Source organism: Pteropus medius, unplaced genomic scaffold, assembly GCF_902729225.1.
Source record: "Pteropus medius unplaced genomic scaffold, Ma_sr-lr_union100, whole genome shotgun sequence".
Classification (NCBI taxonomy): domain Eukaryota; kingdom Metazoa; phylum Chordata; class Mammalia; order Chiroptera; family Pteropodidae; genus Pteropus; species Pteropus medius.
In genome coordinates, this window is record NW_024349505.1 from 5,549,472 (window position 1) to 5,676,402 (window position 126,931).

General features: G+C 36.4%; 1 protein-coding gene and 1 pseudogene across 1 annotated transcript; one reads left to right on the plus strand and one right to left on the minus strand.

The window, feature by feature from the left end:
• Window positions 1–50,562: 50,562 nt before the first annotated feature.
• Window positions 50,563–116,446, plus strand: SESN3 (sestrin 3). The gene is made up of 10 exons (XM_039882007.1): window positions 50,563–50,866; window positions 89,160–89,225; window positions 91,828–92,025; window positions 93,466–93,648; window positions 97,538–97,774; window positions 98,472–98,646; window positions 103,681–103,799; window positions 104,590–104,780; window positions 106,696–106,840; window positions 108,581–116,446. Exons 1-10 carry the CDS (start codon window positions 50,789–50,791, stop codon window positions 108,665–108,667), a joined length of 1,479 nt encoding a protein of 492 aa, XP_039737941.1. The 5' UTR covers window positions 50,563–50,788; the 3' UTR covers window positions 108,668–116,446.
• On the minus strand, window positions 61,365–61,483 carry LOC120618148 (uncharacterized; annotated as a pseudogene).
• Window positions 116,447–126,931: the final 10,485 nt, after the last annotated feature.

Sequence of the window (126,931 nt, forward strand, 5' to 3'; positions counted from 1 at the left end):
ACTTAGAAAATTAAGTCAAGAAAAGTTCCCAAAATTTATGTCAAAAAAGTAAAATATATTTAAAACATGAGAGAAAGAAATAGAAGAAAAGGAGAAAGGAGAGTGTGAGTGGGCAGTAGCGCAGTGTTCAGTTCCTGATCTTTCATAACAAAGGTCAGTAATTCTCTCCAGCTGGTAATAAAAAGAAATAGAGGCTGATGCCTCTTGTTTAAGGTCATATGGTTACCAGCAGAACTAAAAACATAGCTCCTAGGACATGAAACTCGGCTGAAGAAACTGTCTCTGGGATAAGAGGGTTTTTTTTTATGGATTCCTGTTTTCCTTGTGGAAAAAATACTACATAGGGATAACATTTCTTCTAATATTTTTCATAAAGTTATCCTTAAAAGTTATGACCCATTGGCAGAATTGAGATACCATTCCCGTGTCCCCCAAATCTATTCTCTGCCAATATGGGAGTCCTTTGTAACAAAAAGAAGGCCAGAAAAGAAGCATTTTTCATTTAATTATTCATTCAGTCATTCAACAAACATGAGGTGAATGTCTGCTATGTGTCAGTGGCTGTTCCAGAGCACCAGATAAAGGAGTTAATAAACAACAAAAACTCTAGCCCTCACAGAGCTTACATTCTTCCTTTGGCACAATAACGCCAGTGTTATTACTTTACAATAATAGTCTCAGTGTTATTTAAACAGAGGAATGTGTTTCTTGGGTAAGAATAAACCATATTATCTTCAGAAAAAAAAATTAAGTATTTCACAATGATGAGATGTATTTACTGTTAGGTAAATTCAGGTGGAACCCACTGTCCCCTCAACTCCACCCCAAGAAGAGATTTTCCCAAGGGAAGGTGGGGAGGACAACCAGACGTAAAAGATTTAAAGAAGGGAGCTTCAAAAAAAGAACAAAATAAGGAAGATCAAGGCCTAGAATGAAGGAGCTACCATGAGGAATTAAAAAGTGAGGCATCTTTGTATGGTGCAGGGCAATGGGTTAGCAAAAAAGTCCCAACTCCTAGTCATCAGGCTCTGCGCTATTTGGGGATGCTTAATTGAACCCTTGAATAAAAGAAATGCTTGCCCCTCCCCCAGATTTCCCTGAGGCTTTGTTCTGGGGAAGACTGACATGGGGATACTCAATAGCGAGCATGCTTCCTGACCAGAGGCCACTTGATAAGTTAACAGAAAGAAAGAAAGAACAATATCCCAAGCTTGAGAGCATGTCAGAGGCCGGACAACTCCCTGCTCTTTCCCTCAGTGGGTCTCTGGGGACTGACCCCCACCCCAGGCCCTTCCCTGCAACATGACCACAAAAGGAAGGGCACCTCCTACATGAGCTAATAGTTATGTAAGCTCCCAGCAAATGGAGGAGAGAGTAGAGGGAATGATCATAAAAGAAACTAGATTAGATCTAGACAAAATTAAGAAATTCCATTTTCTCTGCAAATTCAAGCAGAAATGTGAGTTAAGTTTTGCGAACCTATAACATATGTTTGAGTCACATTAACTTATTCAAGCTACAGATTTCTTGATATACATATGGTTTTTCTGATCTTTTGAAATAATTCCACAGGACCCCTGAGTACACAAGTTGGAAACATCAAGACTAGCATGAAGGGTGCTTGTTTGGAGGAAGTGAGAAATGAGGCTAGAGAGAAGCAAATTTGGAACACTACCTCTTGTGCCATACCAAAAATTCAAGGGATAGCCAAGAAGATACAAAGGAATGAAATGTACAAAGAAGAAAGGAATGAAGAAAGAGGCTTTTAAGGAAGGGAGTGATATAATCAGATCTGAGCTTTGGAAAGATGATTCTGGCTGTATCTGAATAGTGAATTTGAAGAGAAAGAAATTCACAGACAGGGAGCTCAGTTAGGAAGCTACCGTAATTATTCAGGCAAGAGATGCTCTCAGCTAAGAAGTGACAGTGGGAAAATGTTGCCTCTTGTGCACTAGTTCACATCTCTCCAACCACTGTCCTGGTCATCATTTCTGCACAGATTTCAACGAGCTCTGGGCAGGTGCAAACTGACAGTGTATTCTGCCCAGCCATAGGCCGTGTACTCTATGCTTCTCAACCAGTTCTTCTCTAATGTTGTTGAGTGGAATGCCCCCCAAAACCCACTCTGCAGTCTCACATGCACCACCCAGAAGCATGAGGGTGTTGACACCCACGGGGCCCAGCTTGAATGATGGCGGATGGAGTCTCTTGTGTGCACAGTTCTGAGATGCATTTTATAAAGTTCCTCAAAAGATCCTGCAGGATTCACAGCAGTGGCCAGCTCACTAACACAACCTCAATTCAGCCCCTGCTTCTTCCACTTCATCCCGCCATCCCTCCCACTGCCCCCTGGGTCATCAGAGGCCTCGATCCTGTGCAATATTATATTGAGGGGACAGGAGTTGCTGCAGCGTGTGATTTTGTCAGTGAGTCATGTTGCAATGAGACTATTTTGCATTACACAGTCACAGTGACAAAAATGTGAGTATGGAAACATGGTCGTTTCAGCAAATATTTTTTGAGCAATGCTTCCTTATAATGCTTAATTAGACTCTTGGAGTAAAATCCCAGTGAAGAACCCATTTCTTTACAGCTCATACCCCAGAGCTTAAAGTGAGACAAATGGAAGTAGTAGCCAGCGTCCTCCTTGTGTAAGTTTCCATGCCTTTACAAATAGCAACAAAACTCGGCCGCTCCTCCATCCCAGCCCCCTGCCACACACCCACACCTTACTCTCTCTTGTCCTGGTTACAGAAATCCAGTTCCTTTTTTATAATCTACAGAGTACATACCCAAAGAAATGACTATGTTAAGAATCATATTTTTAAAAAAATTTCCTGTCTTTGTAGCAAGCTGTCATTTTTCATTTCCCTCTAAGCCAGACACTACCTCTGAAATCTGCCCCTTTTCATTGATGTCAGCAAGAACTGACCTCTTGTGGAGCTGTCCTGAATTCCTACTGTCACTTTACCTTTGACCAGATATATCTCTATAAACAGAGAGGGAATGAGAGCATTTATCACTTAAAAAAAATTCCATGTTCTGTGTTCAAGGTCAGTTTCCTAAAGATCCACTAAGGGAGTTGGGGGGAGGGGTGTTGGGGAAACCTGCCAAATGGAGCTGGGTAGAAAGCAGCCAGATGAGATGCCATTTTTTCACATGAGAACAGTGGCAAAAAGATTTGTTTATGCCTTGTCATGACTAGACGGCCCAAATACCATCAAGCCTGCATCAGCAACTGGGCCTGGGTTTTGTCATTGTCAGTCTCTCTGGTATTCAGAAGAGATGCTGGCTCAGGAAGGGCAGCAGAGTTTAGTTTCTAAATGCATCTGAAATCCTTTAAGCCCTTTGTTGGAGGCAGTGCAAAATCATAGTGGGTATAAGCCTTTTTTCCCTTCGGTGGTTGCATCACAATCACTAAGACAAGCACTACTGATTCTTTCTCCAGAGAAACATTGGCACCCATGGTCCAAAGGTTAAGCGTGCTGGGGCCTGGCCGGCTGAATTGCATTTCATTTGAGAGCCCAAGCGAGTGCAGGCTGAGCTCAGTGCCCGCTGGGGAGTAGGAAGCAAATGCTGGCTGTTCTTTCTCCGGGGAAGGCAAGCAGCATATGGTGTTCTGCTTGTGACACAAACAGTTAATTTCCACCAGCTTTTCTGTAGTTTCAGCAACTCTGGGATTAGAAGGGACAGGTTCTTTGCAATTCCTTCCAGCATCTCTCAAAGTTGCTTTCCAAGTCTCTGCTTTTGTTCTGCTGATTCTCTTTCAATGGCTTGGTTTTGCTTGGGAGGTAAACACTGGGCTTGGGACTGCGGGGGATTTAGCTGCTTTGATTCTGCTGCCTTTACCCAGGGTCTCTGGAACCATTATTTCAAATCTTGAGATAATCTTAAGTGTTTCTTCCCTACATACATACAAAAACACTGCTCTCTCTCTCTCTTTCCACTTATTAATTATTGTGGTTGTGGAACTATATTGATCCATATGGAATAAGGATCAGCTGGAGCAAAGACAAAATATTTGCTATATTTGGTGGTGGTGGAGAGGTGTGTGTGTGTAAGAGAGAGAAAGAGAGAGAGAGAGAGAAACAAATAATAATAATAGTTGTAATAATAAAGTTCTATAATTATAGAACTTTCTGTGCACTGGGAGCACTACTCAGTACTTTACTTCCATTCTTTCATTTACTTCTCTACAAACCTTACAGATGCAGGGATTATTACTATCCCTATTTCACGGATGGAAAATTGAGACCTAACTTGTTCAGAACATGATCCGAAATCCAAGCCAGATTTTTCTGACAAAAAAGCTATTCCTAACAATGAGGTAATAATAACTCCTGTTAACAGCACACTTTCACCTCGTTTTCTCAGAATTCTGTTTTATAGGAAGATAATTGTATCATTGCTTTTTCATGACAACAAATCTTGAGAGCCACAATAATGATAATAGCTATAATTATTGGTACTTTATGTATCAGACAACACTTGGAGCTTTACATGAGTATTTCATTAAAGTTTACACAAACTTGCATTATGTAAATAATGATACATATTATTTCCACTTTATCAATGAGACAACAAAAGGGAAGACTTTTAAGTGAGTAGCTTTCCCCAGGTCACACAATCAGTAAATGGTAAATTGGAATTCAAACCAAAATTGGCTGATTCCAAAGTCCTAAACTTCCCAGAACCTGTTCCCCTTTTTCTTATTGTTTTCTTGGGTAAAAGAGACCAAGAACATAGTTGTTTGACTATTTTTTCAATTTATCAGTATGTGAATGCCCATATCTTATATATATACATATATATATATATATATTAGAAATATATATATATATTAGAATGAATATATGTGAGTGTCCATACCTTATTTCTAAGCTTTCAACACGCAGTATAAATAAATGAATATATGTGAGTGCCCGTACTTATCTTTCCAATATAAGGTATGGGCACTCACATATATTCATTTATATATATTAGAAATAAGGTACGGGCACTCACATATATTCATTTATATATCTTAGAAATAAGGTATGGGCACTCATATATATTCATTTATTTATACTGTGTGTTGAATGCTTAAAAATAAGATATGGGCACTCACATATATTCATTTACTTATACTGTGCGTTGAATGCATGAATATATATGCATTCAAAGCACAGTATAAGTAAATTTGGAGACATAAATACTTCAGAATATGAGAAACAAGTGTTTATTGAACTTCTACTATATGCAAGGTTGGACTCTGGGAGCATTAACATTCAAAGGGACCCAACAGTATCACAGAGAGAAAGAGAAACTCTTAGACAAATACTTTCAACAGAATATAGTGAGTACAGTGAGAGGCTATAGAATATTCTTCCAGAGGAGGGACGTTTAATGCAATCAAGGCTCTGAGAGGCTCTGGTACCATATACTCATTGTTTTCAGATGCTCAAGTTTGCTCAGTTAACACAATTTTAAAGAGTAACTGTATTGTTAGCAGTTCATGAAGCTGAGAAATAAGCAACTGTAGCAAAATAATAATAACAATAATAATAATAAGTGAACCATAACTTTCTACTTAGAAAGTTTCTCTGGCTCCCCACTGCCTCCTGAAGAATGGAGCTACTCAGCCGGGCCATCTCACTCTGAGTCCCCAGCCCTGTCTGCCCCATCAGGATTCCTTCCAAAGATACCTGACCCAGAGTTCACTGAGTAGGCAGCAACCTTGTGATGCCTCCCTCCCAATCCCAGGTGACGTGGCTAGAATAGACATGTTGCCTAAAGTCATCCAGTAAGAGTCTCTCCCTCGAAGCTTTGTACCGGGAGAACTGGAGATGATTGTCTTTGCTCATCCCCATATTTGAGAGATGAGTGGCTTTATTGGGCTAGGCCATGAGAAAAATAAGGAAGTAGAGGATACCAGTGAGAAAAAGAGAAGAGTGAAGCAGACAAATAATGAGAAGTAGACAGAGAAGAACTCGCTGCCTAGAGAGATGCAAAAAGAACCCTCAAAACTTCCTAATTTCCCACAACACGTTTCAGTGAGGCCCAGCTGTATATTCCTTCTTGAATTACAAGCAATTTCCCTATTTTATTTTAATAATTTTTAATGTGTTTTAGCTGGAGTAGGTTTCTGTTTCTTTCTACCAAAAGATCCTTGAAAAGAATACCTTCAATTCTTCTCTAATCTATTCATAAACTTCTCTTTTTAATCCACTATTTTGCCTCAGGAATCAGACCCAACCAAAGTGACTCATTACCCCAAAAATGCATTTAGCCTTTTGCTGCCTCTATATCTTGGTTGATACATTCTCTTCACTTGAAGTACTCATTACCTACATGTCAAGTGTCTACATCCCAGCCAGCCCCAGTGGAAACTTCTCCATATGGCTTCTTGGAACCCTCCCTGGTTACGAGTAATCTCACACTCCTTCACAGAGTCTTGTATGTATGTTTCCTGCCTCTGGTACTTTCTGCCTTACGAAGGAGCTATTAGTATACCCAGCTTATCTTTCCTAGTAGATTGTAAGCTCCTGGAGGCAGAGACTTTGGTCTTATTCTTTGCAAACTTAATCAGTGCTTAGCACACAGTAGACAGTCAAATGCCATTTATAGCATCAGTGAATAAATGAATGAATTCAAATCACCAGAAAGCATAATTAACCAAAAAGTGTCAATACTCTAATGTTGGAGGGAAAAAAGACAGAGAATTTAAATTATATCAAACATACAGTCAAAATACAAACTACTGTATGTCCGAGATCAGTAAAAATTCAATCAAATCTTGACCTTAATCACTAAGGTTTCTTCCACTAAAAGAAAAAAATCCATGCCTATGTGATTCTATGTAGTACTACATCTGTAGTACTCCACAAAGAGACCTCAGGTTAGCAATCAAGTCTTGAGATGCTGTATATTTTCAGTGTCTAAAAGACAATCTTGTTAATAAATATTGGGCCCAAACAAAAAATTATATTTCACTTGACTAAAAAAAAAAATTATATTTCACTTGACCAGAAAAAAAGACCACTCTTTTATGTAACTATTTCTTATATCTCTTTGCTTATTATTTCTCTCCTACTAAAAACAAATGCCACGAGAGAATGATCTTTATTCACTCACTGATGCATTTCGTGTGCCTGTAACAGTGTTTGGTATTGAAGTGGCACACAATAAATAATTGCTGAATGGATGATTGAATGATGAATTAATAGGAAATATGAAAACAGATAAAATGCACCCTCTGCTCTCAATAAGCATCCAGTTATATTTAGCAAAGAAGACACTTCTGGTGCTGTGCCCAGATCCCTTTTACCAACCAGTGACCACATACCCAAGCTGTTATAAGTGGCTGCAAACAGCTGGCAGCTGCCTCCTTCTCCAGAGAATCAGTATTAGTGTATGGGAACGTCTCTTCCAGAAAAGCCTGGGAGGTTGCACACTAACTTCAGAGGTGACCTGTAGCCAGTGACTAATAAAGGGGTCCAAAAAGTATCTCCCTTTGTCTCGGTGTGGGGAATTACCCATGGGATAAGCTAAAGCCAGCCTTCAACTGAACACACATCTTATCTGGCTTCCTTATTCTGCTTCTCTCGCTTACTCCCTTACAGACTTTACCCCCTCAATAAATCACTGTCATAAAAATCCTTGTCTCAGGCTCTGCATCTTAAGAACTAATGGGATTATTTATTTTGTGCCATGCACTATTTCTGAGACTTTATATCCATTTTAAAATTTTATTCAATTTAATCTTCACAACCAATTTTCAGAACTGTTATCATCATCTGTAAATTATTCAACCTGATATAGAAATGCTTAATATATTTCATGTGGTCATAGTGAGATTTGAACCCTGATCTACCTACCCCAGAAATCTCTGTGCCTCATATTATACTACACTGGAACAGGAATTCATTTATATATTTTAGAAACATTTTTAATGACAAAAAGAGAAATAAATGAGATTTTGTGGCTGATCCTTGGTTAACCAGAATTTGTAATTAACCATAACTGCCCAGTCTCTAAAATTCAAGGTAATCAAGTAGTCTCTCCTTTCCCAAACTGGCTCTCCCTTCACATTCTGATGAAAGTCTGACTTAGGAGTTGACATATTAAGGAGTCTTGCAGTACTTCTCAATGTATCAGATCTTTAAGTAAATTCTCTGCACCATGGGAAAGCAGTTATTTGTTGACCTATTCTGTTGATTGATGAAGACATCTTGACAATTGAGTGATATCCCCCCAGGCCACATAGCACATCTTCATCAGAGGCAAGCATTTCAAATTCTTCACTCATGCCTCAGACTTTTAAATTTTTATCTTGCACAAATCCACCTTTTATGCTTTCACTATTACTGAGAGAGATGAGGCCCTGATCAAAACCTGTTTTGACTCTTGTCTGGTTCTACTGGTCAAAAACAAAGCAAAAATATGTATACATAAAGAGCAGTCACCTTTCCAAAGCAGAGCTTGCAGCCTCATCGACCAGATTAAATGGAATTTGGGTGGATAATATGTAGCATTAAAATCTTCAAAGTATTTAAAATGAAGAGAAGTGGACAATTCGGACATTTATTTTCTAGTTGAGATACTTGGACTGCTTTGCTTCCAGAATCCCTCTCTTTTCGAGGGATATTGTATTTTTATAAAGGAGATTATGACGTTCTAAACACTTAAAAAATTTTTTTTACTGTTCTGAGAAGAAGGATAGGTAGTTGTAGGTGTATTATAGGCCAAATGTGGGTTAGAATGATAAAACACAAACATAATATTCACAGAATGGGAAATTATATTGCAATCATGGCTCATAGGTGCTTCTGGTATTTTCAATTAATAAAAAGAAATGTAAGTTAGATAATGGATTTCTATATTTTTTCTATCGCTGGTATTTTTTATTTCTATCAAAACAGTGCTCTAGATTTGACTTGCACTTGGCAACAATAGACTTTGGTATAAAAGAAGAAAATACAAAAAGGAGATTTCAAATAGGAGATATATATATATATATATATACATATATATATATATATGTATATATATATATATATATGAATTGCAATGTAATCCCCAGTATATACATTTTAAATAATTTTTATAACTGCATTCTAATATGGGTATGGCTTTTTTCCTTACTTTGAACAACTCCATCTTCAAAAGCTCCCAAACGAAGGTTCTGAAACATATATTTTCATTGTAATAATGAACACTTGGATATTAACATCTCAAATAATGATTCCAATGTGAAACTCAAAGACAGTGTCATAGAGTGGAAAGGCCAGTGCCCTGGGAGTGGAGGGCCTGGATTCCAGCCCAACACAAACTAACTTTAAGATACTGGGAATTTTACTTATTCTTTCTTGGTTTCTATTTCCTCAATTGCCTATTGAGAAGATTGAACTAGACAATCCTTAGGGTTTCTTCCAACTCTATCTTTATGTGAATTCACATGTATGAAATTAGTTTAAGTACTTTGGAGAAAGATCTCAGATATATATTATATATATAATAATTTTTCCAAGTTAAGTGAATTCTGTTTCTCAGGACATTTCTTTTTAGGCTGTGGTGATATGAGAAAACATAGCTTCCTCCCTCAGAAACATATGTCATGTTGAGACCTACTTATATGAAATATTGTAGTATTGTTATTGAAAGCATGTTGAAGCCAGATAAGTGAACAAGGAAAGTACAATGGACATGGTGAAAAGAAATTATATATATCAAAGATCTCACTAGTGACTTTGGAGAAATACTCAAGACTAAAAAGTTTGGACAGACAACATAAATCTGGATAGGTCAGAAGAAGTCAGGTCCAAACAAATCAGCCAATGCAAAAAGAGTAGAACAAGTGCTATAGGTCAGAGTCTGGGGTCAGAAAATGGATATTAATAGTACTGAAAAAGAGAAAACATCAGGAAATATCAGATTTTAGCGCATAGCTTATTTCTTCTCTACACTGTACTCTTAGTTGCTCATTGTAGTCAGAATAATGTGAGAAGTAATACTGATGAAGTAAGATACTGCCTCAAGTAAAATACCGACAAAGATTTTGAAGGATTGCTTTCTGTCAAACATCAGAAGGTTCAGATAATTTAGAGATAATAGAGGCGGGAAAAGAGATGAGATAAGAAAGGAAAATGCAATATGTCTTTCTTAGACAATTATTTTATTCTGACTCTGTATGGAAAGAAAACAAGCCACTCCCTACTTCCCTTTTACTCTCATACCAAGCTGAACCGGTAGAGCTAGCACCGGGAACAATCTGAGTAATGAAAGCAGGGCCACAATCCCCGCCCTTGTAGAGGTCCCTGCATGATAGCATAACCTCCACTTTTTTCACAGCAACCCCTCTTGGGCTGTCCACAAGAGAATAATGTAGAAGGCCACTCCATATGAGGATTCTCTCTCACTCATCTTCATCTGGCTCTGTACGAAAGTGCTCTGACCCACTCCTCATTCAAAAAAAAAAAAAAATTAAGAGGAATGTTATAATAGAAATACATGGCAACATAGGTGCTGTGGATACAAGAGAAGTTCCTTTTCCAAAAAAGAATTCTTCTTCTATACTAATTGACCAGTCGGAGAGGAATATTCCGATTTACATTTTAAATAAATCTCGTTGCCTTATAAAGAGCATACTTTAGGAGGTGAAGATGGAAGCAGAGAAAATAAATGCTTTTTAGGAATCCAAGTGAGAGATGGTAGTGATTTAGAATTCTAACGTTTACTTCTATCTGTTTTCCTCACCTTCCAAGAATTATACCTCCTTGTCTCCTTTGCAGTTGGGTGGTATCATGTGACTGACTAGTGCTGGCTAATGGCTTGGAGCATAAATTGTGTGTATCACTCCCAGACTGGAGCACTTGATTGCAGGGTGAGACCTTCCTGTGCTCTTAGCCCCTGCAACTGTGGCTGGTGACATTACAGATTGTGGAGTCTTTTCAATGAGGGGCTGGGAGCAAGGAAGAAGTGGAGCAGATCTCTCCACTAATATGAAACATATAGCCCATGTGAGAAATAGGATTTTGTTGTTTAAACCACAGAGATTTGAGGGTTATCTGTTACCATAGGACAACCTAGCATATCCTAATCAATAAGACACTAAGAGGAAATGGTGAAAAGTAATCAGATTTGGGATATAGTTCACAGGTGTGACTCATAGGACTTTTGGACAGACTGGAGATAAGTAACACAAGAAAGAAAAACCAAGGATGATCACGGCACTACAATAAGCCCATAGCTGGCATTGCTAATAAATTATAGCTCTTGTTCCCACTGAGCTCAACATAGTCTCTCAATCCTTGTTAACTCAATGCTATAGAAATGTACTAGAGTAAGAAGGAGAGGTGAATGATATGACTTGCCATATGTGGGATTGTATGGTCTCTTGGATCTTCTATCATCTTTAACTCCATGGATGCGGGCGGCGGGGGGAGCTTAGAGACAAATGGTTAATTTTTTTTTTAATCATTAGTTTGAGATGAGATAAATACAACCAAATTCATTTCAACCTCCCCAAAAGCAAAACTGAAGACATTTCTTTATCATCACTATCTACAGAGGGCGTGAGAAAATAACTAAAGCATTAGAAGAAATTTACCTCAAAAATATTTTATGATAACCAGAAATCAGAAAGAAAGAACTACTTATTGAAGAGTAATAACCATTGGTAGATTTTGGTGTTCAAAATATTTTACCCTAAAACTAGTATTTGATTAGACTAGATTTAAAAGATAATTTCAAAAGCCCTTAGTTGAAAAATCTTGCTTTCAAACAGGATTGTGGGTCTGACACCAATTATGTGACTTTGGACAAGTCACTCTAACTTCTCTGAGTTTTAATTTAATGGTATATAAATAGGGAGTAATCACGAGGTTTGTTTTGAGAATTAAATTAAATAATGTGTATATAAAACTCTTTGTAAACTACACAGTGCTAGTCTAATATGAAAACTTATTAATGTTTTTAAAAAATGAACTACAGGGGTTTCTCTTTCCCTTATTTTTAAGCCCACATATAATCCTGATGAGGCTACAGAAGAGGAAATTTGATATAAAAAACTAGGATTCAATTAGCTATTAATGAAAAATAACGACTTAGGGAATAGACATCTTATCTAAGTTATTGAATATCCCAAAGGGAAGGAAGTCAAGATGTGGTCAAATTTGTTTTGAATCTAATTAGAGAAACTCTTTAAAACTGTACACACCCATTATTGGATTTAATCACATTCCTAAACTGTTGCCAGGACTAGCTTATTTTACTTTTCATGGCAGCCCTGTAATAGAGTTATGGCATGTCTGTCTGTCTAATCTCATGATTAAATGCTATTGTGTACTTGCATTAAATTGAAAGGTCACTCAGAAATTCTTCTTGGTGGGCTCTCTTTCTCCTTCCTCTTTGCATCTATCTCCAAGTCACAGCACAAAGCAATTAAAAAGCAGAACAATTTTACAGTAAATCTAGGAAAGTTAACTAATAGGGTACATCAGACTCTGCATCTGCCTAGGATAGATGGTTTCATTCATTACACAAGGGCTTGTTTGTGGTATGAATTCATGTGATAGTTTCTGGTTCTCCACTCTGACAACAGGTTTAAGAAGTATTTATTAAACACTTATATGGGCCAGACACTTGTGTTAGGCACTAGGATTTACACTTCCCTACCCTTAAGGTGCAGAACTTTCAGCATCACCATGGCTGCCTCAGAGAGATGACATCTGAGCTGACTTTTAAAGTCACATGAGTTAGCCAGGTGAATAAAGCAGGGAAGGGCATTTCAGATCTGGGGAACAAACTAATCAAGAGAAAATGTAGTAGCTGCAGATTTGGAGGCAACAATGGACTCAGTTTGGGACGCATTGTGGAAAAATGAAGTAAGCCTAGCAGGTATCTTGATATAAAAAACCAAAGCTCAGAGGAGAGTTATGGACCAGGCATACAGATTTAGGGGTCATCGACTGACAGGGAGGAGAGTAAGACAGGAAAACATATGAAAGGAATAGATCAGAAGGTGAATTGGAACGCTGAGGAACACCAAGGCGTAAGAGAAAAAATTATTGAAAGGAAGCAGGGAAGTGATCAGAATGGCAGAAAAAGAACTGGGGAAGAAATTTAGAATCTTGAAAGTTTCAAGCAGATGGCCAACAATGACAAATATTCAACTACTACCAGTCTAAAATAATATACATTTCATTAGCATTATGAAGAGCATTTCCTTAAAAGAAGTTTCAGTGGTGTGGATATCGGAGGAGTAATGAAGAGAAGCTACGGTTTAGACTGTGTTTCTTGACTAAGAAGAGGAGTGAGTTGGAAATCTAGGTCAAGGGAGGATAGTTTTAAGTTGGAGAAATTAGAGGGCATTAAAAGCTAAGGAAAAGAATCACAAGAAAGCAACAAATTGAATAGGCAGAGAAGATAGAAAATGGCTCTAGGAGTGGAAATGCTGTGGAAATTTGAAGGGGAGGATTGGTCTTGAATAAGATGATGTTCTCAACATTTTTTATCATGACCCATCATAAGAAATGTATCTTACTCAAGACCCAGTACACACACAAAGATACTCACATAATCACATATATAAAACGAAGTTTATGAAATAATATTTGTTCTTACTACAAATTACATACCTTGAAATTTTCTTTTCTTTCCTTTTTCTTCTTTTCTATTTTATTAAAAAAATACTGATCATAACCCACTAAGTTGTTCTCATGCCCTACTAACTGATAAGGGCCCAAAATCAAACAAACAAACAAACAAACAACACTGGAATGAGAGAAAGACTGTTCAATCCTAAAACTTCAATCTCTAAATCTTCCAAAATTAGAAGAAAATTAAGCTGGGTAAAAAATGAGGATAAATATATATTGATATAGAGGAAGATGAGGCATTTCAAGCCTTATGGACCCACATTTCTTCAATTGTTAAAGTAATCTATTGAGTATGAGTAGAATGGGATCAAAGCAGAGGGTACAATGAAAATGGTGAAAATTTGGAAAAGTCACTGAAGAGAATGAAAGAGGATGCTCAGCAAAGGGAAGGAAAAGGCTGTCCAGTAGCACTGGGGACCCATTTAAGCCAGAAACCAAGTATTTTCTACAGCACCAACTTCAATGATTCTGTAGATCAATCTCTCAGTTCCACCAGGCTTGTCATTCTCATTTTCTACAATTCACCGGAGAGTCTAGTAAATTCTCAATAGTTACTAAATCTACGCTGAAGCAAAGATATTCTATTTAAATGAGCTAATTCACTGCCTGAGTCAAAAATGTCACACCAATCATTTCAGCTGCTCTCTCTCTCTTGTGCAGAAAAGATAGGAGAGCACTTTCCTTAGATTCTCCTCCCTACTGCTACCCCTATTAAGGCTTTCCTTGTATGCTTTTGCACTCAGAGGGCTGTTTAGCTGTCAAGTTGACAGCACAAAACATGGCACTTGGCAACCCATAGGTGCAAGTTGTTTATTGATTGGCATCTAGTTTGCAATATATTGTGGAAAAGTGTTATATAACCAGCCTTTGTGTTTACACTGTTTGTCCAGCAGAACAATATTATGTGATAAAACTGTGACTATTCAAAACAATCTGGCTCTTTCATTCATTCAACAAATATTTATTGAGCACCGACTACATGCTAGGCACTATTCTAGCATGGGGATAGGGCATGAATGAAAACAACATGGTCTCTGCACTCAAGGAGCTAACATTCTCTTTCGGGAAGGAATAGAGACGATTTTGTTTTGTTTGGTATGGTTTTTGGTGGCCTGGCATGGGGGTGGGGTAAGCAATAAGCATGCAGGAAGAGAGAATAGAGTAAGGCTAGATATGACATGGAACATGGTGCTGGCATGTTCCAGGAACTGAGATAAAGCCAGCATGGCTACAGCCTGGTGATGGAGAAAACAGGGCCCAGATTGTGGTCCTTGTGGGCACGTTAAAGATATTCTCTCTCCTAAGAGCAAAGCGAAGCCATTTTAGACGGGGGAATGATGAACAGAGTGCCATTTCTGGATGTACCTCCGAGTCTGAATACTTATCCAATTGTTTGTTCTAGTGAAGCATCTCTCAGCTGGCAGATTATTTCGAAGATCTGGTTTCCATTTTGCTTTGTTTTGCTCTTACCTTTAATGCAAGTATTGCTGAGCAGAGTCTGAATTTTGAGCCACTTCCCTTCCACCCTCACATTTCACTTTAATGTCTGAGGCAGTTTCTGCTTCTACCCACTCCAACTTTCAGGCCAAATGTCAACAGGAGCCTGTGGGGGAAATTTACGTTACTAAGAGCCTGGTGTTTGCAGAGCAGATACCACTGAGCACTAGGGAAGAGTTTTACAGGACTGCTTAAGTTTCAGTATCACAACGTAAAACAGTGTAGGTACATTTCTCTTTGTCAGAGTGGAGTCTTTTGCCTTCATTCCACTCCACTCCACAATGCTGACTTCATTCCAAAGGGGAAATCTTGGAACTGATAACTTCACGTTGCCTTCTCAGTTTCCTTCTGGATTTCCTGTTGCCTGGAAGCCTCAGAATCCACACTAGCAGCTCCCTTCCCTTCCTTCGGCTAGGCTCTGAGAGAGAAGTGACTGAGGATCTGGACTGGTATGCAGAACTGACTCTGGGAAGCGCACCAGGCCAAGTGTGGCAAGAGAAAAGCAGGCTCCAATGTCTTGTACAGGGCTTATGTCTGATAACTGTAAATCCTCAGGCTTAATGATTAATTAGAATGACAACAGAATTCTGCTCAAGTGGGTGCCCACGATTCAAGCACAGCTGCACCTCACGGAGGCCTGGCAGCCTTGCTCCTATTGACTATAGACGTGAGACTGATAAACTATATGGATTTTATATAAAGTATCTATCTCTTGCCAGGAAGACTATGAAGACAGTCTGAAGCCAACACCTCCACCTGACTGTGGGAGAAAAGAGGCTATTGTCACCTTAGGAGAAAAATCTAGAGCTGTTAGTTTTATAATTATCTCCTCTCCATTTTTTAACCTTTGACTTCTCTCCCTTATATATTGAGACATTCTCTCCTTCTCTACTACATTCTAGGAAGTTCTGCATTTTTCCTCAGTTCTTTGTACCTATGAAATAAAATTTTCTTTAATAAAAAAAATGTTTTATGGTTGCAGTGAAATGCAATTAATTCTACAGACCTGGCTTCTAGTCCAAGCTCTGTATTTTACTATTTTAGCAATCTAACCTCACAGAACCTTATTTTCTCAATTATACAATAGTAGGGATAATAGATGCCACTTCCTTGGGTCATTATAAAGATTAAATTAAATAAGATAATGCAGTGTCTGGTAAATAGTATGTGCTTAATAAAAGTTAACTGTTATTATTGTCTACTACTAATCCAGGCAGGAAGAAATCATCTGGGGTTGATCTACATAGAAATGTTAGACACTTGGAGAAGATTCAAAGTTTGTCCAATGCAACTCAATTCTGTGTATTCTTTGGTAGTGCAGGATTTCTATCAGCTCTAATGCCAGGGTTAAGTGGTATGGATGGGGCTGAATGCCACTTTCTAGACACAGTTCTATGTTATGCAGATGCTCTTCAGGACTATGTGCCCTTCCAAACAAATAAATTCGTTGAATGGAAGCACCAATATTCTTTTTAGATTTAAAATGTAGAGATGGGCTAATCCCAAGCCTGTAAACCCAGGATTCCAAAATCTTAATTTCCGAGGACTTGGTAAAATCCCCCCAGATACTGCTGGTGGGTGGGTTTGGAAACAACACACTATCAATTTCATACCTCATCCCTTGTCTGTAGCTAATTTCACAGCCATGACCTCTTTCCTTCCTGTGGCTAAGCAGTCTTCTCACTGGGCCTTCTGGATGCTCATTTCACGGTCCTCCAATGCAGTGACTCACAGCTTGTTTACTGAACCTTGGATGGGCTTCTGGGTTCTGTGCAAAGTGTTCCAGAAACATAGTCCCTGTCCTTAAGTTCCCTTCCAATCTTCTATTTGTTAGCGAAATTGTATTTCTCCTTGTCCCCAAACATACCTGATTCTTTCCTGTCTCCAAATTCTGCTCATGCTATTTCGCTTCCAGGAATACCTTTCCTATTCCCTACTTTCCCGCCCTGTCCCCATGATCTCTATTTGTCAATAGTCTTCCTATGGATGTAAGCTCAATTTGAATTATATCAACAATGACAAATATTGTTGATATTCATCCTTGAAACTTTTCTCTTGTCCTCCCATATCCTTTTTCCTCCTCTGAATTCTCAACTTAGAGTCTTTATCTTATTCAATATTACTTGGAGTATCACTTACTCTATATACATTTCTTTCCCCTAATTCAGTATAATATACTAGGGAGAGAAATCTATGCTATTTATCATTGTATCTCTCACAACACATACAGAATTTAACAGTAGACACTAAAGGTTGAGAGACTGATCAAGTGAATTTATGCATTCAACAAATATTTATTGACGCTCGCTCTGGGCCAGGCACTGTTCTCGGTGTAGAGGCTACATGGTTGTTAAATGGGCAAAGTCCCTGTCCTTGGGGAGCTCACATTCTATATAAATAAATGAATGAATAAAGGGTTAATTTTTTAATCACTCTGCAAATAATTTTAGATGCTATATGTAATGTGGCCAAAAGAAAGAAAGTAATTTTAGATAAGAGGTATAGTGTGACCTTGCAGGTTTAAAAACATTTTTTAAAGAGCTTGATTCCTGTCTCCACTACTTAAGACCTGTGTTGTGTGTGGCATCACACAAGTAAATAAACTACTTTGCAGGTCCTATAAAATGGCGATACTATTATTGGCTTAACTGTTGAGAAGAAAAAATGGGATAGCATGGTGGAGCAATCAACATAGTGGTGGTACATGGTAAGTCTTCACTAGTGTTTATTTCCTAAAAAAAAAAAAAAAAAAAAAAAAAAAAAAAAAACGCAAACAAAAACAAAACACTCGGTTAGTTTACACTTCTTGCAAAATATAAATCCAAAGATTTAGATTAAGTCTGGGGTGCACCCTTATTAGCCTTGCTTAAAAATTCTTGTCATTGGGAGGCAGGAGTTTATAATTTTAAAAAGTCATTGATGGGCCAGTGGTGAGTGCTGAGTTACTCTACTTCCCAGGAAGTTTGCCCGTGGTACATTATCTCGCACTGGCCAGGTAATTGTGCTACTTGAAATATCTGCAGGATTCACAGGAAGACTGTAAATCAATTTAGCCTTTTAGCTCTGAAAGCTTCATAATGGAGGGAATTTCAAGTGACTGGAAGTTCCAATTATCCCACATGGATGAATGTTACTCTCATTTCCCAGTTTTCAGTCCAGTGATCTGATCTACTATCTCCAGATATCTTGGAAACTGAATAAAAGGGAATAAAGTGAGCAATATCTCAAGAAAACCCTCAAGAGTGCTTGAAACATGAGAATGTAATGTCATCTCATTAATTTTTTTCCACCCATTTCCATAGATTTTGCCACGAAGAGTGGGTTCAAAAGCTGTAAAGAAAGCTCCAGGAGCAGTTGCCAGGCACATAGCAGACTCTTAAAAAATGTTACTTCCTCCCTTTACTCCCCTCCTAAAAGAGAGACTCAAATTACAGCTATGGTATTTGGGCAAAACCTAAAAGCTGATCAGAGAAAGAGAAACAAGGGAGTACAATGCAGCAGCTTTCTCAGCTACCAAGGTATGTGGCTTTAAGCAATGTTTTTCACTTGACTTATTGAGTGACTTGACTTTTCACTTGACTTATTAAGTTGATTATCTCTTTCTATCTTTTATCAGTTCTGTGAGATAGGTATTGTTATCCTCGTGGTTAAAAATAAGGACAATAATTATCAGAAAGGTTAAAAAGTTCTCCAAGGTCACCAGCTTGTGAGGGTAAAGGCAGATTAAAACCTGAGGTCTCTGACTACGCGTTATAATGCTTCTCTCCAAACCTCCAGATCTTCAGCTCTAAAATAGTATATTTAGGATCTTTTTCTCAGCTCTAAATATCTACATGATTTATTATTTAATTCATTAAAAAATTGAGGTTCTACTATGTAGGTTCCACTATGCTATGTGGAGTCAGGCGGTATCAGGAAGAATAAAACATGAAATTTAAGATCTTTTTTTGACACACAAAAGAATCATGATACAAGATAAAAGTGAAAACAGCCACCAAGGAAGCTCTAGAAAAAGGGCTCAGAAACTGTAGAAGAGAGAAGAATTGATCCTGCTGAGCAGAATGAGAGACTTCCTAGTGGAGGAAGAACGTGATCTAGACCTCAAATGTACACTTGGTGGTCAAAGCAGGAGACCCTCTATTCCCCAGGGGCCGAAACTCCCAAGCTTTCTCTGTTTCTCCATTAAGGTTGAGAGAACTCCTCTGTGAATTGAGAGCTTGATATTATTGTGAACAATTCAAAGGCAAGAGAACTCCAAGTGTCATAATAAAGTACATTTCAAAGTGCTTGCTTTGAAAGGTCATGACATTTAAGATTCAGTTCATCTTTCAATTCATCATCTTTGTCATTTCTTCTATAAACCATGCACACATGGACATCTAAATAACACAGAAAGCTTACTGCCAAGCTTCTCTTAGGCCAAGGAGAGGATTTGGATTTCAAACCTTTGACACTAAACAGAGCTTTCCTTCGTTAGAAATCATACTGTGGCAACAGCAAACACAAGTACCAGTCACCATGTGCCAGGCATGGCTCTAAGTGCTTTACATATACTATCGTCACTTAATACACGCAATCATCCTGTGAGACAGCTACTATTAATATTCCCATTTTATAGATGAAGAAACTAAGACTCCAAAAAGTTAACTGATTTGTCAAAGATGTCCCCTGCTAATAAATATCAGAGCCCAGATGTAAACTAACAGAGCCGGTTCTGGAGAATATGCTCCTTCTCTGCTTACCCAAATTGATTTACCTGGTTTAAAAGCAATAAAAAAAATAATAAGTAGCATAATTCTAATATTTAGGGAAAGCCAAAATTGTTTTTGTTTGTTTGACTCTAAACTTTGGGTTCAATGCATAGTCACAGTTTAATGGTATAAATTTTGTAGGCTTAAATTTGAAAAATTATTGTTAAAATATTTGTGTCGCTATTTTCCTAACTATAATTGTCAATCAAGGTCATTGTAGAAAAAATTTTAAATATGGGATAAGAAAGAAAATAGGTCATGTATGAGACAACCACTATTTACATTTTGGAGTAATTTCTTGTTGATTTTTTTTTTCCTATGTGTAGCTACATATTTGCCTTCTAGATATGAATATTGGAGATCTCAGTATATACTCGGTTTAATATCTTGATCTTTGTCCATGTCATACCTTACTAAAAATTCTTCTAAAGTCTCATTTTAAGGGCAGAGAAACATTTCACCAAAGGAATATTCTGTAATTTATTTAATCAAATCTCTATTTTAGGCATTAAGTTTGTTTCCATTTTCCTTATTGAAATAAATGTTTCAATAACTGTTTTTGTACATTTTTATTACTTTCTTAGGCTTTATTACTGATATTACTTTCTTAGGTTTTGTTAGGATTATCTGATTTCATTCACTCATTCATTCATTCATTCATTCATCCATTCCATAAATGCTTACCAAATATCTATGATGTGCCAATGCAGTTGAGGGGCTGTGGATACAGTGGTGTTACTGGGTCAACAGGGAGGAATATGGTTAAGGATTTTGACACATTTGGACAACTGCTTCACTTAGTGGTTGTTCCTCTAATTTACCTTACATGAGCTATTTGAGACTTCGCATTTCACTAAATCCTATACAGATTAAAAACCATATTTTCTAATTGGTATAGTGAAAAATTATATTTCATTGTTGCCTTTGTATTTCTTTGATTTCTAGTGAGATTATATCTTTTTGTATATTTATTATTCATAAATGTTTAATTTTTAAACTCTTATTCAGGCCTAGTCTAATCGAAGAAATTTCTCATTTCATATTCTTTATAGCTTGAGAAAGTACAAAAATACTCCCTGAAAGCCTTAATGTTGCCTTTTAGTACACATAAAAGTCAAGGTCAGTCTTTTAAAACACCCAGGTCTCAGAAATCTGGGTTATTGGAGAACATCAAAATGGGCCAACTGTATGAATTGAGGGCTTGGAACAACCTGAGCAGGGACATTAAACAAAATTGGGCAGAAAATGTAAAATCTGTCTGTCTCCTGGCTCAAGGAAGTTAAACACATGCTGTATCAACAGTTGGGAGTTCTTTTTACAAAATATTTCTAAAATCCCAGATTTGTTTCTAGGGCTAATTGTTGGTTAATGTAACTTCATGAAAATTAATGTCGTATTGTCATTAATGTCACACGTATCTGATTGAATCCTACATGCATAAAGTACTTCAAAATACTTTAAGAAGTATTTTCGTAATCTTTTCTCAGAAGTGACATCCATGTACCTTTGCCATAGTCTATTAGTTAGAAGTGAGTCACTAGGTCCAGTTCCCATTCGGGTGATAAAACAAAGGCATAAATATCAGAAAATGGAGAATATTTGAAACCATCTCAGAGGCTACCAATCATACTCTCTATCCTTTCCTATATATTTTTTTCTTCACAGCACTTACCATAAGCTGCAATTATTTGCTTATATTTTTACTTTCTATCTCCCTTCTCTAGAACATAAACTCCATGAGGGCAAGGACTTAATCTATCTTATTTGCCACATTACCTGCAGATCGTCAACTATAACTGGCACATAGTAGGTTTTAAATAAATCGTTTAGTTAATTAATTTATTTATTAATCTAATAGACTACGATGGACTGGAAAAGCAGTATGTTTCACAGTTAAGAGCAAAATCTATTAAGTCAAATGGACCTGAGTTAAATTCCTAACTTTGCCACAAACTAGCAATGTGATCTTGGGCAGATCACCTCAATGTCCGTATCTGGAAAATGAGGATAATAATATCTACCTTGCAGAATTATTAGAATTCACTCTAATCCTATATATATGATTATACCAAGAGCTATTTGTTATAAAGACCAGCCTAGAGAGGAATGTGTATGTCATTTCCCAGAAGTCTTTGCTTCCTCTCCACCGATAGGAAAACTGAAAGGCCTTGTTTGGCCAAACAGCCATGAAGAAGGAGAAAGGGGACACACCAAAGGAGAGATCCGCATTGCATGGAGGTCATTTCTAGGTACCCCCAGCTCCTAACCACTGCCCTCAGGCCCAGCTGCTGTAAGTTTGTGCTGATCCCTTCAGACTTTTCCACTCTGTCTCCCTAGTAACCCAGAGGGAGGACCTGCCCTGCAGAGTTTCCCTCTGCCATCTGGAGTTTGGGAGCTAGCTGTGCTTTACCCCAAATAAGGACAGGACTCAACAGGAAGCTAACCCTTGGCACATGTTCTGGCCAACGGAACTAAACTGCTATGTCCACAATCCGTTGAAACAAGAAAAGTTGGTCAAATTGAGGTTTAACTTTTCCACTTACTGCAGATGATTCAGAGTTTTACACTAAATAAACAAACAAAAATGCCCACAAACACTTATAATATGTCCATTTATTTGTCCATATACCCCACAAGCATTTATTTAGTACTTATGGGCAGAGCACTACGTATGGAGCTATAGGATACTCAGATGGGAGAACTGACGTAATAAAATTGTAACAGTGCAATGCGAGCTGCAAGGGAACACCTAATTCAGGTATTCATTTGGGGTAGAAAAAAAAAACCTTTGAAATAAGTCTTGAAGGGTAAAAGATTCCTTCCTTTAATTCGTACTTATCAATCTCCTACTCTATGCTAAGGAAAGTGCTAGGTAGTGGAGAAAAAAGTAACAGTGAATAAGACATAGTTCCTGCCTTCCAATTGTTCGTGGTTTTGTGGGGGAATAAAAGGGGTGGGGGTTAAGGTCTCCGGGGAGTAGATGGGGGTAGGATTTTAGAAAAGGGAAGTTCATGGCTTGTTTAGGAGACAGGATTTTAGTGTGGCTAGTCTATATAAAATGTGAGGGTGAGGGGAAGTAGGAGGGGATGGTAGGAGACAAACCTGAAGGAAGAGGCATGGTCTGGACATAAAGAGCCTCATGCCAGCTTAAAGAGTTTCGACAGTATTCTGTACGCAACATCAGGCTGCAGAAGAGCTGTATAGGGGAATGATGTTATCAGATTTTTGTCTATGAAATCCCTCAGGTACTTGTGTTATATGTAGGTTGGAGGAGAGAAGAGTTTTGCATTTATTCCCAGGAAATAACTGGGTCCTGAACCTTATAGGCAGGTGCAGATGGAGAGAGATGGGGAAGGGTTTAAGAACTGGATCAGAGGAAGAAAAGCTATAAAATATTGGGAGACAACTACATGTTCTCAAAGGATTTTAAGAGTCTTTCTGAGTCACCTACTCCAGCCCTTTTTCATAGATAAGAAAAAGTTCTTCCAGAGAGGTCAAATAACCTGCCCAAGATCACACACTGCCAGCTTTACCTAGTATGGAGTGACATTAGTTATTTTGGTTATTGCCATACATATTAGTTTCTTAGGGCTTCAAAATACCACAAATTTGGTGGCTTCAAACAACAGAAATTTATCTCCTCACAGCTCTGGAGGCTAAAGTCTAAAATCAAGGTGTCAGCAGGGCCATGCTCCCTCTGAAACCTATAGGAGAAGGTTTGGCTCCTGGTTTCTGATGGTTTGCTGGGAATCTTTGGCGTTTTTTGGCTTGTAGATGCATCACTCCAATTCTCCATCTTCACATGGCATTCCCCTCTCTATTTGTCCATCTTCAAACTGTCATTTTATAAGGATACTAGTTATATTTGAAAAGGGACACACGTTACTCCAGTATGGCCTCATTTTAACCTAATTACATCTGCAATGAACCTATTCCCAAATAAGGTCACATTCTGAGATACTGGGCCGTTAGGACTTCAACATATCGTTCTTTTCTGGAGGGGGCGGGGGTGGGACCCAATTTAAACCGTAACACCATGTCAAGTTGTTCTGACATAAAATGGCACTCTCTTGGAATAAACTGGCTTCCCCTTGTCTAAATATAGGTAAAGATCCATTAGGACATGTGTATGGAGGTTCAGTCATTCAAAAACAGGCAGATCTTGATTCTAGGTTAAAGTTGCAGTTGCAAGTTCACCCATTTCTAATGTCTCTGCTTGGACTTGAAGTGCTTAAAATAATGAAAGTACTGTTAGATCTCAATTTTCTGTTTCATTGTTTCCCTACTCAGCATCTCCATCCCGCTGGCCTAATGTGGGGTGATCTTTCACAACTCCCTGAGCTTGCACACAGCTATTAGTTTATCTCTCTGAAAAAGGGGAAGAGGCAGCTTCTCAATCTCTTCTCTCTGGTGCACTAAGCTTTGAGCGAACCCAGACTATGGCATTTTATCTTACACGACAAATTTATTTCTCAGGAGAAAGGAAATAATAGAATGTTACCATTTCTGTAGTCCTCTTGACTGCTAACTAATGAGGAACCAGAGCCTAAAATAGCTGATTGGGTCTCGCCCAGGAAGTGCATCTCCCACCCTGACTTCCTCCTGCCCTCTCCTCTCCTCTGGGCGTCACAGCTGCTCTGACCTCTAACCTGTTCTGCGGCTTTCACATCCCCACAGACTTCTGCCCCAGTCTGCAGAGAGCTTTCTAAACTCCTCTGGGCACCAGGAGCACATCCCCTTGAGGGATATTCAGATGACAGGGGGAAATGGTGATAATAAGATGGGTTCGGACACTTAGGAGTTACATATTTCTTGAAAAGAGTGCCAGAGCTTTTTAGAAGTACTAGAAGGCCCACTGCATTCATCTCAAGGCTTCTAGAAAAATGAAACTCGGATCACACGAAAGCCACCTTCATTTGGAGTTTGGGGTCATTCAAACAGATCCTGAACTGAAATTTAATTTTGCGCTAGCAGTGAGGATTTGCTGAGTAAATTAATGCTGGAGTGTAAACAAGGCTTCCCAAGTCTGCCTAAGAGCCTGGAAAGGACAACCTGCTTTCAAGGCTTGGATGCAATCCTTTTACATGCTAATTACAAACCCTTTGGTATTTGTGAAAGCAGATCCCTCTGGGATTTCTATTTGCCAACAAGTTGTTTATTACCAGTTTAAAGGGGGTGGAGGGTCTATGAATTATTGAGTAGCTACAGGGTGTTTTGCCTGTGCTGGGTGAGAGATTGTTTATCTTTATCTTCACAGCCATCCTTAGAGCTAAGCTTGGCCCCAGTCTGCACCTGTGGAACTGAGATTTGGCCTGAGGTGCAGAGCTGGTAAACCATGGAGCTGGAATTCAAACCGGGTGAGCCTGAACTCCAGAACCAGCACGCCCTCCTCCAGCACCTTATTATCAACCTTTGAAGGTCTTAAGTCTGCGTTTCTCTAAATATTCCCAAATTCAGTCTTCTCAATTTTTCAGAATGGACTGTCCCTAATTAGCCCAAACTACCAAGCTTTTGTAAACTCTTTTCATTTTAGTAATCAGAAAAATGAGGTACTCAGCCAAGAAGCAAGCTGTTGAAGGAGAGAGAGGTTATGGCAAGCCTGGGATAATAAATAGTAATTTCATAGTGCTTCCTGAGACCAGCTAATGACTCTGAAAGACAGCAAGATGAAATTCACTCCTTTTCTGTTATATATTTTTTTCTTTTGGAAGGATGTTTTTTCACCACTCACAGGAGAGACTGCTTCTGGCCTTCGTGCAGAGATTGTCCTGTCATGGTGCAGGCTGGGTAGGTAAAGAACTTTCCTATAAAGGGTAATAGACCAGGATACTGGGTAGGTAGGTTTAACTCTTTGCACCCTTTTCCAACGTGTTGTCACTGTCTACTAACTGACAAAATGTCAGGACAAACCTGCACATTCTCAAAAGTATTACAAAGCTCTACCCTCCCCCATGAGGTGCTATCTCCAAGTCACGTCATAACTTTCCCACTCAGACTTTTTTTAAAGCATACACAGAACACATTTTAGTGGAAAATTAGGGATTTTGACCCAGAAACGAAACAGCTGTTGGCATCCATACTGCTCATCATTAGAGAGATGGTGGGAAACATCAGAAGCAAGTGCAAACTCTATAAGGTACAATATTGAACTTTATATATAGCTCCTGTGCCAAGAGCTGCCCAGTCACATATAATGCATGAGACAAAACTGGTTTCAAACAATTATAAGGTGCAACATATAAATCAAGCTTTTCAATTATTTATTAATGCTAAATTTTTTATTGCAAAATAATACTTGCAGAAAAACACCCAATATGACTCTTATCACCCATAGGACAGGCTGTTTGAATGCAAATAATCTTAACTGCTTGCACACACCCGTTTGTACCCTTTCAGCTAAGGAGCCATTCAGTCTCAGCTTTAAGTGCAGAGAAGTGCAAATAGCCCCTGCACTTCAGAACTGAGCTTGCTTTGCTAGGAGACCTTTGAGCAAAATCCCAGCACGCTCTGATTCATTCTGTCTGCTGATTGGTTGTTCTTCTGGCCGCTGACATCATCCTGTTGCTGGGTGGAAAAATTCTGCCGCACAGCCCTCAGTACTGACTTCAGATTCTTGTAAAGGGGACATTGTACTCAACAGTGAAATCGGATTATAGCTCAAATGCAATGAGAGGGTCTGCTTTTTGTGTGATAGTTTCAGTCACATTATTACATCTCTTAAATTATAGTGTACCTCCCCCCACCCTGTAATACAGGGCTAGCACCCTTACCTCCCAGCCGCCCAACCCCCAACACCCTCTAGAATACTATTTTTCTTTGTAGATGGAAGATGTTTTCTACGTCTTCCAGGTGAGGCTGGCTCTCTGATTATTTTATGTTTGCCTTTATCAACAGATTCGAAACATGTCCTTACTCGCTACAATGAATTTCGATTTTCTGTAATAAATGCCTTTCTAGCTTTCATTTATTCTGCCAGTATTCTGAGAGGCATAGATGAATGGCAGAAGCGATGGCAAAGACCAACTCGTCTATGACCTTTACAGTTTGCAAACCACTGTTTATGCATGTTGTCTCATTTGTCCCTCACAACAACAATCCTATGAACTAGGTATGTCACCTCCCTGTATTATAGATAAGAAAACAAGCCCCCCAATACTAAACCCTTTGCCAGACACATAGCTCACAAATGACAAGGCTGGTACTAAGACCCAGGCTTTGTGACCCTTGTTTCTGAACTCTACTCACTCAGACACAGCATCTCTCAGTCCTGATAAGTGGCTTGGGAGGGCCAGTCCAAAGCAAGCCACTAAACCAGTGCTAGGACCCAGCAATTCTCAGTCTCCGTACAAAGCTTTTTCTGCTAAACCTCTTGCTAGCTCTCAAAACACAATTTTTCAGGTTTTCTTTAGAGATGTTCTTAGGTACACATTTATTTTAGAAATCTCTAGGCTTTTACTCATTAAGTGCATCTCTGAGGCAAAAAAAAAAATTAGAAGCCTAATAATTCAAATGCACATTTGCATACATTACATAAGGCTTCTATAAGGGGTAAGAGTCTCTAGCCACAGGCTTATTTTAAGTTTTAATAGAATGGCTTTGACAGAGCTGAAATAGCAGGCTTAGCACCCAGCTCAGTAACTTAAAGTCAGAGACATTTCTGTGGACAAAAGTGGGCTCATCCTCCTCACCTGTGAGGAGATACTGGATTTCTCTTGTAGATCTTCAGCTGAGATGATTGACGCCCTTTGCCTGACTTTCATCTTGCTTGGCACAGCTTTTTCTTTCATCTCATTCGTTGCTCCAAACCCTTCCTCTCTTCAACTTTTAATACATATTCGAAATATTTCAGCTTCTCTAGGTTATTTTTACATAAGCTGAGCAAAACACCATGGAGTTACTTTGAGGAGCCCACCACATCTTGTTTGCTCAGGCAAAAACAATACTCCTTCACTCATCCTTATTTTGAAATGAGACAGAATCCTTCAACAAAGGCTTAGGAGACTGAAATGTTGGAAGAGAGAATGGGGAAGTGAAGGGCACAGATGACTCAGGCATGAAAATGCAGGTTTTTATTTTCTATCTTGATCTTTGTGACTGCAGCTCCAAAACACCTAGCACTGTGACTTATGTCTCACAATCTACATAGCTGATTTCGTGGACTTCCATGCTTCTATCATTTTCCCAATAGTTGCCTTTTCTCCCTTTGGAGACATTGTGGGGTGTTTGTCCCCCTCAGTTCTCATGTCTCACGCCTCCTGTGAATGACTTACATACACACAGGCCACTCTCAGTTTCAGCGACACACTCTCTCTAAAAGTGGCTTCATTTCACACTGCTCAGATGCTCACGTTTTCACTGTCTGTAGAAGTACAAACTTACTGATTTTTGTCTTTCTGTTATTTTAAGGTAACAAATAATTCTTCATATTGAAAAACAAAACTGGGTCTCATGAACTCTCCAGTGTGAACCTAGACAGTTCTTACATCTAACTCTCCGTCCCTCTGTTTAGTGAACACCCCACACCTTTGCTCCTGCTGTCCCTTCGCCTGAAGTGTTTGGTTTAAAAAAGGCACAGAGTTAGCATGCAGTAAACGTTCAAGAAAAAAAAATCCTGTGGCTACATAACTAGTTGTTGGCAGTTAAAACTCAAATTAGATCCCAACCTCACTTAATTATTAAATGAATATTTTACTGATGAAGAAACACATTAATGTAGGTTAAGAAATTTGTACAATATACATCCAATTCCAAAGCTGCAGACATGAAAGTTCTCTCCTGGGGTTCCAGGAGTTAGGATCACCCCCCTTCTCCCACTCCACTCGTCTCTCCTCCCGGCCTTTGGCTCTCCATTAGGAGATTCATTTTGCCCAGCAAGTGACAAGCAAGCATCCATCATGTTCTGAGCTAGACGATCTCGAAGGACACTTTTAGCATGGCATTCTAGGTCTCTGGGCCCTTTGCAAAATTGCGTGTTTGGGTTAAGATTTCAGGCTCTGGAATCAGGCCTCATTCAAACCCTCAAACCAGCTCTGCAACATACCAGCAGACTGCGAGGAAGGGCAGAAATCAATATAAATGTGTGGATAACATAACCTCCTCAACCTACTTCATTTTCTTTAAATAAATATAGGGTAGTCATATATGTACTTCTTACAGATGATTAAAATAAGATAATGCCTGTGAAATTCATATCACAGAACTGGGATGTGCATTGCAGAAAGATCCCAATAAGTGTTTCCAAGTATTTTTGCCAAGCTGATGGAAATTCAGATGCAATAAAGAAAAAAGATCAAGGTAGTGAGGAATTAATTAAAGCCAATTTCAAAAATGAGTGGTATCCATAGTTTAAAGGGAAAAAAGGTGAAACATTCAGGGATAGTATAAAAACTACAACTATGTCTAGATGATTAATATCAGAAAGGATTTTTTGGTGTTTGCTCTTAATGAGCTTTGCCAAATTAAACTGTGGCATTGATTGTATTTGTTATATCTGTTAACTAGAGTTCTACTGGCAAAATCCAGCCGTTTTGACACACTCTGTAGATGAAATTGGGGATCAGTGATGTATAGAAGGAGTTACACATATCTTTTCTCCTGATTTCACTACGCCATTTGCAGAATCTTTAGGATAAACTAAAGAGACTGAGAACTTTCACAAAATATCAGGGAATGTTCCAAAGAGTAAAGCATATGATACTGTGGAGCCAACTCTGGGAAATGGACGTGAGCCCTCATTAATAACTCTTGTAGAGCTAAGCTGGCTGCGGATCTGGGAAATGCCTGAAGGGCTAAACTTTATATATTTCAATCCCTGAAATGTATCAAATAGCCTGGTTGTTTTGTGCAATTCTGCAAGTCCATAAGAAACTATGAAGGCTAAGTCACTGGACAAATGTCTATTGCATGCCCACCATATGCAATACTCTATGTTCAGGATTGGGAATACAGTGATGAGTAAAATAGTGGCCCCATACTGATAGTCAAAAATGTAACAAAAGTAAAAGTACTGTGACATAGGTATTCACAGGTGCTATGGATTCCCATTAATAGTGCACTTATCTCTAGCTACAAGATAGGAAGATACTTCCCAGGAAAAATACTGTAGGGTACCCAACATGTATAGATTAATCAATCGATAATCACCCAGAAGGGAATCTCTACTATTGCCATGCTAGGGCACTTAAGGGCCCCCTGAGACCTGTCACCGATTTTTAAAATAGGGTCTTAAATTAACAAAAAGAAGACATGTTCGTTAGGTCTGCGTGTGGCATAAAGTTGGGAGAGAGTAAATCGACAACTGAAATAAGATTCAAAAAGATCTAGCAGTCTGGGAGGATGGCCTAAAACCAAGAAAAATGTAAAAATCTGTATTAAAAAATCAAATATATAAAAACGGGATGAGAGAAAACTGGCTCAGAAACAGTCTATGTGAGAAGACTTAGGAAATGATTAACTGGAAGTTCTTCTTGGTTTGACTATAAGCTTCTTTAATGAAGCAAAATGTCATTAAACCGTAATATCCTTAAGGGCAGGGATCACATCTTAAATATTTTAAAATCCCTCCTTTGCCTGGCATAGGGCCTAATACAGAGTATGAGCTCAAAAGAACTTTCTTAAATGGAGTCAAAACTAAAAAAAAGCCTGGAGCGATAGGCCCCACTAATGAACAGGCATTGGTCAGGACCATCAGAGAAGGCTGTCAGTTCTCCTCTTATGTACAGCCTTTCTGATACTGCTCTGGGTTTTCTCCTCTCTATTTTCTTCATAAGATAAAAGTCAAAATCATCTGCATGATTTAAAAGGCTGACCTGATGCCCCATCTGACCTCCAATCCCACTTGACAGGGCTTTTCTTGCTTACCCGCTGCTCCAGCACTTTCTTTCAGTTACTCTAAGGCCCCTGTGTCCTTTCCAGTCCTGGTTTTCTGCCTGCAAGACCCCTCTCCATCCCTATCCTCAGACACACATTTTCCACTTGCTTCTCTTGGTTTACTCCGTGTGTTGCTTTAACTTACTCGGAGAACCAACCTCTGAAACCACAGCCCAATTCTTGTCCCTCAATTGCATGAACCCAATGTGTCCCCTTATCACAACGATCGTTCAATGTTAACCATGGAACTATTGTTTTAAATCTGCCTCCCCTGCTAGAATGTGAACTCTATTAAGGGCAGGGACTTCGGCTGTCCTGTGTCTTCACCACCGAGTCCCAAGAACCCAAGCCAGTGTACCTCTACTATTAATGTGTCTATGGATGACCTGGGGGATCTTGGTAACCTGCAGTTTCTGTCTGATTCACAAGGTCTGGGGTAGGTCCTGAGATCCTGCATTTTTTTCCAGGTGATGCTGATGCTGCTGGTTCTCTGACTCACTTTGAGGAGTCAAATCCTGCAGCATAGCCTGCCCATGTGTCCTCATTGCCTTTAAAGCATTTCTCTCTTTCCATCCTCACAGCATCGTTTTAATGAAAACTCTGCGTATCTCTCACCCAGATGACCTGTCTTCCAGCTGTTCTTCCTTCCTCAGTTTCCTGGAGGTGCAGCTCTTGGACCGCATACCCTTAAAATGTCTTTCTACAGTGTAAACCTAATCATGTTGTCCCCCTTCTTTAAAGACTTTATAGACTCCCTGTCACCTTGTAATCTGAGCTTCTCACAATGGCATTCAAGGCTCTACTCTGCCTACTTTTCTGGTCCTGCCCTATGAAAGGCTTTGCAGTTCCTTGAATTCACTAGGCTGTTTCATTCCTCCCTACCTTTGCTCAGGCTGCTGATTCTCCCTGGAATACCCTCTCCCAGCTCCATCCACCTGTCAGAAATCTACTCATCCTAACTCGCCTCCTTGTACGGGAAGCATTTCTTGGATTCCTCTCTCCAAGGAGAATTGGTCACTCTCTCATTTAGGTTCCACTGTAGCTCCCTGTACCAGACTAGCTTATTTACGGGGCAGTCTCCTTCTTCTGGGCAGTGAGTCCTCTGAGCACAAAACTATGTCTCATTCATCCCTGTTACTTTCATGCCTGGCATGTGGTTGGCACTTAAGGAATGTGTAACTCTTGAATGGATGTTATAGTGCTCTGCTCCAGATACCACATTTTAAAAGGGATGCTTTGACACAGTGGAGTCCATCTAAAAAAGGAACATGAGCATTGGTCCAGAATCCCCGTGATATGAGAAACAGTTTGAAAAATGATCCAAACATGAGGCCTGGAGAAAAGATGTGCCTGCACATATTAGGCTCTCAATAAATACTTATTGAATGAATGAATAAATGAGTCCTACTAGCCCTCTGCATAAGGAGCTATCAGGTAGAAGAGAGATTACATGCATTCTGAGTTGTCTGTAGCTCCAGAAACTCCAATGTTACATCTAAGGCAGAGCTCTCAGTCTGATAGAATAATAAATGTCCTAACAAGACCAAGATGTACCAAACTTCACTTCCTCTAGGAGCCATCTAAATAATCTCTTACTTTTACAAATACAAAAACAAAGTAACACGACATAATCTCTGGACCAGTTAAGGTTATTTTTGTGGCAAATGACAGAAAAAATATTAAGTCGTGGGTGACATGTTACCTTTAATGGTGTCATCAGGTCCCCTAATCTCTCTCTCTCCTTTTTTCTCCCCAGCAACAACTTTCCTCTGTATTGGCAGCCTGAGCTCACTTCTCTTCAAAGCAAAGGAAAAAAAAAAAAAAGGACTTCCTCCCGCTCCAGCACTCCTCTTCCAGGACAGGCTGGAACTGTGACTGAACAAAGCCCCCTGGCCCCAGGAGGGCAGTCCTCTGCTGAAACAGAAAATCAAATACCAACATTGCATCTGCTGCACCTGGGGGAGGAAGACAAGGAAGGGGCTGAGACTGAAGGAGAGGACAACTTCCCAGACTGAAACTGGCTAAGAGTTACCCAAAGGAAAAATATGAGCTGGAAGACAAAAACAGCAATTAGTCACCGTGGCCTGAATCCTTGTTCTGGCCTGAACCCTTGTTCTGATTCTAGAACAGATAACTACATTCAATACTACGTTTGCACATAATATAAATTCAGTGGAAACTCCTGAGCAATTCAACCCACATTTTACTAATCTGATAAGAATTCACTATTCCTATAACATAGACCAGAAGAATTCTCTGCATTGACTTTCTTTATTCATTTCTTCAAAAAAAAAAAATGTTTTTATTGTATTGAGGATACGGTGATGAAGAAAATTATCCTCATGAAGCCTATAATCTCATGGAGAAGGTAGCCAAGTAAAAACACACAAAGTTACAAAGCCAGAGACAAGTACTGTAAGAAAATAACCAACTTCCATATTTTTGTATCAAGATATAAAAAGATAAAGTAAAAGTTTAATCGCGCTCCTTTAAGGCTGTTTTCTTTCTTCACTTGACGAGCTCTGAATTATAAAGCAGATTGGCAGGAAGATTATTTTTGCTGAAGTAATCTCAGTGTGTCCTTGGCATATCAGAAGTAGAAAAGGTATCCATTTGCTTGGAGCTCAGTTTTAAGCCTGGCGAATGTAAACTCACTGCCACAGAAATCAGCACGTTCACAGCACAGAAAACAACAGATTAATTCAGGCGAAATGAGCGGCTTCTATCAGTGGCTGGGTCTATAAAGAATAAAAAAGGAGAAAGTGAGGAGATCGGCAGTATCTCAATTCCCACACCATTTAATCCCTCATGTCATCTATATTCCTATCATGATCCCACAAAGCATATGACCCCTCAGGTGTCTGTCATCTTTGCTGGGGACATCCTTTTCTCCATCTACAGGGACACTGCATACTATTCACTCTTCAGAATCTGAAGTAGGTGAGGAGGTTTAGGTGATACTCTTTTCTCAGGGCAGAGAACAACAATGCTTTTATGTTAATTGTCTCTGGAACCTCGATCATGTATTTTAGGTTATTTAGGTCCTGAATGATGGCAGTGGTAGCTAAATTACAAAGCTTACCAGAATTCTGATCTCTGCTCTTCACTCGATTTTTAAAATTTTTCCTATTGCTTATTAAAAGCTTAGTTGCTATTGCTAAGTAGCACGCTGTATATATGCTAGGTTGAAGAACATGTAGGAAAATGGTCTGGATTATTTTGTTATCTCTTTTGCAGAAAACACAGATGTGCTACACTCAGGTGATCTAAGAAGCAATGAGTTCCATTGTAATTGCTGGCCCACACTGTGGGCCCAGGTGGGCTGACATTTTAATTTCTGTCACTTTTGTGGTTTCCATTATTCTGGAGGCCAAGGTATAAACGTGTCTGGAATCACAATTTGCGGAAGGTTAGTAAAATTGGAAGAGGGCCAGGACTATTCAGTGCCTGCGATGGATTTCTCGGACTGTCTCCAAATTTATGGGTTGTCCGTTTGTGCCATGTGGCCCAACCTGAGTCTAGAATAGACGGTTAAGACAAAATTATGGTTACTGCAGCCTAGGTGTAAAATGGAAAAAAAAAAAAAAAAAAACTGAGTCGAGTGGTCTGGAGAGGGTTGCTTCTGTGCTTTAGAAGGCTAGTTCAATAGAAGAATGCTGCTGGAATGTGGTAAGGCTTGAGGATGCTTATGAAGCAGTTACTACATAAACATAGAAGATAATTTAAAAGAAAAATGATGGCTCAGACTGAAATGGCTTTGACTTTGGGCAAACGTTCTGTCTACTGAAAATGAAGGAAGTTTTACATAATGAATAAAAGCCTGGCATTCTGGTCCTAGCCCCACGACTTATCAGCTGTAAGAACTGAGAAAGATAACTTCTCAGAAAAGTAGCAGCATTGTGGAGTTATGGTTAAATGAGGTAATACATATAAAGTGTTTAGCATAATGCTTGACACTAGAAAGTGTTCTGTCAAGCCTTATTAGAAGACAACCTCAAATGTTATCATCTAGTGGCTTCTAAGGTTTTTGAAGTCTCAAACTACCTGGAGAATTTGATGAAAACTATGGGTCCCTGTTCCTTAAGGAAAAACTACACATATACAAAATTTCTGCACACAGTTTTAAGAAATTCAGAGATACAAGGCTGTACAGCCATAAACTTTAGCTTAATATTCTTTGTTCTAGGCCTAGGCCCATTCCCAAAAGAGAGAATAAAATCCTCAGTTTTATTTATTTTTACAGTTTTTGATCATTTATAATCATAGTCTCATAACTTTTCAGATTGAAAGGAAATTTTTTATCTAGTCTAACTCTCCCCACCTTTTTTAGAAATAACATATTAAGGTCTTAAGAAAACACTTGATGTTTCAGATAAAAAGGAAACTCATTGATTCAACATTTCTATAATTAAAAAAATAAATTTTCTTTATTGACTAGCCTTCATATTTGAGATCTTCTTTAAAACTTACTATATTTTACTTTGCCTAATCCTGTTCTCTGTGATACACTTACAGCCCTCAGAAGCTCATGTTCATTGAAAGCCCCAGGATGGACACAGTGATCATTTTTTCTGTATATCTTAATTAGCATATCAAAATCGACTCTGATGTACCTGTCTGATGCCGTGCTATTTAAGAGAGAAGAGTCTTGTTGAAATACAGTAGTAGAGTAATAACTTTCTCAAGTAAGAATTCAAATTAATAGACTTGCTGAGCACCCACTATGGGACAGGCTCCAGTCCATGCATGTGGGGTACGTGAAGGAATAAAGTCCAGACAGAGATGTGAAGCTTTTAGTCAAACAGTGAAAATGACCTTTTCTTTTGGAAGAATGTGGCTGTGCTTGCGATTCTACTCATGGACAGGGCCAGAGGTAACCTCCACATGGGAATATGCCACCAGTGCCTCCAATACCATTACTCAAGGACACTTGCCTTCATTTGCTTAGACAATAGCTGACTCAGCATGAGCAGCACTAAACACAGAATAGCCAAAGCTTGTGTAGGCAAAATTTCACCCAAGCTTTACCCCTGGCAGGAGCAAGAACTACATAAAGTGGCAAATAGGCCATATTATAGGTAAGTATCTCTGGGCTTTACCCTGCAAAAATATTAAGCACTTGTACTTTGCTTCCAGGATACTTTGGGCGAATTTTGAGGAGAAATTAAACAAAAGAGCAAAGATACTAGAGTTTAGCAGTTTGCTCTAGTTTGAAAGTAGCAGGGAGTAGGGCTGATAAGTGTGGAAAAGAAGCAAATTGATCAAAGGGATGGGAGACTGGAACATGGAAAGTTGAAAATAGGTCAGATAAGTGACAAGGCCAAAGGCAAGAGACAGTAAAAGGCTTTGAAATCATATAATCTTGCTGAATCTGCTTCTGAGGACCCAGAAGTCGTGATGACACAAAGTCAGTGTAGCTAACATGTCATTGGAATCCATGGGCTCTAGGAATGCACCTGGTCTCACTGTGGAATAGAAACAGAATGATGTTCCCGAAGCCCTGAAAGCAAAGGGCGAAGAGGACAGACTTGACGTGGTGCTGAACTGGCTCAGGAGCTGGCAGGTTGGGGCTAGAGCTTCTGATCACCCCCCAGTTGCTGTCCTATCTAAGGGAGCAGAGCACTGGTCTTCATTTGGAAGCTACTTTGGGCAGCGCCTGGGTTAAAGAAACTATGACATCAACACATGCAAGCGTCTACCTTACCTTCTTCGCTTTTTCTACCTAGAAAAATCTTACCCCTCCTTGATAGCCCCCAACTCTAGAACCTTAGCCAACCTTAGTTCCTGAAAAGGGAGAGAAACTCTTCTTGACGTTCTTAGGAGGATCCAGCTTAGACTTTGCCTCAGCCCCTTTTAACCTGCGATGTCACCGCACAATGGGCTAAGAACGATTGTGAAAAAGCAAAAATTATTTCATGACATCCGAGGAAGGTGAAATCAACCTAAATGAGTTGTGTCATTTGCTCAAGATCACAAAATCATTTACTTATGACAGGATAATGCAATGACCTTTTTCATGTTCACTCATACTTTGCAAGCCATGATATTTTTGGCTGAACTGCTTATCTTCTGTCTCAGTGACTGCTTTGATAGACAACAGTATAAATATCCTGTAGCCTGGTTCCTCGGTTTTGTAAACAACCAGGAAATAAATAAGGCATTTTGCCTGGTGACCAAGGCAGACTCACAAATAGGCTTCTACAAACACAGGGCAATTGTAATAGACAAAAATGACAGAACCTGTGGCTAGGTCCATGCTTTAAACATCCTGCCTATTATACCACCCGGAGGACCCTCTCGGCCCAGACCTATATTTTAAAAAATCAGACCTATTTATAATGTGGTTAGGTTCTTGTGTGAGTCATACAGAATACATTGGGTATATTATCTTTCATGATTTTGTTCATATCAAGAAAGGTAGTTGCCTCTAGCAGAGTAAAACTGGGAATCATCAGCTATCGGCTACTAGGCAAAGCTCTAGAACTGTTCCAAGGCTCTCTATCTCAGAATTCTTGCTCTTAAATGGGAATACTATTTCCTTTTCATTAACTGGAAAACTGCAATTCTTTAGTTAAAAGCTTAAAGAATGATTATGACATGCTATCTCTAGTATAGAAAAAATAATTTGTGCAGGACACGTAAAGGTATGTATACATAATGTGTGTGTGTGTGCGCACACTCTCACCTACATACAAGAGCAAGCTCAAGTTCTAGAGGAGATTGTCTTTCTTTATCTCTAGAGAGATGAGAATAAGGGATACAACGTTGTCATTTAATTTCTCCAAGCACTTAGATTCTTCATTATTCAACAGAGTCTTTGAAACAGAGTTCTCTATTTTGGAATATGATTGAATAGACTAATAGACAAAAATGTACTTTGCAAACGCAAGTGCAATAAAGATGGTTGATGATAAACTTTGCATGTTATCAAGTACTTGAGGCCCTTTTAAATCAAACGAACAGTGGTAAATGGTATCAGGGAACCCGAAACATTAAAATTCAAGCAAATTTCAATTGCTATTGAAAAAAAAATATTACCATTGTGTGAAACCTTTTAGAAACAATAATAGCTAAATTTATTAAGTTCTCATAATAGGAAGGACACTGTTCTAAGCACTTTACTTATTAGTTTTTCACTTAATCCTCAAAAAAAAAACCTATAAAGTACTAAAAAATGGAATTTAAAGACTTTTTGAACAGTGACTAGATTATACAATATAGAGATAGGAAAAAAGTTTTCAATTCCACCTTTACAGAGCTCTTAGGTGATACATTTCAGGTCACATTGTATAATATTTCCATTTGCTTCTATCCCTTGGCATTCAGTTCCCCACAGACATGTGTATCTCTAGATGTTCATGTCTTCTCAGAGAAATAGAAAATTCAGTGACGGGTCTTGTATATAAAGACTAGTAGAATTATCTCATCAACAGCAAGTCTAATACAACCACAACCCTTCTAGTATTGCCCAGGGAGAAACACCATTTTCTTTTCTTCCCCAGCTACAAAGTTCTCAAAAGTGTGGCAAAGATGATCTTTATTGGTAAGGTAAAAAATCCCCTTTATTTTCCAAGGTCTTAGCAAATCCTTAGAATTATTTTACTATGAGATAAAGAACATGTTCATGGGTTTCTGAGCTCAGAATAAGTCCGATATAAATATAGAGGAGGAGAGGAAGGAGGAGAGAGAGAGAGAAGAACGGAGAGGTTTATAAAGGGAAGAAGAGTGGTGGCTCCTGCAGAGACAAAGCATGTGAGGTACAGGAATGGAAACCAAGTGATTGGCTCTACAGAAACTGATCAGTTGATTAGGCACATTCCACATCTGGCAAGTTGAGTCAAATTCAACATTTATACATGGTTACATTTCTAAGACAAAATGACCTCCTAGTGTATCCCTGGTCCTCTTTATACCCCATAAAGACCACTAAAGTGATCTTTAACCTGCAAACAAATACAAAGTCACTCTCATTCACTTTACCTTTTTCCTTGACTACTTAGTTCTTGGAAACTTTTGGGAAATTTAATTTTGATTTTTTTTTTTTTTTTTACTTTTTCAAAAATATTTTTGGTTCAAAAACTCTAGAAAATTATTAAAATGGGACAGTGGGCATTTAAGGTTGAATGAAGGATAAAAAGTAGGAAGGGAGAAAGTTGTTTCTCAAAGCTTTCTTCACAGGCAGTTGCTAACAACATAGAATCATTTTGACATTAAATCTGGGGAGGAGAAGCAGTTTGGGTAAGAGATCACGGATCTCCATTCTCCAAAAAAAAAAAATTCTAAAGAGTTTGAGCTTTTTGCAGAGCAGTGTTTCTTAATGAAACATAGGCCATAAGAATTTTTTATGTACAAAAGCTAAACTGGGGGTTTCTGGCCAAGTGAGTTCTAGTTCTTTCTTTTAGAATGTCTGACTTTCATATCCATCTACTAATGAGAACTAAGAGTAATATTTTATATTTGCAAGTGCTTGCTATGGAAATGAAAACTGTTTCAGTCAATCTCTTTCAGTTGAAAGAAATGGAGGCACACTCAAGTTACTTCACAAAATTAGCAGTGAGAGATTAGTTGGGGGGAAGGGAATTGTTACAAGAATACACAGCAAGGACTGGAAGTGGAAACGCGCCAGGATTGAAGGCAGCTCTAAATACCAGTGCCGTCGTGTGTTTGCTTGCTTTCTGTGCATTGCTCCCATCTCTTTTCCCAACCAGCTTCTTCAATCTTTACTCTGTCTGTTCTGTTCCGTCATAGTTTTATCTTACATATGGTTCATGGTATCCTCTCACAATCTGACTTTACTGCCAACTGGCTTAGTGTCTTAGTTTCCCACTGCCAAGTTTCCAAACTGGAAAGGCATCTGATTGGCCCAGATTATCATTTTTAAGTTAGTCCATACAGATGGCTGGCCAGGTTCCAAAATGACTGTCTTCGAAATCAAGCGTCTATCCCTTGGTCCACTCATCTGAGACAAGGAGCAAACACATAGTATAAGTATAGAGTCTGACTATTTAGAATGAGGCCACAAGTAGAAAGATTTCTTTAGAGGAGAATATGGATGGGACGAATTGAGATAAATATCTCTAGCTTGCTGGCAGAGTATGAGAAGACCAGTTTATTCATCTTCTTCCTTAGAGGCACTCATCTCAGCTAATCACAATAGATCTGGACAATTCCTTATACAGCATGTGAGAGTAGAAGCAGCACCTTCTTTCCTCTCCACTTTTCCTCAATTTTATCAACTTGAATCTCTATTACATCCATCACTTGATCTTTATGCCTAACCAAGTGCCTAGGAATCTTCAGATTTGTATATCAAAACAGTTGGAATTTCAACTTAGATGTCCAACAAAAGTATTTTTTTGTATCCCAGGATCAATGAATTGTTGTATTTTAGAGTAACATCCCAGTGAGCAATAAAATATTAGAATAGGGAACAGCGGAGACTTCTTTGCTGACTCCTATAGCATTTATTTCAATAAGAATCCAATTAATAGACATCTATTAATGTGCCCAAACTATATCTGGTGCATGTGTGGGAGATCTAAGTCAGTGGACCTCACAATTTGGTAACCAAATGCAGAGAATGAGTTCAAAGACTATTTACAATAATGACTGATTATACAGTGCCAAGGCAGGATTGCAGAACACCATAAACACTGGCGTCAAGCAAATCTGAGTTCAAATCACAGCTCTGTTTTGTAATAACTATGTGACTTTGACCAAACTTTTAATCCTTATAAATCATTTGTAAAATGTGATAATAATAACTACTTCATAGGGTTTTGTAAATATTAGGCAAGATAATGTATGTAGATTATTGCAAAATGACTGGCACGTAAAAAGCATTCGGTACATGGTAGTACTTGCTTCTGTTACTATATCTATTATGATTATAATATCATTACCATGAGTGTGATGGGGATTAGAGGATATAGATTAGAAACATGAGGATTATCTTCAAATACTTTGCTGACTTAAGAGAGATAATATAGATGTACACATTAGAAATGGCGCATACATTTTTCTTGTACATACACAAGCAGGACTCGGCAGAATGTAATCTAAGGGTGAAATAATGATGTTAAGTGATATTCTTTAATCAGGAAATATCCTTTACTATTTTTTAAAAATTTTGGTGGATAGTACCTCTTAGAAAAGAAAGGAGAGATTTCTCCCAGCATAAAAGTGTGTCTACTATAATGTAAAAAAGCCAGGATTCCTAGCAGTTTCATAACTGGAGTATGAACTATATTAAAAGGGGGAATTGAAACACTTCAATGGAAAGGACCTACTGGATGGAATACGTGGAAGTCACTGTCAGAAACTAGGGGACAGCTCACTCTTGGGTTTACATTTACTACCTTAGAGAAGCTTAGGTCAGCTTAGATTGTCCTGCTTTATACTTCCTTCCTGAGTTTTCTCTACTAAAACACCCACCACATATTGGCATTACTTGTTTAAAGTCCATCTTCTGTGCTAGGTTATAAATTCTGTTAGACCCTCTGACCCTCGGTCCATCACTTTATCTCAGTGGCTAGCCAAGTGCCTGGTACATGGTGTGTACTCACTCCACAAAGATATACTGAGTGAATGAATGCATAAATGCAAGAATGAATTAAGTAATGAACATGGAATTAGGAGGTGATTTCATCATATACTATTCTGTATTGTTCTCTAATATCAATAAGGGTTAATTCTATCTTCCTGTTGACTCGTAAAGTGCATTGAGACACAGCAAAATTTTGCATCACTACTAGTAAGAGGCATGCCGTTACAGGCATAAATCCTCAAAAGATCTTTCTGAGCTCTTTTCTAATAATCTTTTTCGCCCTCTATTCCCCATTTTGTATTTATCTCCTACACCAATGCCAAGATTATACCTCAGTCTCACTATTAGATTAAAAATCTGTCTTTTGTTATTTTTATCAAGAGGACTTACTACTTGGTAAGTGTCCAATAAATAAATGAGTGAATAAAAGAATATCTGGATAGCATATATTTCAAAGCATACTCTTCCAAACTTGCAACCTTCCAGAATCTCACAAATTGCTGTTGTGATTCCAAGCCTACAGTTATGTAGGAATGCATTATCTCAAGCCAATATTTTATTTTAAATTGCTGTCTTTGTTATTACCATTCATATAAATGCTGAAAGTTTCTTCTTGCTAACAAGGCACATTTTACCTTTGCATGAAAATATTTTTACAATTTTAAAATAATTTGGGAACTTTTGTTAGTAAAAATAAATACTTTCTAGTTAACAAACTCTAATACATCTAATCGTTTCATCCATCCAGCTTTTTTGAGCTGCTCTTAGGTTCCAAGTACTTGAAATAATCAGATGCATAAGATTCATCCCAAAAGATGCTCAAAGTCTATATGTACCATAATCACATTCAGAGTTTGAAAGTGCAGACTGTTCTAAGGGCCCCTGCAATCTCTCTTCAGTTCTACATATTGATTCTCTGAAAATCCCTCCTAATAGAACACTATTGCCCCTAACTTCTGAGTTTACAGATTATAACTCCTCTGTAGTCGCATTAACTAGATTCTTCTCCCAAACTCCCTTACTCCCATGTGGATTTTTAAATTTTATTCATCCACTTTCCTTTTTAACACCTAGACAGCCAGCATATTTCACAATGATCTTTAACATATATAAAATATTTCTCTTAGTTTCCTCAACTCCGAAAGAAGGATATTGAGAATTTGGGACAGCGAGTTTGGAATATCAAGGAGACAGACTAACAAGAAAAACGATCCCTGAGGGAACAAAGGAAAACCAATACAACTCGAGATTTTTGAGACTAGAGGGGCTTTTTCTTTCTCCTTGCCTACTTGATGAAATTCTCCTACCTCTCCTGTATCCTGCTTACACTAGATTCTCATGGCAATATTAAGATAAAACAAATTCACAAAACTTTCGAGCTTAAAAGATCTTTTTAATTCTCTACTCAGACATAGGTTAACCACAAATTTAACAAAGTTTAAACTTTAGAGTCTTTCTCTAGCATTGGCTCCTTCCAAGGCTTTGAGAGAGGCCTGAGCAATGGCAGATTTTATTAAATGTCAGAAGTAAAATATTTTAACCATTATTGGCAAAGACCACAGTCTCTTTGCCCTCCAATTCACCTCCTTCAAACTCTCCCTCGTGCTGGAGATATTGGGGAAGCTATAGGTATTTTTGTTGATCTGGCTAAGGGGAAGTTGAAATGGAGACACTTTTAGCTCGGGTTTAGTGAGTCATATAGATATATCTGGATCAGTCATTTCAGTGTGGGGCTGTTAATTCGAGTTGTCCCAATGTAAGAATTGGTTCTAGGAATATTTCCACTGCCCAAGAGGCCAATTCGCCAGCATCATGTCACAAAGATGTAAGGTTAGAGACTGTTTCATAACACATGTGTGTTCTGAGGCACTCAGCACTGGAAATACATGCTAAGGGAAAAATAGAATAATCTTTTTATTCTCTCCATAGAAGATAATATTGCAAAAATCATTGTTATATGAGGAGGAAATCAGAAATACAGTCCAAAAAATTTAGGAAAAAAAGTAAAATAGGGTTTTGTCAGATAATTAATTAATAAACATTTATTTACTTGGATTTTATGGAGTTTATGGTTTTTTCGAGCTTTAAAAATTTTATTGTGATTTTGTTGCTGATTTTAAATAAGTGTTCACTTTCATAACTAATTTTGCATCTCTAGTTTTATATTCTTATCTTAAAGAAGGGTCCTATATTATATAAGTTTCAGTTCTCTTAAAACCTAGATCTGGCCCTGACCCTTGACTTCAGCATTGCTCAATATTTAACAGATGAGGAAACTGAGGCCTAATATCACATAGTTTTACAGCGGTACTGAACTAAACCCTAGGTTTTCCGACTTTCTGTTCATTGCTATTTCTACTACCCACATTATCTTACTTTTGAGAAGAACCTCAAAATACAGAATTTCTTATATGCGAGGCATGGTTTTAAAGTGTTTACAGATAACTCATTTAATCCTCAAATGACTCTATGACTAAGATAATATTAATAGCCTCATTTTTTTAGCCATCCCTATACAGAAGATCCTTTTCTTTTACTTTTTACTATTTTTAAAGATTTTTAAATTTCATTGTATTGTATTTACTTTATATTAGTTTCAGGTATACAGTACAATGGTTAGACATTTATATAATTTATAGCTATCCCCCAGATTACTCTAGCACCCATCTGGCACCACACACATTGACTATATTCCCTATTCTGTACTCTCCATACCATGACTGTTTTGTAACTACTAATTTGTATTTCTTTATCCCTTTGCCTTTTTCACCCAGCCTCCCAACTCCCCTCCCCTCTGGCAATTACCAGTTTGTTCTCTGTATCTGTGAGTCTGTTTTCTTTTAGTTTGTTCATTTCTTTTGTTCCTTAAATTCCGCATACATGAGAAATCATAAAATAACCTCACTTTTTAGATAATGAAAATTGATACTCAGAAACATTAAGTAAGTAGATCCAAGGTCACATAGTATGCAGAAAGTATAAAATCTTTTGTAGTGTGGCAGCTAGCAGCAAACATTTTTTCAGGGCTTACAATGTTTTAGTAACTTTGTTGAGAACTATAGTATTTTATCCTATTTGATCTTTAAAATCACCCTTTAAGATAAGTAGCATTATTACTCCATTTTACAGATGAGGAAACTGAAGTGTAAAGAAATTAAGTAATTCATCCAAGGTCATATATCTAGTAAAAGACAAAGTCAATACTCAGATCCATGTCTGACTCCAGAGCCAGGGCTCTTAGTCTCTACATGATAATACCAATTAAAGAAAATATCCTCAATGTCCTTCCACTATTGCCACATTCTCTGTGGTCCCTTTCTCCTAAAACTACAATTAGAATGAAGATGTGGACAGAGTTAGAATAAGGAGTGGGGTTAGCAGCATAAAGAACATAGTAGTCCCTTCTTAGACAATTGTTCTTCCCATTGTAGGGGATATATATATATTATATATATACACACATATTATATATATACATATTATATATATACATATTATATATATAATATATATAATTATATACGTATATAATTATGTATGTATATAATTATATATATATATAATCTCCCATTGTGTACACACACACACACACACGTCAGGATACCTAGCTATATACATCATGATATTCCTTGCATCTTTCCCCTGTCCTCAACTTCTGTTAAGCCTAAAGATGACAAGTTTATTTTTTATTTCATCTTCTATGATAAAGTTGTGACAATCAGCAGATCAGTAATTTAGATGCTAGAGAAAGTTTATTGAGGTGGAAAATTCCTACCAATGTCGTGTCAAGGAGATAATGTAAATAAAGTGGCAAAATGGAACCCACAAGGAGTGACATACACCTTGGTAAACTAGATAGTATGTGTCCAAACCCGAATAGCAGGTACTGGGCTTTAATAGATGGTTGCCATGCGGCAGCGTGAGCCTAGTGCGACCAGATCTTATAACTTTTCAAAAGAAACTAGAAATCTAGATTTTTGGTGTAAAATCGACTAAATTGTAAATTTTTTAAATTCCAATTTTTTAAAGCACTTTGCTGGCTAACATTGCACAGGCTAACAAACAACAAACTTCACCTCTGTAGGCCTCTCATTCATAGTCTACTTTATATGGGGTTAAATGCAGGAAGCTCTGAAATAGGAAGTTAAAGCCTGCAGAAATTTAGATCTTGGTGGAATATTTGTTCTTTGAAAAATGAGCTTTGGTAAGAATAATTTTCTTGGTAGAGGTGGGTGATTGAGAGGGTAGGATGGGAATGGCACTAAAGCAGAGTGGCCTTTCTTGTAAAAGATCCTCTTAATATGTCTTTTGGAGTAGTCCTGGTCTTGGGCCCTAGGAAAAAAGAGCAGGAATCTAATTAACAGCTCAAAGGGAGCAATCAATTTACAATTGTGTGAAGTGCAAATTCCTTTGTGTTCCAAACAAATTACAGTATTTGCAAATTTGTAAATAATGCAGCACTTCTGCAGTCCAAGTGCTTTGGGTGCCAGGGGAGTGAGAAAAAAGAAGTCTGAGGAGGCAAAATGTTAGAAAATGACCTATTGTCTCAAGAAATGGAATTTAAAAAATATCTTTAGTAATTGATTTCTTTCAATTGAATCCTTATTTAGGAACTATAAAGGAGCCCAGTTCTTAGGTCAGTAGAAGAAAGATAACTAGAGAAGTAAACAATTTCAAGTCCAAAAGTCGAAGCATGTTATTAACAGGGTAACTTCGTTCAATACTGCTGAACATAAAAATTTGCCCCAACCCTCACTACACCCTTGGTTTGTGGCAAAAACTTTTATTTTATACAAGAGATAGCAAACCCTGGCCATAATCATTATTATGTTCAATGTCAGAGAAGAAATTGGTGACAGAAAAGGACATAAATCCAATCTGTCTGTTTCACAGCAATCATTTTTTTTGAACCATTCGATTCACAAATATTAGAGCCCTTTTATAAGATCCTGTAGCTATTATTAGAGAATGTATAGTGTATTTAGAAAAGTAAGAGCAAAAATATTATTTTCTCCAAGATTTTTTGAGCACTTCTCTGTGAGTTGAGCTAGGAGTTGAGAACACAGTGAATGTAACTCCATTCATGTCCTCAAGGGGTTCACAACCTAATGAGAAAAATAGAATTCAAACCATCTTTGAAAACTGAGCTCGATGGTAAAGAAAGGTATAAGAGAGGCACCATGGACAACTTGACAAGCACTTGACTCAACTAGGTCTTTCAACAGAAGAAAATCACCAGGCAGAAGGCATTAAAAGTAGAGGTAACAAGACTATTGATGGGTCTTCTGTAAGAGAATGACAGATTAGATTTGTTCTTTCAAATGCTCCTGCATTCTCATTCACTATGAGATGAGTGCAAATGGGCTAAACCTTTCCACAAAATATTTTAGCAAATTACAGGAAGAGCCTTAAAACAGATTCATACCCTTTCGTTAGAAATTCCATATTTAGAAAACAGAGATACTGCCAGAAACTTATAGATGAGGAAGTTTATCAAAGCATCATTTGCACCAACCCCACACACACACACACACCTGGAAAAAACCTACATTTTCAATAATGGAGTAATAAGTAAATAAGTTATGGTACATCAAAGCCATGTGATTTTTATGAACTACTTGTAAAAAAATTTTAAAGAATATTTCAAAACAAGCAAAACTGATTTCTGAAAATAATGTAAAATGTTTAATATCATTCTAACTTTGTAACAAAAAAATTCAAAAGTAGTTCTCAACATTGGTTTTAATTTAATTTACACCCATATCCTACATTTGTAAAGTTCTTTCTTGTTTTAGACATACCAGACAACAAGAGCTGGAGTTTCTCCTTGCTCTGTGTGCAATAAAAAGAATTGGCTTTGTTTCCAACTCTCGTAACAGTGTAAGGAATAGACCGAAGAAATAAAATGGAGTCACTATAGACAAGCTGTTGAATTGCTAAAACCAAGTAGGCTGAGGTATGAGGAAACAATTCTGTTCTTATTCTAAATAGCTTGGGAACTTAAACTTTTCTGAACTTTCCAGTCCTGCATCAATGCCTGGATATATACCAGACCTCCAGATAATCCTCTGATTACCCTCCCTGCGAGACTAAGAAAAGAATGTTCATGTATCTAGACCACCTGACATCCAGTATCCAGAACACTGGTCATCTAGAGGATTACCATCTTGCATCAATCCAGAGGCTAAGATTGCAGGACCGATTCTTCTCAAGAATGTACTTTTTATCATAAGAACCTTCAGCTTTTCTTCTTCAGAAAACTCTGGGTATTGCCTATTTGTGTTTTCAGTTTGCAAATCCCAAAACCCTTGAATAAATCTTTATAATTTATATCTAGCAAAGTCTCCAGACTCTTTTTGAAGTGATCCGACAAGCATGATCCAGGATTTGCAAGTCACTTACCCTCTAAGTCCCATTCTCTTGATGATATCCAGGCTGGCTAGGAAAGGAAGGGTGGCCAGGTGAGGAATGGAAGAAAACAGCAGTCCAGAAGCTGAAAATTACCATAAAAGTGGAAAACAAGTAAGATAAGAGTGAGGGTGTAAGAACCAGAAGAAAGGGGGGTTTGCTATGTTTTGAGAATGAGTTACTGGATTGAAGATTTCAGGGTTGGAACATAAACACATATATTACAGTTCAATATAAGAAATTTCTCAGTGCAGTATATGGTTAACTGCCAAACAAATGGCATTATAGATAATTAATGTTATAAAAACTTGGAGGCATTTGGTGGAGAGAGCCATCATTAGGTCACACATGTTATCTGACCATGTATCGACGAAAATATTCCTCTGAAACCTCCTTTCAGGATTCTTTGTTATAGGGTATAATTGCATAGCGATGAACTCTCTTGGCCATTCTTTCTGGGAAATTTAGTTATTGAAGAACTTAAAGGGCTTCATTGTTAGATGTTAGCTATTACGTAAAAGGTTATAAAAAGAATAGAAAATAATTTGTTAAAATACTATTTGACAAAATTCAATCCCTGCACAAAATTTTACTTCAAACTTCAATTTCTTCTTTCCTTTAAAGAATATTCACATAAAATCTGCTTTACAAGACAGAACCAGCTAGGAATATAGCCCAAGAAATTTACCACGAAATGGAGACACATATGTGTTTCAGTTCTAGAAAAACTGTGCCTTGCTACTTTTCTTCCTGAATTTCTTGGTTCTCTGCATTGAGGAGCATGTGGTAATTTCTCCTTCTGCTGAACTTTCTTGCTTTTACAGTTTCTCCTAACTGAATGTTAAGCACCTTCCCCACATCACTGCTGTTCTAGGCTATATATGTCTACACAGCATTAAGCAACCTTTAGCTGTCACTAGTTTAATGGATCAACACGTTTACCCAACGACATAACTTAGACCCTTTTGGGGATTTTCCAGTCTATTTTAATCTTATTTAAACCCGACACTGGCAGATTTCCATTTCCTTTGTTCCTTGTGTAGACTTGGTTTATGCCTGCTGGTCTCTAAAAGGAACAGAGAAGAGGCAGCTGTTGAAAAATGAGGAGATTGGCAGTTTTAACCACACAATTTGGTCTAATAGCTCTGATGTGCTAAACTTGCTAGCTCCTCCCAGTGTACCTTTCTGATTTTGCATCACACCACCACTGAATCCCAAAGGAAACCAGGGTGTTTTTTGTTTTTTGTTTTTTAATTAAAAAGAAAAGAAAGAAATGCAAACCAGTGAAACCGTTCTTTTAAATCATCTCCACAGATTCATTCTGAGAACTGCAGACCTTCACAAATCTTTGTACACTAGAGACCTTTAAAAAAGGAGAAGCCGAGAACACTGATCGTGTTCTAAAGAGCGAAAACAGGTGATGTCATAACGCACAGTACTGTGTGGTCACAGCCGAGGCCGGGCGGGGAGCTGGGGCTCCAGCGAGCACAGAGCTCGGCGTCAGTGGGTGAAGCAAGTTATCTCCGGGGCCCCGAGGACACCGGTGAGGACTGTGCACCAATCAGGTTCTCGCTCGGCGCCTGCCTTTGTTCTCACTGGGGAGCAGGTTTCTTGGCGTTTGGCGTCAGGAACCAGCATTCGACCCACACGCAAGTCGCAGGCCCCTTCTGGAGACCTGGCTCCCCGACTCTCCTTGTCTCCCTCACACCCAGCCAGCCAGAGCTTTCTCCCAGTTACATCTGCCTCCTCTCTTCGGAGCGTGAAAGCAAAAATCCTGACTCGCCCTTTTCAGCTTTGGAGAAGCTGGTCCAGCTCAGTTTTAAAAGGCAGTATGAACTTTCCTTCCCAAGCAGGGCTGTGTTCTGCGTGTGTCTGACCAGCTGCCTCAGAAAGGACTTTTGGGTGAGAAAACAGTCCTGTCTCTTTGGTCCTTCAGTGCTGGACAAATAAAACTTTCATTACTGCGAGAATGGAGAGCAAACTGCGAAACCAGAGATTTTGTTTTCTCACCACAACTCGATTAATGGTGTAAACATACCTCAAACATCTATCCTCTACTCTCCGCCCAAGCCTCAGATAACTAACTGGTCTTTTGCAAAATGCAGCTCACGATAAATGATGCATAAAGTTCTTAGAGATCCTTGGATGCAAAGTGCTACGTAACTGCAGTCTTTACAGCTAACCTAAGATTTGGGCAGAGAGAAAGCCTAACCATTGCCGTGATGCTATGAACGTTTTAGCTCCTCGCCCCCGCCACCTCCCCAACCTTTCTCAAAAAAATCAGGAAATATTTAGCTCAGTCTTAGACCCACTAGCGAGCTACAGCTCCCAACTATTTATTTCACTCCCTCTCCATTTCTGCAGGGACCTAGAAAAGGGGCCGTGGCTTGCCTTAGGGGAGGGGCTGGGCTTCCCGGGATAATTTGCATACGACACACCCTCTTCCTTCTATTGGCGGAGCAGAACCAACTGTATTCCCTCCCACCCCACTACCTAACTAACCCGCCATATCCCTGCAGTTCGGTGCCTGGGAGATAAACTTAACTTGCCCGGAGATTCAAGGCGTCCTCCGCCTCTGTGATTGGCCGGCGCAGCTCTCAGCCGAGCTCTAGTTGCTCATTGGCGGCGGACTAGCGCCCGGAGGCGTGGCTGGAGCTGTCCGATTGGCGGGAGGGGGCGGTCCGGGAGCGTGAAGGTGGTGTAGGTGGTGGGAGGCGGAGGCGGGGCCGCACTGAGGCGCTGCGGCGGTGGAGGCGGCGGCGGCGGAGGCAGCGGTGGCGGCTGCTCGTCCTAGCCTGGCGGGGGCGGGGGTCTGGGGAATGGGGGCGGGTGGAACAACGGGCCGGTGAGGAGCAGCCGCCGCCGTCTCCGCCGTCGCTTCGGCAGCCGCCGCGGTGGTCGCCTCGGACAGCGCCGCTTGCTCTCGGGCCGTCGCCTACCTATCTGACATCCCGCCGGGAGGAGGCTGAGGCTGCAGCGCGGCCGGCGGCGCGGGGACCGTCCGGCTCCGCAGCGGCGCGGGCGGCCGCACTGACAGCCCGGCCCCGGCCCGCCATCAGCCCTCGGTGCCCGCAGCCACGATGAACCGCGGCGGCAGCAGCCCGTCGGCCGCCGCCAACTACATGCTCTGTACCAACTGCCGGAAAGTGTTGCGGAAGGTACGGGCTCGGCCTGGGGTCCAGCTCGAAAGGGGCGCTTCCTGCCGGCCGAGGCTCGGGCTGCTCGGCCCTGGGGAGCAGTCTTGGGGCGAGGCTCCGAGGGATCCCGGGGCACCTTCCCCACGCCAAGACCGAAAAAGGGGGCGTGAGTTGAGGGTGGAGAGGTTAGACTGCTGCTGCTGTTTATCTCCACCAGGACAGACGCTAGTCCCGATGGGTTGGGGATTTTTTTGGTGGCCCTGGTGGTGATGGGGGGGGGGCGCCTGTATTCCGTTTTTCCGCTCATCTTACCTTGAAACCCCCGGCCTGCTCCTCCCGCGGAGGGAGCGAGGGGACCTGTTCGGTCTTCCTCTCGGTGCTGTTGATGGAGGTCGGTGTGAAATCAGAACAGCCAGGTCTGGCCTTGAGGAACCTGGCTGGCTCCCTCTTCTCGGTGGCTAACTCTTGCGGGTGTTTTTGTTTACTCGGTTGCTTGTGCCTTCTTGCGTGTTCTCGCCTAACACCCCCTTTTTACATTCTTTTGATGATCGTCTTGTGTCTCTAGCTCAGTCTTGAAAGGAACTGGTAAAGCAGCTTGAACTTTATGCCCATGGGAAATGCTATTCGACCTTACAGTTCCTCAGGCTGGGGTTGGGGGAGGAGGAGATGGAGGTGAAAGCGAGTTATCCGCCCCCCTGCCCAGCACCCCGCTCTCCCCCGTGTTGATCCAGAAAAAATTAGACGCACAATCAGCTTATTGCTTCCCAGGGTGACTGATGGAAAGTTTACTCCAGTATTGTTTAGCTCACTTGGCTTAATCGCTCCGTTAAGAGAGGGGGAGGGGCGAAAAGATGTCGCTTTTAAAGCTTTTAATCAGACTTTAACAGTGGCTACTAGATGATATTTTATTCAGTTCGTTCTTATCCAAACTATTTTTATATTTCACTGAGTGAAAACATTAGTTGAGGTGCTTCTGTTTGTCCAGTACCAATGAATTAAAATTGCTGAGCTGTGCAAATGCATCCGGACTGAAAGACTAAGGTGAATACGGCACCGTTTTTAGTCGATATCTCTAAATACAGTTCAGTTGAGATTGTTCTTTATATATTAAAAAAAGGAAAATGCATGTAAGTAAGCAAGCTCAAATATTGGCGTTCTTTGTCCAAAAACTGTTTTTCTTCCTCTGCGGGTCAGGCCAAGTGCCAATCAAAGTTGTTTTTCAAGCCTCTTTTCCCTGCAGTAGGGTTGCTGCCTTTTTTTTTTTCTGTTTTATTAGAGAGCGTGAAGCAAAGGGATTGCAGATTTGAAGTTAATCGAACAATTAAATATGACTTAAATTGTTTTTATTGGGTATGTTTTTCTTGAAACAGATTTTTATTAAATGTGCATGTCGAGTATGTGCAGTTATTTTTTCCATAAACTCTGGGATCAAATTACAGTTGATACTTGTTCAGCTCATTGTAAGGCAGCTTGTGAAAAATGTAGTGGATCAGAAGTGCAGATCAGCTTAGTTGAATGTTAACTCTTTCACTTCAGGGCCAGACGTCATCTGAACTAAGCTTTTCATAAAATGATTATTATTATTTCCTGACTTTAAAAGTGATAAGTTATGTCTTTAACATGAAAAAAAGTGTTGTTTGAGACACGTTTGATTAAACTCAAGCCTGATTAAAATAACAGCTAGGTATTTTTTTTTTTTAACCGAATAAGGGAAAAGCTAATTGATTTTGATTTTTTTAATGACTCTGGCAATTTGATAGGCTATAAAATGTTAGGCTTCAAAATATTAGGCTTCAAAATCTATTTTATTTTTCTTTTGAGAGAACCATGCCTATGGATCCATCACACTTTGCTAGTATTCTTTATATCTTTCTTTTAGCTTTTGAAGAAATTACACTTGATCTTAGCCAAAGGCCAAGAAGCTATTAGTTTTTAAACAAATTATATCTATTTGCCTAGAAAGGACATCTTCATTATATCTAGACATTAAAAGAGGTATATGGAAAATGGATAGTCACCATTTTCATATTTTACTGTACATACCTCTGCCAATATTCCAATTTTTAGTAACTCCAAGAGGTATTTAATATTGATTCATGTAGTAGCATGCAGTGGCTTTAGATGCAAATGGGACTGTTTGAGCCAGTTATGACATGACTTGGCAACACTTGTAGCTTTTTAAGAGTACTATTCTTAAGTGCTCTTAAAAGATATCAAGTGTTTAGCATTTTAAATTCTTCATCATTCTAAAAATAGAACGTAGAATTTGTTTCTAATAGATGATTTTTCTTTTTGATAGAAAGTATATAAGTAAAATTCATCTACAACTCTCAAAATGTGATTATCTGAATTTATCCTGTGTTTTCCACTTAATAAAGTGTTCAGTAATAACCAAGTGAGTCATAGCATTTTGAGTTTTTGTTCAGTGTAGGTCATAATGGAAGAATGAAATTCATGCACACCCAGTGTGAATTACTCTTGCTGTTATAATCCTCATTAATGATCAGGGAAGAGTCACCTTTATATGTGACATGATGATGCCTTCTTCTCTAAGTGGCTTAATTTGTTGCAGTGTGTTGAATTTGGAGGAATCTTCAAAAGAACTGGATTCACCTTCACATGAAATAATTTGGTTTATCCCACTATCTGAAAATTGAATTGTATATTGTATGGGAATCACATTTATTCTTAGTAATCCCTTTACAATTTTGATTTAGTGTCCTCCAAAATAAAGACTTAAAATATTAAATATACCTAATTTGGTAACCTTAGGCCAGTAAAAAGAATGGCAAGGTAAACCATAGAAGGAAACAAACAAAACTGTCCTCAGATCTAAAACTCCTACAAAGTCTAACTTGATTTTGTTTTCAGTGAAATAATTCAATAAAGTTTTTAATAAAAGAGGAAATGCTTATATTTACTTTGGAAAAGTTAATGAGTTTCGAAGTATAATGCATTTTACTTGAAGAAGTTCCAGGGACAACTAGATAAATTTTAAAGTGGAGTGCCAAACTGCTTTAAGAAAGGTAGGTAATTGTCAGTTCACTCATTTTCCAATAAATAAAAGATATCATATTACAATATACTTTGAGTATTAAGCAGTTAATGCTACCAAAGTGAATAAAACTCTGCACTATAAAGAATTTAATATTTTAAAATTCTTAATATGTTTAGTTAGTTCTAGTGATGTGTGTGTGTTGGTTATTGCACTTTTCTACTTTGCTTATATAATCACTTATTTTGACAACTTTTTAATGGTTTTATAAGTAAAGAGACTAAAATAAAATGGGAAGTATTAGATTGAACCATATGAACCTCATAGTTTACAGTCCAAATTGTTAGTTAATAGCAATTTTATATGGTTCAGCAAATAGAATGGATTGTTTTGACTATGGATTAGTGGCTATTCTTCCTTGGTTAATCAGGTTTATTATGTACATAATTTTGATTGTCAAAAAGTGTTTTTTACTTCATTTTGTCCTAAATGAACTAAGCAGAGATTAAGCAGTGAATTTATGACAACAAACCACTGTGTAATGGTTTACAAACTGCTTTTAACGGATCCCCAAAATACTTTAGTGTACAAAACCGCTTGCATTGGATTACATTTTTAAGTACATTTAAAATTATAACTTAAAAAATAGCTGCCCCGTAATATGTTTTACCAAATTTTAACATTATTTACAAGATTATCTTTTGCTACAATGTTATTCTTGTGCAGGCTTTGAATTAAAACTTGTTCTGCTACATTTGTACATATATTTGAACTTTTTTGTTAATATGACATTAATGAGAAAGATTGTCATTGATTTTGAGGGCACTGGCCTTTAAAAAAAATTCCTTTCTGTACATACCTATTCATGTTAAATTTTTGCTTGTGAGGACACAAACTTATCAATAACTGTTACTTTATCATTAAAACACTTATAAAACACTTATAAAAATCATTGTTTTGTATATTTATATATTTCATAGTTCAGGTTCAGTGTAAGATTTCATTTGTAAGAGGGATTCTGCTGTTTTCCCCATGTCCCCACCACCAAATAAACTGCTAAAACATAACTGCTAATGTAGTGATACTGGAAGCCACAAGATGTGCTCATAGTAAGGTCCTTGATAGGTCCTTTAATTTGGGACAAGATAGTTAACTTCCTTGAAACCTGGTTTTCTTCGTTAAATATAGGTAATTTCTACTTGCCTTACAGGTTGCTACATAGTTTGAGAGAGGTAATGCATGTTAAAATACTTTGTAAACCATAAAGGACAAGCCTATTTATTTTCTCCTTTCCCAGTATACCTTAGTTCTTTGTACATTGTGGCAGTATATTTCAATACAGAGTAATCTGGTTAGTCTTCACTTTCTTGTCCTGTTTAATTATTGCATGTAAATGAGAGGTAAAGATATTATGCTTTTAGTTAGAATGATCAACATTTTTTATTTGCATATTTCTATTTGTATTCTACTCTCCCTCCCAACTGTAATCCAATGGGTAGCTTTTGGTTTTTCAAATAATTAAATAAAATTGCCATTTGGATACATCAGCAGATGAAGGAAATTGGTACTTGGTTTGAAAAGACTAAGAGTTGAGGATGATTGTGTTTAATAGAAATGGGGCAAATCTATGGGCAAAGCAAAGAATTTTTATTTTGATTTAGGAGAAGAGTTAATGAAAATAAAAGTCTCTTAATCTTTTCTCCCCATCCCTTTATCCCTTTCCTTTTTCCCTTTTGAAGGGATGGGTTATTATAACTTATGTTTGTCTAGACTGTCACGATTTTTAGTGTTTTCACATTATCTCAGCTGATTCTCACCAACTGAGAAAATTGAAGTGCCATGACTTCGGTCATATAACTAATAAAATGTACACTTAATTCTTAATACTGTCTCTTTAATAAACAAAACTGTATTCTAATTGTCCCCTCCACTATTAAAGTTGCCAGGGAATATCCCCACTCCCAGCTTCAGCATCCATGGAATGCCTATAGTTACCTAAAACTCTCCAAGTAATATTGATTGGAAGTATGGATTTTAGCCACTCTAGCATATTATTGCAGATCAACTGGAGGGAAAGGAGAGGAGTTAACTGGCTATTTTCATTATCTCTGTAACAATTGTTTGATTAATTCCTTAATAAGGTAAAGCAGCAATTGTCAAAGATGATCTTTAGACCCTGGGGGTGTTCTAGACCCTTTCAAGAGTCCAGGGGATGAAAACTATTTTTATAATCATACTAAGACTTTTTTGCCTTTTTCACTGTGTGCAAAAGCATTGGAGGTAAAACTGTGCTGGTCCTTTAGTATAGGTTAGGATAGTGGTACCAAACAGTAGTCACTGTATTCTTCAATACCATATACTCATAATGGGGAGGAAAAAAAAAAAAAAAACAATTTAAGTTTGTCCTTGAAAAAGCAGTAAAAACTTAAATTTTGTTAAATCTTGACCCTTGAGTGTCCATCTTTTTGATATCCTGTGTGACAAAATGAGAAGTGCATAAAACACTTCTACTGCATAGCAAACTGGTTGTCTCTAAGGAAATGACTTGTACAACTGTTTTAGTTGCAAGCTAAACTAGCCACTTGAAAAATGTAACCCCATTTTTAATTAAAAGAATACGTCAGAAACACTTTGGTTATTCATATGCGAGTAGCTGGTAAAAATTTTCTTAAAAATGAGTAATGTGATCCTAAAATTCCAATGAAAAAAACTTTATTCCCTGTAATAAAATTCAAACTTTCAAGGAAATATTGGAATTTTAGAAAATGTGTGTCTACCATTACTAGCCCAAAAGCTTCCCAGGTCCTCAAAGTTATCTTCTTGGGTGACATTAATGGATGTGATTTTTTTTTCATGTTGTATAACAAAATGTGTCAACATTTGGAATGTCTGCTTAATTCAGTGAACCAATAACTTCTAAATGACCAATGCATAAAGACATTGCTCCTCAGGGCCTTTCTTTCCTTTTCAACTAAGAACAAATCAATTAGAGCATAGTGGACATAATCTTTGCTATCTGACCATTCTTCTTATCACTAGCAGAAAATAGTGTCATTTGTTTTCCTTGAGTTTTCAGGATCACTTTACTTGTTTTTGAGAAAATGCTTATCAAAATCATATATGAGTAAAAGATCCATTCAACACAGAAGATAGACAAATCTAAAGTCATAGGATTTTAGATTTCATATTGCAATTAACATTTAAGAAGCTCTACTTGTCAAGTTTTGGTGTGGTATCAAAGAATATTCACAATTATCTTTTTTCATTTTCCAACTATATATCTGTTTGAGGCCATATTTTCCTCACATACTTTAATCAAAGCATATCATTAGATTGAATGCCAAAGCAGGTATGAAATTCACTTGTATTATTAAACGTTAAAGAGATTTGAAAAAACACGACCATCACCTTTCTCACTTTTTGTTTGGAAAATATTTTTATAAAAATGTGACTTATGTTAACCATGTAGTAGATTTATTATTTTAAATTAATTAACATTTAAATTTTTGTTTTAATTTCTAATACAGTAAATATTGACAGTTATAACCCACATAGAAACAAAAGCTCTTTGGGGTCTTCAGTAATTTTTAAGAGTTTGAAGGACTTTCAAGACCAAAATGTTTGAGAACTGTTGAGCCAGAGTTCCTCACAGTAGTGGTACATTAAATATAATCTTAGGAGTGGGGAAAATTAAGAGCTAATACTACTGACAGAAAATGTAGATAAGTCCAACTTAGTCACCTCTATTTTGTGTGGGGATCCCTTGCATATGCTGCCTAGCACCTTTTCAGTGACATTCTAGAAACTTCTCTGCTAACACAGTAAGAATTAAGCTAACTAAGATGACCTTTCTCTAATTTTTGTGAGCATAACTTTACCTGATAGAAAACAGGAGAGAAAAATACAAATCTCTTAGCTCTGAAGGAATAATCTCCTTAGTACTATGCAATACCCAAAGAATGGTCAGATCCAAAGATTATGTCCATCGTGCTCTAATTGGTTGGTTCTTGGATGAAAAGGAAAGAAAGGCCTTGAGCAGCAAGGTTAGCTTTTTTTTTTTTTGAAAGCCGAGAAGCGTGGGAGAAGCAACAGAGAAAGAAGGGACGAGAAAGAATTATAAGAAAAGTATCTATATAGACTACTGACAATAGGCATTGTTACAATAAAGAAAAGAAAACCACTGTAGACAGGATATAGAACAGCCCTGAACGTGGGAATCCCTAAATACTGCAATCATCAAAGAGCATTTTCCACTTTGTGTGTGTGTGTGGAGGTGGGGCGGGGAGGGGAAGACAGGCAAGGCCAGGGTGAAGGGTTATACTATACACATAAGCTATGGAAGCCAATGACTACCTATAATTCAGTGGTTTTGAAGGCATGGTCCTAAGGGTCTATTTACTCTATCTTATTAGGTCTGGTGAGACCTCTAAACTGTTCTTTAGACATCATTGTGATGGCAGTGAGAATGGGGGGAGGAGGAAGAATTTACTATATACAGTAAATATATCGCCAAGCTAAAACATTTAGTCATGTGTCTTATAAGTCACCTTAAACCTATAAGTAGATGTATAAACTATTTAAAAGTAAGTGTGTATCCTATATCTAAAGCTATAGTTAACGTAGAATTCCTATTTTTCTTAAAAACATTTTTTTTTCAAAACTTTGCCACATCTCAAAAAAACCTTTCCTAATCTGCAGATTCTTTGCCTTCTCTCTCTATTCCCAGGACTGCCATGCTATCCAAGTGTACTGCATTTATTACATTTACCACATTGAATTAGAATTAACAGTTTACATATATTTTTACCTTACCAGGTTGCCTCTTATTTGGGATCTGGTTAATGGAAAATTTATTTTTATTAAAGTTGGATTTTGATTTAAGTATGTATTTCACTTATAAATATTGGCAGTATATTTATATTAGATACAATCTAATCTAACTAATAAAATAGAAACTGTTCTCATTTTCCAAAATATATTTATTTGCTTTGCCTTTTTACAGACATATTTTGTTCTTTTTATCTATAAGAAACACTTTTAGAAGTTCAGTAGCAAGGTTTATTTTATCATCTTTGCGACCATGGGAATGTTTCTATTAAATATTATACCTCTTTTCGGAGAGAGCTCTGATACGGAGCAAGAATGTTAGTCCACTAAGAGGATCAGGGCACTGGCCTTAGCTGTTGGTTCTTCTCAGAAATGTAAAATGGCCTTCGCTCTGCTATAGATGCATGCTCCACCTCGTGGAATCTACTAGTGTTCTATAAGGGACAGTTGTTTCAGAGTAGTTTAAAGGTATACTTTTAGACTTGCAAGATTTTCTGTAGGCCATCTCCTAAGGTTCATTTCCCCATAGAATTCTGGCTAATCCATTCTCTCTTCTACCTCCCCCTAAGTCTTTTATTTTGGAAGTCTTCCAAGCCAGCTGTGATATCCTTGGCCAGCAGGCACTCCCTTGGTAACTGTGAACCAGAGAATTGATTGTAGGCCTGGACAACCCCTTAGCTAGCCTTTATTTTTTAGATCCACCCAGAAGTGAGTCATTCATTGGTCTATGGGCCAGGATAGACTGCCTCCTGAGGGACACATGAATATTACAAGATATTCAATGATGGTTTGAAATGCCTTGCTTTTTTTGCTGCTCAAATCTAATAAGGAATGACAAGCATTTAACCTTATATTTCATAAAGAATGTATTGAAGATGTCATATATGAATGAATACAACCAAGTGTAAAAATGTCTGATTTAGGGCCATATTATTTCTTGCACCAGAGATTTCTTGACAAGTAAAAAATATATTTTGAGAAGACTTATTTTCTCTATTAATTAATACTTGTAATGGAAGTATACATTCTCATTTCTTAGATATATTTTTTATTTTTGTTTCTTTATTGCAGAGATGGAACTAGTCTGTTGAAGAAATGAAACCTGTCTTTCCAAATACAGATATATATCAAATTTACCTCATGGGTAACTAACGCTAGATTTTTGTGGAAGATTAATTATCTAAGGCTACAACTCTTAGTTTTCAAATGCGTTTTATAATATTGATAACAATGGTAGCTTCTATTGGAATACTGCCTGTGTGCCACAGACTGTGCTAAGTATTTAAGCTCTACATACGCATCACATTTAATTGTCATAATGAACCTATAAAAAATTAGTACATTTTATGGATGAAGAAACTAGGGCTTACAGATCTTTAGTTACTTGGGTAAGGTCATAGCACCAGTAAGTAGCAGATGCACAATTAAACCAGGTCTCACTTCAAAGCCTGGCTCATTTTACAGGTATAAACACTGCATTGTCTTAGATTTTCATGTTTTTCTTTATATGAAAGACTTTTATAAAATATAAAATTAATGAAATTTAAAAGGACTTGATAGTTTGAGAAATTAATAGGAGTGGTTTCAAAATCATTTTCTACCACTTTATTTTTACATTAGAAATGCAAAATTTTCTATCTATGATATTAAATCTATTGAGAAACAAATTGAAGTTCTCATTGAACAGTTTTGACCTACCTAGTTAGCTCTTTTATATATATATAAACTGTTATTAATTATGTGACCATTCTTTCCTAATCCCAGAATATATTTTTCCTAATTTCCCAGCAAATTTTGACTTTGTCCTTTCCCAACCAGTCATTCATTAGTTCAATAACATTGATTTATTCAACACTGCTATAATATCTGTGGTATAAGACATTGTCTAGAAACATTTTGAGTTAAATATTGTGTCTCTTGAATAGGAAAACTGTCGATGCAGTTCTGTCCACTATTCAGGTAGGAATAAAAATTGGTGATAATTAGTGCATTGGGATAACCAATGGCCAGCATCAAGCTGGCGTATTCTTTTTTACTACCCATTGTTACCTTTAAGATAACATAAATTTAAAAAATGATTATTTTAATTACTCATAAAGTTTCCTTTTTATATGAACATTGAAATTTAGACATATAAGTTTATTTTTTTGGGTAAAGTTAATAAAGGAAAACAAGCCCAACATATTTACTCCACTGAAAAAGAATGAAAACAAAACTAAAATCACCTAAGCTAAAGGTATCTTAGCACTAAACCACAAGTACTGTTCAAGTTCTTTTATCAAAACTTTTTTTTTATAATATACTGCTTGAAATTAGTTAATTTTCAGATGAGGTGTGGAATAACTTTTGTAGTTTTTTTAAACTGAATATGATCTATATAGTTAATAATCTTTTGAGATATTGTTTTATGTTATATAGCTATTAAAATAACTACAAGGTCCAGGTTCTAATATTCTTTAGGCAAAGTGCATTGATTATTGAACACCCAAGATTACCATGAACTTATAAGTATTCTTTTGATTTTGCAAGAGACCTGTTTAGCTTTTTTATATTTTTTATTTTTATTTTATTTATTTATTTATTTATTTATTTATTTATTTATTTATTTATTTTTTAAGCGAGGCAACCCTTGATTGACCTCACAGCAGGTTACAAGGACCTTGTCAGCTTACAATCCCATTTTTTTTTTTTTTTTTACACCTACAGCACCTAGTCTTCCTAGATGGTCTCCCATCCAAGTACTAACCAGACCTGACTCTGCTTAGCTTCTGAGATCAGATGGGATCGGGCTTGCTCAGGGTGGCATGGCCGTAGACAACAAGAGACCTGTTTAATATGTAGTGCCCTTAAAAATGAAGGAAAATAAATGTTTTGGTAAATAGGAATGTAGAAACAGTTCTCTTTGGTAAAAATATATAGATTGCCATTTTATGCCTATTCAGCATCTCAACACTATTACCCTTTTTAATGGCCTTTATATTCTTAAGCAGGCAAGAAATGTAAAGGCGGTAAATATTTATAAACCAGACACGCACTATATGAGTATCTTTCATTCACTTATTTATTCATTCAACAAACAGTAAGTGCTCCTACCTCTTAGGCACTGAAAGAATACAGAGTGAAGACAACAGGGTTCTTGCCTAAGCCGTGTGATAAATTGCAGCATACATCTGGATCTCAAAAGGGATCTTCAAGATTATGCCCTTCACTTGACAAATAGTACAGAACAGGGTTTTGGTAAACATTTTCTTAAAGGGCTAAATAGTAAATATTTTAGGCCTGTAGGCCTGAAATACTAGGCCTAAGTAGTTGTTTTGTCTCTGTGACAGCTACTCACCTCTTCCTTTGTATTATGAAACCAGTCATAGTTAATTCACTGAAGAATGGACATGGCTTTGTTCTAATAAAACTTTGTTTCTAGACACTGAAATTTTAGTTTTGTATAATTTTCATCTGCCATGAACATTCTTTTGACTTTTTTCAATCATTTAAAAATACAAAACCCATTCTTAGCTCCCAGTACAAAAAGGAGTAGGCTGGATTTGGCCAGCAGTCTGCAGTTTGTCGACCTCCCGGTATAGAAGAAAGTGCAGTAAATTTGGACTCAGAGGTCTTGGTTAGGCAGCTTTTCTAATTGTGCTTTTGCTCATTATTAAAATGTAGATAGTAATAGTACCTATTAAAAACACTTTCTATATTATTCTAACTGTACTTTCATTGGTGTGCAAAGTTAATCAAAAGCTGACTATAATAAACAGCCACTTGTAAAAACTTCCAATTAGAATGACCTGTCTTTTTTGGACGTGGGTAGATACCATATAATTTAGATGCATCCAAAGTAAAACTTTAAAAATCTGTAAATACTGAATATACTTGAAAGCACATTTGTCAGATTATTTAACACATTGAGTGCTTTTTATCTCTTTTGAAATTGTCACACCTTGTTTGATTTCAGTGGAAGTGCCTTATATTATAGAGCATTAGATTTGTTAGATTTACATTTTGAGAGTTTTCCAAAACCTAATTTATATGAATGGTTTGGATTGATATGCTATAGTGCAAAATTAATCACTCAAGAATCTGAATGTATTTCGTGCTGGTCAGAGTGTCAGAATTTCAGAGTTCTGTTAATTCATACTGTCTTTGAGCTCTAGTTAAGAGAATAATATGGTTATTCTGTAGACATTCTTTGTCACTACACATAGGCAGTGCAACAAGCACAGTACTTTTTCTATAGTAAATAGTTTTAATGTGTTGAACTCATTGTCTTAGTCCATTAAAGGCCTAATTCCCGAACTGCCTTCCTCAACCAACGTTAACACAATGGCACTCAAGAAATGTGTCATGTAGTAAGTGAAACAGACACATACTCCATGGGTAGGACATACCCGAATACAGAGGATACATGAATGTTGGTGCTGGGGAGTGTGCATCAGGGAAGGGAAATTCAGGGGAAACAAATACCTCCTCTGGTGAGCATAAGCGATAGCTGCCAATAAGTTAAAAATGAAAAATCATTAGTTATTCAAAACATTTTATGGAGATGAGCTTCAAAAATTTCACAGTGAGCATTTAATCAGTGAATATAACATGTCACCACTTATCCAGGTTGCACATTTGTAAAGCAGCAGTGTATGATGTTTCCCGTGGTTGAGATCTAATGATACCCAGGGCAATGACACAGCCAGTGCAATGTGCAGGATTCAGACCATATTCTGATTGACTGAATATGGTCTGAATCCTGCACATTGCACTGGCTGTGTCATTAATAATAATAATAATGTAATTAATAATATAATTAGTATAATTAATAATATAATATAATTAATAATCAGAATCTTATTGACATGAAGATTGATAACTATGCATTTTAATGTGTGCTTCAAATTAGATCTGGTAGGGAGTTCTTTGGATCAACTCTTGGTATAATTGCATATTATGATTATATATGAGAGAATTAAATGTCCATAACCCATGCATTCTTATGGATGATCATCCATATCTTGTTCTCTCTTATGAAGTAATCACGAACCTAATGCACTTAGTTTTAAAAAACAAATTCCCATCATGTATAAGCAGCCATTAATGGAAAATATTTTACTTTTCATTGATATTAAACTTTTAAAGGTAAGTACATGACATCTATGTGTTTTTCTCTTGTGTCTTTTACTAATGGTCTTTATTAAAGCTCTTAGAACATATTTGTCACAATGGCAAATGGAAAGAGTTGACAATACCTTTATGATAACTCCATTTAACTTCATATATTTATAGAAACAATTGGATTTTTAAAAGTACTGAATAAGAAATTAACTTAGGATCCCGGTATCAGTGTACTACAGGCTGTTGACTCTCTTATTTTAGAAATTAACTTAGGATCCCGCTATCAGTGTACTACAGGCTGTTGACTCTCTAAAATTTGAATCTGTTATGGCAGTCTTCATTTAGTAATTTCAGCTTTAAATAAAACACTTACCATTCGTGAAAGGTACTCTGATATCAAAATGAAGTAATTTGTCCTGTAGAACTCATGACTTGTCCATCTCTTTTTCAGTGACAGGTATGTATTTTATGGCCATAAAAGGAGCAGTACACTGTTATTATAAAAGGCCATTTCCTTCCATCCTCTTTTTATAGTAATTTTAATATATTTTAATGTTTGGATAATTAACTATTTGACAGAGCTGTGGCACACTTGAAAACTAAAACATAATGTGCTATTAGTTGTAAATCAATTCAATATAAAAGATTTCCAAAATGAAGATATAAGTCAGTTGGAAAGCTAGATTGGATTCATGAAAACTTGATACATACCTTTTCTAGAACATATGTAATGCATAATTGCTTTACAGTCATTTCAATGAAAAACTTACATTCAAATACTAAGTTCCTCTTCACAATATTATAGTACATACTTACTTTTCAGGGCCAGTTGAATTCACAGGGAACGTAAGCCATTTACTGCTGGTCCTAGGTTTATTTTCCTAAATGTCATTGTAACTCTCAGCAGTTATCCAACTGTTGGATGGCAATTTTTAGGAATTAACTTGGTCTTGATTAAATTAATATTTCCAAATTGCTATGATTGACTGTACCCCCAGAGATGAGTTATTGTTTTATTTAAAATGGTTCATTTTAGGAACAATTAAAGTAATTTGTTAACAGAGAATAACAATTCTATAGGCTAAGTTTGCTTAATGTCTAGGATAATGGTTCTTCAAATGTGGTCCTGGAACCAGCAGCATCAGCATCACCTGCGAATTTGTTAGAAATGCAAATTTTGGGGCCCCACTCCGGACCCAGAGAATCCCGAAGATGGGGCCCATTAGCCTGTAGTTTAACCAGCCCTCCACATGATCCTGATGAAGTCTAAGGATTGAGAACTGCTGGTCTGGGATTATTAACCAGATGCTTCCACAAATCAAAATTGTACATGTCCAGTGATTTGAGAAATATAAAAAGTCAAAATTGTTTTAAATTAAATCAATACTAAATATCTACTCTTTCTAGATAATAATGGCAGTACCAACTCTAGAATCAGGAAGATTCAAGATTCTTTTTGCCTGTCTTAAAAATATAGTTACAGATTTGAGACCTTCAGGTACAATATGCTCTAACCTTAAGAAAAATATTTTATTGTTGCTGAATTCGAATATCCACTTAAGGAAAAAAAAGGGAGTTGGGTTTTGGAAGCTTGTTAATGACTGAAGTCAAATGAAAATATCTCTTGGAATTGCTTGTTTATATAAAAATAAGTGTTTTGGTAATAACATTGATAGATTCTGATGGGTCTTACCATCTTAGATTATTTTTATTTCAAAGAAGATTGATGGTTTAGTCTTTCATGGAGAAGAAAATTATCTTGAACGTCTTTGTTTCCATATTTTTTCCATTTTTTAAAATTTATTTTTTTAATTGTAGTTGACATACAATATTATATTAGTTTCAGCTGTACAACATAATGGTTAGACATTCATATATCTTATGAAGTAATCACTCTAAGTCTAGTACCCATCTGGCACCATACATAGTTATTATGATGTTATTGACTATATTCTCTATATTCTTTACATCCCTGTGATTGTTTATATAACTGGCAATTTGTATTTCTAATGGATATTTTTTTTTCTTAAACAGGAGAAATAATCCTAAAGATAGGTTTTTAAAATTATTTTGAGTCTCTTAGATAAGATTAAATACTCATGTAAATTATGGATTTTCTTTTTCACCTGTGAACTGGTAGCTTAGTCTTCAGTTACAAATGGGATGTCAGAAAGGCACATCAAGAAGCCTGAAAATTAAAACAAAACAAACCTAAGAGATGTATATTATACATGGGCCTTAGATAAAAGCTTAAAAGATCTCTCTTTGAAAAGGAGAGATTGTTTCAGTTAGTTGCAGTTCTATCTAGGATACTGAATATAAGTAATTCTATTTTGCTATTTGGTTGCATCTAATTTTGAGGTAATGGGAGTTTTCCCTCATATCATCCCTAGCTTAGTACTAAAATTTAACCTATGTTGATATTAATTCAGGACAGATAATGGATTGTATTAAATTATCCCCCCTACCCGACTCATGAATTCCTTTATATGTCAGCTGCCCCAGAAGCATATGTAGTTTCTTATTTCTAAAACCATGGAGAGTGATGTTTTCCTATTGACTACTTTTTTATCCTTCCTTTGTGAGGAGAGGACTAATATAGCACCTTAAATAGAACTGTCTCCATGGCAATGGGCAGTCAGCTTTTGACTCTGAGACTCATAAAAAAAAGAAAATTTAAAAAAGCATTTTCCTGGTCTAAAATAGCAGTATGGCAATGTAAGGTATGAGAATATTTCCTGTCAGTTATTGCATGATTGATTAAGCTAGCATAATATAGTATTGTTTTACATAGCACTTTTTATTTGAGTATTTCAAAATGCTATACAGTTCCTTCCCTTAATAAATTAGTGTTAATTATTATCCTCAGATTAATAAAAAACTTGAGAAGCTCAGGTATAAGCTTAGGATTGGGACCCATGCCTGAGAAAAAAAAAAAGGTTGCCTAAATCTGGTTGTAATTTTATTCTCATACAGAATAAAAATAACTGATGAAATGATGAGCCATTCTTTTTTATATTTAAACAGAGTTATCTCCGGAACACTGGAAGCAATGACAAGGTTAAAATAAAAGATTCACAATTTACGCCATTTTTTTTCTAACTGGTTCCTACAATTTTGAGTCTACGGAGCACTTAAAAGACTCCACTAGCAACTTGCTTCCTTTGCTCCCTCTTGCATCCACACCCATTTAAGAGGCAAAGCCCTTTACTTCTCTCTCACTGCTGGGCCACCAAGCCTTCAGTTGAGGTCAGTGCCAGTGCTGTATATTAGGAGCTAAAAAATAAGAACATATTATCCTTTGTTATCTTCTTTTGTCCTTTTTTATATTTATTTCCTCTTTGACTAAGCCTTATCTCAGTATGAGGTTAATTTCCAGTTGAATCATCTCTCACCTTTAAAGCATCATCAGTAAATGCTTAATACTTGAGGTTACTGTTAACGAGGCAGTTGGTTAAACCAGTATAGAGTACTGGATAGCGCTTAGGGTATAGATCTGTGTATTGAAGGGAACAGATGTCCATACTAGGTATGAGTAGAAAAAGCTTTTTTTTCCTCCCAAAGGATATGAAGCTTTAGGTTTTCATTTTTTAAAAGGTAAAAAGATACAAAAGGATGGACTCCAAAATTAATAGTATTAATTTGTGTGGCAAGATTACTGGAAATTATTTTTACCATCTACTTCACTGTCTTTTGTTTGTTTTAACAATAAACATGTAATTTTCTTAAAATCCAAGAGCTATTACTGTTTTGAAATAAGAGAGTGGAACACATAATTTAAGTGAAGGATAGTGCAGAGAAAAAATCTAAATGAGATGGTAAATTAAACGAAATGGTAAATTAAAGACATGTTGAGATAAAAACAAAAGCTCATAGATTTAATAGATATCCATAGAAGCTGTGGGTAAATTGCCAAGGGAATAATAATGTGTGTGTTGGTGGTTAATGAGGACTCAGATGTGTAGACATAATATATATGCAATCTGGAAATAAATGAAGATTTTATAGCTGTCTCTCTAGCATATTTCTGTATGTTATATCAGTCATCCCAGGATTGCTATTTTAGAACATGGTGTACTTACTAATAATTAGAAAATTACTTTTCTCTTTAATTTTTAATTGAAAAGATAGCTACAGTTGTATTGCTCTACTTCAATGTTGTATGGTAGATAAAACATTGTATAAATTTCAGGAATTTTTCAAATATGTAATTTGAGCATTGTATATTAATCTAGAGATGTTATTGATTAGGACCTAAAGATAGAAAAAGATTGTTTTATTATGAAATAATTTAACTTTTACAGTTAATATTTACATTCTAGGGTTTTTGAACAATAAAAAACTATACAGAATATGACCTAGATTTTAGAGAGTTTGCTGTGTGGTTGGAGAGAAAGATATTTTCTAAACAATTATGAAGGGAAGTAAAAATGGAAAACACATACCCTTTTGGCTTTTTATAGATATTTATAGATTATTATTTATCTTTAACAATTGTGAAGACATGAATAAAATTTCAGTCATCTAAATACACTACTATATGGAAGAGTTAAATATTAAATACTTGTTTTTATTTTTAAGGCAGAGTAATGTGATCTTGATTACTTTCTGCATTTTTAGTGATTTTTAAATTTTTAATTGTTGAAAATGATCATCCGCTCCTTATATATAACCAATTACTTTATAAATGAGTGTTTCTCATTTTAAATGGCTTTATTATCCAATTTTATTTTTCATTTTAAATTGTCTGGGTCACTGTTGAGCAAAATATTAAATTAAGAAACTACTGTGAGCCAACTAATAGTTTTCTAAATCCAGTTTATTCTATAAATCTTTCCTTTAACTTGTTAGATAAGGTTTAAACATTTTGACTGGTTACATTGTACTTTATCAACTCAGTGTTACATAATTCTAATAATAGCAAATACTTACATAGTAGGTAATAGGCCACTGTTTTAAGAGCTTTACAGATATTAACTCATAATATTCTCATTACCTGTTTTAATTGCTTCTATTCACCCCATTGGTGAGGGAAGGATTCCAAATTTGGGGTCATAGGGATGGCCAAACACATAGCACCCAACACCGGACAGATGAGATCAACAGTTGATTAGTTACGTAGACTCACAGCTTTAGAGAAGAAAACACTGTATTCCAGGGAGGGCTATATGGGGGTTGCATTCTGGAGTGAACAACTAGGGGCTGTGGGAGGGATGCTTTGTAGTATTAAGAGGGTGAAGTACCCACCTTGTGGTTCTTCTGGGAAGCTGTAATTGGCTTGTTAGAGTAATTTCCATGGGTTGGTAGGAAACTGAAACTTGCTGCTCAGGGATAAACAGGAATTGTACCTGGTCCTTTTGATATGGGGGATTGTTTGGCCTGGGGACCTTATCAAATGAGCAGAGTGGGGAAGAGAACTTGCAATTAGGTCATTTGTAATCCTCTCAATTTTATCAGGTGTCAAGACAGCACATGATATTGAGCCTTAATTTTAGGCTTTATACCACACTACTCTATGGGGTAGGTACTATCATTATCCCCATTTCACAGATGGAGATATCAGGTACACAAATTAGCTTAAAGCTAGGGAACGACTCCCCCAACGATTTTCTTTCATGTTTACTTTCACTCAATCTAGATAGAAATTCAATGTTTTGCTCCCATTTCTGTCTTGTAAATAGAAGCAGACTACCTCAGTGTTTTTATTACTAATTGTCAAGGAGTTTTCATCCAAGTGCCTTGATGATTTTATTTCCTTTTACAAATCTATACATTCTAATAGAGGTAAATACATTTGCATTTCTTGACTGAGAGTTGCAAGACATAGTCATTATCAGGAAAGGAGATTTTGTTTTCCTCTTCTAGGAACCCTTAAAAGCTGAACAAATATTAAGGCCATTTGAATTTTATTCTGTCTAGCATGGAAGGAATGGTCTACTGGTCTTCATTTCTAAAGTTTTTCTGAGTAACTTAGCTTGCTTTCTTATAAAATACTTTTGATTAATGGAAATTTTGCTTGTTTACTTGATTACAGCTTTGGAATTTGCAAACTTGATTTGTCATGGTTTTAAAAAAATATACACTAGGAAATATTTGAATATCTGAAATATACTATTTTATCATTCTAATGTTGTCAGAACATCTCATTTTTCTTGATAAAATTGGATATCTTTCTGTGAATTTGGTTTTCAAATAATGCAAATCTAATTTTAAACTACTTAATTCTATTTTTTCTTTTTACTTTTTTTTTTCAGTATGGCCAAATCTTAGATATAAGGAAGATAAGTATTTATACATAGAGTAGCATAGATGTACATAGAGTAGTAATTTATCATGGATTATATAACAAATAAAAGCAGATTTTCCACAATTTGTTTTCGTTTTCATCACCTTGCCTATGAACTTTGTCAAATTAACCTTTTTAAAATAAGAATTTAACTTCTGTTTATCAAAGAGTTTCGAGTCTGGTATTTTGGGATAATTTTTTTAGTCTTCTTTTCTGTCTTAATAAGAGCTATGCTTAAGTGATATGGTGTTAAAATGCAACATGCTGTCAGTTCTGCTATAACACTTGGGCAGGTTTGTTCCAATTGTTGTATTAGCAAATAACTTGAGCATAGTGGCGAATTTAGCATTTTCTTACACACAGTTTCATCCATGAGAAATAGTAGGTGAATTCAGAAAACTGTACCCAGTCGATCTGAGGTGCCTAGGAATACCCTGAACACACACATGTCCCTCAAACATCTACCCTGTACCTCAGTTCACCAGTGTGTTATAAGAACCATCCATCCATATCTGGTGTTAGAACTTTCCATCCAATTTCAGATCATCCTCCTTCCACTGCTTCATAACTCATAAGTTCTGCAGCCCTTCCAATACCCACTTCCACAAGCAACCCCAGGTCTTTTACAAGGTAATGTTCCGTATTTATTGTAATCTATATGTATTTTTAACCATTTAATGTGTATAAAACTGTGGTACCATTTTTTATTAGGTTCCTTTTTTAAAAAAATGTAAAACTGATGCAGTTTTTAAGTATTATTCCCTTAGCCTCATTTTCCCCATAAGCCCTTTGGTTTTATTGCATGATTTTGCATAGAGCAGTAATTTATTTTTTTAGGAGCATGTATGTTGTGTTATAGCAGACTGACCATAATTGAAAAAGTTATCCTTTTTAAAAAAAATTAGCCTTGGATTTTAGTTAATTCATTGTAATAATGTGATTAATTTAGTAAATGTACTAATTATAGATGTGGTAAATTTGATAGAGAAATTCAGTGTTTTTTTTTTTTAATAATCAGATCATTACAGGTCACAGATGTCTAATGTGTGTCATCTGTGAGGGTACTATAGAACTGTCATGTACGTGCCATCTGAATTCATAATTAAAAGCATTTATTGTGAAGATTTTAAAATATATGTTTTGGAGAAAATTATGGGGAAAAGAAATTATAAAAATGTATAAAATTAAGACCTCTAGTAAATTTGCATTTCTGCATTTACATTTATATGATTAGAAAAAATATATTGGAAGATAGAAACCACCATGTTACGAGTGGGCTTTTTTGTATGATAAAATTACAGTTTTTGTTTGCTTGCTTATACTTTATTTTTCACCTCGAATATATGTTACTTTTACAGTCAGAAAAAAGAGAAACTATGGGGGGCGGAGGATGGAAATTCACACAAGTATGTGTCTGTTGGGGGAACATAGTACTAACAATAACTTTATCCATTTCATAATGAAGCTCTTTGGAAAATATAATCCAGAATGGAGGGAAATTTATAAACCTTGCCAGAAATTCTATCTAAAATTTGAAGATATAGCTACCTTCCACTTTGTGTGTATTATATTCTTAACACAATATAGGGTTTTTCCTAATATTTTATCTTGTTTAATCCTCATCCATGTTTTATGAAGTTGAGATGCCATCTCTACTATAGGAAAAAATAAATTAAGGCTTAAAGAGATTTAACGTTTACCTGCTGCTTTGATGCTACACTGTTATCCTTTAATCTATTACTTTACTTTTTTTTCTTGGAATATGTGTATTTTTAAACACTTTCTTTGTTTATTTAGAATAAGAAAAACACTACCATCTTTTCCAAATTAGAAAAATACATATTTTCTAAGGGGGAAAAAATCGTCAACTTTTTGTAGAGAAGGACCCCATGGCCTTATAACATTTTGAATATCACCATTCAGGACTTAAGAATCTGTTTTTCACATTTTGAAATGATAGGAATAAATGTTACTTCAGTGCTTATCAATGAAATTAAACTGGGACCTCTGTCCCATATAGCATTCTTATTTGATACGTCCATGTTTCCTTTAAGAAATCAAATATTAGCATTAACAAAATATAAAATATTATTGGCTATCTGAAATGCACAAGTCTGTTGGTACATTAAAAGTATTTAAAAATATTTGCCAACTAAATTCTGCTGATTAAATAATCACATATGTCTATTCAAAATGTTATTCAAAATAATTTTATTCACATTATGAGTAAGAGCGACAGCTTTGGTAAGTTCACTTCTACTCTTGATCATAATGTAAAGTCACCCTTGGATTAATCTTTAAATTCTGTAGAAACTATCACTGGACTGGTTTTAATGCTTTGGAAATAGACCTTGTCATGTGGCCTTAATCCTCAGGTCTTGTTACCACTCATATAATTTTGCTGAAAGAACTCAGAGTTGTTCCCACTTGGAGAAAAGATAGTTAGGGTTACAGCTAGGGAAACTACAATTGTTTGCTTTAGAAAATAAAATTACACTTTGAAGAGCTAACAATAAAAAGTCATGGGGACCATCTACAGCTTTAGCCTTTGCCATTTGGATGCTTCCTTTGGGAACCCAGCTGCCCAGCTACTTGGAGGAAACAAAAGCAGCCCACCTGGAGAACCAAGGACCCTAGCCAAGCCAGCACCAAGTGCAGGATTTGAGTGATATATCTTGACCTAGCAACCAACCCATACACTCTGATAGTTATTTCCGTGTTTGGCATACTAATCATATGGCTCTTTTTTTAGAAGAGAAATATGTATTTTTTAGAGATTTCATTCTAATGAAGAAACAGCTGTATTTGAAGACCCATTAAGATTATATGAATCCCCTAAAAATAAGTTATGCAAAATTAAAACACTAATATATACAAGCTTAGTACTCCTTAATACCAAAGTTAAAATTCTACAATATATTTTTAATAGAAATTTCCAAGAACAAGTCCATACATTTTGAGAGGACTTTGAAAAATCATCTATAATAATAGATTGTAAGGATTTTTAATCATGCGGAGATTATTTACAAGACTATTATCATCATTTACATAAAATAGTTTTTCATAGTCCCTTATTTATTTGGAGGAGAAAAATCATTAAACAATATGGATCCTTACAAGAAGTACGTGTTTTTCATTTTAAATTTTTTTAGAGTATGGTATATTTTCTTAGTGATCATTTATTGAGAAAATATTGTGTAGAACATTAAAAAAATCTTAGATATATTCAAAATCTGTTTATCAGTTTATTAATAGACTAAGTAACATGGTTATTTAAAAAATAACTAAACTAGCAAAAATAATGAGAAGGTAATTTTTAAAACATTTTGGTTATTTTGCTTCTGAAAACTTTCAACCAGCATTTAAAAACTCTGAGCATTTCATATTAACTGGAAAATATTAATGCAAAAAGGCCCATAGAGATCATTTTTCAGATGAGAAAATTGATACCCCTAAAATTAATCAAGGTCTCTCAGTACTTGAGAAGAAAAAAGAACTCAGGTTTTTAGTTCTTTTTCCATTATATCACCATGCTTGTAGCATTCAGTTGCATTCATTCTGTTTATTGTCGAATTTCATCAATGAGTTTGTAAGCTTCATTACATAGCTTTTATTCTTTTAAAAGAGCTATTTTATGAGCTGTTTAATAATGAAGAATTCAGTTAGTGCATACTGATTGGTTGGTGTTAGATTGATTTGTGTATTTTTAACTTAGAATGCCTAATACAATGCTCTGGTTCTCATTTTAAAGCTTAAAAATTAGTAATGCTCAGATCACACGAATAATATTGTTTATTTTGAATTAACTAGAAAACTGAATTTAGTAACTAACATCGAAGCCTAAAATATAGGCTATCCTTAGTTAAAATAAGTTAGTTAAAATAAAATGATAAAGAACATAAACATGCACAGTATCTGTAGGCAAAACTAATCTGGAAAATGAGAGGGGCTATCGGGAGTGACAAATTGAAGTTTTTAATTATTAGGTAATTACTTTCACGGATCTTAATTATAATATAATTATAGTTCTTTCTTTTGACCAAAAACTGCACTCAGAATTTTGTTGCCAAAGCAGATTCAAAACCTTTAATGTTGTGATATTGTTCTATTTAGTTTTGTGTGTGTGTGTGTGTGTGTGTGTGTGTGTGTGTGTGTGTGTGTGTGTATGTGTATTTGGGACTAGCATATGTCCAGGATGACAAGAAACAATTTTTAAGTCAGTTATTGCCCAAAAGTACTTAATATCATTAAATATGTAATAGACTTAGTAATATATAGAAATATTATGTGATCAATTAACATTTACTGAGCACCTAATTTGAATTATTTAGTCAGATGAAACATTCTTTAATCAAATTAGTGAAAGATTAAAGACATATAAAGGTATGACCAGGTGTCATGTCAGGTTTAAATGACTCAATACAGAGAGTATAGTAACTAAGTTTGGCCTTATGAGATGAGTTAGCAACATGAAGTAAATATGAAGTGGCATTTCACATGGAGATTCAAGGACAAAGGAACAAAGACACAGAAATACAGAAAGGAATATTTGGGAGTCAGCACATCAATAAAGCTGAAGTGAATGTCCTGTTGGGAGCACTTGGAAAACAAAGTTAGGCAGAGCTAGATGAGGGCCAGAATTGTTGAAAACATTCTTGTTTCTACTGTCCTTTTTTCCCCAAAGCTGGGAATGATACATACTAAAATGGGGTAGTGGTGGTGGAAATGGAAAGCATATTAGAGTCACTGAAAGAAATTTCATGAACAGGTGGTAAAATAACCTATTATGAAGTCGTTCTTGGGTGTTATACATAATGGGAAGTTTGGTCTTTAAATGCAGATTTAAATAATGAAATACCTGACTCTTGCCAGCTCTTTTATCTCTCCTGAAACCCTATATACCTATATTCTTTTATATACCTACCTTATGAACATATATCCCTAGAATCAACCTAAATCCAAACTGCCCCAAATCTCTTGATTTCTTTTTTATCAGATGGTTTCAACATAATGCATCCATCCAGTCCCCCAGTTCAGAATTCTGTGAGGTGGTGTGGTCTTTCACGACCTTACTGTCATACTCAAGTCGGTCACTCAATTCTATTCTATCTCCTAAACAGCTCTCAACATAATTCCTTTCTTAACCTGTACTGTTTGGCTAACCCAAATCTTCCCTTTCCTAGAAATTGTAGTAGCCACCCAACAGGTTTTATTTCCTCCCCACCCAAGTTCATTTTCTGATGTCAGAAATATTTTCTTTAAAGACAAATATAATCCATTAAATATTACCTATTTTTTACATGAAATCCAAGCTCTTTAGAATTGCATTCATGACATGATTCTTGCCTATGTTTTTAGTCTTACTCCTTGAGAGAGATTCAGGGAATAATTATGAAAAATGTCAAGCTATATGAAAGCAGAAAGAACAGTAATGTAATGAACCTCCAAAACCAGTCACCAAATTCAGTATTGGCAAGATTGTGCCACTTTTACTTCATCAGTCCTGTGTTGTTGTTATTGTTGCTGAAGTAATTTAAATTAAATCTCAAAACTCATTTCCCTGTATATGTTAGTATGCATTTCTGAAATATACGAACACATTCTTATAACTACAATGCCACTGTCATGCCTTGCAAAATTAGCAATAATTGCTTGATGTTGTCGGATATCCCATCTTCCTCAATTTCCTTTCATTTGTTTAATGTCTTTTTAGAGTTAACTTTTTCTGAATTAGGTCCACCATACATTTGGTAGTTATATTTTTTAAGTCTCTCTTAAGAGTAATCCCTTTGGTTTGCTCTTAATTGTTTTTCATGCCTTTCCCTGGTTGAGTCAGTTGTCCTATAGAAATATCTCATGATCTGGATGTTCTCCCTTGCTTCCTCATGTTGTCATTTAACTTGTTCCTCTAACTCTTTATTTTCTGTTAGTTTGAAATTTGGGCTAAAGTTTTGATTAGGTTCAGGTTCAAGTTATTTTTGGTATACAGACATTTTCTTCATTCTTTTTTATGGCTTTATTGTTAGGTTAGATTCCTAGAAGCGGATTACTCAGTCAAAGGATAAATGCTTATTTAATTTTTCTAGACACTGTCAAATTCCTATCCATGAAGATTGTTTAATTTTGCATCTCCATGATTTTTGAGAGTGCTTGTTTCTCTATAGTTGTCAATGAATATGTTACCTAACTTAGATTTTTGCCCATCTGATGTATAAAATATAATATTTGCTTTTGCCCATTTTATTCACTTTCAGTTTGGTTGTTGGTTTTTTCCTCTTGATTTTTCAGGAGCTCCTTATATAATTGAGGTATCAGCTATTATCTGTGTTAAATTGTACAGACAATGCAATTTGCTATTTTGCACAGATTTTGCTTATGGAGTATTTGTACCATGCAAAAAAAATTTTTAATTGTGTGTGTAGTTATTAATGTTTTATTGTTTCTGGATTTTGAGTTGTAATTAGGAAAGTTTCTTTGGTTTGTGAGTTTAAACAACTCGTAATTATAGAAATAGGATGTTTTATTGTTGGTAGGACTAGCACCCCTCCTGCATTGCTCTTTTATAGGATTTTCTTGATCATTTGTGCTTGCTTAATTGATTAAAAGTTTATTTTAAAAATAAGGAAATAAATACTTCTACAGACGTTCTATGACCATGTAGTAATGAGAAAAATAAAAAAATAATTGTTCGGAGGGGTTTCTTCATACTTTGTCTTAACATGAAGGTTAAATATAGCAATATTTTGCAAATTAATGAAATCATTTATAAGGATACATAATTAAAAGGAAGAGAGACAAGAGTATATTGGAAACATTTCTTCTAATCAGTGGCTCCCAAAGTGTGGTCTATGAACTTCTAACAGCACAAATCAAACAGTGGCATCACAGTGTAATAGTAATCAGTGTTCCTCACCATCTTCTATTCATAATAAAAAATGTCAGTTTCACTCAAGAATATCCTTAATGAAACAGTAAAAATTATACATGTTATTAAATCTTGACCATTTAGCGTGTTTTTAATAGCCTCTGTTTCAAAATGTAGAATATACTTAAAGCTCTTCTGCATGCGAAGTATGACGCTGTCTCAAAGAAAGGCAGCCATGTGACTGAGTTGTGAGCTGAATCAGTTGCCTTTATTGACCGACTGATAACTATGCTTATTCAGACTTGGATATTTGGCAGACATTTTCACAAAAATGAACAAAACGAGCCTGTCACGTAAAGGAAAACAGCTGACAGGATTTATTGCTAATGATAAAATTTGAGCTTTCAGGAGAAAATAACTTTGGAAAACTAGTGTCCTCTACGATGAACTTGACCACTTCTCAGTACTAAACAGATTTTCCTAATGTGATCGGTGGTAGTATTAAAATTTTTTATTTTTAATATTATGTTCAATGTGTCAACATTTGAAAAACCTGCAAAGCTCAGTGAACCAATATTTTCTAAATGACCAGTGATTAACATGACAAAATCATGCATGGGTAGATAATGCATTCAAAGTACAAGATAAGTCAATGGATTTTAATGTAACAGAGTAAGAAGTTTATTGATATGGCTTCAGATTCCATATTGTAACAAACTTTAAAAGGTACCACTTGTCAAGTTTTAGTGTAGTATCAAAGAATGTCCAGAATTATCTGGAAAAGCTGTTAAAGTTCTCCCTCTTCCAGCTCCATATCTCTGCGTGTCCGGACTTTCTTCATGTTGTACAGTTGCCACAGTATATAGCAACATATTGAATGTAGAAGCAGATATGAGACTCCCCAATTCTCTTTTATTAAGCCTAACATTTGCACATATGTAAATCAGTGTTACTCTTCTCAGTAAATTTTGTGTTGTTTTAAAAATTATACTTTCAAAAAAGTTCATTTGTGTAAATGTAGTGGATTTATTCTATTTTTATTTTTAAATGAATTAATAAATATCTTAAAATTTTCTTTGATTTAATTTCTGATAATAATTATTGATAGATATTAAAAGTCTTTGGGAGGGGTCAATAATTTTTAACAATATAAAGATGTCCTGAGTACAGCATAGGGAATATAGTCAATCATATTGTAATAACTATGTATGGTGCCAAGTGGGTGCTAGATTTATCACAGGGATCACTTTATAAGTTATATAAATGTCTAACCACTATGTTGTATACCTGAAACTAATATAATATTGAATGTCAACTAAAATTGAAAATTAGAATTTTAAAAAATAAAAGTAAAAAATAAAGAAGTTCTGATATCCAAAAGATTGTAAACCATCTAATTAAATGAGTGTAACAATTCATGGTTTTAATTCTGATTACAATAGGTTTTAAATTTACCTATATACAATAAAGCACAGTTTTGTAGTCCTCTGTTTATAGATTTGGAGGTTGACAAACTAGAGCAGAGATGAAGCTAATGAGAATTCATTATATAGATCAAATCTACTTTCTAGGCAAAAATTAAAACAATTGTTCTGTTCAAAACTAGAAACGAAAACTTGTTTTTAATTTTATTAAAACTAAAGTTTAATAATTCAGTGTAAAATCAAACATTTTAATTTGCTTATTATTCCTAGGAGGCTATATAAAGGGTATTTTCTCAATTTAAATAAGATCATGAATTCTTTGTGTAAAGAATTGGTTTTCAGATGGCTAATATGCTTATGTTTTGTAAATCTCCAGAAATCAACTGAATTTCATGGTTTTTTCCCCCTAATTCCCTTCAGCTGAGCAAGTGACCTGTATTTTCTTAGTCACTGTGTTTTGAAAGACCTGGAACTATCTCTCCTGTTACTCTTTGTTCTATCAGAATAACCTCAAGGCCTTTTGATTTTGTTAAAACCTGGGTGGTAAATGCTGAGTATGGAGGTTTGATTTAAAACTCCGTTTTTCTGTCATATAGCAAAGGATCTACATTCACAGCATATTTTTTGTTTCTCCAAAAGATTAGTACTGAATAATATTAGAATGTTACATAACTGTAATTGTCTCTAATAGGAGTCTTTCTTTCTAAAACTTCCAATTCAATTTCTTTTAATCTAATTGGCACAAAATTTTAACAGGTAAAAGCTTTTTAAATTTCTTGGTGAGTTATTAGTATTACACGATACAGAACTTTAAAAATTGTTTGTATAGAAAGAAAGCCCTTCTTTGGAACCTGGAAAGAGATCTTATAATTAGTGGTAGAAAAGTATATTGTCTGCATGTTGATAGGGAAGCACTGAATTAGGTAGTTATTATAGATGTGCATTAATTTTCTCAAGTACAGAGATAATTTTCTTTGTCTTTAACTAAAAATTTTAATAGCATATTCAGCAAGTATATTTTGTAGTTCAGCATTTCTAAAGTTCTCAACTCTGAAAAGCTCACGTAGGAGCCTTTGTTGCTCAAGATTGGTGTCACAGCACACAATATTATTTCTGATTTCTAAGAAAATAGTACAAATTATAGGAAGTTGCAGGAATTACTTGTTTTAACAACATGAGAAAATAAACAGGAAAACCGAATATTTGTGACATAGAGAACACAGAGGGTACAAGAAAGGTAGTAGGTTGATGTCCAGGACTGCTTATTGATTTAATTTATTGGTGTTTCTCAGTAAGAGTACAGAGAACTGCCTCAAGTCAACAGGATGCTCTTTCCCTGTGGAAGGAAAAGAGATGGAAAAGCCTGTACCAGACTCCTGTCTCCTTAATACAATTGAACAAATACATGAGTATCTATTATTTTCATGTAGCTCGGCTGTAATGCTACAGCTTTTGTGTTAGAAATTGATCCTGCTCTTTAAGGAGCTTGTTTATGGTTCTAAAGAAGTGGTAAGATAATGATATTTGTTGATAGCTGTAAGAGAGAGAAACAAAATATAATTGTGAATCTTAAGAAGAAGTTTAAATTCATAGAAGAGCTTGAGAGTTGGTGGGAGTAGATGGAAATCAAAGGAGTTGGTATTTGAGCTGGATCTTAAAAGAAGTATGGGTAGAATTTCAATAGACCTAAAAAGAGAAGGCAGAGCCTCAGGAAATGCTCGTTCAAATATATCTAAATTCCATAGAAGAGGGGATGTAGATGGGGTAAAGGGGCTCGAGTATACGGTGACGGGAGGAAATTTAACTTTGGGTGGCAAACACACAATGCAATACACATATGATGTATTATTGAATTGTACACTTGAAACCTGTATGATTTAATTAACCAGTGTAACCCCAATAAATTTTTTAAAATTCCATAGAATACAGAAAAGACATACCATATTAGAACTATTGATTTTTAATTACAGTGAATCTCACTTGATTGACTAATGCTATTCTGGCATTACCTGAAAAGTGGAAAAAGAGGTGTGTTCTTTGCTACTTGCTGGATGGCACTGGACATGAACATGATTTTAGATTTACTTGCAGTTTAAAGGATGAGCTAGTAGTATGATAATGATGTAGTTTAGAAACTATCCTAGCCCCATATTTGTTCTTAATATTTTCAGGTTTGTAAGTTTTTGTCATTCTGTGGTTGTACAGGGAACTGGGAACTAGTGGTCCCTTTGTTTTTAGAAGTTTGCTATTCCATAGTGAGGGTATAAATATAAAAACGTGCTTGCACTTTGAACAGGTCACCATGTGTTCTAATTAGCAAAAGGGATTTTGTTAGTAGCCAAGAGAAATCTCACTTAGAAACTCAGCTATACTGCAGTGCGGAGTTAACTTATTAACTACTCTTTACAACATGGATATATATTTTTAATTCTTTTATTGCTGGGATGAGGTCCCTTCTTTGCATACTTAACTGCATCTATTCAGCAATTACTACTGCTGATCTCTACCAGTAATTATCGCATTCGTGGCTGCTCTTTCTCGAGTACTCAGTAGGTGAGTTTGTCTATCTTTGGGCCCACAGTGGGTAAAACAAAATTTACCTAACAGTTCCTACCAAATAGCACAAGAGGGATTTTGTTTTTTAATGAGTTGCTTAATCACGACATTCTCTATTTCTTGGAACTCATTTTTTGAAAAGTGAAATAGAAAAAAAATACTGTTATTCAAATGATCATTACATAAAACTTTCAGAAATAGACCAGAAGTTTATTTACCTCACGTCGTACACCATGCTGAAGTTGAAATATTCAAGAAGGAACAAGGCACTGTCTTGGCCCACCTGGAGCTAACAGCTTAATAAGGGAACAAGGAGGAAAAGAAATCACTGAAATACAGTTGATAAATGCAGTGCTTTTAGTGGAAGTGTTTTGAGATTCCAAATTAAAAATCTTAATCAGTATATGTTGCTGAAGAAGGCTGAAATTCACACTATCTGTAGCAAGATCTTTGCATTGTTCCTCAGGTGACTACCCAGGGTTGTTGGAACTGTTGCAGAAAGGACTTGATAGCCTTGGTTTTAATAGGTTAATGAAAAGGAGTCCATTTCTGAAGTCTCAGGCCATTAGAATGAGGCAGGAATCCCAACTTTTGAAAAGGAATTTTGAGTGCTCTATGGTGTCAGTGAATTTCTGCCACACCTTGTAGTGTCTGGCTAGGCTCCTTGCACCACTCTAGCGCTAAGTAATAGGAGAGATGTTGGTGTGATTTGAAAGATTCTCACCCTTGGCGCTATTGCCATTTTCTGCTTCCAGATCTTTTCTCACTAAGTGACCTTAGATCTCAGTTATTATAGCATAATGAAGGTCAATACATATTTTAATCTATTATAGGAGAAGTCACAATTTTGTTAAATGGTCTTTTAAGCTATTTTGGGATGGTGAGAACATAATGTACATATTCCAGGTAATAATAGACATTTAAATTTGAGTTTATTGTAAAATTACCAGTCTATTACACTTAATCTAATTTGAAACCCATTCTTTTTCTCATTTAGTGATAGTTTTTTTATCTTTATACTCCTGTTCATCTGCCCTTTCCCTCTAAAATATATAAAGTCATCAATTTCTATAAACCCAGTCATTATTCCTGAAATTGTCTGCCAAGGAACAAAGAGGAGGCATCAGCATTATTTTATAGCATAGAGCCACCTGTCCATCTTTGCCCTTTTTGCAGTGGTTTCTGCCAAAATGGAACATCTATAAATAGGAGAATCAGCAACTGAAATTTACTATTTGTATTGATAATTGAATTTGGCTTAATTATAGTCGTGCTTCAAATTTTGTTTGGAGTATGGTTCATATTTAAGATATTTTGTCATTGTAGCATGTTTAGAAAAGAATGTTAAAGCTATTAAACTATTTTCTAAGGCTGTCCTTAAAAATAGTGGGATTAGTATGCTCAGTGGAGTCAAAATTTCTGTTTCACTAGGTTTTTTTTTTTAATATGTCGAACAGATTTTTTTTATAACCTCTTCTTTGAGTGTCTATATAAAATTAATTACATACATTTATCTTAATATTCTTCTCTCCTATAGAGATAAAATCATAAACAGCTTTTATATTTTAATGAATAGAATGTGTATTTTGCTTTTCCCTTTTTTAATGAAAAAAAACAAAAGATAAGTAAAAAATTTAATAATTTATTTGAAAGTACTTAATAGCCTTAAATGCAGCAATTAATTCTCTTTGGCATTCAGCTTTTTAGGAACAAGTAATTTGCTGATTATATCTAAAGACTCATAATTTTAAGAATACCTAACTTCTGAGTATCTCAATTTTCTATTCAGATTAATTTATATAAAGTGATCTAGTAAATTGCTTAGCTGTTAAGTGTCAAAATAAGCAATTTTCTAAATATAATTTATCTTTATCCTTTCAGTGTTTTGTTTTCCAGCAGATAATTACTTAATAAGCATAATCTCAGCTGATGCATTTCAAGCATAACTTCTTTCAGCTATGACATATCTGAAAAAAGAAACTTTCCTTATGGTAGCATTCTTGAGATCATAACCCTTGTAAAATAATCTCTTAGAACACATAGAACTGACACATAGAAAGTACCAGTTCCTATTTTATATCTAGTTTTTTTCTTGATTGAAGTTATGGACTTTTATGGAAAAAAATTTAAGCAAGTTCTGTGACTGTTGTCTAAGATATTTAAAAACAAATCACAAATTTACTATTGTTTAAAATTTCATAAATTTTTATATTCCTTTTTATTTTTTTAACACTAAAATCAACATTTTAGAGAATTTATTTTTAGTGATTTGACCATTGTCATCATATTAAGACTGAAAATGGTATCTTCCACAACTTGCCATCATAGTTAATTTGATTTTATTGGTTTTTCCAGTTTTAACATCTAATCAATTTTTATTTCTATGCAGTTACCTTAATACATGTTTATTATGCTTATGTTCACTCTTGAATTTTAACCATTTTGTGTTTTTGCATCATCCTAGTAGCTGGAATCAGGACTAATCAATACTATGGAGCAGTGCTCTACCGTAGAACTTTTGACGATGATAAAAATACTAGGTTGGCATTATCCATCATGGTACCCACTAGCCACATGTGGCTGTCGCACACTTGAATGTGACTGGTGTAACTGGGGCACTAAATTTGTAACTTAATTGTTAATCAACTTAATTTTAAATATGACTAGTGGCTAGGGTAATAGACTATGCCGCTAGAAAACCTGAAAGGCTTGTTTGTTGGTTTGCGATTTTCATGGAAACAAAACAAGGCTTATGATTTGAAAGCCATTGTACAAGATTCACTATTATGATCAAAGACATTTGTTTCCAGAATAAGATATTAGCTTTATAACTGAAGAGAAGAAAATATGGCAATATTATTCTTCAAAATCAGTGCAGCTGTCAGTTATTTTCTCTTATAGAACACTTATTTTCACTTGAGTGTTTCTATTAGAGTAGCATCTGCTGAGAAAATATAGCTATTTTAGTTTGCGGTGTTTTGTTTTGTTTTACATTAGGGAAAATTGGCAGAAGAAAAATAAAAATAAGACCTTATTTTGTATCATGCTTTACATTTTTAAAACTTTTATGTTATCTTGTCAAAGCCTCCCAACAAGAGGGAAAGCCAAGACCTAGAATTGACATTCACAGTCGTAAAAGGAAAATATTTCTCAGCCTAAGAGAAACTTATGGTTGAGAAGGGTCTGTTGAAAGGATGACTTAAAGATTTAGTTGGGAAAAGGCAATGATAGGATTTGGCAACTGAATGCAGACTCCTAAGATAAAAAGTCAAAGATAAATGTAAATCAGAGCTGGGGTTACTGGTGAGTGTGTGGTGATTTTATTATAGAGGAAAGTGAGGAGGAACAGCTGGTTTGGGGTAGAAGATTTGTTTTAAACATGTTGACTTGAAGGTGCTAATATTACAAACAGATGATGTCACAGGCAGTTCAAATGCCCCAAAGCCAGACTGAGGGCTGAGAAGAGTCAGCTCCCAGCCAGATGAAACAGATTCAGGAGCCAATTGATGGCTTGCTCATTTTCATATCACCTGCCTTCTTTTCTTCTTGACCTGCTCCACCCTCCTCCCCCAAGATAGTGACTATTACACGATTCAGTAGAATTTTTTCTTCTTTCATGTAAAGAAGATGTAAGCTGTGGAAGAAACAGTCACTTAAGCAAATGAATATTGATGAAAGAAATGCAGGTTCCATCTAGGAAAAGTAATAGTGGTCAAAGAAGTGGACTGGGTGGTTCAGTGTTATGGAAGCAGAGCAAGGGGAGAGTTGCACAGAGAAAGGCAGAGCTGAACTGTGCTAGGAGGTGAAGAAGGGTGGCGATTACACAGGGAGCATCTCAGCTGGGATCTGAAGAGTGTGCTTACATAAAAAGCAGGAAGTAGTTATTGCCAAGGGTGGAGGGGGGGTGAGGGAAATGGGGAGTTGTTCAATGGGTATAAAATAGCAGTTATGCAAGATAAAAAAGCCCTTTAACGTCTATTGTACAACATTGTGCTTACAGTTGACAATGCTGTACTATACACTTAATTGTTAAGAGGGTAGATCTCGTTATGTGTTTTGTATCATAAATTTTAGAAAAGAGAAAAAAAGAAAACAAGTCCTTGATATTTTTCTGGAGACTGTAATGTGACCAGATATTGAGACAAGGATTCTTGGAACTGGCGGACTTCTTTTTTTTTTTTTTTTTCCTGAATTTCCCCTATCTGGCTTCACTTTTAATTTGGTTGAGAGTATGTCAGTAATTATATTAAAATGCCTGGTTATGGAATTGAATAGATGTGACCATCAAAGCAGTAACTGCAGAGCAGTCATTTAACATTTCAAAAAGGCATTAAAATGTCTGAAGATGTGATTTTAAAAAAAAATGAGTCTAGAGAAGCACTAACTGGTAGAACCTTCTGCAATGGCAGGCGGAAATGTTTGCACTGGCCTGTTCTGTAGCCACGGCCGCGGGTGGCTGTTGAGCATTTAAAATGTGACTCATATGATTGAGGAACTGCATTTTTAACTATTTAATTTTAATTCATTTAAATTTAGTCACATGTAGCTAATGGCTACCATACAGAGTACCACAGGTCTAGAGACTTGAGAAAAGTTAATCAGGTATGAATGAATAAGGAACTCAGTCCTGAACATTTTGGATTTGAAATAAAACATGAGGAAAAGTATAACAATATATTATAGGAGTCCAGAACTCCAGTTTATGGTTTTAAAGTGAAACTTTGGATATGATGTGATCCTATTTCTTTTATATTTGATCTTATCAACCAACTTTAAAAACATACAGAGAGAGAAAATAGGTAGAGAAAAAAACTTCCAGTAAAATGAGTTTACAGTAGAATTTATGAGCTGCCTTGATCATTTTTAGAATTTTGTTTTTCACCTTCATATAAATAAACAAAGCAGCCAGCTGAGACAATAGTAGAGTCCTCACCAGAAAAAGTTTTCCTTATACAGAAGCAGGAAGTAGGCTGATCATTTCAGTAGTAATGCTATTTTAAAAATACAACTGATAAAGAATACACGATGGTAAACCTTAAAGTTTTGTAAGTTTTTCCTTCTCTTCAGTGAACAACTCCCTTAGGTCAGGCCACATTGTCTCTCATCTGGTGTAGTAACTTTTCAGCAGGGTTTTTGTTTGTTTGTTTTGCTTTGTTTTTATCTCAGGTCCAGGGGCTTCATCACCCCAGAATCGTGTTATTGCAAACACAGATCTGCTTAAGAAATTTTACTTCAGATAAGTACATAATAAAAAGTTTCAAACACATTTTTCTATTTTTCACTTTTGAAATTAACAGATTAAGTGGATATTTTCTCAACTGATGAAAATAAAATTGGTAAAAAATTTTGTTAGCATATTGGCAACAAGAGCTTTAAAGATATTTATGACCTAAACCCCAGTAAGTTCTTATTTAGGAATCTTCCTAAAGAAACGATCTTAACTACCACAAAATATACCCCAAAATCTCTTTGTTATGAAGATACTCAGCATAACATTATTTATAATAGTGAAAACTGTACATAACTTTAATGTTCAACAATAGGGAAATAATGAAGTAAATTGTAATTGCTAAAATGATGTCTTCCCACATTGCTTTGTTTATGCATCTACTATGGAATATATCATAGCTGTATATTAGTTGTATGCAGTTCTGCCAATCTAATGCTTCTTTGTGTTGCCACTGTGCCTAGCACAGTGTAAATACTCAATGAATGTTTGCTGAATAAATGAACAAATGAACATTGACACAAATGAAATTGAGTTTCAGTTGCTTATCAGTTGGTTAAAACTAAGAGATGTTATATTTTTTAAGTGCAATAGTATATAGTTCCATTTGTAATGAAAATGTATTTCATATTTAAACATCTATTTCAGAAAATAATTTTGTAAGCAAAATAACATTTAAAGGTAAATTCAGTTTAATAAATTTAAACTGAATAAATTTATCAAATAGTGATTTTTATAAACAAATCACATTATTAATAAATTTATCAAATAGTGATTTTTATAAACAAATCACATTATTAATATTCTGTCTCCAGAGTCCCTTTGTATACTTTTAATTTATTTTTCTCTCCCTATATTTTCTCTGGATTTTGTGTATTTTTATAAATATAATTAAAAGCCTCCACTTATCTCCCTGTTGACATTTTTCTCCTCAAACCTATGATTTGTCCTCACAGTCAGTTTCTCTGACTGCTTTGTTCATTTGAAATGATCATTCGTAAAGGAAATTGCTTTTCGCGTGCTAATGCATTAGGCTATTTTGTATAGACTATTTGAAATTTTACTTTCTGTAATTTACAGAGGCTAGCAAAGGGAAGAAATCTGTTATTTTTATTTTTCTGGGTAAATCTAGATACAGTTGACGTAGGCAAGAAATACTAATATTAGAAATTCTAAATTCTTTTTACATGGAGCCCTCTAGTGTACTCGACCAGTAAATCGAGATATAGTTGACATCACTTTATAAATAAAACCTAGGTAGATGCCTACTTCCTGCCGAAACTTTATCAGTTTAAGATTATCATTATTTAATATATTTATTTTGATAGAAACCTGAAAATTGATGATGATCGTGTGCCAAGCTCATGAGGGCAGGGATCAAATCTGTTTAGCTTGCCCTGTAGCCTCGGTATCTATTAGAATATCTGATTAAACTCTCAGAAAAATCGTTGATGCCTGACTGCCTACTTTTGCCAGTTTGTTTTGTGACTGCTTCCTAATAAAGTAAAGGAATTAAAGTAACTATTTTATGTTTGGTAGGCCCTTTGATTGTAAGGACAAAAGAGGACTCAGATTACCTTATGGAGAAAGAAGAGGGAGGAAGGGAGGAAGGGAGAATGGAGAGAGAAGAGAGAGCTTTATTTCTCTAGTGAATCCATAGAAACTCTAGTGGTTTTCCCTTAGAAGCTGCCTGCTGGGATGCTTCTTTTTTTCTCCTTGCCTCTGCTTCTGAGTGCTATTTTATTTCGCTTCTCTATATCAGGTTACATAACTTTCATATAACTTTAGTACTCTAAAGTTACTTCTAGTACTCTAGAATCTTACAGCTCTAGCTAATTACCCTCAGTTCTATTTGGGCAGAACTTTTTCATCAAGGCACCCATGGGCTGCAGATCAGTTTGTATGTTTATTGGTCTAGTCAGCTGTGGTCAGGAGATAAGGTCATGTAAAATAGATACTGCCATCCTCAAATAAGGAACCACCTGGAGCTACTTCCTCAGTTTAGAAGCTTTCAAAGGAGGACTTGGTGGCACCTAAAACTTAATACACTCTTTTCTAGTAGACATTTGTTCCATGTTCTCTGATTTCCCACTCGTTCTTTATCATCTTTCTAAACCATGACATAGCCCCTATTTTTAGGTTATGGTTTTGGGGGGCTTCTTTTCAGAACTTTAGGATATTACTTTTATTGTAAAAAATTAAGTGGCTACTTCTACCTCTCCTGGCTGAGAAAGACTTGAAAGCTTGAGAGCCTGCCTCTGACTATTACTGCTCCTCAACATGCCTACTGAGATGAAAGTTATTTCCCGATTGAAATTTTTGTGGCTTATAGATAATCACACTTAAATGGGGACACCAAAATGGTTTTCAATTAAAAACAATTTAACAAAGAGATTAAAAACTTTAAAAAATCTGACACATACCATTGGCAATCTACCAGTTAATACTAAATATGATGGCCAGTGGAATGATAAGCATTGTTGTATTCTCCCAGTTCTTAGATTAAGTTAACCTCTACTCCAAGTTTCATGTTTTTCTTACTTAAAACTTACTTAAAACTTTATATTATATATGATTTTCCTACTTTATTCAGGTAAAAAAAAAAAAAAGCCACAGATCTGGTCATTGCTTTGGGAGCTGCATGTAATCCTCTTTGAATTTAACCTTTCCTTTAGCTTTCAAATTGCGGTCTAACAGCGTACTAGTATACTATTAGATACGATTTTATTGTGGAGATTGATGGTTTTCAGTCATGTCAACTATGGGCTAAACATCTGTGGTGCTGTAGAAGGTAACTGAGGGAAATGACATTTGGGGAGCTTACTGTGCATCCAGCACTATGGCAGGAGTTGCCCTATTACCTTAGTCACAGGATGGCCCTATGGGTTGGGTTTGCTTTTATCTGAGACCTAACGTTTACTCTAATTTTACACAATTCTATTTATTTTCATTCTTTAGCAATAAATTCACTCCAACTAAACTTTTCTTAGAAAGTCACCATTAATACATAAAACTTTTCTTTTTAAAACAGGATAAAAGAATCAGAGTATCTCAACCCTTGACAAGAGGACCAAGTGCCTTTATTCCAGAGAAGGAAGTAAGTTTATCTGTCTTAAAATATATCAAATGTGTTAGAAATCAATCAATTGTATCGAAGAATATCTATATTTTTAATATGGAAGTTAACATGTGTTTTGTTTCTTATTTATAGGTCAGAAAATCACAGAAGTATTTTCTTTTTAACTTCACTTAAAAGTCTATCTATAATCATCTGCCTTATTTAGAGTTAGGTAGGTAATACTGCAAGATTAGCAACATAAACTTTAGCATATTTGACTTCAAATATAACTTCTGAGCAAAGCTGCCAACAGTAATAAAATTTAATATTAACCTGAAGGTTTTAGGTTTTAAAATGGTCACTTCCGTGGTGATTATAGGTTATATAAATGTTAAGAAAAGATATTTTGAAATGAAAAAGTAAGTTTCCCAACTAAACCTGTTAAATTTCCCAGTTAAACCTGTTATTAAACAAAACTCGTAGTTACTCTTTTCATTTGGTTCTAAGTCTTGATTGCACAGAATGTTACAGAATCTCCTGTACCTTTGGTGAGGGTGGGGAATCTAGATGGTAAATGTAAAAAAAGCTATAAAATAACACACAGGAGATTGTAATTGGTACGAGATGTGTTCCTGTTACCTGAGTGCACATCTCTTTGGAGACCGTAGCAACCTGCAGGGCCTCATAGATTCCTAAATGCCTCTCCGATCTACTTGAGCTAAGAAATGCTTAGGTACTGCTAATTGAGTTTTCCCTCTGCTTCAAAGTGTTATTAACGCATATTGAATATGGGTAAATATAGTGATTCACTATTTATTGCAAAAATATCATTTATCTTAAAGCACCAACTTTATTCCCATATTGTTCTAAAGTTAGTCAACAAATATTTATAGAGCATCTATTATACGCCAGGCATTGTCTTAAAAGAAAGGGTGAGTGGAATTTGAATAATACATGCCAGGTCATTCATGTCCAGAGTCAGCAGTCACTTTTTAATGACCTTACCATTTAAATGAAAATATTAAATGAAAGTAATAGTAATGTTTTGGGTGCTCAGTGACTCTAGCTAATCTAGGTGACCATGCATTAGAGAAACTGCTGTATATGTGCCTAATTCCCTTGTATAGTAGAGGAACTGCTCTTAGCAGAGTGATTGCCTCATATATATAAAAGTTCTTGAAACAGTCATTTTCACAGTATATATTTGAAGATAATCTGGTTTGCAGAAGCCATCGCTGTTTTTAGGATCTATTGCACTATATGAATCTATTAATGTTTGTTAGGCATTAATTAAACAGAAGAGACTTCTGGGGAAAAAGAAAAGAACCACAGATATTCTTCCCCTAATTATATGTAGTTTATCTGGATCATATTATGTTTTTAACAATCATCTTGGTCCCTGTTGTTGACAAAATGGGGGAAATGGGCCAGTGAAACCATATTTGGCTTTATAATGAGCTAAACTGCTTTTTTTACACCATTGCGATTAACATTCCCTTATGATGTACACTTTCCAAACATTGTATCTTCTTCAGGGTTAAATGTTTCTGTCATTAGTACCTTTTCTATAACTTATAGTTATTTTTCAGAAGAGACTGGGAAGCCAGCCCTGAAGAGTTTACAGAGTTTCTTAATAGCAGTATGGATCTTTGGAAAGTCTGTTAGTCTGGACTTTAGGAGATCTGGATTCTTAGATCAGGCTCTGCTGTTAAAACTGGGTCCATGAACTTAAATTTAATCTTGAATCTATTTCCTATCTAAAATTAAGAATACATTCTTCTTAAGTCTAGAACTCTAATTCTAAAATATCAATAAATAATGAACCAATCCTAGAAATTTGCATCTCATATCTATTAATTCCCACAGGGCTAGGTCCTTCTACAAGGTGCTAATAAACTCTTAACACCTTCTGAGCCAATTCTTGGTGTGATGCCCAAGCTGTCATTGTAGAAAGCTATATATAAATAACCTATTTCTGAGTAAACTCTTTTGATTCCCTAGGATGGGGGATGTCCATTTTAATAACTTAGCTTGTTTTTTAGTAATTAACATGAAAGGCTCAAAATAGGAATGACAGTATTTCAGTGTCCTTATTAATTTTTCAATTAACACTTTCCTACAAATTACCATATTTCCTTTGGTGCCTAAAAAGACTTCAGGAGGCCTTTTTTAATGTTGACTAATAAAAACAAGGAAAGGATCAGATTGAAAATATTTGTCGAACTATAATGTGATTAAGTATCGTCATAGGCTATTGAGATAAAATTGGGAACGTATGTAATCAAATGCCACTGCTTTTGCCTCAGCACAGATTGGTCTGACAATGGCCATGCAAGTGGGCCCTGAAAATTTGCCTTATGTTCCTGGCAAAGCAGATGGAAACTTCTTTTCTCCAGTTTCATGGCTGCATGTGCAACATTTGATAATTTAACATTTGTTGTTTAATAAATTGTGGTCTCGGAGCCAAAAATGAGCGGTGCTTTCTTTTTTATTTCTGTTCCTCATATGAGCAACTGCATAATTTCAGTGTCTGTTAATATCAAAAGAACATTCATTTGCTTCAATAGTGGCATAATTTATGTAAACCAAGGATGTGTTTACTTCTCAGTAATTATTTTGTTTTGGGTTTCTTGGTTGTAAGGTTGTCCAAGCAAACACAGGAGATGAACGTACTAACTTTCTTGTGGAAGAATACTCTACATCCGGTCGTCTGGACAACATCACCCAGGTCATGAGTCTGCACACTCAGTACCTGGAGTCTTTCCTGCGGAGCCAGTTCTACATGCTGCGCATGGACGGCCCCCTTCCTCTGCCACACAGGCACTACATCGCAATAATGGTGCGTCTGTGTCCTCGCAACACTGCCCTCCCTTATTGCTTCTCCCTTCTAACGTTATATGTGTAGAGCTAAGTATAATTTTATGGAACTAAGAATTGAAGAAATCTGTGGCCTTTTGGATACTGGAGTCCCTTGGGGACATTTTGAGTGCTTAAACCACTTAGTGTACTGAAAGTTTCTCATTTAGTTTTCACAAAAATTATTTTTTATATTTAATCTCTTGTGATTAAAGATGCTTGTAGTGGCCAGAGTAATGTCCCACGAGTTTTGTTTTTGCTCTTGATATCTTGTTTTTATTATTAACATAAAACAGATTGTTTGTCACATTTTATTTAGTCATGTTATACATGAAAATATCACTATTTTGGCTAAGAGGAAAGTATCAGTCTGCACCAGTGGAGACCGGATAAGAGAAGAATTCTTAAATGAATTATAATACTTTTAAGTATAGTACTTCGTACTAGTTAACTAGTTAATGTTTGGGGATAGAGAAAATTATAAATGGAATGATAGGCAGCAGGAATGAGAAGAGTGGAAAGAAACAGTGCTACAGTTGAACTATTACCAGTGAAAAAGAGCAATGAGAATATGATACAACTGCCATATATTTGGAGATTTAGACCAGCTGGGCTGCCAGAGATAGAGGAACTAGCCAGGAGTTAGCAGATAAGTTTTTACCAAGTTTAATTTGATTATCTTGTTTATGCTCTCACTGAAGTTTTAAACAAAAAAAGGGCAGTATTCTATGTTTTATTGAATGATGAACTTGACTATCATTTTAGCTTAAGATTTTGACGACAGTAAGACTGAAAGCAGACCTAGAATGGTCATAAACCAAGAAACAAACAAGATACGGAAAATAAAATAAAACAATGCTATTTTACTGAGAGGGACCCCCAAGGAAAGGAGCGGTGAAAGGTCTGTTTTGCGTGGATTTACCAAATTGTCAGTGTCAAGGCTGACTCTGACTGCATAGGAAGGAAAGGGGTCAATGATCTTCAGTTTCTTCTCAATAGGGCAATGTGCACAGATAAGAGTGCTATCACTTCTCTCAAAGGCAATAAGAGAATTACCCAAATTAGCATGCATTCTGAATTGGTAGAGTACAAGTTAATGAGATTTTATGTTTTAAATAGAATACAGTTAATATAATTAACGGACATGTGTTTTCATAACGAAACAAGAAAGTGGCTTCTAGGTTGACCAGTACCAACTTCTAGATGAGGAAGTAATTGGCTTCATGTGACACTTTATTTGCTTATACAAGTGTCAGCTTCATGATTCAAGAATCTATGGCAGCATTGTGATGGAAGTTTTAGAAGAAGGATTGTGAAAGAAAAGAATAAACTATAAAAATTAATTCCATCTCTGTTTTTGTTTAGAAATAGTAGAATAAAAGTCTACCATGATTATTTTATCAACTAACTCTTTATGTTTCAGGCTGCAGCTAGACATCAGTGTTCTTACTTAATAAACATGCATGTGGATGAATTTCTAAAGACAGGAGGTATTGCTGAGTGGTTGAATGGTTTGGAGTACGTACCACAAAGACTGAAAAATCTTAATGAAATAAATAAGCTGCTAGCACACCGACCTTGGCTGATCACGAAAGAGCACATTCAGGTACTGCATGTTTCTTTGAAATAAAAAAGATGTTTACTAATGATCGTAACTGTAAGAATTAATTTTTTAGTTAAGTATTTTGCTTGAGACTTAATTTTAAATACTTGCATATTAGGAACTTAAAAAATAAAAATAGTGTATTAATGTGTGTAGAAAAGATAAATTTAGAAAGTTGGTGGGTTTAATTTAAGTATAAATGAACATTTTTCTTTAAGTAATCAGTAACTAGCTTGTACAAGTGCTTTAGTGAGTAGCTATGAGAAAAGTTGATTTCTGTTTTCAAGCAGAAGGTAGAACAAAGAAAATATGCTAGCATATCTGGGTTCTAGTTTCTATTCTGTTACAAGTTTGTGACCTTTAGGAAATTAACTTCTGGGGGGCCTCAGTAGTTCCTCCTTCTAGAAAATAAAGGGCCTAGATTAGAGTTCTAAACTCTTTTCTAGTTCTAATATTTCATAATTTTAATATTTTCACAAAACAATTTTGCAGATAAAAAGTAATTTGCCAGCTGGTGTGTGAATGATTAAATGACTCTAGAATCAAGAGCTTAAGTGAGAGATAGAGTTGTAATTGACTAGAACACTTGCACTTCAAAAGGAGTTTTCATTAAAGGCCTACTAGGTGAGGTCATTATATGGTATCCTTAACACTGTGCTTGGAGTTGATATCTATTTAATAAATAGGAGTTGTCATCTCAATTATCAGTAGAAGCCTTAAGTATTTAAAATCCCTTCTTCTAATGCACTGAAATGTCCTTTTTTAAAAAAAATCTTTTTATCAGACTACATTTTTTATAAGTTATTTGCCCAGTTAAACCAAACTTAGCTTTTGTCAATCTGTATACTCTCAGATTTTGATTATCTGTTTGGGACTCTGAAGCACAGTGCTGTCCCGAGGTATATGTTCTGCTTTGGTAATGTTAGGTAGATAAAGGAATTAACTCACTATTTTTATGCCACATGTTAATTACTTTGTGTCAGAAAGTTGGGCGATTCTAAAAAGATAGACCTTGCCCTTGGACATGGTTGGAGGCTAGGAGAGGAGAGACAGGGAGGTAATGACAATCACAGCATAGTAGTGTATGAATGAATACGTAAAGAGAGTGGGATTAGGAGGTTTCATGAAGGAGGTAATGTTTGAGCTAGGTCTTGAAGAGTAAGTGAGAGTTTTCAAGTAGAGGAGGGCATTCCAGACAGATAGTAGAGTATGAAATATTATGATATGTTGGAAAAGTAGCTAACAGCTTCAGGTTCTGAGGTGGAGAAATAGTTATATAAGGTGGAGATAGGAAATGAAAAGAATTGAGATCATATTGTATGACCCAGTGAATACTCTATCAAAGAATTTGTGTTTTATCCTCAGAAAGTTATGGTCTCCAAAATTATATTATAGTACCCGACAGGGTGCACAAGACAGTCCTTCAAAATGTCAGAAAATATGTGTGCATGTGTCCGTTGTGTGTGTATGTATATTCTTATATCATCCTTTTATATTTTGTGTATTTCATAATAGTATTATAGTACACGTATGTAACAGCTATGTAAAATGTATTTTATAAGTACATTTTAATTTATAAATAATGTACATACTCTGGGGGATGGACCCCCAATTGTTAATGTCAAAAGAGCTGACATATGCTCAAAAGAGCTTAAGAGATCACTATGATAAGGAATCAAGAATCATTAAGGATTTTGAGCTGAGTTATAACCTGAGCATATTTGTTGACACAGAAGATAAATTATAAATAATACTGACTAGAAGCAGGGGGGGCAGTCATAAAACAGAGGCAATAAATCCACCTGAGAGATTATTTTTTAAAGCTGTGGGGAGCTGAAGAAGAATCAGACTGTAAGTAATTATTCTTCATGAGGATAGTGGGACTTGGTAACTGGCAGAATTTGAGGATGGAGAAAGGGAGTGAGACAGGAGAATCATTCTAAGGTTTCTACCTTCCTGACTGAGCAAAGAGCAATGCCTGAGGAGGATATCATATACAGGGCTGAGAACAGAAGACTATGACATCCACATAGCGAGGTACAGTTTCTGAGGGAAATACAGATCTGTAGCTCAAGATAAAGGATTGAGTAGAAATAAAATTGAGTGCTTATTTATAGATAAGCAAAGGTCAAGTTGAAGGAATGAATGATTCATCGAGGTAGATACTATACAAGAAAATATGATCATGGGTAGAGTAGAGCAGGCCAACATTGTGGAGGCCAGCAGGAAAAGAAGGGGACTGTGAGGAAGATCAAGAAAGATCCAAGTCAGCATAGAAAGAGTGCAAAAAAAAAAATAGTGGAATTGCTAAAGTCAAGGGAGGTTAATTTCAAGAAGGAAGTGAGAAAATTGTAAATTCTGCAGAGATCAGATAGGATAAGGCAAAAAAAGAAATAGTCAGATTTGGCTATTTGGAGGTCATATGTGACCTTAGTGAAAGTAGCTTCAGGAGTTTGTTTGAAAAAGAAGCAGTAATGAATTTAAAAAGTAGAAATGAATATGAGGTGAGAAATTTGAGATCGATGGATATTGGCTGTCCTTTCAGGTTTAATGATAATCCTGCGAAGACCAGCAAAAGCTTTGTAAAGTCTACCAACCCTTTTAGAAAGTTCCTTGGTGGTATTATCAAAAGTCATAAAAATATTAATAACCTTTGTCCTAAAAATCCTATTAGGAATTGTTTCTAAAATGTGAACAAAGCTATAGCGTGAATATACTATTTGTAGTAACAAATAAGCAAAAACAATTTAGAAGCCATTTGCACATAGGGGAATGGAGAAGTAGTTCTGTACAACCATTGCTGAACAATATAGCCCATGCTTAAAAGTTAATATAAAACAGTGTAGCCTTTGAGAAATGAACATAGGAAAATGTAAAGTTCAAAAAGCAAAAAAAATATATATATATATATATACTCCTATTATATAATTATACTTACAAAAACAAAAGAAAAAGATATGTAAAAGTTACATGTTAGAGCAGTTGAATATGATTGATTTTTCCTTTCCTTTTCTCTGAGCTTTTGGTTAACATGAAATTACGTGTGTGTGTGTGTGTGTGTGTGTGTAGTTAAATAATAGAGAATAAAAAAACAGTGTTTTGGTTTGGTTTTGAAAAATGAAAGTTTGAAGTTTTTAGGACACACACACACAGACAGACAGACACACACACACACACACACACACACACGGAGAGCCAGACAGAGGGACAGACAGAGAGAAAATGAACACTGATGGGAAAGAATTCTTGATGGATTAATAGGATTGGCTTTTGGAGAAAGTAGGGATGAAGGGATTGCTGTTTTTAATGGCTTCACTTGTGATTCCATCGTTCAGCTGGCATGTCAAATAAAATAGCATAAAAAAAAGGGCTTTGAAATTTTTTAAGTTCTTATTGAAATGTGAGGTAGTATTCTTTGGTTTCTTCTATCATGTACTGTAGGGTCTTTCTCCATCAGAGAAAATATGAAAAAGATAACATTATGACTTACTGAATTGGGTTTTTATGTGATTTTTTTTTTTAAGGTAGAGTTGCTACCTTAAAACTTTAAAATGAATGATTGTGCCAGGTAATCTTTAAAATTCCTTCTAGCTTTAATGTTCTTTGATTCTGTGAAATACTTTGATAAATAACAATATGTAAATGTGCTCTGGAAGCAGAAGTTCCACTCTATATGTATAAATGGAATTTTAAGTTATATTGTTAGGTTTGATAGTTTTAGTGTAACACTGTTTGACCAAAGCCATATGTGAAACATTCTAAAAAGAGTGTTTTAAGTTTTATTACTATAAATGGACATATGAAATTTGGTAGATTTTCTATGCTTTCTAAAATTGCTTTGTGTAGTGTTCTGTGATTTTCATTTTTACTCAGATTTGCTTTCTCATTTCAGAAACTTGTCAAAACTGGAGAAAATAATTGGTCTCTACCCGAACTGGTACATGCTGTGGTCCTGCTGGCACATTATCATGCTTTGGCAAGCTTTGTTTTTGGTAGTGGCATCAATCCAGAGAGAGATCCAGAAATCTCCAATGGATTCAGGCTAATATCAGTCAACAACTTCTGTGTTTGTGACCTCGCTAATGACAACAACATAGAGAATGCATCCCTTACAGGCAACAACTTTGGGGTCAGTGTTCTTAACTGTCTTTCTTTACTGTTTTGCCTTTAAACTTCATCTGACGTTAAAAATATCTAGAGAGAATTTATTCTCTGATTAAAGAAGATATTATATACTCGAAACGTTTTTGCATAGTTTGCTATAAAAATTTCACCTGTACCTGAAGTTCTGAATTGCCTTAAAGAAGCTTTCAAGCAGGTAAATATTATTACAAATCATAAAGACTAAAACAAAAGAAAATCAATAAAATGCACCTAAGCCATCAAAAAAAAAACCTGAATAATGCACTCTAATGGTCATAGGCTTTTTATGTTAGACCCTTTGAACAGCAGATCCCAAAACAATATGTTTGTTTCTGTAAGATGCTGGAACAACCAACAGAAAATATATCTTATGGTAGTAAAAAGTAGAAAATTTGAAGTTGCCTCATTTTTGACAATAAACTATAACAATTTATAATATATACCAAATGCTGGAATTCTAGATTAAATATTATCTATACTTAGAAACTTTCCAGATTTATAACTGAAGCAAAAACATCATACTTCTGAAAATGTTTCATGATTTTTCTTTGTAATTAGTCGAAAACCCACTTAGGAACTTAATTGTGCCCATGCCAATTGTACATAATAAGATGACATTGGGAGATGGAGACGTTCACTGGAACAATTTTTAATATTAATAACACCAACATTACCTTATCCAGATTGTAGATTCTCTAAGTGAGCTAGAGGCCTTAATGGAGAGAATGAAAAGGCTTCAAGAAGAAAGAGAAGATGAAGAGGCGTCTCAGGAAGAAATGACCACCCGTTTTGAGAAGGAGAAGAAAGACAGTCTGTTTGTGGTCTCTGGAGATACTTTTCATTCATTTCCTCATTCAGGTGCCTTTTTTTCACTGTCTTTGCCTTTTAGTTGTTCTTGGAACCCTGACAGACCACCCTTGGTATTTTCGATATAGATAAGTAAAAATAATTTCACTACCATGTTCCTTTTATTTATTTCTCCTTTTCTGCCTTGTTGATGTCATACCTGATTGATGCTATTGATTTCTCCCTTATATTGGTACATCTTTGACTATATTTCAGATCCAGTTGAGAAGAACTTCCAGCTTTGTAGTCCATCCTCTATCCTGGATGAAATGTTATTCAGAGCAGATCAGTTGCTTATACAGTTAGCTAGGAATATTTAATTTATCTTACTTTTGTGATTTTTTTTTTTTTGATGAGAAGTGAAGTTCTGTTTCAAGAGGCATAATTTTAAAACAATATCTTTGCCTTTTTTATGGGTGGGGAGTGTGTAGGAGGACTGTTCTCACCCTGCTGCTTTTCCAGATTCTAAAATTATATTATACTTACATTTGCATTTCTTTTGGAGGAATTGTTGGAATTTTGTAGAAGTGTGTTATTTGGGTCATTTTCTTAGATTGAATTTGGAGGAATTTATTCTGTATTAGAAGCTAGGCTTCTTTGCTCGAGACTCAAAAACACATTTTTTTTCTAATGTTCTAAGAAACTTTGAAATAGGCCATAAACATTTCAATTATGACTAAAAAAGATACTGAACACCACATAGTAAATGTTATTAAAATAGCATAGGCTCAGTAGAAAGCTTAAACCCTTCAACATAATCAATCCACATACTATTTGTTTTTAAAATAGAGTTCCATTGGTTTAAAAGAGGGCTAGTAGTAGTCAGTCTCATAAATTCTGAAGGTAATTGGTTTAGCCATAACTTGTTTGTTAACTTTAAACATAACATTGACCAGTAGCTCTCAGAAGTTTTACCAGGAAAAACAAGAACACTTTTTATTATTTCCCTTGATGATCTTTTTTTATGAAAGATTTTATCTACCAAGTTGAGTATAATAAGTAACAGTTTCTCAGAGCTTCTAAACAGTACGAAATCCCAAATAAGGAAACTTTGTGTTTTAGTTATTGGTTTAATACTCATTCTGCAAACACTGAGTAACCAGATGGTCTCAGCTCTGTGGTACGTACTGAGATTTTCAGGCTTAGACATGACTCCTTTCTTCTGGAGGAGCTGTCGTTGCTAGTAGGAGAGAAATAAATGATTACAATAAATAGGAGAATGTAAAAGGTATATGAGCCTAAAAGAAGAACACGAACCCCATCTTGATGGAGGAAGAGTGTGGACAGAAGGGGTCCTAGAGGATGACTTCCTCCAGCCATTTGGCTCTAAGCTAAGTCTTAGACTCTTGAGCTCGAGGGTGTCAGGCAATGGCTGAAAGACAGGGCAGCTAGTAGTAAACAGCATCCAAGTCTGAGCCAAGGCATGAACAATGGTAAGGAAATAGGATGTTTGCTACAGGAACAAGTGTTTCTAGATGTTAGGACATAAATCATGAAATAGGGAATGTGACAAGGGAGCTGATTAGGTAGATAGCGGCCTTATCATGATGATGTTCATAAGCTTAAGGAACATGTAACCTGTCATAGTTGGGACATTTTGAGTTAAGATGTCTGTAAAACATTCAGTTTGGAGATGTTTAGCACAGTGCTTCTCAAACTTTACTGTGCATGTGAGTCACTGCGGAATCTGGTTGAAATGCAGATTCCAAATCAGTCCATCTGGGCTACGACGTGAGAGGCCTCATTTCTGTTACACCTCCAAGTGATTCTAATGCTGCTAGTCTGTAAACCACACTTGGAGTGGCAGGACTTTAGCAGATAATCTGAAGATCAAGAGAGGGCTTTAACTCAAGGTAAAGTTTTGGAATTTATCAGCATATATAACTAGGAGTTAAACTCAAAAGAGTTGAGTATAAAAGTCATTCAGGGAGAAAAACTGGGACAAAGAAAACTAATGAGCCTGGGTGAACCTTCTAGGTAAACCAATATGTTTAATTGCAAACATTTCTTTAAGGTTAGTAATATCTATTTGTTTTTAGACATTACTTTTTAAGAGCTTCTCTAAGATCACTAGAGCTTGAAGCATACACATGTTTTATTTCTTTTAGGTTGTTTTTTAATACTGAAAATATACTTTGGACCCTAGTCTCTATCTTCTTGGACCCTTGAGAAGGGACTACTGCTTTCTAAAGTGAATTTTGACTAGCAAGTCTTAGACCTTAGCCAAAAATTGTGTTCTAATTTTAACAGAAGAATCTGTATAGTTTATAAATCATTCAAGGAAATAAATCATTTCATTATTTACTCTTAAACATGCCCAGTCACACAAAGATAACAGAAAAATGACTGTACAGTGGCTGATTGAATCATATTCATAGACTTACCATGTTTTAAAATGGAAATAGAAATTTTTTCCTACAAAAAATGTATTGGTTTGACCAGTGTGATAAAGCATTTTGAATAACATGCAGAGATTCTAAGAATAGTTTTTCAAGCCTTTTGAGGAAAATAAATGTTTAAAGTGTTCTACAGAGAGTAGTATTCTGTAGCTTGGTAACGGTTAACTAGCTTTTATTATTTTTTTGTTTTGTTTTGTTTTTCAAGTTAAAAAGGTGTTCCATTACTGTAACATAACATTTTCTGTATTGTGTTAGTAGCCACCTCTTAGGGGCAGAAGAATGCAGATAATGTGCAAAATACTATTTCCTTTGAGTCAGACTTCGAAATATTTGTTTAGGTCGAATTAAAATAAGAGCTCTAGATTTGTTGATCAGAGTACGACTTTTAACTTTTTTTTTTTAACTTTAACTTCTTAAGATAAATTTAGAACAAAAAATCTGTGGACAAAAGTGTCTAGAAAAATAGGTCGTGTTTGACTCTAGAAATGAATACAAGGATACTATTCGTAGGATAAATTGTATCTTATTTGGTTAGTTATTCTTTATTGTTTATTTTTAAATGGTTAAAAGTCATGACAACTAAAAAATGTATATGAACAAAACAAAAACTGACATCAAAGTCAAAGGAACTAGCTATATAATAGTCAACTCCAGCTGATATTTGGCAAATGAAACAACCTTTGTTGTACAATGTGGTGGGGAAGAGCACTTCTAGAGAAACTGTTTTACAGAGTTCAGTTACTACTTACTGTTCCTGGTTTAATTTTACTTTGCAACCCACAAAACTCATGGCTTTCCTAGCAGCCTCAGCAATCGCTACTACATTTTATATTTTTTTACTTCACTTCTGTTAATTATTATGTGTTGGACTGAATTAAGGAAAGGATAACTACATTAAGAGATAATGCATTGAAAAACGCCATTTTTAAAGCATTTCTCTTTACCCTAATATAGGAGCACAAGGAGATAACACAGGGGTTGTGGAAGGGCCAGAGACAGACTGAGATTTCTCTCCACTTCAGAGCTTCAGATCAGTTTCAGTAGTTTAATGTTTACAAGTTTCCATGTCATCTTAAACTAATACACATTGTATTTCTAACTGACATTTATTACTGACAATGGTATTAGTAACTTAGTTTTATTTCTTAAGTAGATATTTCTTTTTGTGTTAATGAAACGAATTAAAAATAGGTAGTGTATAGCGCAGTACCAGGTATACAGTGAGTACTCAACAATGCCAGTCTCTTCTCTTTATATGTAATAAAGAAGTTAGGTAAGAATTTTCATATTTTCTAAGTTTCGTAGTATGAGCACTTGATCTTTCCTGCCATTATCAAGTACCCCAATTAGTCCACACTGGCAACCTAAGGAAAGGTTAAAACTTGTGAAAAAGAATACTTATTATGAAGATTTTCATGAAATAGGAAAGAGCAAAGGTAATGAAGCTACTGCTAGTCTGCCAGGTCTTTTGGATGAATTACTATAATTATATTTGTTTTTTAAGCCTCTCAAGGCTGTCCAGTTAAGAATCACAGTTTTTTATGATGGCATAAATTGTTTTATTAACTGTTTACTTACTATTTACTTATTTATTAGCTATTGAATGTACTTAATATTAATTAAAATACTAAAAATGTTGTTCTTTGCATGGAAGAAAATAGTATTTTGTTTTGTTTTTTGAAAAATATGTGTTCATTTTCAAGAGTAGAAGGTAGAATAACGGTTATTCATTCTCTTTTAGTGGCTGAAATTAGAAGGAAGTAATTATAGAGACTAACCTAAAAAGGGGGGAGGGTGGAGTTAAACAAGAATTTAAGTCAAATAACATGAATTGGGCACTTACAATTTTTCAGTGGCGAATTTTTAATATTATCAAGTATGCAGAAGTCTTAAGATATTATCGTAGTCTTTCTATATTCCTGAATGCCACTTTGATAATATTTCATAGTCTCATTTAGCACATTGTTTACTCCATATGTTATATTCCATTTTATTTTCATCCTCACAGAAAAGCACACATATTTTAGGTGTAAAAGTCAATGAATTTTCACAAATGGAACTTCCTGTTTAACTAACAGTCAAGTCAACTAAGAATAATAGTGGCACCCAAAAGTTCACTTTTCTTCCCTATTGTGTTCTTTTCCCAGTCCTTCTCCCTGTGTGCTTCTTGGTAAGCTAAAAATTAACTGATTTTCACACTCAGATGAAACACCATCTAATTTTAACAAAACCTCTCTTAATGTTGAGCTCAACTAAAGTGATCTTTACCTTCATCTCTTCTCTTTCCCTGCATCCCACTTCATCCCCCAAGAGATCAAAAGTTTAAACTTGACACTCAAAGGCCTGTACTATCTTTTTTTTTTCTAAATAAGTAAAACTAGTGTACTGATCTTTTGCTGCTACTATTTAGATATTTCAATTTGGTCAGTTTTTTGTCTGAGGAACTAGTTAAATGTTCATATTGCCAATATTTAGTAATAAAATTGTTTTCAAACTTTAGCACTAGATGTTTTATGAATTTAAGCCATGTAGTCAATATTGTCATTTTAGAAATCCATGGAAAAGCTAAAAAGTGGAGGAAAATGAAGTTGTTTCATTGTCCTCTTTGCAGTTTCCTTAACGTTAGGTTCTTTGTTATTGTCCGTAGATTTTGAAGATGACATGATTATAACATCTGACGTCTCCCGTTACATCGAAGACCCTGGTTTTGGGTATGAAGACTTTGCCAGACGAGGAGAAGAGCATTTGCCAACATTCCGAGCTCAGGTATGAGGTGAAACTAAAGAATAAATACTGTCATTTTAATTATGAAATGTTGTAATGTAAACAAATTGACTTCTAAAGAAATTAATAGGCCATTTTGATAGTCTGTAAATCCTTTTATTTAATCTGGTTTCCACCATAGTCTAGTTTGATGTCCGAGTAGATGGATTTTTATTTCAACATCATCTCCACTAAGAAGGCAAAAGAAAACTACTTTATTCAGTTACTTGCGTTATTACATGGTAGTTGTATAACGTTCATACCATTTTTTGGAGAGGAGCAGGGAGGAAATTAAGCGATGTATCACATTCATAGTAAAAAGGCTTTTTGTCATAAGATCATAACCCAGGAGTTATGGGCTTAAGGGCCACCCCTAGAAAAACAGCCACAGGAATGATGTGGTTCCAAAGAAGAGTGGCATTTTGAATTAAGGTGGACTCCTTTTCACTTATTTCTAATGATCTGCTAACTGTCGATGTCACTGAGTAGGTCTGGTTATATAGGAATAGTCCAAGGTCTTCTGGGGTCCTTTGAGATAAGGGTGTCATTTGCAAAGTACTTGGCCACAGGAAGTAGCTATCACCGACTTGCCAAACTCTGGACTCCACTGAGGAAATAATATGGCATTCAATCTACAAACTGACGTGAAGGCTTTTCTTAGTAAAGCGATGAACTTAGAATTAAATTTGAAATACCTTACTTGCCTAAATAGTTATGTTTATAAAACCTGAAGTTTATTTAAATGAAGAATGTTTATTTAAATTTTGTAATTGGATATATTTTATTCTTTTAGGATTATACCTGGGAAAATCATGGGTTCTCCCTGGTGAATAGACTTTACTCTGACATTGGACATCTTCTTGATGAAAAGTTTCGCATGGTCTACAGTCTCACCTATAACACTATGGCCACCCACGAGGATGTCGATACAACCACGCTGCGCAGAGCTTTATTTAACTATGTCCACTGTATGTTTGGAATCAGGTATGTTTAGTGTGGAGACAGTTTCACACATTTCTAAGTGAAAATTCTGACATGAGTCTTACTCCTATCCTGTTTAGGATTACACAGTTCTGGGGAGAAAATATTACAAGTGGACTGTTGAACTTAAAAAATTAATTCCATTTTATAGAAAAGCACTTTTCTGTGGTTAGCTGTTGTGATCTTAACATTAATGTATAAATACAGTACTAACAATTTAGTAATGAGGGGGAAAAATATTAGTAATTATTGGGGATAAGATAAATCAAACTCAGTTTAAGAGTCCTTCCTAGGAGAATTAAGCAGTTGAAAACCATATATTATGTCCCTTTAGATCACTGTAATAAATGCTGGCTTGCTGGCTCATTTAGTTTGTTATTTATTTGTTTATTTGTTTATGAATGGTAATTAGGGTATAAATAAAAGTAGGATAGGTTCTGCCCTCATAAAGCTTACATAAGTTCACATAATAACACTGAAATGAAACTATCAGTCAATATAAATTAATATAAATTAATTTTAAAAATTAACATTAAGAGGACAGTGAGTAAATGAGTGAATGAGGCTGAATGGTCTAATTAGGAAAGCTTTTGGGGGAGAATGTGCCTTTTTGAGCTGGTTTATTAAGGCTTTTATGGAGGTAAATTTGCAGAAAGAAAAAATTCCCAATTATGAATTTGACACTATACTATATCGTTTATGATATAGTATCAGAAAGCCTTTGTGGAATGGAATTAGAATTTGATTTGTTAAATAACGTAGTTTCTATAATTTTAGCTAAGAAAAACACAAATTTCCTGAAAAATCAACTAATAATGAAACATTCTACCGAAAAGACACTATTACGATGGTAGATAACTGTGTTTTTTGCCAATTTACCGTCCTAGACAGTGTTATCACAGAATCATCAATGTATTAAAACAGATATTATACCTACCTAATTAAGAAAAGTAAACACCAATAATATTTAATGCAGTTGCAATAAATATTTATTATATTCAGGACAAAAATAACATGTTATGGTGATTATATTTATCTGTGGGATTCTGCTCAATAAAACTTACATAAAATCTTCGAGGTACTGTTTTTTAACTGTTATATATTTGGGTTAAAAATTAAGTGAAAATAACGAAAAGATACTCTTCCAGCTCCCACCACTACCATTTACCCTCCTATCTGCCTCTGTGCCCATTTACTCTGCTGGCTCTTCTCTCATTATAGGTGAGCTGACTGTGCTCCTATGCACTTGGACACAAAGTCCCGTCCCGTCTCCTTTCTTCTTCTAAAGATCCCTGTTCTAGTGATCTCCCTCTCCCTGCTGCAAAATCACCTTTACTCTCTTTATTGAATCTTTCCCATCAGTATATAAACATGCTGTTATTTCTCTCATCTTTAAAAAAAATGAAAAATAAAAAAGATCCTTTCTTCATCCTGCTTTGTCCCTGTGGCTGTTGCCTCATTTTTCTGCTCCTAAGCTCAGCAAGTCTCTTGGGAAAAAAATTTGTATATTTACTGTCACTGTTTTCTCATTTCTCATTCTCTTGTGAACCCACTACAGTGTCAGGCTTTTACTCCTCCCACTCTAACAAAACTGTTCTTGTCGAGGTTGCCAGTGACCGCCCCATAGCTACTTCCAGTGGTCAGTATGGTTATCTTTTCCATTTTTATTTTTCTCCAATAGAATTTAAATTCCGTGAGACCAGGGATTTTTGTCTATTTTATTCATTATTGTATCACCAGCGCCTAGAAGACTACATGGAAAGTACATGGCACATAATAGGCACTCATAAATATTTGCTAGGGGAATTAATTAATGAACTTGTTATTTAATTCCTCAACAATAAATGTCTCTGGTACAACTTTAGAGATCAGAAATTTTGATTTTGTCATTATAAAGCTGGTGTCATATTGCTCATAGGTATGATGACTATGATTATGGAGAAGTTAACCAATTACTTGAACGAAGCCTGAAGGTTTACATTAAGACGGTGACCTGCTATCCTGAGAGAACTACCAAGCGCATGTATGATAGTTACTGGCGTCAGTTTAAACACTCGGAAAAGGTATGTTTCATGACTAAACATTATACCACAGACATATAGATGTTCAGTATAAGAAGTAACGATTATAAATATTATACATGAAACTGTTAATAAATTTATATCATTAAAGAATTAGAAGTGGCATCACCTAGCCATCTGGTTTTTTTTTAATGTTTTTGAATTCAAGTTTATTGAATATTAACTAAATTTGACTTGTGTGTTTTGTCCAGTGTGGTGTGTAAAGTAAAAGTTTAGCATTGGCCTTTGAAAAATTCTCTCTGAATATGGATATTTTTAAAGTATGTTTGGGGAACTGTCTACCATTCTGACAATTAATAAAAATCAAACCTACTGGGATATTGTCTTAGGTGTAATTGTATTTTGGCCCAGAAGGCATATCCATTTAGAGATCTTTAACTGTAGCCATTAGAGTTAACCTATCAGAATAACAGTTTCTCATTCCAATTTGGTAATTTAGTATTTTGACAATATAATGCAGGACTTTTGAGCCAAATACCTTATTACATAAGAATATTTCTTTAGATACAGAGGAATCATCATTTAAGACAATAAATGTTAAGGATTTTTATTAACATTTTATAATATAAGAACTAGCCTGAAATCGTAGGACCTTTTTTTATTATTAAAATTATTGGGGTGACATTGCTTAATAAAATCGAATCAGTTTCAAGTGTACAGTTCAACAACATATCACATATATATTGCATTGTGTGTTTACCACCCAAGAAATCCTAAGTCATTTGACTTATAAGTTCAAGAATCTTACATTTATACCATAGTTTCCAAGTTTGAAAGTACGAAAATCTTTTTAGAGTCCTAATAGTCACTAAATAACTGTGTAACCCAAAAGAGAATGTTATAGCCTCAATAACTAAGATTTTTTTGAAGTCTTAGAGCCATACACACAACAAATAAATACCTATTTTATCTCCAGCATCTCTCCTTGATGGATCTTTATGCCCTATATATATGATTGCAGTAGACTTTCTTCTTTTGCTAGAATATCTAGAAATTCTCTGTACTCATCAAGAAAACATATTCTACAATATATCCAACCTATAGAAAGTTACCAAAGTCATTTAAATATAAATCACAACATATTTCTTTGTAATAAATTTTGAAAATTACATAGGTATTCATTTGAACCTATCAGCTGAGAAATATCCCCCCCAAAAAGTTAGGTGCTTGTTTCCAGCTATATCTAAAAGACTCTAAGGAAGCTACACGTATCTAATGAGTACCAGACACTAATTACAAACTGCTGTAAGCTTCAAATTTTTACTTTAGCATCTTTCAAATAAACAGTAAGGAATGTTTTTAAAAGGTTTCCAAAGAATAAGCACAGGCGTAAGAAATGTGGGGCTGATTTTTAGCCATATAAAATTTTACAACTGGAAGAAAGTATAATTTGTAGGAAAATTGTAATTTATAAAAATTAGTTTTATTTTGTAACTCAATAGATTGATTGGCTTTTACATAACATGTATTCCAACAAAATTATTGGAATTGTTAAGACTTTAGGGGTCATTTTTACTGCTTACAAGAGCCTTTATTTTATAAACACAGTTTTCTTATGAGTGTTACGTTATCCCCATGCATAAATATGCCCAGGCATGTGTGTTTGTACACATGTATATACACAGAACAAAAACTGCTGTGAATGTCTGCTGCATAAAAAAATTTTTCATTTTTTTCAGTTGTTTATAGCGGTCATTAAATTGATAACATTTTCATTTCTAGGTTCACGTAAATTTACTTCTAATGGAAGCACGGATGCAAGCTGAACTTCTTTATGCTCTTCGTGCCATAACTCGGCATTTGACCTGAAGCATCATCCAGGGAAAATGTCATATATGTGTAAAGACCTTTTCACATAAGATACAAATCAGAAGCTGTTTGTGATGTAGCATCAAAAATTATTCAATTCTATAGTGTCAAAGTTTAGCCGTTTTTTGGGGCGGCTGTAATGTGCAATGATGTGTTTTCTTTTTCTTGATGCTTAACATTACTAACAACTGCAAAAATAATACTGAGGAGCACTACTTTGCATTGTTCATAGTTGGATTTTTGGAAACTGATCATAAATCATGAACCTGATTTGTTAATGCTTAACTTCCAGCGCTTTTGGGTTTGTGTGTATGTGTATTTTTTTCTGCCCCGCCCCCCTTTGTTTTTGTTCAGTAAGGAAAGTGCTTACAATCTGCTCCAGCAATTTTTTTCAGATATTGGAATTCCGCAGAGAATGACCTCCTCTGGTCATTCTCATCTTCTCATGTTGTGTCCTAAATCTGGTAAAGGAAAAGCATGCGCTGTTGAACCAAGCTGCTCACAGGACACGTACCTGTGTCCCCAGGAGATTGTTTGTCAGGCACTGTTTGGTTTTTTGATTGTTTGTTTTTGGTTTTTTTGGTTTTTTGGGGTTTTTTTTTACTGCTATTGGCGATAACGTGAAATGTGATACAGCCATTGTCCATAATTTAATGTGAAATTAATCATGATGAATTCTATAGCATGCTACTGAAATGCCAAATTCAGCTATTTTCTTCTCTTCTGAAACTGAAGTTTCAGTTTTCCATATCAGATGTATATATTAAAAGTGGAATTATGCACAATCCTTTCTATCACTGACAGTAATCCTCAGTCATCTTAAGTAATCAGTGCTCACAGTGCTGCTTACAGTTCATTTAGTTGGCACATACAAACCTGTACCCACACAAGACTGACCAAAAATTTTCTTTGCACGTTTTTCTTTTCTCATAGTGTTTTCTATATGGCAGTAAGCAGAGGAAGGTTAATATACCTATATTTTTTCCTGTTAGGCTTTAGAACTTTTTTTCCATGATTTTTCTTATAATAGGTTAAACAGTTTATTACTCAAAGGTAAAAATTGTGTTTCTATGCATTAATGTGATTGAACAACAACAACAAAAGAGAGAGTGCAATACGTTTAAAAAAAAATACTCAACTAAACTTTCCCCCTATTATGTCACTGCAGAAGTGTCCTTTAAAACAGAGCCATAAAGAAATTTAGTTCAGATTTCTTTATTGCACAAGGCTTTCGCCTTACTGGGGTTGAACAATGTTCCTTTCATAATGCCAAAGCATCCCCTTCCCCAGAAAAATATCTTTGGACAACTGGTTAAAAAAAAAAAAAAAAAAGATATCAAGTCTTAGGGGAAGAATAGAAGCATCCAAAAAGTCACATTTTTGCATTGGTTTGTGTTGCTTGATTAGACTATCTTCACAGAGCACAACATCATGTGTTTATAGCTTTAATTTGTATTGTGTTAATGAACCAGTGAAGTGCCTAAAGAGATGCTTACAACTATCCAGTAGGACGCGACTGCACGGCTTAAACACTTTTCGGCTAGTTAACGGTGACTTGAATTGTACACCAACATGCTAATTTTTAAAAACGGATCCATTTTTTCATAGTAAATAATACAGTTAAAATTTTTCGTTAGAGTTCCCACTAAAAATTCAGTTTAGATTTACTCGTTACATAGGACTTAACTTTTTTTCTCTCATGGAAGAATTGTGGACTAGTTTTTTTCATTTCCCCTTCCATTGATCATCCTTTTCTGGTACAGTACATTAGGTTGCTTTCGTTTAGAGTTTGTTCCAGATAAGAAAATAGAAAGATGACTGTAAATCTATAAACATAAGGTAGTTCTTAATTTTTGGATTCCAAGATCTTGTTTGAAAACTTCCAGGTGAGGAAAAAATTACTAATATTTTTAAGACAGGATGGTTTATTTAAGGACATTATTCAAAGAACTCGTGCCAGGTCTCTTCTGTTCTGTTTATTGATATACCCTATGTTGATTTTATTCAATATCACATTATATAGATATGTATTAACTACAAAGAAAGTATTTAGGAGAATGGCAAAACCCGGATGACAGCATAAATGTCCATTTAACTTCCCTAACTTTAGAACTTTCAAGTTGAGGATGTCTTTTATTCTTGACATTGTCTTTTTACTAGAATTCTTTCAGTTAATAGCCCTATACAGGACTATACTTTTGTGCAGGTGACCTGTATTACAGGATGAAAACGATTTTTATATATTGAAAGGAGGAGAATTTCTCACAGAACACCATATGAGCTTTAGACCAAAAGGGGAAACAAGGTTTAAGTAACTGAAATGGCCACTTTGTTTTTGTTTTTTATTTTTTTTCCCCCCAGAAGTGTAAGTTGTTGGAGTTTGAGTTACGGAAAAATATTAGTGCCTTTACTAGATCTCTTTTCTTAGCAAAGTTTCTTTTTAACTCAGCATTGATCTATCTCATCAATAATCAGGAAAATAAGTTGACTTGGAACTATAAACAAAAAACAAAACAATGTATTTATGAACCTCAGTGAACCAGTCTAGAAGAATTGACTTCTGAAGGCGCTAAAGCGCCTGCTCAGATGCAGCATGCACAGCGTTCCAGGTTGTGACGACCATTTTACAGCGAGTTTGCTGTGACCTTTATCTAATGCAAACTTGAAAATCTGATGCGGTTTTCCAGGGTGGTATTTTTTCAGAGTATCGAATTTACTATGTAGTAATTTATAGTATAGCTTTTTATATTAAAATGTGATATTTTTAAAAGAGATATCTGGTTCAATTGGTGAAATGATGTGATTATATGCTATGCTAACCTACACCTTGGGCTCACATTGTGCCAAACTTAGATGTGCAAGTGTACGTGATAAAAAGCACATGTGAATGTGAATTCTCTAACTTCGTTGCTTATTATGTTAAAAATTAGTCTAGTCATCCACTGATGTACCTGCTTGATCGATGTCTGTTTACTTTCGAATTTCAAGTTTTCCAGCTTCAGTTGTGATCCTTAATTTCTCAGATCACCTTTGAAAATATCTAAATACTCTCCCATCTGAAAGTAAACCTGTTCTTTAACCTGATCCCCTGACTGTGGGAATAGCCAGGTGGCTACCTCACTGGATCCTTCAGATTAGGCCTCCTCAGGTGGACTTGTGATAATTAGAGGAAAACAGGCTTTTGAGACGGGACGACTTATTACCTTCTTCACCTTTTTACGCTAAGTATATTGTCTCAGTCTCAGGAAGAATCTTTGTCTCATTTGGAGTACTTTTCGAATAAAAGTTGGCTAATGTAGATAGATTCTGTGGCATGACTTTGGCCTTTATTTATGGCTTTAAACCCACATAATGGCCGAGCATCACAGGACTGTTTTAGAACAGAGAACTCTATGTAAGCTTTATATTGAAATCATATTTGAACCAGAACCCCTATTTTAACTGTTATATAAAGTCTCCTAAAGATTTGAAATGCTTCTAAAACTCAATTAACATTATTCCAAAGCATCTTCCTCCTTTTCCACCTTATGGAGTTTTTTAATCCAAAATCTTAGATTTTTATGCTGCAGCAAAATAATCTGTAAACAAAGATCTGTACTTAAAAACAGTTCACCACTTTAGTGCAGAGTGCATGCATACATGATAGTAAGAGTCTTTTAAAATCAAAGGACAAGTCATCAGGGGAAAAAGTCAGTGCGTATTAACAAAAATGATTTGCACTGTGCTAGTAAAACGAGGTTTTTGTTTTGTTTTATGTTGTATTTTAAAGACAATTTAAAATCATTTCTCTGGAAAGCAAGACCTTAAACTCTTTATCTGATGGGAGTTTTTCTTTTATGCAAATAGACGGCCTTGCATGGAGTAAAATTATGCAACAATAATGTTATATAAATAGTACATGAAATTTTCTTAGTATCAATCAACAGCAAACTGAAAGACGTGGTTTTTCTGTTCAGATCAAGTTTTAAGTTACCCGTTTTGTGGGATAGGGACCTATTCTAGGTGGCCACTGTCACAAACCATGTTTCCCTACAGAATCCCTCTGGAGACTGAGAATCAAAGTAGTCTTTCCTCAAAGCAGTACTGTAGCATGAATGTATTCATCTCAGTCAACAGAAGTTAAATGCCCCTTGTATGTGGAGCTTATTTCCATACTCATTTGGCTTAGTTAGCAGTGTCTGCTCAGGTGAGACCTAGAACAAAAATAGCTGATGTGAAATGGATTATAGAGGTGGAGGTATATGTCAAGGCAGAGCCCGGCGAGGAAGGAAAGAAAAGGCTTTCAAAGAATGTGATTCCTAGCGTGTGACTGTCTTCAGCATTGTACCCCTAATATAAAGGAACGTTTCCCATTGCGGGAACTGCTGTCTGCATCCAGTCCACCCTTGCCCACTTGCTTTCTCTTCCTCCAAGTGCCTCACTCTACATGCTCGCTCTCCTCCCTTTCTCTCAGCCCATCTCGGTCTGAATGCCTTTTCACAATCCAAGCCAAACATCACCAGCCACCTGCTGATAGTCACCAGCATTAACTTTCCTGAGTCACTTTTTCTCCATTCATTAAGAATATGACTATCCCAGCTCCCTCTAAATCCCTGTACAATCTCGCTACGTTTTGGCTAACTTTGCCCCAGACACCCTACCGGATATTATGCAGCACCAGTGTAATCCTGTCCATCCCAGATGGTTCTGCCCTTTCCCAGCTGCCAAAATATCTCACTGTCCTCTACCTCATCCCCAAAGAGCCTATAAATTCAGAGTATCCAAACTTTTCATGGATCCACTCTCTGTTGTTCAGTAATACTACTTCCATATTTTAAATAATTCATAGAAGATTTTTGCCTTCTATTAAAGTAGTAGCAATCTTTATATTTATACATGATACAGAAATTGAACTATTTCTACCATGCAGAATTTAGCATTTAGCAGGATTTTAAAGTGATCGAAATGCCATTCTAACCTGGATCTGTATTAGGTGACAAATACTGGTATCAAACCAAGTTATCTGAATGTAAAGTTAAAATTCTCCAGCAATCCAGACTGATATGTAGCCCTTCCGTGGAACAGGAAATTTCTGGCATACAAATGGGTGGTGTTTCAGATATTTGTTTTATTGGTAGTATTTGGGCCTTGAAACACATTTCTAATAGAAGGATTTATGATAAAGGGTGCTAAGGTGGTCCTATTGGATCACAAAAGCCCATTTGATTATAATACGTTTAAAATACCATAAAATTGGCTACATAAGGGCTTAATCAAGCTTTCCTGGGTTAGACTAAGCTGCTCAGCTCCACGTCCACCCTCTTCTCGTGGGGGAGAGATGTACTGTGGGCTGAAAAGGGAATATGCATCAAATTCATAGTCTTTATTCCCCTGGCTGCACTTCAGATATATCCAGACAGTATCATTGAGAAACAGGAGAAATGGCAGAGGAGGAAGAAGCAAGCGTTCTTCCTCTACAGCCAGTGTGTGCTTGGTATATATAGTTCACAGGTGAACTTGTCAGGTTTCTAACACAGGGCATGTTTGTTTATAGATAGTGGTCTGACCTGAAGACGAACCACCCTGTTTCAAAGCATAGAGTGTTGTGATTTCTGGTGGTATCTGGATGCTTTCCACTCCTATTCATGAACAACCTAACCTGATAGCAGAGTCTAGGAAATAAATGCCTTTAAGAGCCCAGGAGTGAATAGATACCTAGTTTAAAAATGAGACTTAATAATGGAGACTGAAAAGATGGGTTTTACTAAATCATATGTCGTGAAGTGCTCATTCTGGCTTTAAAGGAATCACGGCTGCACTACCGTGAAGCACAGAATTTAAAAAAGGAGAAATATGGGGCGGGGAGGGGGGGATGAATAGCTGATTCTTTTCGATGCTTGTGGAAATCTTTGAAATAATGAAATATATAATATAAAATAGCCTTTAGAACAAACACCCCATTGTACAGCTCATAGGACAACATCAAACAATAATAGTCTAAATATGATAAATACAATCTTTGTTTGGTATATAAATTTGCTAAAACAGTCCATTTTTTTGTACCCCTCGATTTAACCTCTTAGAAATGAATGTATGATTTTGATAGAATATCAAAGGGAGAAAGGCTCTCTGGTCTTCAATGCTAAAATAATGTTCCCGAATCCTGGTTAGCTAGGTATATGTGTTCTGACACTAAATGAAATGAATTGTACATCTCTTTATTAAATTAATCAGTCTTTACAAATTTTAAACTGATTCCCAAATCTGATAAGGAAGGTTCAAAAAGTAGTATAAAGGGGACATATCAGGGTTAGCAAGAAGTTTCCTTTATAATGTTGAGACTGTTTTCTCCTTTCTGAATTTCACTGGTTCTCTAAAATAAAAGGAAAGAGTTAAATGGTACCCTTGTTCATCAAGGAAAGTGACCCAAACGCTGTATCTAGTACGAATATTTCGTTTGCATTCATGTATTTTTCCTGGAAAGGAAATAATTTTTCTCTTCCTCTTTCTCTTCACATCTACTCTTTTCTACCTGAAATGAGATAAGACACAGAAAGCAAACAACAAGCCAGTTTGGCATCTTCTCCATGCTAATGGAATAGTTACATCCACATGCAGTCTGAGCAAGGTAAAAAAGAACCCTGTCAGGTTGACGTGGAACATGGCCTTGCTACTTGGATTAGCTCCTTCCAACCTGAAAATAACTTTCCTGGTCATAGAAGAACTGGATGTATCCTTTAGCTTATGAAATAGGATCTGAACTTGAAATCTCTTTTTTTTAAATCCTGGTTTTGCAGGGCAGCTACATGATGAATGTATATATTAAGAGTTTGTAGCTGAATTGCACAGGAAATCAGATTGCCAACTTCTTGACTTTCAATTTTAGACTTCATTTTATCCTTAAGTTGTGAGCGATGTATGTAGCATGCTGTGAAATGTCTATTATAGTTCTTTAATTCATCAGTATTAATACAGAATTATCTTTTGCGTTCCTTGGTACTTTTTATTCAATGTAATCAGAAGCTGTGATGTTTTGCCTTTGTAGTCCTGTGCTTTGTTACTGTAATTTTTTTTTACGAAGCACGTGACTTTGGACTAATGTGAGGCGGATGACGTGATCTTTAAGACTGCTATATATATCAGTCTCTTACTATATAAGGTTTTCAATTAGAATAAGCTTTTATCAAATAGATCATTGATGCAATTTAGGATTTACACAATTTTCATTGTCAAATGGCAGTCATATTTATAGTTTCAATTCTGAAAATAGCAAACTTGATAAACAGCCACTTTAAACTTGTTCTGGCAAACCAGACCCTGCTGTAGGTGTAGTCTAAGGTAGTTAACCATATAAGCCTTTTCAGCTATTATGCCCTCCACATGAGTCAGCAGTTAAGGAGATTATAGAACCCATGAAAGCTTTTTGTATGTATAACTAGGTTTTATTTTTTTTATGTTGCTGATTTTACAATTCTGACTAAAGCTGACCTGAATGGATCAGTTTATGTGTAATATTCTAGTGTTTTAATGCCTTTTTTTTTTTTTTGGAGATGAGTAATATTATTTGAACAGATGCAGACGGAACTGTTAGTGAGTCAAGACAAACACATTTGAAATAAAGGAACTGTGTATTAACATGTTAACAATTCATAACTGCACTTTTTATGACATTTTGAAAATCTATTTATAGGTACAGAACAATGGGTTTTGTTAAACTGTATCACATTTATACTTGCAGAAATTTATTTCATTGTTATTAGTAGGAATTTTATTGGTTCAATAAAATTGGCAAAACTGAAACCCGATTATTTGCTTTTATATACATATATATGTACATTGGAGTAGCATTCTTGCTCAGATTCATTTCTGCTTGATTATTGAGACACACATTCTAAAAGACATCAAAATTGTAAGTCATTTTCCCCCTTATTTCTTCCTGACCCACAGTTTTCTCATGACATTTCTTATAATCACTCAGTATTGCATCAGTAGAATATTGCAATAGTGTAAGTTAGGCAAAATGTATAGTTATTGTTACCTTTTAAAATATCAGTTGAAACCTCATTAAGAGGCAAGTTAATTTCACTATTTCTTGTTACCAAAGTAGTAAAATAAAATGGGGGAGGGTGATTGAATATGGGGTCAGAACCTACTTTTTTCATATTCTACTAGTTTCATGACCCCGGAAGTAATTTAACCTCTATGAAACTTGATTTCCACACTACAGTTTGAGAGGAATAATACCCACTTGAGATGGTTAGTTGAGAATTTGGTGAAGTGTAATAATGTTTATGAAATACACAGGACAGTGATGAGTTTGAATGGATGAATGAGAAAGCCCAGAGAATAGGAAGGAGGGGAGATTGTCGATGAGTAATACGGAGTGATCATGGTAAGACTCCTAAATAGAAATGTAAAATAGGCTTTTGGAAAACTATAGAGGATGTGTAAAATCTTGCACAGTTTTCCAAGGAAAGTCAGAACTTTTCATTTCTCTTAATTCACTGATTAAATAAAAATTTCTGTCAAAACAGAGCTCTGCCTCTGTGCCATATCCAGCTGTGATGGGGGAATCAGCCCAAACCAGCTCCTTGCTGATTAGAGTCTGTCTTTTTCAATAATGTACAACATCTGGGGGAGATAAAGGATAGGACGCATCGGATAAAATAAAACAACATGTTTACGTGTGTACTTGATTCTTTCACGTACATGATCTCATATAATCCTCACAATTACTTTGTGAAGAACTGATAGCATTTTATAGATGATGAAATTGAGACTCGGAGCTTTGCTTGCCCAGGAGTTGGTGCCTAGAATCAGCACAGTGAGAATTTGTGCTGTGATCTTTCCGCTACTACCTTTTATACTGAACTTCACTACATTAATTCAGCCTAAGCTTCTTGCTTAATGATATAAATGACCATGCTATCAACATGACATTTCGCTGAGAAGATAGTCCATGCTCCAAACAAGAGGTCAGATAACTTTCCTCTCTAGCTAACGCACAACTTTTCTATTTTAAAAAAATGATTTTTTTTCCCTCCAGTCTTAAACGGGCCCTTTGATTTAAAAGATGGTCCCTGAGGGGAAGGTACACAGACCAATATATAAAAAATCAGTACCTGTTAATTTAAAAGCTAACTGTTTCTCTCTAGAGAACAATAAGCCTGATGCTAAAGAAGACTCAGGAAAGCTTGAAACTTGCATTATTTTTAAGACCTTTCTACTTCATGGTAGATGTTACCAATTCAAAGTCATAGCTCCTAATGCACCTAACTTTCTGAGCTGAGAGGAAAGCCCGTCTCAAAAAATGTCTCTTTCCCATAATCTCACATACTTGACATGTTTCAAAACACAGGTGAGACCAAATCTTTCCATAGAACTCTTTAAAAGGAATTTGAGGCAAGAATTCTTAATACTCCCTCTCGTACTGGCCTGCTCCTGAAATAAATGTAAACAAATCCTTTATCTTCGCATCTAGGTGAAATTCAGGAGAACCATCCTGGTTACAATACTTTTCACCGCCCATGACGATCTCTATTAGTTCCCGAGGCGTTAATGTATGCCTCCATGCGCACCACCTCACAATCACCTTGTCCTTCTGACTCTCTACCGTCCAGCTGCTGTGACCACCAGTTCCATGCAGGCTGTGGCCAGGTTTTCACAGGTACAGTGGAAAAATACCTCTTGCGCCCTAGACTGCTTCCTTCTGGCTTCCTGCCCTGGAGCTGCTCTGAGAGCTCTCAGGGGGAACTGCTTTTGTGCTAAGCATGCACAACCAGAGTGTAGGGAGTTAATGGTTAACCCATGAGCAGCGACTCACTGGAGACAATGGATGAACGCTTCCTCCTTTCACTCCCCCCAGGCCACAATTTGGAGTCTTGGAGGAGGGCCTGGTGAAATTGAGTACCAGCCCAACTCTATCAGCTTTCCCTCCTTCCTGATTTTGGTCCCCCTGTCCTCCACTCCTGCCCCCTGTGCCTCGGCTCGCAAATCAACTTTGGTCTAGGGCTTTGCTTCTTTGGGAGCCAAGGCCAAGATAAGGCAGTACAGGATAGGAATTTAAAAAGCAAATCTTAGAATAAATTCAAACCTCAGTGCCACCATGTCTATCTATCTGACCTTCAACAAATTACTTAATCTTGTGGTTCCTTCCTTTCCTGTCTGTAAAATTCACTAAGGAAGATGACATGCCTTGTCCTTAAGAATGGGGAAGATGAGGATAAGACAGGTGACACCAGACAACATAGAAAAGAATACGGTAATACCTTGTAACATGGGGTCATAAAAGCCGGAATCATTTTTCTAGAACCTTCTAAATGTTAGGAATTTTAAATATACCATTTTTATTATAATCGCCCTGTAAATAGTTATTATCCCCATTTTGGAGAGTTCAAAATACAGGCTTAGCAAAATGAAGCAATTTCTCTACGGTAAAACAAGTGGATGGTTGAACCGTTCTCATATTTGTAGGACTTTGAAATTTTTTTTCCCTCTGTGCTAAATAAAGAGGAAAGTAGTGCACTTGTGTTTGCTGTTATCAGTGACAGTTTTTAGAACAGGTAATAGTTAAACAGGCACCTGTAGAATGTCTAACATTTGGGTTCGCAGACTGAGGAACAAGACATTTAGGTAGAGAGGACAAAGGAAGCAAAAACCCACTGTAATACTCTGTGCATATGTGTAGGACTAACACTGGAAGATGAATTTGGAAAGTGTAGTTTGGTAAGATTGGGCAGGGTCTGAAAGGTCAGGCTAAAGTCCTTGCATTTATTCGTTTGGAAAAGGGGGTGAAAACCATTTTCGATGGTTTTTTTACCACTGGGATGGATGTGGCCCACTTCAAAACAACAGCAACTCCTTGACCACCAGAGCCTGACTAGAATTTCAGGACAGCAGAGAAACAAGATCTGCAAGGTAACGGTGATGCCTTCTTTGGGAAAGTGTTTTGAGTATCTTGAATAATTTCCTGAATACTTTGCACATTCTTCTTGACGATGTACGCCAGGCTTACACTGGGAAAGCATGAGGTACTCGACGCAAACTGTTGACATTCAAGGTTTTACCTTCCCATACATGTGTACATAGACCCTTCTGATGCCCAGGACCAATGAGAGCTTTTAGAGCTTTATGCTTCCTAACTATACGTTCCCTAAACAGATAAAGGTTAAGTAACAGATGAGGTAGATTGTTTGCCTAAATGGCACCAATTTATGTCCTCCCTGCATCCGCACCCTTTGGACTGTGACTGTGCAACTTCTCTCATCTAGAGGTAGTCTGTTTCTCCATTTCCTTGAATATAGGTTTGTCCTGTGACTTACGTTGACCAGCAGAGTGTGGCAGAAGTGGCACTGCACAAGTTGCAGACCTAGGCTTTAAGAGACCTTACACACTTCTACTCTTTCTCTCTCTCTTAGAATCCTGCCATGACTTTCCTCATCCTCTAGCCTGCTGGGGGACGAGGCACCTGGAGCAAGGTGAATTGCCCCAGGTATTCTGGCCAAGGCCTCAGACATGATGGTAGGAAGTCTACCCAAGATCAGTAAAGTCATTTAGCCTCCCTGCAACTAACTGACTCCTGACTCAGGAGGGCACGTCGCCAAGCTCAGTTCAGATCTGCAGAATCACGCAGCCAACCCACAGATTCATGAACAAAACTTCTTATTCTCTGTGCACCAGTGAGGTTTTATGGTTGTATGTTACACAGCGTGGTTGTGACAATAGGTAACTGACATAATGTAAATGCTACAGGTAGCTTTAGAGAATCTAGATTGGGAAATTCCTTCCTTATATCACAGTCTATTAAGGACTAATTAGGGAATAGTCTCAGAGATTTTCACCTATATCTCTAAACTAGAGTCAATGTAATTGATAACAGTAATCAGTCCTTTGTTCCTCCCTGTCCTCAGAATGTTGCTCTTCATGGGGGTGAAATAGATCAGATCCCTGTGAAGCTCGTTCTTAGGTCTTCATGCTCAATATTTTGGACCCTAAGCATGACTGTACCCATAATTGGACTGGTGAATTAAGGGCCAACATACCCAAACTTTAGAGTATATAAGAATCACTGAGGACCTGGTTAAAAATCCAGATTTACAAATGAATGGGACTACATTAAACTACATTAAGCTTCTGCTCGGCAAAAGAAATCGGCAACAAGATAAAGAGACAACCATCCGAATGGGAAAATATATTTGCAAGGGCCTAATATCTAAAATATACAAAGAAGTCATATGACTCAATAACAACAACAAAAAACAAACAATCCAATCGAAAAATGGGCAGTGGACCTGAACAGACACTTCTCCCTAGAGGACATACAAATGACCAACAAATATATGAAAAGATGCTCAACATCGCTAGCTATTAGGGAAATGCAAATCAAAACCACAATGAGATACCATCTCACACCTGTTAGAATAACTATAATCAACAGGACGGGTAATAACAAATGTTGGAGAGAATGTGGAGAAAAAAGAACACTTATACTGCTGGTAGGACTGCAAATTGGTACAGCCACTATGGAAAACAGTATGGAGTTTCCTCAAAAAACTAAGAATTGATCTACCATGTGATCCAGCAACCCCTCTACTGGGTATTTACCCCAAAGACTTGAAAACTCATATCCGAAAAGATATTTGCACACCAATGTTCATAGTAGCATTATTCACAGTGGCCAGGACATGGAAGCAACCAAAGTGTCCTATGATAGATGATTGGCTAGAGAAGCTGTGGTACATATATACAATGGAATATTACTCAGCCATAAGAAGAGATGAAATACTGCCATTTGTGACAACATGGATGGACCTCGAGATAATCATGCTAAGCTAAGGAAGCCAGACAGAAAAAGTTGACAATCACATGACATCATTTATATGTGGGATATAAACCTAAAAGCAACAAATGAATGGGACAAACAAACAGAGAGTAAGGGACATGGACAAGGACTAATGGTTACCAGAGGGTAGGGGGTGGAGGAGGAGGGGAGAGGTAGACGGGGTAAAGGGGGTCAAATATAGGAGGGTAGGGGGAGGGTAATGTGGGTAAAGGGGATCAAATATATGGTAGCCGAAGGACACTGGACTTTGGGTGGGAATCACACAATAGAATATATAGATGTTAAATTATAATGTACACCTGAAAATTATATAATTGCATTAACCAATGTTACTCCAATAAACTTAATTTTAAAAAAAACTTAAAATAAAATTCAGATTTACAGAACCACCCCCAGAGATTCTGATTTAGTGAGCATGGGGCAGAGACCAGGAGCCTCCAGTTTTAAAAAGCATCCCAGGTACCTGAGGGTCATATGATCAGACTCTGAGGAAAAATATTTGGGTTATAAGAAGAGCTTTCCAGTTCTGAATGTAATAAAACTACAGGGTCATACCACAGGCTGATATATGAAGGCTATGAAAAGATAGGGAAAAAAAAAACAAAAAACATAGAAGAACAGGTGGACGCAGAAAGTCATTAGGGAATCATGAATAGGGGTAGGGTACAAGGAAAAGAAATATTTTCTTCCTGGCTTTTCAATGAAGATTCCTCCTATACTCCTATTCCCACCTCAAGCGGCATTTAGGCCTAATGAATTGTTCACAACCACACTGTATGTAGAATCCCCTGAGGTCTTTAAAAAATATGGATATCTGAGAACCAACCCCCACCCTGAGATTCTGATGGAATCGGTCTGAGGTGCATCCAGGACATTTGGTTTGGAGAAACTCTCTTGGTGAGTCCAATGTCCAGCACATTTTGAGAACCAGGGGGCAAAATTAATGACCCCTCCCACCAAATAGATACCTTCCTGACAGTGGAAATAATTGCAGCCCCAATTTACCAAATGACCTCCAGGCAGAATGGAGAGAAGACAGTTGGATTGGACAGATATGAAAAAGGAATTCTCAGCTCCTTCTAAAAGCACGCCATATGACAGTCTTAGAAGTGCTGCGAAGGTGAACGTAGAAACATGCACCCACTTCACATGACCCCTAGGAAAAGAGGTCAAATGCCCATGCTTGCTTGTGAGCACAATACTTTTTCATGCTGAAGTCATTCTTGATTTTTCTGTATCTAGGTGCAGTGTGCACTTGAAAGCGATATATAGATTACATAGTATCTTTTGTAATTACTCTTCTTCCTATAGCTCTGTGGTAAGAATGCTTGTCCGGTATTTCAGCTATTTCTTGAATGCATGGATCCTGTGTGACATACAATATTCTCATGAAAATAAGACCTAGGGGAATTCTTAGAAAACCAAAAGGACTATGGTAGATTACAGTCTAAGTCATGTTTCTCAAAACCTCTCTGTGCATCAAAATCTATAGGGAAGCTTCTTAAAAATAGACATTCCTGGAAACCACCCAAACTTACTGAGTCAGAATGGGAGCTAAGTAGCTCATACGATTTCTCTTTTTACTAGTTCCCCACACAGATTTTTATGTACTCAGCACCACACTGTCTCCTTTTGAGAACCACGTATCTTTCGGAAGCAGGTCCCCTTAGACAGTACCATCCTCATGGCCTTAAATCCACCTTGACTGCCTACCTTCTCTCTCTTCGTTCAGTATATGACAGAGAAACCAAAGAATGTTCCCATGTTACTAAAGCAGCAAATCAAATGGAATCCAGAAGAAGCTACATCAGAGATAAATTCCCCATGGGGAAAATGAATTCCCCTTTACAAACCTCTGTTACAAACTACTCCTGAACTGGGAACTACTAAAATGGAACTTCTCAATCAAAGGGCAAAAATGTTCTTCATGCTCTTGATGGGCATTTCTGAATTGCTTTCCAGAAAAGTTGTGCAAGTTTGCACCTTGCCAACGTGCACAAGGTACCCTTTCCCATGGTCACGAGCACTTCAGACAACCTGCTTCTCCTTCATGATTTTACCCAGTGCCGCCCTTGGTGAGATGAGAGAGAAATTCTCTATGCTTGGAATGAGGACTTAGTGAGGGACAAGGCTGACAGCCATGGGACATCTAAGCAAGAGAGAAGGACTCTTACTATGTGGTTGAAGAAAAATCATTCTGTACGGTTTTCAAAAGAAATGTGGTTCCCCAACCTGGAGTGGCTGTGGAGGCACTGAGGCTTCCAGCTGCTTGGCACAGGGCCGGGGGATGCTTCTTACAGAGCCATCCCCTGCAGAAGCAAGCCCTCTGGGTTGGGGCCAGAGCTGATGTCCATGGAACAAGCTTATACTCAGATGGGGTACAAGGACTAACTGAGAGAGTAGGATGACCTCCTACTCTACAGGGGTGGGCAAAGTTGAGGACTTCAGAAGACCCTGCCCTCCAATGTCAGGCAGCAGGCTGGTGGTGACAGAGCCGAGTTTAGCCTGTATGGCTTTTCTTTCAAATTCCTGGTGTTGTTATGGGGCTTCTAGCTGCTCAGGACTGTGCCCAACTTTTCCAAACGGAATATGCCCTTTCTTGTCTCATAATGGTAGATTCTGCCCAATTCTTTCCACGGAGCACCTTCTATAAGTGGAACCCTTTCTACTCAGTTCTACCTGTGGCCCCAAAAGAATTCCAGACATGGCAAAGTGCTCTCATACCTCAAAGTGAAACGATGGCCCATGTATTCTGGACAGGCAAAAGAGGTGATCCCAAACCTGTTTGAGGGCCTTACCTCAACTCCTATCCTGGCAATAGAAGAGGTGAGCTTGAAAAGGCTGGAAGAGAGGATTTCTTTAGAAAGAACTGTGCTTTGAGTCTCACTCGGATCACAGAGACCATTCTGAGAAATTTATACATATCTTGAGGAGATTAGAGAACCCAATAGACTGGTGTTTACCTCCGATCTAAAAGAAAGCACACAGGCTAAACTGTAGCTTGAGCTGCCCTCCCAGCATTTGCCATGGCAAGGATGGGCAAGCTCTCTGGGCCAAGAGAAGACTTGGAAGGTATCTTGAAGAGACACTGTCTAAGAGGTGGGCCTGCCAGTGTGAGATGCCCCCAGCACACAGGCCAGACACTGGGGTCACCCAGAGGTCACACAGGAGATCACCCAGAGAGTTCATCTTCCTTATCAGTCTACTGTGTGGTCTGGGCTGTGGCTCCTAGTGTAAGAGCAGAGTTTTCAATTGTGTGTGTGGAGAAGGGAGGAATGATAGTGACATGATCATATGTGCATTTCAAGGACATTCTGGCTGGTGCATGAAGAATGGAGGGGACCAGAATACAATCAAGAAGGCTTATTAATATGCCAGTCAGGTGAAAGGAGGAGGTAGCACAGTCTAGGTTGGGGACTGCAGAGATGGTGAGAAGTAGATGGATTTGGGAGATACGCTAGAGGTGAAAGCGATTGGATGGGGAGGAGGGCGAACAATAAGGAGGTGTCAGGATGACTCCTAGGCTCCTGGCTTGCCCATATGGCTACCCAATGGAGCCATTTACTCAGAGAACACTGGAAAGGGGCCAAGTTCTGGGGAAGAGACCATGCGTTTGCCTTGGTCACTGGGAATTTGGGGTAACTTTATGTCATACAGACAAAGATGTCAAGTAGGAGAATTGAAGCTTTGTACATGGGTGAGATGGCTTAGGAAAAGGAGTGAGGGACAGAGGTAACCTAGGAGCCAGCCCTGAGGGACTCAACATTTAAAGCCAGAAAGAGGAGAAGGCACCAGTGCCTGGAAGGAAGTAGAGAAGGAAGGGCCAGACGCAGACAAAAAAAAGCCACATGCCCCGCCTATTCTCAATGCTGGCCGCAGGACAGGGAATAAAACAGACGTGTTCTCTGCCTGAGTGGAGTTTACAGTCAGGTAGAGGGGCAATGGCATTAAGAGAGAAAGCTGTGCCATTATAGAAGTACAAACTGGAAAGGGAAAGAGTAAGGGTGAATTGTGGGGCGGGGCAGGGTTCTCTGGGGAGTGGCATTTCTGCAGAGCAGCTCATCTGCATTGGGATGCTAATGAGGAGCCCCCCCACCCCCCGCCTCCAGGGGAAATGCCATGGGGGAGGGAGGGGTGCCATGGTGATTTCTTAAACTTCTAAAGACACCAGAGCACAGTGAACAGAGAAGTGTTTGAAGAAGGGGAACTCCTTGGCTCCTGCTGTCTGCTTCCCCACTGGAGAATGTTCTTCCTTCCCCAGCTACTTCCTAGCAAGTGCTAGGGACCCACTGACTCCGTGCCTTCCACCAGTGAGTGTCTCCCAAAAGATGGGAGAGGACCTGTAAAACTGACCCAGGACAAATGCCCACTGGTGGAAGAGAAGTTATTTCGGGCCCTGGTCCAATCGGAAGCCAAACCCTTGCTCAAAGCAAAGTGACACAGAGGGTGTCAGGCACACCTCAGCCCTGCCAAGTAGTCTGCAAAGAAATGTTAACTGGGGTTGCCATGGTGATCTTTGTGCTAAGGGCACCAGTGGGTCAGATGGCCGGTGCCTCTGGGGCTTGAACCATGAGGGTACGGTCCAAGAGTTCCCCTCCCAAGCTACCTAAAACCACAGGCTGAGGGCACATTTATTCACTGAAGGTCCCTGTCAGACTGCTTTATTGGATTCCTTTAGTTTATTTCATTCAAAGCAAACTATTGTATTCACACACAATCCCATTTAACTAGGCAAATGGAAAGCACTGTTTTAAGGCAGCTGCCTTAAACAGCCCTAAACATTGTGAAAAAGCACAAAGTTACCAGTTAGGAGCTTGGTCTCTGGAGTCAGACTGGTTCAAATTCCAGCTCAGCTATCTCCTGGCTCCGCCTCCTACTAGTTCAGCGACATTGGGCAAATTCCACATCTTCCTTACGCCTTCTTTCTTCGTTTCATAGAATGGGGACAATAGAACCTACTTTCCAGGGATGTTGCAAGTATTCAATGAGATGATGCTTGTAAAAACTTGATAATAACGCTAATAATAACAATGCTAATATTTATCGAGCACTTACAGTACATCATATAGAGGAGGTGATTTACATGAGTGAATGAATGACCTATTACATGGAATTCAAGGCCTTTCTCAATCTAGCCTGACCCCACTTTTCCAGACTCCTTTTGTGCTTTTACTTCCTCCCCATCCAGATACAAGTCCTTGGCTGCAGCTACACTGGCCTCTGCTCCTCCTTATAGCAACACCTCTCTCCTGCCTCTGACCACACTCCTCCCTATCTGGGTTCATGGGCATCACCTTCATCTACCGAACTCCTACTCATCTTTCAGGGTGCGATTCAGATGCCACCTGCTCTTTGCCACTTCCCCTGCCACATCCAGGCAGTCAACTGCAGCACTTCTGTGCTCCCACACATTTCCTCCACACGTTCTGAATGAGAGTAATAAA

What these genes read in the sequence shown, in the direction of transcription:
- SESN3 (XM_039882007.1), top strand. Translation starts at nt 50,789, where the DNA reads ATGAACCGCGGCGGCAGCAGCCCGTCGGCCGCCGCCAACTACATGCTC. An exon ending in CCTTTATTCCAGAGAAGGAA is followed by an intron (nt 89,226 to 91,827) that starts GTAAGTTTATCT and finishes CTTGGTTGTAAG; the next exon opens with GTTGTCCAAGCAAACACAGG. An exon ending in TCACGAAAGAGCACATTCAG is followed by an intron (nt 93,649 to 97,537) that starts GTACTGCATGTT and finishes TTCTCATTTCAG; the next exon opens with AAACTTGTCAAAACTGGAGA.